The following is a 144,179-nucleotide window of genomic DNA, read 5'->3' on the forward strand; positions in this document are numbered from 1 at the left end:
AAGGGGAAGGGGGGAGAGAGCGCGCGACTGGGGGGAAGGGAGGGGGGAGGGAGAGGGAGGAGGGGGAGGAAGGGGAGGGGGGAGGAAGGGGAGGGGGGGAGGAAGGTGAGGGGAGGGGGTGGAAGGAAGGGGAGGGGGGAGGAAGGGGAGGGGGGGAGGAAGGGAGGGAAGGGGAGGGGGGAGGAAGGGGGGAGGGAAGGGGAGAGGAGGGGGGAGGGGGGAGAAAGGGAGGGGGGAGCCAGCAGATCCTCTCCCCTCTGCCAGCGATGGCTCCGCTGAGCTCCGTGCCGCCCCACGCACTGACATGCCGAGCGCAGCGCCCCGGTGAGCCCGAGCCCCGCCCTCCCGAGGCCGGGCCTGAGATGGCCGATTGCGGCTGGCTGGGCCCGGTTGCCTTGGTAACCCTCCTCCCCTCTCCGCCTCCCGATCTCCGGGACCGGGCCTGGGCCTGAGCGGCTTCAGACGGCCGATTGCGGCTGGCGAGCCCGGTTGCCGGGGTAACCCTCACTGCTTCCCCTCCCCTCCCGAGCCACGCCCCCCCCCCGAATGGAGCGCGAGGAGCTTGCAGTGAGCCCAGCCAGCCTTTACCAAGATGGCTGGCCGCTGGTTCGGAATCGGGCCCAGCGGGGGGGTGGGGGGTGAGGGGTGGGAGGAGCTTGCCACAAAACAATTGCCTAGGGTCCAGCATGGCTGGCAACAGACGCCCAGGCTTCGAGGCCTACCTGCAAAAACGGGGAAAGGTAGGAAAATTAATGAGATTAGATAAAAAATTTAGAAAGTAATTAACTTTTTTTAAAAACAATATGTGTTTTAAAAGCGACTTTTTTTTTAAAGACGCAGAAAGCGGGAAAAAGAAATGAAAAGTTTGGAATCAAGATGGCGGCGACTCACCTCGGTTCAGAATGATAAGGCCCGCCCACACACGCACCGATTGGTCGACCATCAGGTCACCGAAGCGTAGGATTGGTCAATCGTCCCATCACTCGACTCTAGGAGGGCCCGCCTGCACGCGCCAGGAACCCGCCCCTGCCACACAGCGATTGGTCAACCGTCGGGTCGCTCGACCGTACGATTGATCGACCTTAATGTCACTCTATTGCTAATGAGCGGATAATGAGATGCTAATGAGCGGAATTTTGAACGTTTTTTGGATACCACGGGCGCAATTTTTGTCTCGCCGAAACGTAAATATGCTTATGACCGTTCCGGAATCGTAAGCTTTCTTTTGATGTAACGCACGTGTAGGTACGCTCTATAACTTTAGAGTGTATAGCCGGACAGACAGACAGATAGACAGACAGATCTATCCTTTTATATATATAGATAGCTTAAAAATGTTAGTTATAGTCTGATAGTTCAACAAGTGCTCATTTAGCTGATCTCAGCCATAGCAGTGGTAATAAAGAAAGAAAAAATAAAGACTTGCATTTATATAGCGCCTTTCACGACCTCAGGATGTCTCAAAGCACTTTACAGGCAATTAAGTACTTTTGAAATGTAGTCACTGTCGCAATGTAGAAATAGTGCTATAGTCGGCTCAGTTACCTAGGTAACAGAGGTGCCAATCAGCTAAGATTTACACTCCTGATCATTATTCACCATCCCCTGGTTGAAGTGCATGTGTTCAGAGAGTTGCTATGATATCCACCACAGTTGTATAACTTGCTATAGTCACTGTCCAGGCTCACAGAGGAAGAATAGGTTCTTGGTCAAGGTACCAGACGGCAAATGGTGCATGTGGAACATTATCCCAGCAACAGTCAATGCCTTCAGAAAAGGAAGGGGGAAAATTGCAGCAGGTAAAAAAAATGCCACTTCAAAGTAGCAGCTCAAAAGTAGTAGCCTTTCAAACTGGCAGAGCTGTAAGACTGAGAAGCTGGTTTTTGATACAGTAAAAAAACAAAATCCTATTAATTGCAGGAAAAACTGTTGATGAGGTGAAATCAAACTTTGCAATATTAAGGAAGTTCATACAAACACAATATGATGAGAGAACTACCTGGGTGAGACGTGAAACCTAGACCTAAGCCTGAGAATGGGATTCAGGGCCGGGATGGGGCTGGCTACTCCTCATCATACCTCACTTGTAAGCTGAGACCACAGACTCCTGAGATTCACTAAGAGACACAGGGATGGTTGGAATATTATACAGTGTTTAATGTTTACCGCGGGAATTGTTTGCCAACATAACAATAGTCACTGCACTTTCCCATCACATTGCTGACAGGACATTCAGGAACAAAGTCATACCCCAAAATTTATTTAAATAAAGACAGTGGCTTCCCCCCAAATTTATAAATTAAATAGCAGTATTTTTTTTAATGGAATGGGTTTGGTCAAAAAATCATTTTTGAGATAAAAGCAGTGATGGTAATGGGGCTGCCCATTTAATCCATGTGCTTGCATAAAGTTATTAGTTAACTAAAAGGTGCAGATATTTAATTTAACAGGATTCCTATAAAACTTATTAAGTAAAGACAATTAATCTAAGAGGAATGCAGTAAAATTTATCAGGAACATCAAAGGAACAAATACAATGTGGTTCCACCAAAATGTATTAATTAATAAAATAAAAGCAATCAATGATGCAGCAAGTATATATGTATATATTTGGTTTATTTGTGAAATTTGTTTGTATTCATTATTAAGATTTATTTACATTAGATTGTCGTATGTTATGCATTTAGATTACATTATACATTTATATTACTTGTATATAAGATTATATTAATCTTGATATTTATTTAAATTATAAGTGGCAGAGCTTTTCCCAGCAGGAAGGCTGAAGAGGACATGAAATACATTGGCCTTGGGAGGAATGCGTGATGTGAAATAATGGAAAGAGCAGCAGAATGGGGCTGTGGACAGGAGCCATGCTACTGGCAAAAGATCAGGGGAGAGGCAGAGTGGGGCCTCAAGCAGGGGGCTAAAAAGGGAGAGAGATAGGCTGACTCAGTAGGAATGGGAAGGTGTCAGCCATGCCTCAGTAGCACTCTCGCCTCTGAGTCAGAAGATTGTGGGTTCAAGTCACACTGAGGGAGCACTGCACTATCAGAGGTGCCGTCTTTTGGATGAGATGTGAAACCAAGGCTATCTCAGGTGGGCGTAAAAGATCACATGGCACTATTTCGAAGAAGAGCAGGGGAGTTCTCCCGGTGTCGAGGCCAATATTTATCCCTCAACCAATATCACTAAAAACAGATTACCTGGTCATTATCTCATTGCTGTTTGTGGGACTTTGCTGTGTGTGAATTGGCTTCCACGTTTCCTACATTGCAACAGCGACTACACTTCAAAAATACTTAAATAAAAACAGAAAATGCTGTAAATACTCAGCAGATCAGGCAGCATCTGTGGAGAGAGAAACAGAGTTAATGTTTCAGGTCGATGACCTTTCATCAGAACTGGCAATAGATCAGCCATGATCTTACTGAATGGTGGAGCAGGCTTGAGGGGCCGAATGGCCTACACCTGCTCCTATTTCTTATGTTCTTATGTAAATAGTTAGACATGGGAACCCAAGCAAAATACCTTTCAGAGCCTTTAGTGTTGACCGAATGATCATTGCTTGTTTTTTCATAATATAATCCTTTACAGCACACTTTCTTGCGAAATTATGTAGATAAATGATTTGGCCTCATATTCTGTTGCAAAATTGGCAGAAATACAACAACAACAACAACTTGTATTTATATAGCGCCTTTAACGTAGTAAAATATCCCAAGGCGCTTCACAGGAGTATTTTAAGATAAAAATTTTGACACCGAGCCAAATAAGGATAAATTAGGGCAGGTGACCAAAAGCCTGGTGAAAGAGGTAGGTTTTAAGGAGCGTCTTAAAGGAGCAAAGAGAGGTAGCGAGGCGGAGAGGTTTAGGCAGGGAATTCCAGAGCTTAGGGCCAAATACAATCAATTATGGAGTACAGAAGGTCTTTTTCAGAGCTGGCTTCGCAGATGGCACAGTGGGTTAATATCCAAGTTGAAACCAGGTTCAATCCCTGATCTGTGCTGAATTAGTTGAGACCACCCAGGTAATATTTGGGACACAATGATTGCCCAAAGTGTCCCTTAGCTAGGGAGAGGGGAAAACCAACAGGGCTTCAACTCCTAAAAGCTATTCAGTGACTCCCTTCTGCGTGTATGTCCATTAAACTAAGCCAGAACCAGGCTGAGCTGTGATACCCGTCGTTGTTGATTAGTCTGCCAATGTTGTCCATGATTAAAGGCCATTTGGGCAAGGTACCAGAATGGAGTTGATGCTCATAGAACCATACTTCATCATGAGACACAGGAGGGAGAAAATAATGGAGGGAAAACATAGAAACATAGAAGATAGGAGCAGGAGTAGGCCATTCGGCCCCTCGAGCCTGCTCCGCCATTCAATGAGATCATGGCTGATCATCCAAACTCAGTAGCCTGTCCCTGCCTTCTCCCCTTAAGAAATATATCTAACTCCTTCTTGAATATATTTAATGAATTGGCCTCAACTGCCTTCTGTGGTAGAGAATTCCACAGGGTCACCACTCTCTGGGTGAAGAAATTCCTCCTCATTTCTGTCCTAAATGGCATACCCCTTATCTTTAGACTGTGACCCCCTGGTTCTGGACTCCCCCGCCAACGGGAACATCCTACCTGCATCTAGTCTGTCTAGTCCTGTTAGAATTTTATAAGTTTCAATGAGATCCCCTCTCATTCTTCTAAACTCCAAGGAGTATAAGCCCAATCGACACAATCTCTCCTCATACGTCATTCCTGCCATCCCAGGTATCAGTCTGGTGACTCTTTGCTGCTCTCCCTCCATGGCAAGAACATCCTTCCTCAGATAAGGTGACCAAAACTGCACACAATACTCAAGGTGTGGTCTCACCAAGGCCCTGTACAACTGCATCAAGACATCCTTGTTCCTGTACTCGAATCCTCTCGCTACGAAGGCCAACATACCATTTGCCTTCTTAACCGCCTGCTGCACCTGCATGCTTACCTTCAGCGACTGGTGCACAAGGACACCCAGGTCTCATTGCACTTCCCCTTCTCCCAATCTATTGCCACTCAGATAATAATCTGCCTTCCTGTTTTTACCACCAAAGTGGATAACCTCGCATTTATCCACATTATACTGCATCTGCCATACATCTGCCCAATCACCCAACCTGTCCAAATCATACTGGAGTTTCTCGGCATCCTCCTCACAGCACACACGCCCACCCAGCTTTGTGTCATCTGCAAACAGAGATATTACATCTAGTTCCCTCACCTAGATCATTAATATATATTGTGAATAGCTGGGATCCTAGCACCGATCCCTGCGGTACCCCACTAGTCACTGCCTGCCACTCGGAAAAAGAGCCATTTATTCCAACTCTTTGCTTCCTGTCTGCCGGCCAGTTCTCTATCCAAGTCAGTACCTTGCCCCCAATCCCATGTGCTTTAACTTTACACGCTAATCTCTTATGCGGGACCTTATCGAAAGCCTTCTGAAAGTCCAAATACACCACATCCACTGGTTCTCCCTTATCTATTCTACCAGTTACATCCTCAAAAAATTCCAGTAGATTATTCAAGCATGATTTACCTTTTGTAAATCCATGTTGACTTTGTCCGATCCTGTCACTGTTTTCCAAGTGCTCTGCTATTACATCTTTTATAATGGACTCTAGCATTTTCCCCATTACCAAAGTTGGTATGTTTTAAGCGCACCTTGCGGGTGGCATGCAAGAACATGATGACTGGCCAGTCAAGTAGCTGACACCTGTGGAACTGTATTCCAGCACAAGTGGCACTTGATAATCCTAATAATTATATTGTTTTATAAAATATATCTGCTATACACTTAACATGCGTACACGGCACTGATGATAAGTTTACTTTGCAATATGTGTTGGCACAGCTAAGGCTTGAGTTTACCCCTGTGATTCCCCCACAAACTGAATTCCAAATCTCAGCCCTGGAGTCCTGGACTTCCCCCATGGGAAAGCACAGAGGGGAAAATTAGTTAAACTCCTGTGCGTTTCCTAACGGCCATTTCAGAGTGTCACTGGTGGGTGCTGCGAAACAGGTCACCACACCCGCTGTCTCAGATGCAGATGGTACATACCACAGGAAGACCAAGGAAGGAGAAAAGGTAACTTAGTAATGGGTGTGGAGGGTCGTAAAAAAAACAATCTGGACGTTTCCGAGCCTTTTTGTGCCTCTGCTTTATGTATGTAGACAATGATGAATGAGTGGATTGGGTTTCATTTTGAAGGCTATTCTTGGACTTCAGACTCGCCATTACTATTTTACAGTCACCTAATTTTTTTATTTGTGCATTTTATATCTCCTTTAGAAACAAAACTTTATTGTAAAAAAAGGAGTGTTCTATCTGAGTCATAGCACAAAGCTAACATGATTGATTTACAACCAGTACTTTGACTCAATCAATTGAGAAGATATGGCAGATTTTCTCACTTCTATGGTTTTGTGCTTCATAAAGCTATCCAGTGTCTGCGTCCAAGTGTCTCACTGCCAATATGATTACAGTCTTTCTCTGTAAATGGCTACTGAGCTGTGGCAGTAAACATTGTAATAGATATCAGATTGTGTGATAATATTGTTTAGGAACTTAGCTTCACACAGGATTAGAACTGAATACTAAGTGCAGAGAAACAAGAGGCTTTCTGTAGTGGAAGAACATTTAATTTATCCACAGAGATGCTCATCATGTTTCAGACTAAGATCATTTAGCATACTCTTTTTCCCTTTAACTGCTTCATGTCAGTAAAACATTTGTGGCTCTCTTTTCTCCATGTGCCTGTTAACTGTGTGCCAACCAATGTGAATGTATATATGGTTGTTGCTATTTAATCATCCGTGCACACAGAGTCAGCTTCCACATGTATGCTGATGGCATCCAACACTACCTCTCCACCACCTCCCGACCCCTCAATTACCTCCGTCTTGTCAGACTGCTTGTCAAACATCCAGCCTTAAATGATTATTATATCCCTCCAGTTCAGCACTGAAAAGACTGAAGCCATTGTCTTCAGCTCCCTCCCTCCACAAACTGCACTCCATTGTCACTGATTCCATCCCCTCAGGCTGAAAAAAGCTTATTGATTCGGAGTTAAGTTCTGGACCCCATATTCTCTCTACACTGATTGTTAATGTCCACCTTTGCTCCTAACTAAGCCCGTCCACTGCTGAAACTCTTATACGCAGTTTTATCCCCTCCAGACTCAACTAATCTAATGCTTGCCTTGCTGGCCTCCCATTTCCCACCATTCATAAATTCCAACTTGTCCAAAACTCTGTTGCATATATTAGATCCCATCCTAAGTCCCATTTTCCCATCACCCATGTCCTCGCTAACCTTCTTTGACTCCGCATCCCTAAATAACCCAATTTTAAAATGCCATCGTGACCTTACCCTCAACCCTAATTCCACAACCTCCTCCAGCTCTACAAGCCTCCCCCCCACCCCAGACCACCCCCCACAAACTCTCCATTCCTCTGGCTCCAGCCTCTTGTGCATTCGCTCCACCATTGGTGACAGTCTTCAGCTGTCTGGGTCCTTTTCTCTGGACTTCCCTCCTTAAAATCCTTTGCATTGACACCTCTGTCCTCCTTTAAAAACCACCTCAAAACCCAACTCTCCAACCAAGTCTCTTGTCACACCTCTTAAATTCTCTTGGCTCAGCATCAGTTTGCCATATATGTCTTTGTGAAGCACCTGGGGATATATTTTTAACATTAAAAGCAATACATAAATGGCATTTATTGTTACTGTTGTTAAGTAAACTCATCCTGTGTGCAGCATATCCACATTAAGTGTTTATTAGGTTTTATTAAAAAAAATATGATTAGGGCTACAGGAAACATGCAGGGATTAAAGTAGACATTTCCAGTTGATAAGCCAGCATTGACACGGCCACTCCTTCAGTACTGTCATTTCTGTGCTTCTTACTTTTTTGCTACCTCCAGCTTGCTACCCTCCTCCTCCTGAAGTTGATGATGTATCCTGAGATCTAGTTGCTTGGGTGCTGGTCATTGTGTTAGTGGGTACTGCAAGCAGGTGTGGTTCAGTTGGTAGCACCCTCACCTCTGAGTCTGAAGGTTGTGGGTTTAAGTCCCACTCCTGAGAATCTAGGCTGACACTCCAGTGTGGTGCTGAGGGAGTGCTGCACTGCTGGAGGTGCTGTCTTTTGGATGAGACGTTAAACCAAGGCCCCGTCTGCTCTCTCAGGTGAACGTAAAAAATCCCATGGCATTATTTTGAAGAAGAGCAGGGGAGTTATCCCCGGTTTCCTAGCCAATATTTATCCCTCAATCAACATCACTAAAACAGATAATCTGGTCATTATCACATTGCTGATTGTGGGAGCTTGCTGTGCGCAAATTGGCTGCCACGTTTCCTACATTGCAACAGTGACTACACTTCAAAATACTTCATTGGCTGTAAAGCACTTTGGGACATCCAATGGTCGTGAAATGCATTATATAAATGCAAGCCTTTCTTTCTTTCTAAAATACCACAGTCAATACAACCTGGCTTTAACATTTTGAAACTGATCATTATATCTGCCTGAACATTAGATGCAATGAACACTACAGGCTGGATTTTGCCAGCCCTGGGGAGGCAGGTTTGGAGGAGGGACTGCTGGAAAAATGGCAGAATCTGGGGGTGGGTGCCCATCCCGCCCCCCAACCCGCCTCCGTGCCGTCTTCCCAGGAGGCGGGTTGCCGACCCGCTCTGGGTCCCATCTCCTGAAGGCAGGAAGCGGATTACAGCCATTTAACTGCCTGTTAACAGGTGGTTAACAGGCAGTTAAGAGGATTATCCCCATTTTTCCACCAAAGGCGTGGACTTCCCGACATCGGGAAACCCCGCCAGGGTCACCGAGGCGAGCAGTGGGTCTGCGGGGGTCGGAGGGGTGCAAAAGTGCACTGTGGAGGTAAGTAATGGGTGCAAGTGTGTAGAGGTAAGTATGTGAGGTGAGTGGAAAGTGATAGAAAATGTTTACTTACCTTTGTTTCTTCCTGCAGGCTTCAACAGTTGGGGATGCGGAGAGTCTCGCATCTCACCAGCAGAGATGACAGATTGCCGCTGCATTCTCCGATGCAACAGGCATCTGATTTCTGCTCACAAAAGAGGCTTGATGAGCCTTGAATACAAGGGCTTAACAAGGTCAATCAAGGGAAAATAACGTGGGTTGGCCAGAAGTCGATGGAGGTGGGACTACAACCTGACAAGTGGGTGTGCCGCCTCCAAAAGCTCCCCATTGGCAAAATCCAGCCCGTATACAAGTAGATTCTACTGTATTTTGCAGCATAAGACTCAGTTTTATTTTACTGCATGCTACAAGGAAATAGCATACCCTGCAAATAATGTATATATGAAATGATAAATAGTTAATGGCATGGTTTTTTGGAGCAATATTATGTGACCAGTGACCACAATGTCAAAACACACCAAATCAGTTCCTCACTCTGCTGTGTTCCCAATCTTCATTTTCTCCTTTTTGTACCTTCCCATGGAGGTCAGGGAAAGTTGAAAGGAGAGAACTTACCTGGATACTTAAGTGTTTTCTGGCAGCTGGCCACGGCTTTAGCTTAAGAGTAGGCCACTCATTCAGCCTGCTGGAGGAGCAGGTCCAGGAAATTGGTAAAAGGGGAAAGCTGGAAAAAGACAATGATGTGTATTTTGATGTGATTGAAAGTTGTTAATCCTGTGATGCCATCTTCTAAAGAGGGTTTCCTGTAAACAGTTACAATTTCTCAGTATCTATCCTGTGATTTTTTTGCCAGTTTTCTCTGTCTTTATTCCCTATATGTCCATGTAGCATAATATCAGATGAAAATGGTGTATTTTATGTAGAGTTTGCAGATTTGTTTTGTATCTTATCTATGTTTTATTTACATTCAATAGAGTGTTAACCCATCTCATCAGTCTTATGAAAGTACAAAAGCAGAGGTAACAGTTATTATTAACGTAGAATTTTAGTAACCAAAACATATCCAGAAAAGAAAATACATAAATTGTTTCCAGTAAGTTAGTTAAAGTCTGATACATGTGGTGTTTTCATGCTTGCCACAAGATTGGTAACACTTTGATGATCTCCTTAAAGGCTCTGATGCGAAACTCATTCACATTCTTGTTGAGTGCCTCATACAGTATCCAGGTGTCTGCGTTCCAACAACCTCTGATTGTTATTTTTGTTCTAATTCACTTTGCTGAGTAGGCGTTCCAGCTCTGCAGTTCAATGTGGCAGGAAGAGCAACCCTGCGGTGAGTTTGGATAACAGTGGAACATGAATTCTGCCTTGGTTTCTGGAATTTTTTATTTCGCTGATGTATTGCCAGTATCGACCCGTTGGCAACAAATTATTTTTCTTCTGCTACCATCACAGGAATAGGAGGTGGTCATTCAGCCCCTCAAGCCTATTCCACTATTCAATTACTGATCTGTACCTCAACTTCATTTAGCCGCTTGGGGTGGCATAACAAAAAATCAAAAAATTCTATTGCATTATTGCAACCTTCATCTGTTCCCTGATCGCATTGGATTGCTTCATTATAACCGTAAAACAAACAGAAAAATCAAAATAAATAAGAACATAAGAAATAGGAGCAGGAGTAGGCCATTTGGCCCCTCGAGCCTGCTCCGCCATTCAATAAGATCATGGCTGATCTTCTACCTCATCTCCACTTTCCTGCACTATCCCCATATCCCTTGATTCCCTTAATATTCAAAAATCTATCAATCTCTGTCTTGAATATACTCAATGACTGAGCCTCCACAGCTCTCTGGGGTAGAGAATTCCAAAGATTCACCAACCTCTGAGTGAAGCCATTTCTCTTCATCTCAATGACCTTTAAAACAATCTTTTCCAGATATGAAGCTTACAATTTTGCCTCCAAAATCTACCGGAAACAACTTTTTCATCAAAGACAAAGCTAAACTACCTGCTCTGCCCTACATTGCTTTGTTGCTAAACCAGAGACTTGCAATATTTCCTGTCCTTCTAATTGCAATGTCATGAAAGAGCCAGGTTCATCATTTGCAAATAGCTGACAGTTCTTCCTTGTACTGAGATGGAAAAGGACATTTGAATTCCCTGCATAGAGTCAAAGATGTGCATGTAAGATATAAGAACATAAGAAGTAGGAGCAGGAGTAGGCCATACGGCCCCTCGGGCCTGCTCCGCCATTCAATAGGATCATGGCTGATCCGAACCTAGACTCACGTCCACTTCCCTGCCCGCTCCCCGTAACCCCTAATTCCCTTATCAGCTAGGAAACTGTCTATCTCCGTTTTAAATTTATTTAGTGTCGCAGCTTCCACAGCTCTCTGAGGTAGCAAATTCCATAGATTTACTACCCTCTGAGTGAAGAAGTTTCTCCTCATCTCAGTTTTGAAAGGGCAGCCCCTTATTCTAAGATTATGCCCCCTAGTTCTAGTCTCACCCATCAGTGGAAACATCCTCCCCGCATCCACCCGATCAAGCCCCCTCACAATCTTATATGTTTCGATAAGATGCAGCTTTACTTTCTCTTGTTGGAACAGGAAATTAAATTCGAAGGTGATGGGAAGGGCTTACAACAGCTTAAATTTATATAGTGCTTATCACATGACAAAATAATCCCAATGCACTTCACAGCGTAATATTTCAACACACTTATTGTGCCATATAGAGAGTGGAACCTAAAATATATCTATAAAGTAAAATATGAAATTGAAATTTCCAATTTTTTCCAGTATCAATTTCTATTCAATAAAATTGAATGAAGTGAATTTGATTACCGCTCATTCATGGGCCATGGATGGGAAATCTAGCCCTGCAGATCTTACAAAGCTCAGAAGTGAAAATCACAAGGAGTTTAATTTCCATTATTTGCTAAATTTTAAAATAGGTCTCGTGAAGATGACACAAATACGAATATAACACAAATATGTTCACCCGTAGGCTATAAAAAGAATTATACTCCCAAAAAGGAGTTTGAAATTGCTGTCAGACCAGTACGTCAACATGTTCCTATGAAATTCCTCTGTAGCATTTTGAAGCATTTGTTATAAGGTTTGCTTTAAATGAGTTGACAAATGGGTTAAAACAGAATACAGAGGAATTCCATACCAACATGCTAAAACGTTTGTTATAAATACCAGAGAATAATTTCATCCCTAAAATTGCTTAGGATTTCAGCTGTGCATGAAATCATTTATCATTTACTCCCATTTTATGGAAGCCCTGATCTAAGTATCTTAATGAGGAACTAAACTCCCGTAATTAAGTAATTTTTTTCATTGCATGACGAATGTTTCTCTTTCTAAATACTGTAATCTTTTTCATCTGTTTCTTATTGCTATGGTTAGAACATTCTGTGGTCACTCATTTGGGCCAGCTGTGCTGCTAGAAATAACGGCTAAATCATGTCACTACTGCCTTTGTAAAGCCTAACGTGCCATTTCTATTCTTACCTGTGAGTGAGGTACATTAATTAACGCACACACTGGCTACTACACTTTCCTCCAAAACACATGGATTCTCATTGGTACCCAATGTTTCGAGGAAACCTGGTGTATGCAATCCACATCAAGTGAGTTTAGTACACAACAGCCCGTTAAAAATACAAGATTAGAATTTGAATTCTACATTCTTACTCCTCTTTAACTGTTTCTTCTCCTCTTACCCTGTACTAGAACAGTGAAATGTGAGGCCAGCGATACAGAAAAATACATTCTGAATGTGGAACAATGTGCTCCAAAAGCACATTTTTGCCTTTCTTTTCTGCCCTCCCCCAAACCTGTGCTGATTAATGCTGGTATACAATTCCATGGCTATCAGGAGCCTATTAGTGCCTCACTTAAGTAGGCATTCTTCATGTATACTCTTTTGAGTACGAACAAATAAACTGTAAATTAACAAAAATACATTAAAGAAACTTAACAACTTAAATTAAAATTCCATTACCGGTGGTGATAATGCATTCCAGTCCCTGCGGTGCCCACTGGTCGCAGAAGGCCTCGAGCGTGCCGGCGGACACCACGTGCTCCATCTCCAGGGCCACCCGGGCGCGAACGACCCCCTCTACTGTCCAGGGATTCTCTTCTCTCAACCTGTAAGTCCACGCCAATCCCACCCTGTGACTTACTTGAGTCCCGGCAGCCCGCCTCTGGGCCGACCGACCTTCCCCTGCCGGCAACCAACCAGCTGCCTCTTTACGTCTGTTTCAAATGTAAATGAGGCCCGGCAGCTAATATCATCCAGGCCTCCCACGAAGATTCCAACGGGAAGACCGTATATCCTGCCGGATTCCTGCCTGGGAGTTAAAATTCCTCTTTGAATGTTAGTAGGCTACTCAACTGTAGGGGGCATCACAACTGAACCTGATCCTGTTCTCATCCAATATCCACAAATATTCCAGCTGGAGTCAATGGATAGCAATCAGGAGTGGGAATCCGGGCTAATTTTTCCCTTTTCTGGTCCAGCGGTGCTCTTGTCAGCGATAGCACCCAGCTATGGTGAGGTAACAGCAAAGGTCATGGGTCAAACCTGGGCCCTTCTGGTTTATATAGCTTTGGCATTACACGTAAATGCTGTCTTTGCCCAGTGGGTCATTCAATTTTACTGTCATTTCTAAATTATTATATGGACATTAAAATTACAGAGGGCGAAGGGGTGAAATGGGAAGAAGGATAAAAAAAAATTGTCTGGGGACCATAATACGTGGTTGTAATTTAGGTCACTTACCCATGAGATATGGTCATGCGCAGAGAGCGCTAGGGTTCAGTGCTGGTTTCCCCACCTGTTTTTATGTGATTGCGCTTCTGTGAAGCACCGTGGGACATTTTCCTACATGAAAGGCACTATATAAATGCAAGTTGTTGTTGATTCTGGAGGAGGTCATCAATATTGATTCCTTCAAGCCCGTCTTGAAGGCATTAGATGGATTTCTGGAAAATGAGGTAATAACACCATATGGAAGGTAAAAGTAATTATTCTGGAATATAGTGCATGGATGTGATTGCACTAGAGAGGATACAGAGGAGATTTATGAGGATGTTGCCAGGACTGGAGAATTTTAGCTATGAGGAAAGATTGGAGAGGCTGAGGTTGTTTTCATTAGAACAGAGGAGGCTGAGGGGAGATTTAATTGAGGTGTATAAAATTATGAGGAGCCTAGATAGAGTGGATTTGAAGGACCTATTTCCCTTAGCAGAGAGGTCAATAACCAGGAGTTATAGATTTAAAGTAATTGGCAGAAGGATTAGAGGGGAGTTGAGAATTTTTTTTACCCAGAGGGTGGTGGGGGTCTGGAACTCACTGCATGAAAGGGTGGTAGAGGCTGAAACCCTCATCGCATTTAAAAAGTACTTGGATATATACTTGAAGTGCCATGGCCTACGGGGCTACGGACCAAGGGCTAGAAAGTGGGATTAGGCAGGATAGCTCTTTTTTGGCCGACACAGACACAATGGCCAAGATTTTGCTCATCTCAGCGGGTCCAGTGCGACCGGTGTCTGTGGCGGGTTGCAGCCCCGCTGCTGGCTCCATCCCACTGCCTAAAATGAACTTATCTCTCTGGGGCTTGTTAAGCCCAACCAGCGCGTTTTCCGGCCCAATTAGATGGAGCTGGTCTGGTGACATCATTCATGGTGCGTCTTGAGCCGGTTTCCTTAAAGGGACCATGGCCACCTTTTGATGTTTGTGCTGTCAGTGTTCTACAGCATTGAAGTGCTGCAAACACTGACAATGACTGCACAGAGGCAGAGGGCTGCACCCAGGTTCTCCCATGACTCCCTCCATAGGGAGGGAGGTCCTCTTCCCTCCTGATGGGCGGAAGAGACCTCCCGGGAGACCTAAACAGCCTGGTTGCACATTGCAGAGGAGGTCACAAACAGGGATGTCATCCGGAGGACCTGGGTGCAGTGACGCAAAACTTTCAATGATCTCATTAGATCAGGAAACGTGAGTATAAAGCCACACTCACCTTCATCCTGCTGTGCCTCTCATCACTCTGCCTTCGCTACCCTACTCCTGCACATCCTTACTCACACCAACTTACCTTGCACCTCCATCCATCCCTCTCTCGCTATCTACATTTTCACATCCCCATCTCACTAGCCGCCCCTCACACTCACCCTCATCCTAGTGCAATCATACCAACTAACAACACACAAGGGTAGGCACTTGGGTGTTTTATCCAATGCTCATGTAAAGTTTCTGTTAATATGCTGTCAAACATTGAAACCTTTATTTTCAACACTTTCTTGGACAGATTTGTGTTCACCTTTGGAAGTGGCTTAGTGAGTTACAGTGAATGGTGAGACATAATGGTACCCCCTTCAATGGTGATGAATGTGAAAGGAATGGCTTGGACATTATAGGGATGCTTTATGGTCTTGATGTCGGGTGGTGCCAATCTGGCGCATCATGTGGCAGCCAGGGTGTACAGCGTCATGTGAAGTAAATCTGGCCATGATGAGGCAATCCCTGGCCTTGTGAGCAGCAATGTGGTCGGGTGCTGATGCCTTCTGTCCTGTGCAGCATCAGGTGATAGCGGAGAAGGTTGGTGCTGTTGTTGGTGCTGCTGGTGTCCTGGTGCTGCTGGTGTTGGGGCTGATTCTGGTCAGATTCTGAGGACCAAGGTGAAACAGTATAATATAATATAAATGCTGATGGAATAGTTGGCAGGTGAAGTTGAGATGACAGATCTGTCAGTGGTGAGAGAGGTTGTTCCAATGAGGTGACACTGGATGGAGAGTTTGCTCCAAACACTTGCAGCCTGCATAAAGCTCAATCTGTGTTCCAAATGGAGTAAGCAACAGCTTCTGCGCTTGGAAAGTGAACAGCCATGAGGTGGGAGCTTTTGTAGTACATTTCAAGCTGTCAACTAATCAGCTGATTCAATGTCCATTCAACTCCCGCCTCAGGTTAACAGACATAGTCCACGAGCAGCGTGGGCCCCGTGGATGAGCAGTTAAAGTTAAACGGTAAGGTTAAAATCATTGTTAATGATCTGTCAACAAGCCAATAATTGCCTTAATTGGGTCACCTGCCTCTGCGGGTCGGGTCCGATCTGAGATCACAGACGCGTCATTGGGAAAGGCGCATTGCGGCGGGATGACAGCGGGTTCCCGACTGACCCGCTGTCAAAAAAATCAAATTTTCCACCTGTCCCACCACTGATCCCCCCAAAAATTCCTTCCGATGGGTTGATTGGCTTCCTTCTGTGCCGTAAGTTTCTATGATTCTATGATATTGTTGGTGTGCAATCTGCTCATTGGATTCTTTCAATAAAGCCACCAGCAATTCCACAACAATTACTCATTCTTCAATTTTTCTCTCTCTCAATATGCAGAAGTGCTTGGCATTTCCTTCCCCAAGTGGCATTAATAAGGAACTAACCAGCTGGTGAATCACAGGCACAAGCCCACTGTGACTGAAACTAAGATCGCAGTTGTTATTTCTTTAAGCTGTCCTGTCTCACTAAGGCTCAGAATGGAGTACCGCAGACAGTTTGTCCAGGGAAAAAGAGGCAAATTCCTGTGCTCAGACACTGATTCAGATAAAGCAAAAGCAAAATACTGCGGAGGCTGGCAATCTGAAATAAAAACAGAAAATGCTGGAGAAACTCAGCAGGTCAGGCAGCTTCTGTGGAGAGAGAAACAGAGTTAATGTTTCAGGTCGATGACCTTTCATCAGAACTGGAAGAAGTTAGAGATTTAAGAGTTTATAAGCAAGTACAGAGGCAGGGAAAGGTGGGGTGGGGCAAAGGGAAAGAACAAAAGGGAAGGTCTGTGAGGGTGGAGGCAGGAGTGATTACATAACAAAAGTGCAAGGCAAAAGGGACAATAAAGAAACTAATGGGACAATGAAGAAACAAAAGGTGGGTCCAAAGGAGATGTAAATAGGAACAGCAGAACCATTACCAGCACCTGCTGTCTGAGAAAATGGGAGCGGTGATTATGATCTGAAGTTGTTGAACTCAATGTTGAGGCCGGAACTAATTAAGTTACACTTACTTGGATAGTTGGAAATGTTAATATGTGCAAAATCTGTTGTATCTCTAGCTTTTTCCAGTTCTGATGAAAGATCATTGACCTGAAATGTTAACTCTGTTTCTCTTTCCTCAAATGCTGCCTGACCTACTGAGTATTTCCAGCATTTTCTGTTTTTATTTCAGATTTCCAGCATCCGCAGTATTTTGCTTTTGAATATGTGCATATTGATAGATGGAGTTTGTTTTCAATTTCTGTTAAAAACAGACCCTATAGATGACTAGGAAGCTTCAGTCCAACATCTTGTTCACCTAGGTTAAAATGGTCAGCATTTTAATTGTTTGACCACTGAGAAAAACAAAGTTTGAGCACCAAAGAAAGGTGCCTTTTATCCCAGAGACTTTCTTGGGTCTTAAGTTCCATCTTCATTATTTGCCGTTAATGTGAACCATTAGTGAGAACTTGTTCCCACATAACTTACCATCAGAGACCATTGTTAAGAACTAACTAAGAAGAATGGCAAGGATTTCAGACATTGCCTTCTTTTTAAAGTTTGTGAAAGTTTGATTATCATGTTCTCTTAGTATTTTCCAGTGTATCTCTGCTTCTGTGCATTATTCCACATGGAAATAAGTCTGACAAGTAGCTTTAGTCAGCAAAGTTTAGTTTAGAATTCAGCAAAAAAGGACCAAGAGATTGATTAAGAGAGGAAAAATAGAGTATGAGAGTATGCAAGGAACATAAAAGCAGACTGTAAAAGCTTCTACAAGTATGTAAAAAGAAAAAGATTAGCGAAGACAAATGTAGTTCTCTTACAGTCAGAAACAGGAGAATTTATAATGGGGAACAAGGAAACGGCAGAGCAATTAAACAAATACTTAGGTTCTGTCTTCACGGAAGGGGACACAAATAACTTCCCAGAAATGCTAGGCACTAAGGGTCTAGTGAGAAGGAGGAATTAAAGGAAATTAGTATTGGTAAAAAATAGTGCTGGAGAAATTAATGGGACTGAAAGCCGATAAATCCCCAGGGCCTGATAATCTGCATCCCAGAGTACTAAAAGAGGTAGGCATGGAAATAGTGGATGCATTGGTTGTCATCTTCCAAAATTCTATAGATTATGGAACAGTTCCTGCAGATTGGAGGGTGGCAAATGTAACCCCACTATTTAAAAAAGGAGGGAGAGAGAAAACAGGGAACTACAGACCGGTTAGCCTAACATCAGTAGTAGGGAAAATGCTAGAGTCTATTATAAAGGGATTAGACAAAGTCAACATGAATTTATGAAAGGGAAATCGTGTTTGACAAACCTACTGGAGTTTTTTGAGGATGTAACTGGTAGAATAGATAAGGGAGAACCAGTGGATGTGGTGTATTTGGATCTTCAGAAGGCCTTTGAAAATGTCCCACATAAGAGCTTAGTGTGCAAAATTAAAGTACATGGGATTGGGGGTAATATACTGGCATGGATTGAAAATTGGTTAAAAGACAGGAAACAGAAAGTAGGAATAAATGGGTCTTTTTCGGGGTGGCAGGCGGTGACTAGTGGGGTACCGTAGGGATCAGTGCTTGGGTCCCAGCTATTCACAATATATATCAATGATTTGGATGAGGGAACCAAATGTAATATTTCCAAGTTTGCTGTAGACACAAAACTAGTTGGGACTGTGAGTTGTGAGGAGGATGCAAAGAGGCTTCAAGGTGATTTAGACAAGTTGAGTGAGTGGGCAAATATATGGCAGATACAGTATAACGTGGATAAATGTGAAGTTATCCACTTCGGCAGGAAAAACAGAAAGGCAGAGTATTATTTAAATGGTGATAGATTGGGAAATATTGATGTACAAAGGGACCTGGGTGTCCTTGTACACCAGTCACTGAAAGCAAACATGCAGGTGCAGCAAGCAGTTAGGAAGGCAAATGGTATGTTGGCCTTCATAGCAAGAGGATTTGAGTACAGGAGCAAGGATGTCTTACTATAGTTATACATGGCCTTGATGAGACCACTCCTGGAGTACTGTGTGCAGTTTTGGTCTCCTTACCTAAGAAAGGATATACTTGTCATAGAGGGAGTGCAGCGAAGGTTCACCAGACTGATTCCTGGGATGGCAGGACAGTCGTATGAGGAGAGATTGGGTCGACTAGGCCTGTATTCACTAGAGTTTAGAAGAATGAGAGGGGATCTCATTGAAACGTATAAAATTCTGACAGGGCTAGACAGACTGGATGCAGGGAGGATGTTTCCCCTGGCTGGGAGGTCTAGAACAAGGCGTCACAGTCTCAGGATACGGGGTAGGACATTTAGGACTGAGATGAGGAGAAATTTCTTCACTCAGAGGGTGGTGAACCTGTGGAATTCTCTACCACAGAAGGCTGTGCAGGCCAAGTCACTGAATATATTTAAGAAGGAGATAGATAGATTTCTAGACACAAAAGGCATCAAGGGGTATGGGGAGAGAGCAGGAATATGGTATTGAGATAGAGGATCAGCCATGATCATATTGAATGGTGGAGCAGGCTCGAAGGGCCGAATTGCCTACTCCTGTTCCTATTTTTCTATGTTTCTAAGTCACTTCTCACATATATCCAAACAGCTTCTTACAGAGTGACTAAAGCCACAAAGATTTGGTGAAATGGGCAGACACATGGCAGATTAAATTTAACGCAGGGAAGTGTGAAGTGATGCATTTTGGTAGGAAGAATTAGGAGAGGCAATATAAATTATCGGGAACGGTAGCATAGTAGTTATGTTACTGAATTAGTGATCCAGAGGCCTGGACTAATGATCCAGGAGACGTGAGTTCAAATCCCACCATGGCAGCTGGGGAATTTAAATTCAGTTAATTAAATAAATCTGGAATAAAAAGCTAATATCAGTAATGGTGACCATGAAACTATCGGGTTGTTGTAAAAGCCCATCTAGTTCACTAATGTTCTTTAGGGAAGGGAATCTGCCATCTTTACTTGGTCTGGCCTATATGTGACTCCAGACCCACAGCAATGTGGTAGACTCCTAACTGCCCTCTGAAATGGCCTAGCAAGCCACTCAGTTGTAAAAAACTGCTATATTTAGGGACGGGCAATAAATGCTGGCCTTGCCAGCGACGCCCACATCCCATGAACAAATAAAAAAAAGATACAATTTTGAAGAGGATGCAGGAACAGAGAGACATGGAGAAGGTGGCAGGACAAGTTGATAAGGTTGTTAAATAATCTTATGGGATCCTTGACTTTATAAACAAAGGCAAAGGGTACAAAAGCAAGGAAGTTACGAATAAACCTTTATAAATCACTGGTTGGGCCCCAGCTGGAGTATTGTGTCTAATTCTGGGCACCACACTTTAGGAAATTTACGAGAATCGTACCAGGGATGAGGGACTTCAGTTATGTGGAGAAACTAGTGAAGGTGGGGTTGTTCTCATTGGAGCAGAGAAGGTTATGGGGAGATTTAATAGAAGTGTTCAAAATCATGAAGGATTTTGATAGAGTAATGAAGGAGAAACTGTTTCCAGTGGCAGAAGGGTCGGTAACCAGAGGACACGGATTTACGGTACTGTAATTGGCAAAAGAACCAGAGGCGAGATGAGAAGAATTTTTTTACGCAATGTGTTGTTGTGATCTGAAATGCACTGCTTGAAAGGGCGGTGGAAGCAGATTCAATAATAACTTTCAAAAGGGAATTCGATAAATACTTGAAGCGGAAAAATTTGCAGGGCTATGGGGAAAAGGCAGGGGAGTGGAACTAATTGGATCGCTCTTTCAAAGAGCTGGCACAGGCAGGATGAGCCAAATGACTGCCATGTGTGCTGTATCATTCTTTGATTTTGAAAATCCTTGGTGGTAGTGGGAATTTGTGTAATTCATTAGCATAAAAATCAAGCCTAACTTTACCATTCAGCGTATGGAGAGCTGAAGGTTACATTTATTGAACAAGTTGCAAGGAAGACACAGCACAATTGCGACTGTATGTATTCGGTGCTGGCACTGAATTTGTGAGTGGATCAGGGATTAAATGGAGTAATAAAAACAGAACATGCTGGAAATACTCAGCAGGTCAGGCAGCATCTGTGGAGAGAGAAACAGAGTTAACGTTTCAGGTCGATGACCCTTCGTCAGAAGGGATGGAGTAAAGTTAGAAATTCCTGGTTACTGTGGAATCTTTCCTGCTGGATAGTGAGTATGTGTGAACATGGGTAATGATGGGATCCAGTGTCGGGTGGATTGTTGGACTTCCTGAATGGACCCACACAGGAAGAATGGCTATTTGGGCAAGATACAAAAAGACAATTAGGGTGCTGATGGGGGATAAGTAACAAAACAAATCTGCTCTCCCTTACTCTTCTCACGCACTCACACACACACACACAGTTATTAAGATTGCACTGCGTCCTGTTCGAAACTGACAGCGTTTTCTCCTAATTTCATGAGTTTAAGATGTCACGATATTTACACAACAATAAACGCCTGCCCAACTGAGTTATGTGCGACGCTTCTCCATTTCACTTGCTTTGCCAGCGCGGCACCAAGTCTGCAACAGACACTATAGAAATGTGTAGGCCACGCTTTGCTGAGCCTGAATGGACCCTTGTTGAGATTTCTGTGTGTGGCTTCCGTTTTCAACGAAAATGTACAATTCTATTTTCCCAGCAAATAAAAACCCTCCCAAACTATCTGTTGCTGGCACAGACGACAGTGCGGTGTCCTGGGCATCTCAGAAAGGAGCCTGTCTGTCAGCTGCAGTGAGAAATATGAAACGCAATCCGAACTTTGTTCAACTGGCGAGGCCTGTGTGGAACTAATGAAGAGCCTTGTATTTCACTGCACAGATTAAAGGGGCTCCCTTCACTGCTGTACTTATCTCTGTTAGAGAAGGGACGTGGGATGTGTTCCAAGGGAGCACAATGAACTACAGGGTAACGGGATTTCCACACATCACATCTCACAACGGCATTTAGTCAATGATTGAGTACATATGGGATCCAGAAACAGTCTGTACCTAGTTACATATAGAGCCAGCACTATGTGTGTGTTTTACTTGTCTTTGGGGAGGTCACTTACAGCTGATTCCACACCAGTGAATACCTGATAAGTGAATGTTTCCACCAAACGAATTGCAAACAGGAAACCCAAACCCATTTTCTGTCTGCGGTCACTTATTCCCACACATTCCTGATCGGTGAATATTTTCGATTGCACATTTGTTATATCTCTTCTGGGTTTGATCGGTGCCAAAAAAACAAAAACCCTGCAAAACAAGGCGAAATGAATAGCTGTTCCGAGGAAGCAGCGTACAACAGACCTGTACAGCAGAAGGACAGAGACTGTGCCGAGCCCAACACGTATTCACAGCAGCAGGATAACAGCTCTGCCAAGTCCCAACACAAACACAGTGTGGAAGAATAATGATAGCGTTGCTTAAGCCGATCACAGAGGCGTTCAGCAACAGGACGAGAGCTCTGCTGAGTCCCAACGCAGATGTACTTAACAGCAAGTTAGTAGCTTCGTTGAATCTCAAAGCAGACACGAACAGCGGGATGACAGCTGCCATAGTCCTGTAGAGAGGCTCAATGATCGTGTTATAGTTCCAAAGCAACGCCACACACCAGCAAGCCCTTAGCTCTTAATGAAACCTAACAGAGATAATAATGGAGTAACAGTTTTACTCAGTCTCCCCAAAGACAAATCCAAATGTCAGGTGCTCCGTTGAACTGCCCTATATCGCAGCAAAATAACTCTGTTGAATCTCTAAGGTAGAATCAAACAGCAACAGTTTTGCTGAGCCTCGCCACAGCCCGGCACAACAGCAGAACTGTTTAATACCACCTGATAATCGAAAGAGACAAAATCTATTTCTTCTGCAACCACCCTCCAATTTCTAAATCATGTCCCTCTACAGATAGGATTGCTAGTCCTGGTCTGCTTATCTTTTCCTCATCCTTGTCAGTCCCAGTCTCTTAACCATATGGGCAACGTGTTGGCTTTGCTGTTTCCAAGATATCACACCCCTCCCTCCCTTCACCCCCCACAAACTTTGCATCTGTCTTCCTCTTCACTAGAGAAGAGGATTCTGCCAATGTAGCAGTAAAGGAGGCTGTAGTAGTGATATTGGATAGGATAAAAATAGATAAAGAGTACTTAAATGGTTAGCAGTCCTCAAAGTAGAAAAGTCAGCTGGTCCAGATCCTAGGTTACTGAGGGAAGTAAGGGTGGAAATTGCAGAGGCTCTGGCTACAATTTTCCAATCCTCCTTAGATATGGGGGTGGTGCCAGAGGACTGGAGGGTTAGAAATTTTGAACCCCGTTTAAAAAAGGGGAGTGGGATAAACCTGGCAACTGCAGCTTAACATCAGTGGTGGGGAAACTTTTACAGACAATAATCAGGGACAAAATTAATTGGCATTTGGAAAAGTATGGGCTAGTAAATAAAAGTCAGCACGGAATTGTTAAAGGCAAATCATGTTTGACTAACTTGATTGCGTTTTTTGATGAAGTAATGCAGAGGGTTGATGAGGGTAGTGCAGTTGATGTGTATATGGACTTTCAAAAGGCATTTCACGAAGTACCACATAATAGACTTGTTAGCAAGATTAAATCCCATGGGATAAAGGGACAGTGGAAGTGTCGATACAAAATTGGCTAGAGGACAGAAAGCAGAGAGTGTTAGGCATTGGGACCACTGCTCCTTTTAATATATATTAATGACCTGGACTTGGGTATACAGGGCATAATTTCAAAGTTTACAGATGACACGAAACTCAGAAATGTAGTAATCAATGAAGAGGATAGTAACAACAACAACAACTTGTATTTATATAGCGCCTTTAACGTAGTAAAACATCCCAAGGCGCTGCACAGGAGTATTTTAAGACAAAAAATTTGACACCGAGCCACATAAGGATAAATTAGGGCAGGTGACCAAAAGCTTGGTCAAAGGGGTAGGTTTTAAGGAGCGTCTTAAAGGAGGAAAGAGGGGTAGTGAGGCAGAGAGGTTTAGGCAGGGAATTCCAGAGCTTAGGGCCTAGGCAACAGAAGGCACAGCCACCAATGGTTGAGCAATTATAATCAGGGATGCTCAAGAGGGCAGAATTAGAGGAGTGCTGTTGTGGGGTTACAGGAGATTACAGAAATAGGGAGGGGCGAGGCCATGGAGGGATTTGAAAACAGGGATGAGAATTTTGAAATTGAGGCATTGCTTAACTGGGAGCCAATGTAGGTCAGCGAGCACAGGGGTGATGGGCGAACAGGACTTGGTGCGAGTTAGGATACAGGCAGCCGAGTTTTGGATGACCTCAAGTTTATGTAGGGTAGAATGTGGGAGGCCAGCCAGGAGTACGTTGGAATAGTCAAGTCTAGAGGTAACAAAGGCATGGATGAGGGTTTCAGCAGCAGATGAGCTGAGGCAAGGGCGGAGACGGATGAAGTTACGGAGGTGGAAATAGGCGGTCTTTGTTATGCTGCGGATATGTGGTCGGAAGCTCATTTCAGGGTCAAATATGACACCAAGGTTGCGAACAGTGTGGTTCAGCCTCAGACAGATGTTAGGGAGAGGGATGGAGTCAGTGGCTAGGGAACGGAGTTTGTGGTGGGGACCGAAAACAATGACTTCGGTCTTCCCAATATTTAATTGGAGAAAGTTTCTGCTCATTCAGAACTGTGTGTTGGACAAGCAGTCTGACAATTTAGAGACCGTGGAGGGGTCGAGAGAAGAGGTAGAGGTAACAGACTTCAGGAGGACATAGACAGACTGGTGAAATGGGCAGACACATGGCAGATGAAATTTAACGCAGAAAAGTGTGAAGTGATACATTTTGGTAGGAAGAATGAGGAGAGACAATATAAACTAAATTATAAAAATTTAAAGGGGCGGCAGGAACAGAGACCTGGAGGTGGCAAATTTTTGAAGGTGGCAGGACAAGTTGAGGAGACTGCCATAAAACATTTGGGATCCTCAGCTTTTTTAAGCAAGGAAGTTATGCTAAAGATCTTCGACAGCACCTCCTAAACCTGCGACCTCTACCACCTAGAAGGACAAGGGCAGCAGGCGCACAGGAATATCATCACCTTCAAGTTCCCCTCCAAATCACACACCATCCTGACTTGGAAGTATATCGCCGTTCCTTCATCATCGCTGGGTCAAAATCCTGAAACTCCCTCCCTAACAGCACTGTGGGAGTACCTTCACCACACGGACTGCAGCGGTTCAAGAAGGCGGCTCACCACCACCTTCTCAATTAGGGATGGGCAATAAATGCTGGCCTTGTCAGCGATGCCCACATCCCAGGAACGAATAAAAAAAAACCTTCTATTAAACACTGATTATGCCCCAGCTGGAGTATTGTGTTCAATTCTGGGCACCACAATTTAAGAAGGATATTAAGGCCTTCGAGAGGATGCAGAAGAGATTTACTAGAATGGTAGCAGGATTGAGGGACTTCAGTTACATGGAGAGATTGGAGAAGATCGTGTTGTTCTCCTTAAAGCAGAGAAGGTTAACGGGAGATTTTATAGAGGTGTTCAAAATCATGAATGGTTTTGATCGAGTAAATAAGGAGAAACTGTTACCAGTGGCAGAAGGGTCGGTAACAAGAGGGCACAAATTTAAGGTGATTGGCAAAAGAACTAGAGGCAACATGACTAAACATTTTTACACAGTGAGTTGTTGTGATTTGGAATGTACTGCCTGAAAGCGTGGTGGAAGCAGATTCAACCATAACTTTCAAAAGGAAATTGGATAAATACTAAAGAGAAAAAAATTGCAGGGCTGTGGGGAAAGAGCGGGGGAGTGGGGCTAGTTGGACAGCTCTACCAAAGAGCTGGCACAGGCTCGATGGGCCGAATAGCCTTCTTCTGTGTGTATCATTCCAAGATTCTATGACTAAGCTTAAAGTGTGAATCAACTAGCCTTGACAGGTGGCACAGAATGTTTCAGGAGGCTTCTTTGGAGCATGCCCAGTATAAAATGGAACATAAGTGTTCAGCGTGTACAGGCAGAGTACACGTAGGCTGGAATTTCCCCCTAAAAAAAAAACGGTGGGTTTGGAGCGTGGGGGCAGTTAAAGTGTTAAAAATTGGATTCCCGACCTGACTCCGCCTACAACCCGCCCACTTTTAGTTTTGCCAGAGGCGGGACGGGGGGCAGGCGACCAACCCACTCCCAGGGGGCGTTACCTCAATTTAAATATTGTAATGAGGCGTGAAGCCTCTTTTTCCCCGTCCATTTTGTGTTTAACTGCCTGTGGACGGGTTTCACAAAATTCGTGAAACCCGGCAGTTAAACAGAGATGGGGCTGCTGCATCCAGGAGGTAAGTGGCTTCATACCTACCTCCTGATTCAAGGGTCCCTACCATACCCACCCCCCCCCACCCCACAAGGCCTCTGATCACCCCCCCCACCTCCCCGGCCTCTCCACCCAACCCCCCCGCAAACGATGATGATGAGGCCAGCCACGATCCTCCGGTGGCTGGCCCCAATTCTCTTTCCATTCCTGCCCATCCCCGGCCGGCTGACACCCCCCCGCCCCGATCCCTGTCCAACCCCCCGCCCCTCCCCACCAATCTCCAACCCCTGCCTATCTTCTCCCCCCGATCCCCTACCCCCAATCGCCGACTCCTGCCAATCCTCTCCCCCCCCGATCCCTGACCTCTGACCCCTGCCAATCCCCCCCCCAATGATCCCTGACCGATTGCCGACCCCCCCTCCGGCGATCCCTCCCCCGACCGGTCCCTCGCTTCTGAGGCCTACCCGCCCGCAGCCAGCCAGCCTCTCAAGTTGGCTGGCTGCGGGCGGGAATCCAAGCCCTCGCATTCAAATCAGGCTCTGCCGTTAAAGTTGGCAGGGCCTGCGGGAAACCTGACCTCCCAGGTTTCCTGCCCGCCTCAGAGGCCCCCCACCCCCAACCTGCCTCCCTTGAGAAAATTCCATCCTTAATCCCTTCAACCATATTTACTGAATTCAAACGACAGTGCTGTATCACATTGAATGTCTCCAAACTCCTCAGAAACGAATTAGATTTTGGAGTACAGTGACTTGTTACGAAAGCAAACGCAGCAACCATTTTGCACCAACAATGTCCCGCAAACAGTAATTAGATGAACAGTAGTTTAACTGTTTTTTGGCATTGTTGGTTGGGGGAGGAATGTTAGCCAGACAACTCAGAGAACTCCCTGCTTCTCTTCTAATTGTGCTATGGGACCTTTAATGCTTGAACTGGTAGACTGGACATTGGCTTAACATCTCATGAAAGAAGGCACCTCCTACAATGCAGCACTCCCTACGCACTGCACTAGAGTGTCAGCCTAGATTATGCATTCAAGGACAGGATACAGGATGGTTGATTGTGATCCCCCCACAGTTACATTGCCTCTCAGTACTCACTATCCAGGCTCACATATAACTAGCCACTTAAGTGAACTAGCGGAGGACTACCAGCATATGTGGATTACTGCAGCATGAGGCATCAAAGAAGGATAAGGAGAGACAATTGGAAAAATAAATGGTCCGCTCCTTGGATCATCTTTGTCCATGCTTTGTCCAAAAAAGAAAGCAGGTAGACAATCTAGTTGTTAGCCTCTGCTAATATGATACTTCAGCTGGTCGCACAAACATAGGCAAATAGATAGTGATCAGAATCATATGCTTAATAATTCAACATAACCCAAACACATTAACAAATGTATCTGCACCCCTGGATCTGTTATGAATCTGAAAGTTTAAGGTACACTCACTTTCACTATTCTTTTCCCCAAAATGTACTAGTTCATATTTCTCTCCATTGAACTGTACTTTCCACCTATCTACCCCACTCTATTAATTAGTATATTGCCTCCTGCAATCTCCCTCATTCTTCCTCACAGTTGCCATGCCTCTTAATTTGGTATCATCAGCTGACTTCAACATCATTCCTTTTCTGTATATATTCATATCATTTATATAAATGGAAAACAAAAGATGTCCCAGCACAGATCCCTCGAGCACACCATTACCCACATTCCCTCAATCTCAATATCCATTTACCCCCTACTCTGTGCGTTTTGTCCCTAGTCATCTCCCTATCCATGTGCCTACAATTAATATCATGTGCCTTAGTTTTTGTAAGAAATCTCTTATGTACTACCTTATCAAATGCTTTCTGGAAAGCCATATGTACAACATCCAACACATTCCCTTATCTGTACAATCTGTGACTTCCTAAAAAAAATGGTCAAGCACGACTTACCTCTTACAAATATTTGATGATTGTCCCTGTTTAGCCCATGCTTCTCTAAATGTTCACTAATTTTATCCTGTAGTGTGGACTCTGGGAGAGGTTGGGGGGTGGGGGGGATGTGGTGAATTTCTGCAGGGTTCTCCTGTTTGTCTGCCTTAACTTCAGAGGTGTGGAAATCCCCCAAAACTGAATTTCATCCCTTAGAAGTTTACCCACAATTCAGGTAAAACTAAGCGTTCCTATAATTTTCCAGCTCTTCCCTTTTCTTTTTGTTTAAATAACATTTGCCACCTTCCAGGTGATTCTAATCACCATCCAGTAGCCTATGCTGGAAGTGCTCATATAAGCTTTGGCTGAGGAGAGGAATGCCCTTAAATTCAACATTAGGTATATCTTTGATGAATCTTTGATCTGAGATGAAACACTCTTACTACATTTCTTACAACTTAGAGAAATATAAGGGTAGATTTTTCTTTGCCCTGCATCTCTGCATTTCCCATGCATTAAGACCCATTACCTCAACTCTTTGCACCCATTGTGCTTCTCCAGGATTTCTTGGGTTTTTTCCAGGATGGGTACCTGGGTCTATGCTGGTATTAGGTATAGGCCTAACATTGGTATTTTAATGAGGTGGGAAGAAATGTTCCAGATCGCCTACCTCTTTTTCCACTTGTTTGGCCCCAACAAAGAGTCTTTGGGGGGACCCAAGAGCAGGCTGAAGGGCAGGCAAGTCTACAACATCTTTTGACACCCACCCACTCTTCCTCCCCAGGATAATCTGAAGGTCTCGGAGCTTTCTGGCTGCTACTATTGCTGCTGTCCATCGATAACTAGAGGAAGCCAATTGTTCAAACTGACCCATTCTTCCAACTGAAAGTACGTAGGCTAGCAGATGGCGTCATGGACCAAAAGATTCAATACATTTTTTACAAAAAAAATGATAGACCTTCATGTGCGAGCCTCGACAGTGAATGTCAATAATGGAGGGCATTGATTCTGCTCTCACTACACATCCTGTCATGCACTTTCCAACAGAAGCCACTAGATAGCAATCAGGAGCAGGAATTATCACTAATTAACCCCTCTCCCTCCTTAGCACAGGAATAGTGGAGTAGACCTTGACTTTGTGCGATGCTGTAAAACAGGCGATGGCGAGTCGGCAGCCTGTTTTACATCTCTCCTGATTGTTATTTCCATTAAAGTCAACTTGTCACTATCACCCATTTTACACTGTCACACAAAGTCAAGATCTGACCCAGTGAGTCTAAATCAGCAGTGATATGCCACGCCAGTTGAAATTAGTTAACTCATCACAGACCATGACAGGAGCTTACAATATTCCATCTTACTACAACAGCAGGCAGTGCCTTTACCAGCTAGGCCACAGGGGGCATCTATGGCTCAGACTCAACAAATTAGCTGACTGTCTCTGTGAAGAATAGGGGGTTGTCACCTTTCAAATTATAAGAACGTTTTCTAACATCCACTTATTGATGAGATGTGGCTGGTCAGTTCAAATTTGACTGCTGCAAGCTGGGAGAGAATTTCTCAGCTGCCTGTGTCCATCTGCTGACTTGCTTTCACCATGTTGGGAGGATACATATCATTGTCTGGCATGAAAACTGTTACTTCACAGTCAGATGACCACCACTCACCAGAGAGATGATATCCATGGCTTTTCATACTCACTCAAGATGCAAGACTTTATTTAGTCATATGCAAGTATGTTTTGATTGGAAAAGCAAGTAGAACCCACTTACTTTATCCAGAGAACAGTCAATTTAAGCTAAAGAGCTTGGTAGCATTATTTTTACATTTGTTCTGTGATGTGGGTGTTGCTGGCAAGGCCAGCATTTATTGCCCATCCCTAATTGCCTCTGAGAAGATGGTGGTGAGACACCTTCTTGAACCGCTGCAGTCCTCGTGGTGAAGGTACTCCCACAGTGCTGTTAGGGAGGGAGTTCCAGGATTTTGACCCAGCGACGATGAAGGAACGGCAATATATTTCCAAGTCAGGATGGTGTGTGACTTGGAGGGGAACTTGGAGGTGGTGGTGTTCCCATGCGCCTGCTGCCCTTATCCTTCTAGGTGGAAGAGGTCGCGGGTTTGGGAGGTGTTGCCGAAGAAGCCTTGGCGAGTTGCTGCAGTGTATCTTGTAGATGGTACACACTGCAGCCACGGTCCGCCAGTGGTGGAGGGAGTGAATGTTTAAGGTGGTGGATGGTGTGCCAATCAAGCTGGCTGCTTTGTCCTGGATGGTGTCGAACTTCGTGAGTGTTGTTGGAGCTGCACTCATCCAGGCAAGTGGGGAGTATTCCATTGCACTCCTGACTTGTGCCTTATAGATGGTGGAAAAACTTTGGGGAGTGAGGAGGTGAGACACTCACTGCAGAATATCCAGCCTCTGACCGGCTCTTGTTACTACAGTATTTATGTGGCTGGTCCAGTTAAGTTTCTGATTAATGGTGACCCCCAGGGTGTTGATGGTGGGGGATTCGGTGATGGTAATGCTGTTGAATGTCAAGGGGAGGTGGTTAGACTCTCGCTTGTTGGAGATAAGTCATTGCTTAGCACTTGTGTGGCATGAATGTTACTTGCCACTTATCAGCCCAAGCCTGAATGTCATCCAGGTCTTGCTGCATGCGGGCATGGACTGCTTCATTTTCTGAGGAGTTGCGAATGGCACTGAATGCCGTGCAATCATCAACGAACATCCCCAATTCTGACCTCATGATGGAAGGAAGGTCATTGATGAAGCAGCTGAAGATGGCTGGGCCGAGGGCACTGCCCTGAGGAACTCCTGCAGCGATGTCCTGGGGCTGTGATGATTGACCTTCAACCACCACATGTGTCAAAGAGTTTTAGTCTAGCATCTGGGTTGAGTTCAGGAAACCATCACTTTAACTTTTTAAAATTCGTTTATGGGATCTGGGCGTCACTGGCAATGCCAGCATTTATTGCCCATCCCTAGTTGCCCTTGAGAAGGTGATGGTGAGCCGCCTTCTTGAACTGCTGCAGTCCGTGTGGTGATGGTACTCCCACAGTGCTGTTAGGGAAGGAGTTCCAGGATTTTGACCCAGCGACGATGAAGGATTGGTGATATACTTCTAAGTCAGGATGGTGTGTGACTTGGAGGGGAACTTGGAGGTAGTGGTGTTCCCATGCACCTGCTGCCCTTGTCCTTCTAGGTGGAAGAGGTCGCAGGTTTGGGAGGTGCTGCCGAAGAAGCCTTGGCGAGTTGCTGCAGTGCATCTCGTAGATGGTACACACTGCAGACACGGTGTGCAGGTGGTGGAGGGAGGGAATGTTTAAGGTGGTGGATGGGGTGCCAATCAAGGGATTCACATTCCTGGGACATTGGAACCGGTTCTGGGGGAGGTGGGACCAATTCAAACCGGATGGTTTGCACCTGGGCAGGGCCGGGACCGTTGTCCTAGGGGGAGTGTTTGCTAGTGCTCTGGGGGAGGGTTTAAACTAAAATGGCAGTGGGTTGGGAACCTGAGCGGGGAAACAGAGGAAAGGGAAACAAGGATAAAAGCAAAATACAGGAAGGAGAAAAACAAAAGTGATAGGCAGAGAAATCAAGGGCTAGATTTTCAGTATAGACAGTTTTGGGGCGCTAACCTTAGCGCCCGCCCGAAGTTAGCGCCCGCCCCAAAGTAGCGCCCCGTTGCCGGAAATTCATTGGCTTCGCCCTAAGAGGTTGGTGGAGCGCTAAAAGAGGCGTTCCAGTACTATCTTTAGGCGCTAAGCCGGCGGTGCAGAGCGCAACACCCGAGCTCGGGCGCAGCGCACGGCAGACACTCTGGTGCCAGTGAGCTCTTAAAGGGGTAGGGTGCATGTGTTTTTTTAGGAGGAGGAGGAGGAGGAGGGGGAGGGGGAGGGGGAGGGGGAGGAGGAGGAGGAGGAGGAAAATACACCGTTCACAACAACACACTGGATCCTTCCACACAACACATGCAGACTGCCGTTTATAGTGCAGGAGGAGTGCCCTTTAATTTGCGCTCCCCAGGGTGTGTTGCGTTCCATTTTACAAACGCTCTGGACGCCAGCCGCAGAATGGGGCGGTCCGACTGAAGTTTGGATTCGGGGCGGCCAAAGGGCGTTGCACGAGGATGTGACGTCATTTTCTGCGCGCGCATCCGGGCGGCCGCTAAACTTTGCGCCGGCGCTAACGGGCAACTTAATTTGGGGCGGGGCGCAAACTGCGCTGCGCCCGGGCGCTACACGAATAGCGCCCGAAAATCACTTCTCTTAAGGCGCTAACTGCTGGCGCAAGCAACTGAAAATCTAGCCCCAAGGGTTTAAATCAAACATGGCCACAGTAAATAATAATTCTAAAAGATCTAAGAGCGTTAAAAAAACAAGCCTGAAGGCTTTGGGCTAGATTTTCAGTATAGGCAGTTTTGGGGCGCTAACCTTAGCGCCCGCCCGAAGTTAGCGCCCGCCCCAAAGTAGCGCCCCGTTGCCGGGAATTCAGTGGCTTCGCCCTAAGAGGTTGGTGGAGCGCTAAAAGAGGCGTTCCACTACTCTCTTTAGGCGCTAAGCCGGCGGTCCAGAGGGATAGCGCCCAGGCGGGGCGCAGCACGGGTGCGGTCATTTTTGCACTGACAGCAGACCCCGTGGTGCCGACCAGCTCTTAAAGGGGGAAGGGACGAATTGGTCTGCTGCCACGCCCTGCACACTGCAGCCTTGCAAAGAGGCCTCAACACTACTGCTCAGCCCCAGGGAGTCATGGCAACGCCAGAGAAGGCCCGTCAGCGTGCCCTGCGCTTCTCAGAGGGTGATCTGGACATCATGCTCACAGCTCTGGAGGTGAGGCGCAAGATCTTGTTTCCAGACAGTGGGAGGAATCCAACCCACCACGACTACACCAAAGCCTGGAAGCAGATCGCCCAGAGGGTGACGTTCACCGGCGAGGCCCCCAGGACCCACACACAATGCCGTAAGAAGTACAACGATCTGACCAGGATTGTGAGGGTGAGTAGCCTTTCCAGTCTCCTCCTCATTCTTGCATGTACACCTGACATGATGGGCAAAGGGACCTGAAAGTCCTTTTGGCCAGCCCTCAGCCAGCAGCATTGGGACAGTCATGAGCATCAAATGGCCATTCGGCACTCTACACTTTGGCCAAGCTATTCCACCATGGGAGGCAGTGCACACTACATCAGGGCTTCACTCTGTCCAAGCTATTCCACCATGGGAGGCAGTGCTCACTACATCAGGGCTTCACTCTGTCCAAGCTATTCCACCATGGGAGGCAGTGCACACTACATCAGGGCTTCACTGCGCACTTACAGCCCGTCCTTTCTCTTGCAGGCTAAAGTAGCGTTTAATCGCCAGGCCCGTGCCAGGGGTGGCCGCGCCAAGCTGCAGAAGCTCACTCGGCTGGAGGAGCGCGTGTGTGTGCTCATGGGAGCACGTGTGATTGTCCCCACAGCGTGCGGTGTATCCGACCCTCCACTGCCCGGCAATGGTAAGGACCTCGCCTTTTGGCCCTCTCGCGTCGCACTGGCCCATCCGAGCTACCTCCTTTGCCACTGTCCCACCAATGCGCTGAATCCCACCAGTCCTAACTCCCTCGCTGACGCCGTCTCCTCACTCTGAAGCTACTCTTGTGCATTCCTGCTTTCAGCTGGTGACGACCAGGACCCTGAGGCTGCCAGTGACAGCACCTCCAACCAGGAGGAGGAGGAGGAGCAAGCCGGACCTTCGGGGGAACAGTCACGTCCCGCAGGAGAGGAGGAAATGCTCGACACCTCCTCACTGGACGAGTGCCTGGAGGAACTGTCGCAGGGCAATGCAGCTTCTGGGACCAGTGGCGTCCAGCCACCCAGCAGCCGTGCGCATGGCCCACGGCCTTCCCCCCAAAGGGGGGAAGGATCAGAGGGGAGTGCTGCTGCTCGGCACACTCGCCGTCACCAACGCGGCAAGGGTCCCCTAGTTCGGCCCCCTCCTCCCCAGCGGGAGAGTCGCGACTCCAGTCCGGACACCTTCACTTCGGAGGAGGTGCGGAAGCTCGATCAGATGGCCGACGACTCGGACCGGCGCCACACGGAGCTCATGAGCGTGGTGGGGCGCATGCCTGAGGCCATCGAGTCGCTGGCGACCAGTGTGCGCGAGTTCGGGGCAGCAACTGCCGCGACTGGCCGCATGCTAACTGATGCCGTCAAGACCCTGGCGGATGTGATGCACGCGCACACCAGGACCACAGGGCCACTCACTGCTGCCACACGCGCTGTCTCAGGCAGGCATCGCCAGGGCAGGCGCCGCGCTGGACCATCCCAGCAAGCCGGCCGTCGGCTGATTGCTGCGGATGCTGCAGTGCGGGCCCGGCCGAGTGCCACCGCGCCACAGCACCAGCCAGCGCATCCCAGACGCCAGCTGGCCCACATTGCACCATCCGTCGCCGCCATTCCCCCTCTGGGGCGTCAAGGGCAAGCGGCTGCAGCTGATGGTGGCCAGGCTCAGGCGCGCCACTCAGGAGACGGCCCCTCGAGGCCCAAACGCCGTGTAGGCCGCCCCCCAGCGGCATCTGGCGGAAGGGCATCTGAGCCTCAGGCGCCTTCCCCCAGCCTCGCAGCAGCCACTGGGCAGAGCTTGCGAAGGAGCAGCAGGCAGGGCAGGGGAGGCAAAATGCTGGCCAAGGTCTCGCCCTCGCGGGCCACTCAGTAGAGGGTGTGGCCAGCTTTCCTTTAATATGGCGGTGGCCATCTTTATTTTGCCCATGGTTGTGCTTTTGGAGGGCTTTTTTTTTGCGTTAGGCCGACGTTGAGGCCCGGTTTCAATAAAGGTGGAGTGGCTCCTCCCCAGTTTGTGGGAGTGAGTCGTTTGTTGGGCTTTTTGTGGGGCCCGTTTATTGTTTTTGGGGATTCATGTGGGAAGGGCTTTTCATTTTTGTTTAATAAAAAATTATCTTTATTCATGCAGTCTCCATGGTTGTTCTTCTTAGTGTTTGTTGGCTTCGCCGGCTGAGGGCTTGCGGAGCGGCTGCATTCATCTTCCCTCATGGCCCCTGGCCATTCCCTGACAGGGGGCTTAGAAGTACCGTGTAATAAGGTGGCGTCGTGCGGCCCTTGGCCCTGGTCGCTCCCTCCTGGGAATGTACTCCTGCTCCTCCTCCTCCTCCTCCTCCTCCTCCTCATGCTCCTCCTGCTCCTCCTCCTGAGGTGCTGGTCCAACGTCAGGTGGCAGTGCCTGAGTCCTGCGGATAGCCAGGTTGTGTAGCATGCAGCAAACCACCACAAATTGGGAGACCCGGTCCGGCGAATACTGGAGAGCTCCTCCGGAGCGATCAAGGCAGCGGAACCGCTGCTTGAGGACCCCAATAGTTAGCTCGATGATGTTGCGGGTGGTTTGATGGCTCTCGTTGTAGGCCTCTTCAGCAGCGGTCCTGGGCGCGCGGAGCGGGGTCATGAGCCAGGTGCACAAAGGATAGCCTTTGTCCCCGAGTAGCCATCCTCTTGGGGGAGGCTGTGCCTGGAACATGTCATGCACAGTACTCTGCCGCAGGATAAAGGCATCGTGGCTGCTGCCTGGGAAGCTGGCATTGACTGCCATGATGCGCTGCTTGTGGTCACAGACCAGCTGCACATTCAGAGAATGGTAGCCCTTCCTGTTGCGATACTGCTCGCCATGCTCCAGAGGGGCCCGCAAAGCCACATGCGTACAGTCAATGGCGCCCTGCACCAAGGGGAATTCCCCGAGTCTGGAAAATCCCAATGCGCGCTGATGCTGGCTCTCCAGGGCCATGGGGAAGGAGATGAATTGGCTTCTCCTTCTGAACAGTGCTTCGGTCACCTGGCGGATGCAGCGATGCGCGCCGTACTGGGAGATGTTTGCTATGTCCCCAGCAGCGTATTGGAAGGAGCCGGTGGCATAGAAGTTCAATGCCACTGTCACCTTCACTTCCACCGACAGAGACGTCCTGCACCTGAGCTTTGGCCGCAGATCTCGGCGAAGCAGGTGGCAGATCTCTGCAATCACCCCCTTCCGGAATCGGAGCCTTTTAACACATCGCGCGGCACTCATGTTTAGATAGGAGCGCTGCTGGCGGTATAGCCTGACTGGGTAAGGCCTACGTGGCCGACGCCTGTAGCCCCCTCTGCCTCTAGCCAGGGCTGCCCCTCTGACAATACGTCTGCGAGCCCTACGGACATGGAGCTGCAGCTCCGCGTTGGCACCCCATGCAACCCCCATCAAATCCTGGCAAACACTCTAATTTCCAAATGGCCACTTGCAGCGCTGTTGCCTGAGTCCAAAAATACCTGGCTCTTGCTGCTTGAAACCAGTTAGCTATCCTCCTTGTTGTGTCTCCAGAAATGCGTTGCACAAGACTGTTTTCTGAAATAATGGATGGCCTTTATACTGGAGAGGACGTTCCCTTTAATTAGCGCCCCCCGGGGCCCGCGCTGGTTGTGTTGCGTTCCTTTTTCCAAACGCTCCGGCCGCCCGCCGCACAATGGGGCGGTCCGACTGAAGTTTGCAATCGGGGCGGCCAAAGGGCGTTGCACGAGGATGTGACGTCATTTTCTGCGCGCGCATCCGGGCGGGCGCTAAACTTTGCGCCGGCGCTAACGGGCAACTTAATTTGGGGCGGGGCGCAAACTGCGCTGCGCCCGGGCGCTACACGCATAGCGCCCGGAAATCACTTCTCTTAAGGCGCTAACTGCTGGCGCAAGCAACTGAAAATCTAGCCCTTTGTGTCTTAATGCGAGGAGCATTCGTAATAAAGTGGATGAATTAGCTGCGCAAATAGAGGTAAACGAATATGATATAATTGGGATTACGGAAACATGGCTCCAGGGTGGCCAAGGCTGGGAACTCAACATCCAGGGGTATTCAATATTCAGGAAAGATAGGCAGAAAAGAAAAGGAGGTGGGTTAGCACTGCTGGTTAAAGAGGGGATTAACACAATTGAAAGGAAGGATATTAGCTCTGATGATGTGGAATCTGTATGGGTAGAACTGAGAAATACCAAGGGGCAGAAAACGTTAGTGGGAGTGGTATATAGACCTCCAAACAGTAATGCGGAGGTCGGGGATGGCATTAAATGGGAAATTAGAGAAGCGTGCAATAAGGGTACAGCAGTTATCACGGGTGACTTTAATCTACATATAGATTGGGCTAACCAAATTAGTAACAATACTGTGGAGGAGGAATTCCTGGAGTGCATACGGGATGGTTTCCTGGACCAATATGTCGAGGAACAAACTACAGATCAGGCCATCTTAGACTGGGTATTATGTAATGAGAAAGGATTAATTAGCAATCTTGTTGTGTGAGGCCCCTTGGGTCGGAGCGATCATAATATGATAGAATTCTTCATTAAGATGGAGAGTGAAATAGTTGACTCAGAGACTAGGGTCCTGAATTTAAATAAAGGAGACTACGGTGGAATGAGGTGCGAGTTAGGTAGGATTGATTGGGGAATGTCACTCAAAGGGTTGACAGTGGATGGGCAATGGCAAACATTCAAAGATCACATGGATGAACTACAGAATTTGTTCATCCCAGTTTGGCATAAAAATAAAACAAAAAAGGTGACTCAACCGTGGCTAACAAGGGAAATTAGGGATAGCATAAGATCCAAGGAGAGGACATATAAATTGGCCAGAAAAAGCAATAAACCTGAGGATTGGGAGCAGTTTAGGATCCAACAAAGGAGGACTAAGGGATTAATTAAGAGGGGAAAAATAGAGTATGAGAGTAAGCTTTCAGGGAACATAAAAACTGACTGTAAAAGCTTTTATAGATATGTGAAGAGAAAAAGATTGGTGAAGTCAAGCGTAGGTCCCTTGCAGTCAGAATCAGGGGAATTTATAATGGGGAACAAAGAAATGGCAGACCAATTAAATACATACTTTGGTTCTGTCTTCACAAAGGAAGACACAAATAACCTCCCAAAGATGTCGGGGAACATAGGGTCTAATGAAAGGGAGGAACTGATAGAAATCAGTATTTGTAGGGAAATGGTGTCAGGGAAATTGATGGGATTGAGGGCCGATAAATCCCCAGGGCCTGATAATCTACATCCTAGGGTACTTAAGGAAGTGGCCCTAGAAATAGTAGATGCATTGCTGGTCATCTTCCAAAATTCGATAGACTCTGGAACAGTGCCCATGGATTGGCGGGTAGCTAATGTTACCCCACTGTTCAAAAAGGGTGGTAGAGAGAAAACGGAGAATTACAGACCAGTAAGCCTGACATCGGTAGTGGGGAAAATGCTAGAGTCCATTATAAAGGATGTAATAGCAGAGCACTTGGAAAAAAGTGACCGGATCGGACAAAGTCAACATGGCTTTACAAAAGGTAAATTGTGCTTGACTAATCTACTGTACTTTTTTGAGGATGTAACTGGTAAAATAGATAAGGGAGAACCAGTGGATGTGGTGTATTTGGATTTTCAAAAGGCTTTCGATAAGGTCCTGCATAAGGGATTAGCGTGCAAAACTAAGGTACATGGGATTGGGGGCAAGGTATTGACTTGGATAGAGAACTGGTTGGCAGACACAAAGCAAAGAGTTGGAAAAAACGGCTCTTTTTCCGAGTGGCAGGCAGTGACTAGTGGGGTACTGCAGGGATCGGTCCGTGGACCCCAGCTATTCACAATATATATTAATGATCTGGACGAGCGAACTAGATGTAATACCTCCAAGTTTGCAGACGACACAAAGCTGGGTGGGCGTGTGTGCTGTGAGGAGGATGCCGAGAAGCTCCAGTATGATTTGGACAGGTTGGATGATTGGGCAGAAGCATGGCAGATGCAATATAACGTGGATAAATGTGAGGTTATCCACTTTGGTGTCAAAACAGGAAGGCAGATTATTATCTAAATGACAATAGATTGGGAGAAGGGGAAGTGCAACGAGACCTGGGTGTCCTTGTGCACCAGTCGCTGAAAGTAAGCATGCAGGTGCAGCAGGCGGTTAAGAAGGCAAATGGTATGTTGGCCTTCGTAGCGAGAGGGTTTGAGTACAGGAACAAGGATGTCTTGCTGTAGTTGTACAGGGCCTTGGTGAGGCCACATCTTGAGTATTGTGTGCAGTTTTGGTCGCCTTATCTGAGGAAGGATGTTCTTGCCATGGAAGGAGTGCAACGAAGATTCACCAGGCTGATACCTGGGATGGCAGGAATGACATATGAGGAGAGATTGGGTTGATTGGGCTTGTACTCGCTGGAGTTTAGAAGAATGGGAGGGGATCTCATCGAAACTTATAAAATTCTAACAGGACTAGACAGACTAGATGCTAGAAGGATGTTCCCGATGGTTGGGGAGTCCAGAACCAGGGGTCACAGTCTAAGGATAAGGGGTAAGCCATTTAGGGCAGAGATGAGGAGGAATTTCTTCACCCAGAGAGTGGTGAACCTGTGGAATTCTCTGCCAAAGAAGGCAGTAGAGGCCAATTCATTAAATATATTCAAGAAGGAGTTGGATATATTTCTTAAGGCTAAAGGGATTAAGGGATATGGAGAGAAGGCAGGAACAGGGTACTGAATTTGGATGATCAGCCATGATCTCATTGAATGGCGGAGCAGGCTCGAGGGGCCGAATGGCCTACTCCTGCTCCTATCTTCTATGTTTCTGTGTTTCTATGTAAGTGGGCTGCTTTGTCCTGGATGGTGTCGAGCTTCTTGAGTGTTGTTGGACCTGCACTCATCCAGGCAAGTGGAGAGTATTCCATCACACTCCTTACTTGTGCCTTGTAGATGGTGGAAAGTCTTTGGGGAGTCAGGAGGTGAGACACTCACCTCAGAATACCTAGCCTCTGACCTGCTCTTGTTGCCACAGTATTTATGTGGCTGATGAGATTTGTTTCACTGTGGAAACTTTTTGATTTACTGTCTCCCAGTTTTGAACTTCAAAGTGTGTGAGAGGTATATCCCAGGCAGTGTGCTCCCAACTCTTTAGTAGTTCCTGAGCCCAATGAGATAGAGGCTGTAGGTTCCGTGTTGGTAGACAAAACCTTAAATTATGCTGCAGATGCTGGTACAGGTTTAGTATTACTAAGAGAATTAGCAAAGCATTGCACCTTTTATTACTTGATTTACCAAAGGAGACAGAGGTCAAAAGTTCTGTAATCAAGCGAAATCTGCTGTATTGATTTCCCACTATTGTCTACTTTTTATTTTTGATAAATTGGATTTGAAGTTTATAACCAAAGTCTCATGGTCTATAGAATGTTTATTCTTCTGCTTTCTGAATCTTATGCGAAAATGAGAGGCCTTGTGTCGAATGAGCTTAATATGGTTTCCGTTCAATCCCTGGGCAACACTACATTACTAGGTGTTGTGCATGTAAAGTCACACTCACTTGTGGAGTGGTCTTTGGAGATAGTATGGCAGAATATTCTGGGGTAGCCCTAAAAGTGTAAGGGCTAGATTTTCAGTATAGACAGTTTTGGGGCGCTAACCTTAGCGCCCGCCCGAAGTTAGCGCCCGCCCCAAAGTAGCGCCCCGTTGCCGGAAATTCAGTGGCTTCGCCCTAAGAGGTTGGTGGAGCGCTAAAAGAGGCGTTCCACTACTATCTTTAGGCGCTAAGCCGGCGGTGCAGAGCGCAACACCCAAGCTCGGGCGCAGCGCACGGCACACACTCTGGTGCCAGTGAGCTCTTAAAGGGGAAGGGTGCATGTGTTTTTTTCAAAGGCAGAGTCTGGGGGGGAAAAGAGGAGGAGGAGGAGGAGGAGGAGGAACCGTTCACAACAACACACTGGATCCTTCCACACAACACATGCAGACTGCCTTTTATAGTGCAGGAGGAGTGCCCTTTAATTTGCGCTCCCCAGGGTGTGTTGCGTTCCATTTTACAAACGCTCTGGACGCCAGCCGCACAATGGGGCGGTCCGACTGAAGTTTGGATTCAGGGCGGCCAAACGGCGTTGCACGAGGATGTGACGTCATTTTCTGCGCGCGCATCCGGGCGGCCGCTAAACTTTGCGCCGGCGCTAACGGGCAACTTAATTTGGGGCGGGGCGCAAACTGCGCTGCGCCCGGGCGCTACACGCATAGCGCCCGAAAATCACTTCTCTTAAGGCGCTAACTGCTGGCGCAAGCAACTGAAAATCTAGCCCTAACAGTCTCCTCTGTCTGATGGAGGACTCAGTGACAGATGTTCCCCTTCACCTTTAGGACCCAAGCTCAAAACTAGCCTATTCAGAAGAGCTGATGATCATTTAGAGGACTAACACAAAGAATGTTAGTACACTGCCCTTTTGCCACTTCTACATGTTCTTAAATCCATTTTGAGAGACTTGACCACATAATCCAGACTGACACGCCATTGCAGTATTGAGGGAGTGTTGCACTGTTGGAGGTGCCGTAGGAGTTCTCCCTGGTGACCTGGCCAACATTTGTCCCTGAACTAACATCGCTAAAAAAAGAGACTATCTGGTCATTATCGCATTGCTGTTAGTGGGACCTTGCTGTGCACAAATTGGCTGCCATGTTTCCTACATTACAACGGTGACTACACTTAAAAGAAAAAGGTACTTCATTTGGCTGTAAAGTGTCCTGAGGTCGTGAAAGACGTTATATAAATGCAAGTCTTTCTTTCTTTCTTTCAACTGAGTGAGTTTAGGCTGTTGCCCCACCCCTGTCCTAACAGTCTATAGCACAAACTGTCCTCATTGTCTACACATGAACAGAAAAAGAACCATGAAAAAGGTTACAAAATTCTTGATTAACGGTATCAATCTCTTGTTAAAGTAATGCAGAAAGAGTGCACTGTAGGCCTTTTTGATTAGTGGTTTTTAATGCCTAGGGGAACCAGTTGTGACATCAAGATAAGTAATTACACAACAAAAGAGCATTCAACTATTGTTCCTTTGGTGTCATAAAGAAAGGTCATTTGTCATTCCATTCTTGACATCATAATCATCCTTGACCTTTGACCCTCAGAGGAGCTCTAAACTGCTTCTCAAGGCATCTGCAGTGAACAATCAGTATCTGGGGCACTCGCTCGGAGGCCCGTCCCTGTCATGGGAACAGTTTCCGTATTTGTTCCCATACCAAAAGTTACAAAATTGGAACTGTTTTTTAACGATGAAGTGTATTTGGCTGGTGAGAATATCGATGGCAAAGTTGTCTTGGAGCTGAATGAGCCTTTGTTCCTTTATTCGGTGAAGTTGAAGGTAGCAGGCAAAGGATTTGTGGAGTGGATTGGGGAATCCAACGAAAATCTCGATTACAGCAGGAAAATCCACTGTAGTAATAAAGAAGATTATTTTCATCACATCTTCACACTGTGGGGAGCAGGTACAAAGTTGAGATCAATAACAGAAAACATATTACACCACAGTATGAGCCAGCTAGGGGCACCCTGATAAAGGGATTAGTCAAACAAGGGGGTAGAAAAAGAACACTTTGGGCTAGATTTTCAGTTGCTTGCGCCAGCAGTTAGCGCCTTAAGAGAAGTGATTTCCGGGCGCTATGCGTGTAGCGCCCGGGCGCAGCGCAGTTTGCGCCCCGCCCCAAATTAAGTTGCCCGTTAGCGCCGGCGCAAAGTTTAGCGCCCGCCCGGATGCGCGCGCAGAAAATGACGTCACATCCTCGTGCAACGCCCTTTGGCCGCCCCGATTGCAAACTTCAGTCGGACCGCCCCATTGTGCGGCGGGCGGCCGGAGCGTTTGGAAAAAGGAACGCAACACAACCAGCGCGGGCCCCGGGGGGCGCTAATTAAAGGGAACGTCCTCTCCAGTATAAAGGCCATCCATTATTTCAGAAAACAGTCTTGTGCAACGCATTTCTGGAGACACAACAAGGAGGATAGCTAACTGGTTTCAAGCAGCAAGAGCCAGGTATTTTTGGACTCAGGCAACAGCGCTGCAAGTGGCCATTTGGAAATTAGAGTGTTTGCCAGGATTTGATGGGGGTTGCATGGGGTGCCAACGCGGAGCTGCAGCTCCATGTCCGTAGGGCTTGCAGACGCATTGTGAGAGGGGCAGCCCTGGCTAGAGGCAGAGGGGGCTACAGGCGTCGGCCACGTAGGCCTTACCCAGTCAGGCTATACCGCCAGCAGCGCTCCTACCTAAACATGAGTGCCGCGCGATGTGTTAAAAGGCTCCGATTCCGGAAGGGGGTGATTGCAGAGATCTGCCACCTGCTTCGCCGAGATCTGCGGCCAAAGCTCAGGTGCAGGACGTCTCTGTCGGTGGAAGTGAAGGTGACAGTGGCATTGAACTTCTATGCCACCGGCTCCTTCCAATACGCTGCTGGGGACATAGCAAACATCTCCCAGTACGGCGCGCATCGCTGCATCCGCCAGGTGATCGAAGCACTGTTCAGAAGGAGAAGCCAATTCATCTCCTTCCCCATGGCCCTGGAGAGCCAGCATCAGCGCGCATTGGGATTTTCCAGACTCGGGGAATTCCCCTTGGTGCAGGGCGCCATTGACTGTACGCATGTGGCTTTGCGGGCCCCTCTGGAGCATGGCGAGCAGTATCGCAACAGGAAGGGCTACCATTCTCTGAATGTGCAGCTGGTCTGTGACCACAAGCAGCGCATCATGGCAGTCAATGCCAGCTTCCCAGGCAGCAGCCACGATGCCTTTATCCTGCGGCAGAGTACTGTGCATGACATGTTCCAGGCACAGCCTCCCCCAAGAGGATGGCTACTCGGGGACAAAGGCTATCCTTTGTGCACCTGGCTCATGACCCCGCTCCGCGCGCCCAGGACCGCTGCTGAAGAGGCCTACAACGAGAGCCATCAAACCACCCGCAACATCATCGAGCTAACTATTGGGGTCCTCAAGCAGCGGTTCCGCTGCCTTGATCGCTCCGGAGGAGCTCTCCAGTATTCGCCGGACCGGGTCTCCCAATTTGTGGTGGTTTGCTGCATGCTACACAACCTGGCTATCCGCAGGACTCAGGCACTGCCACCTGACGTTGGACCAGCACCTCAGGAGGAGGAGCAGGAGGAGCATGAGGAGGAGGAGGAGGAGGAGGAGGAGGAGCAGGAGTACGTTCCCAGGAGGGAGCGACCAGGGCCAAGGGCCGCACGACGCCACCTTATTACACGGTACTTCTAAGCCCCCTGTCAGGGAATGGCCAGGGGCCATGAGGGAAGATGAATGCAGCCGCTCCGCAAGCCCTCAGCCGGCGAAGCCAACAAACACTAAGAAGAACAACCATGGAGACTGCATGAATAAAGATAATTTTTTATTAAACAAAAATGAAAAGCCCTTCCCACATGAATCCCCAAAAACAATAAACGGGCCCCACAAAAAGCCCAACAAACGACTCACTCCCACAAACTGGGGAGGAGCCACTCCACCTTTATTGAAACCGGGCCTCAACGTCGGCCTAACGCAAAAAAAAAGCCCTCCAAAAGCACAACCATGGGCAAAATAAAGATGGCCACCGCCATATTAAAGGAAAGCTGGCCACACCCTCTACTGAGTGGCCCGCGAGGGCGAGACCTTGGCCAGCATTTTGCCTCCCCTGCCCTGCCTGCTGCTCCTTCGCAAGCTCTGCCCAGTGGCTGCTGCGAGGCTGGGGGAAGGCGCCTGAGGCTCAGATGCCCTTCCGCCAGATGCCGCTGGGGGGCGGCCTACACGGCGTTTGGGCCTCGAGGGGCCGTCTCCTGAGTGGCGCACCTGAGCCTGGCCACCATCAGCTGCAGCCACTTGCCCTTGACGGCCCAGAGGGGGAATGGCGGCGACGGATGGCGCAATGTGGGCCAGCAGGCGTCTGGGATGCGCTGGCTGGTGCTGTGGCGCGGTGGCACTCGGCCGGGCCCGCACTGCAGGATCCGCAGCAATCAGCCGACAGCCGGCTTGCTGGGATGGTCCAGCGCGGCGCCTGCCCTGGCGATGCCTGCCTGAGACAGCGCGTGTGGCAGCAGTGAGTGGCCCTGTGGTCCTGGTGTGCGCGCGCATCACATCCGCCAGGGTCTTGACGGCATCAGTTAGCATGCGGCCAGTCGCGGCAGTTGCTGCCCCGAACTCGCGCACACTGGTCGCCAGCGACTCGATGGCCTCAGGCATGCGCCCCACCACGCTCATGAGCTCCGTGTGGCGCCGGTCCGAGTCGTCGGCCATCTGATCGAGCTTCCGCACCTCCTCCGAAGTGAAGGTGTCCGGACTGGAGTCGCGACTCTCCCGCTGGGGAGGAGGGGGCCGAACTAGGGGACCCTTGCCGCGTTGGTGACGGCGAGTGTGCCGAGCAGCAGCACTCCCCTCTGATCCTTCCCCCCTTTGGGGGGAAGGCCGTGGGCCATGCGCACGGCTGCTGGGTGGCTGGACGCCACTGGTCCCAGAAGCTGCATTGCCCTGCGACAGTTCCTCCAGGCACTCGTCCAGCGAGGAGGTGTCGAGCATTTCCTCCTCTCCTGCGGGACGTGACTGTTCCCCCGAAGGTCCGGCTTGCTCCTCCTCCTCCTCCTGGTTGGAGGTGCTGTCACTGGCAGCCTCAGGGTCCTGGTCGTCACCAGCTGAAAGCAGGAATGCACAAGAGTAGCTTCAGAGTGAGGAGACGGCGTCAGCGAGGGAGTTAGGACTGGTGGGATTCAGCGCATTGGTGGGACAGTGGCAAAGGAGGTAGCTCGGATGGGCCAGTGCGACGCGAGAGGGCCAAAAGGCGAGGTCCTTACCATTGCCGGGCAGTGGAGGGTCGGATACACCGCACGCTGTGGGGACAATCACACGTGCTCCCATGAGCACACACACGCGCTCCTCCAGCTGAGTGAGCTTCTGCAGCTTGGCGCGGCCACCCCTGGCACGGGCCTGGCGATTAAACGCTACTTTAGCCTGCAAGAGAAAGGACGGGCTGTAAGTGCGCAGTGAAGCCCTGATGTAGTGTGCACTGCCTCCCATGGTGGAATAGCTTGGACAGAGTGAAGCCCTGATGTAGTGTGCACTGCCTCCCATGGTGGAATAGCTTGGACAGAGTGAAGCCCTGATGTAGTGTGCACTACCTCCCATGGTGGAATAGCTTGGACAGAGTGAAGCCCTGATGTAGTGTGCACTGCCTCCCATGGTGGAATAGCTTGGACAGAGTGAAGCCCTGATGTAGTGAGCACTGCCTCCCATGGTGGAATAGCTTGGACAGAGTGAAGCCCTGATGTAGTGTGCACTGCCTCCCATGGTGGAATAGCTTGGCCAAAGTGTAGAGTGCCGAATGGCCATTTGATGCTCATGACTGTCCCAATGCTGCTGGCTGAGGGCTGGCCAAAAGGACTTTCAGGTCCCTTTGCCCATCATGTCAGGTGTACATGCAAGAATGAGGAGGAGACTGGAAAGGCTACTCACCCTCACAATCCTGGTCAGATCGTTGTATTTCTTACGGCATTGTGTGTGGGTCCTGGGGGCCTCGCCGGTGAACGTCACCCTCTGGGCGATCTGCTTCCAGGCTTTGGTGTAGTCGTGGTGGGTTGGATTCCTCCCACTGTCTGGAAACAAGATCTTGCGCCTCACCTCCAGAGCTGTGACCATGATGTCCAGATCACCCTCTGAGAAGCGCAGGGCACGCTGACGGGCCTTCTCTGGCGTTGCCATGACTCCCTGGGGCTGAGCAGTAGTGTTGAGGCCTCTTTGCAAGGCTGCAGTGTGCAGGGCGTGGCAGCAGACCAATTCGTCCCTTCCCCCTTTAAGAGCTGGTCGGCACCACGGGGTCTGCTGTCAGTGCAAAAATGACCGCACCCGTGCTGCGCCCCGCCTGGGCGCTATCCCTCTGGACCGCCGGCTTAGCGCCTAAAGAGAGTAGTGGAACGCCTCTTTTAGCGCTCCACCAACCTCTTAGGGCGAAGCCACTGAATTCCCGGCAACGGGGCGCTACTTTGGGGCGGGCGCTAACTTCGGGCGGGCGCTAAGGTTAGCGCCCCAAAACTGCCTATACTGAAAATCTAGCCCTTTGCCTTTCTTCCATTTCCTTTATATACTTTTGAAGCTTTGAAGTGTGACGTCTGGAGTGTAATGTTTGTATTGTGATGGATGCACTGAGATTTTTGGTAAATTTTCTGCAGTACAGTAAATTGGGGAACGTGCTGGTGTAGTAGAAAAAATTAGCCTAGATTAGAATCAATTTGGGGTGATTGTAATAAATTTGATTATGAATAAGGGTAACTGTAAATATGACAGATAGAGGAAGTAAATGTTATACTTATAGGAAGTGTGCACGATACACGAAACTTTTAATATATTATAGGCAAAACACTCAATGTCCAAAATAAAAAAGGTTTTCTATTTTTAGCTAGTTCCTTTGGTGTCATAAAAAAGAAAGACTTGCATTTATATAGCGCCTTTCATGGCCTCAGGATGTCCCAAAGTGTATTACAGCTAATGAAGTACTTTTTGAAGTGTAGTCACTGTTTTAATATAGGAAAAGCGGCAGCCAATTTGCGCACAGCAAGGTCCCACAAACAGCAATGTGATATTGATCAGAAAATCTGCTTTTTAGTGATGCTGGTTGAGGGACAAATATTGGCCAGGACACCGGGGAGAACTCCCCTGCTCTTCTTTGAAATAGTGGCATTGGATCTTTTACGTCCACTTGAGAGGGCAGTTGCAGGCTCGATTTAACGTCCCATCCGAAAGACAGCACCTCCGACAGTGCAGTACTGAAGTGTCAGCCTAGATTTCGGTGCTTAAGTCTCTGGAGTGGGATTTGAAGCACACAACCTTCTGACTCAGAGGTGAGAGTGCTACCACTGAGCCACAGCTGACGCCTAAAAAACATATTGAAAAAATACTCAAAACATAACCTCAATCTATCACTGTTTATTTCTTTGAAGACAAAAGTCATAGGGCTAGATTTTCAGTTGCTTGCGCCAGCAGTTAGCGCCTTAAGAGAAGTGATTTTCGGGCGCTATTCGTGTAGCGCCCGGGCGCAGCGCAGTTTGCGCCCCGCCCCAAATTAAGTTGCCCGTTAGCGCCGGCGCAAAGTTTAGCGGCCGCCCGGATGCGCGCGCAGAAAATGACGTCACATCCTCGTGCAACGCCCTTTGGCCGCCCCGAATCCAAACTTCAGTCGGACCGCCCCATTCTGCGGCTGGCGTCCAGAGCGTTTGTAAAATGGAACGCAACACACCCTGGGGAGCGCAAATTAAAGGGCACTCCTCCTGCACTATAAACGGCAGTCTGCATGTGTTGTGTGGAAGGATCCACTGTGTTGTTGTGAACGGTTCCTCCTCCTCCTCCTCCTCCTCCTCCTCCTCCTCCCTTCCCCTTTAAGAGCTCACTGGCACCAGAGTGTCTGCCGTGCGCTGCGCTCGGGCGCTGCGCTCTGCACCGCCGGCTTAGCGCCTAAAGATAGTAGTGGAACGCCTCTTTTAGCGCTCAACCAACCTCTTAGGGCGAAGCCAATGAATTTCCGGCAACGGGGCGCTACTTTGGGGCGGGCGCTAAAGTTAGCGCCCCAAAACTGTCTATACTGAAAATCTAGCCCATAACATATTACATCAGTCCTAACAGCGACTGATTGAGGTTTTTATGAGTTGGACAAAAAAAATAAGAGCAACAGCTAAATACCTTGAAATGATGCAGTGTGATATTGGTAATGATGCAATGGGCCTAATGCTTGTTTTAGCCAGCTGCTCCGGATGCCTGAAAAATGGCCCGACCCAATATCGGGTTGCCAATTCTGGTTGGATGCATTCCTAGAGGTTTAATCATGTGACATCCTGACCAAATGACATCTGACCATGTGATGCCTGATCATGTGACATGGTCAAATATTTATCCCATTCCCTGTGTACTCTTCTGATGGGTACATAAACAAATAGACTGTAACTAAAATAACATTAAATAAAACTTAACAAATTAAATTAAAATTTTGTTGGCCGGGGTGATGATGCACTCCAGTCCCCGCGGTGCCCACCGGTCGCGGAAGGCCTTGAGCGCGCTGGCGGACACCGTGTACTCCATCTCCAGGGCCACCCAGGTGTGAAAGTGGCCGCAGAAGAGAGGCAGGCAGTTGGGCCGAAAAACTCCCTTCGACCGCCCGCTGTCCATTACCTGTGTAATGAAGATTTAGTCTCTACCTCAATAGTCACCTATGGTGAAGAATCCCATGGCCTAATAGTGCTCAGTTCAATAACCTTCCTCCTCTCTTCCCCGTTATTTCTTCCAGTGAGAATCCTTGGTTCCCTTTCTCTAGTTCCCCATTCGGCCACCACTGGAAATAATCTCTCACTATTTTCCCCACAGTAAGGTCCCCAGGTTTCACTCACCCCTTTACTGGCTGCTCCTCTCTCAGGCTGCTCTCACTCACTACCTTGCTGTTGTTGCTCCCTGCTCTGTGGGAAATGCTGATCCCCACGCCCACCCCATTGCCCAATCTCCCTCTCACCCCAAGCCCCCAATCGCCAGTCTCTATCTCTGCCCCTGAATGCCCATTCCCGTCTCCACCTCTCCCAAAGCACCCATTCCCGTCTCCACCTCTCCCAAAGCCCCCATTCCCCAGTCTCTATCTCTGCCCTGAATGCCCATTCCCGTCTCCACCTCCCCCAAAGCCCCCATTCCTGTCTCCACCTCTCCCAAAGCCCCCATTCCCCATCTCTCCCCAAGCCCCCATTCCCCATCTCTCCCCAAGCCCCCATTCTCCATCTCTCCCCATTCCCCTGTCTCCACCTCTCCCCAATCTCCCATTCCCCATCTCTCCCCAAGCCCCCATTCCCCATCTCTCCAAGCCCCCATTCCCCATTCTCATCTCCCCCATTCCCCTATCTCCACCTCTCCCCAGCCCCTATTCCCCATTCTCCACCTCTCCCAAATCCCCACCTCTCCCCCATTACACAGTCTCCATCTCTCCCCAATTCCCCAGTCTCCATTTCTCCCCAATTCCCCCATTACCCATTCTCCCACAGCCCCCATTCCCCACCTCTCCCACAGCTGCCATTGCCCATTACCCACCTCTCCCACAGCCCCCATTCCCTACCTCTCCCCCATTCCCCATTCCCCAACTCTCCCCCATTCCCCATTCCCCACCTCTCCCCCATTCCCCATTCCCCACCTCTCCCACAGCCCCCATTCCCCACCTCTCCCCCATTCCCCATTCCCCACCTCTCTCCCATTCCCCATTCCCCACTTCTCCCCCATTCTCCATTCCCCACCTCTCCCACAGCCCCCATTCCCCACCTCTCCCCATTCCCTACCTCTCCCCATTCTCCACCTCTCACCCATTCCCTACCTCACCCACAGCCCCCATTCCCCATCTCTCCCATAGCCCCCATTCCCCACCTCTCCCACAGCCGCAATTCCCCATTCCCCACCTCCACAACAGCCCCCATTCCCCATTCCCCACCTCTCCCCCATTCCCCACCTCTCCCACAGCCCCCATTCCCCACCTCTCCCCCATTCCCCACCTCTCCCCATTCCCCACCTCTCCCCATTCCCCACCTCTCCCACAGCCGCTATTCCCCATTCCCCACCTCTCCCACAGCCCCCATTCCCCATCTCTCCCCATTCCCCTGTCTCCACCTCTCCCAGAGCCCCCATTCCCCATTCCCCAGTCTCCATCTCTCCCCAACCCCCCATTCCCCATTCTCCACCTCTCGCCCATTCCCCATCTCTCCCCATTCCCCAACTCTCACAGAGCCCCCATTCCCCAGTCTCTATCTCTCCCCATTCCCCACCTCTCCCCCATTCCCCAGTCTCCATCTCTCCCCAATCCCCCATTCCCCATCTCTCCCCCGTTCCTGAGTCTCCATCTCTCCCCAATCCCCCATTCTCCACCTCTCCCCCATTCCCCAGCCTCCATCTCTCCCCAATCCCACATTCACCATTCTCCACCTTTCCCCCATTCCCGAGTCTCCATCTCTACCCAATCCCCCATTCTCCACCTCTCCCCATTCCCCAGCCTCCATCTCTCCCCAGTCCCCCATTCCCCATCTCTCCCTAATCCCCCATTCCCCATTCTCCACCTCTCCCCTATTCCCCATCTCTCCCCATCCCCCATTCCCCACCTCTCCCACAGCCCCCATTCCCCACCTCTCCCGATTCCCGAGCCTCTCCCCTGGCCGCACCGGACTCTCTGCAGGTGCCCAGCTCCGTGCAAAAGGCTGGGAAATTATTCTGTTTAAAATGAATGCAGTTTAACCTGGTTCTGACTCCCGATGCCAGGTGAGCAGTTTGTAATTATTTACAGTACCTCACACATTGTTCCCATGGACGCACTGCGGCAGGATATTTAACTCGCTGATCTCCTGGGTTGCTGGAGACAGTGGGCTCGATTTTGCCAGGCCCGAGGAGGCGGGATTGGAGGCGTGTGAGGTGGTAAAATCACAAAAAATGGCGGGCGGGCCCGATCCCGCCTCCATTCCGCCTCCGAGCAATTTTCCCAAATGCGTGTTTTCTGACTCCATTTCCATCCCGCCTCCAAGAGGCGGGATAGGCCCTTAAGGCCCTTAACAACCACTCAATTGCCTCTATAATCCCATTTTGAGAGGCCTTTCTGATTTTAACACTTTTCCCACGTCCTGCACGCCTCCTCTGGAACACACCAGTGAATCCTGGCGGCCTCACAAGTGGACTGCTTACTAACAACTGCAGCTCCACCATTAAAAAGGAGTTTTCAGCAATCATCATTTGCAGGTGTCAGGACTTTGTTGTCTCAGGTCTGGGGGAACTTTTAGCAGGCATACCCAATGTTGTGGAAGTTTGGAGCCTGACACCCATCTCCAGTGTGACCTCCTGGGAAACCCCTCTCGCCACCTTGACTGAGCGCTTCCTCAACTGAGGTATATACCAGAAGCATGGGAACCCTTTATTTCCTTTCCTCCTGGACATCAGATTCGGACGAAGATCAGCCGTGGCAGCAGCAGAACCATGAACAACAACACCACCAACAGCAGCATCAACAACAGGAGTGCCAAGCTGCTGCTCACCCACCTGAAGCTGCACAGGCCAGAAGGCGCCAGCGCATGACCACATTGCTGCCCGGGATGCAAGGGATGCACTCATCTTGGCCAGATTTGCTTCGCCTGCACAAACACTTTTGCCCGCACCTTCTTATCAGATCATCGACAATGGCCAAGAACCTGCGGATTCCTATCACTCTGACCACCATACTGACAATTGCAAGTCGCCCTAAGCCCTCAATGTGGAAGTCCCATTAGCGAAATGACACACGCCACAACTGTTCAGTTTGCCATCAAAATTTTTAATGACAATAAGCAACTGCTGGCTTTTCAACATTAAACATAACATTACACCCAAGTGACTACCCTTGTGACTACTTGTGCATTATCTTCCTCTTACGCGTACTCCTGCGTGGTGCTTCCCCTGTGGCTTCAGCAGATGTGGAGGCCCCTTGCTCACTTTCTTGCTGCTCCTGTCTCAACATCTTTGGTGGGCGTCCTCTGGGGTTGCGAACCTGTGAGGGCTCGCCAGCAGTCTGCTGCCCCTGCGGCTGTGCAGGGGTTGAGACGCCGATCTCAGTTGAGTGGGGACTCTGGTGGGGCTCTTACCGAGGGCTCTGCAGTGGCATGGAAGTGTGAGCGCTTGGAGAGGAGCCCCCACTTCCTTGTTGTATGCCACCAACATCCCTCTCATGGGTCATCCCCACTTCAGAGCTAGCAAGTGGCTGGACAGCACCTTGCTGCACTGCGGGGGGGGCATGAGGACCCGTTTCTGCACTGGAAATCCTACTCCAGAGGACTTGCATGAAGGTCTGGTTTGTTTGCTCAATAGCTGACCATCGCTCCTCAAGAGATGTCAGTCTATTCTGAACAATTACCATGTTTTCCATACCCTGGCAACTAAGCTCCTCCATGGACGTAGCCATCATCTCCTCTACCGTAGCCATCCTCTCCTCTACGGTAGCCAGCCTTACCATGGAGGTAGCCATCCTTTCCAAGGAGGTTGCCATCCTTTCCGTGGTGATGCGTTCTTGCGCCAACGCCTCCACAAAGGCTCTGCTCATGTTAGCGATGGACTCCTCCATTCGCTCCACACTCGCAGCGACCCTGGAGACAAAACCTGCCAGAGACTCCTGCACCTGTTCCTGGAGTTCCAGCACCGCTCTCCTTCTGGATGGACCCAGAGGCACAGTGTTGACATGCAGTGGAGCCGAGCTTGGAGCGTCCTCTCCACTGCGACGAGGACTCTCCACTGCTGTCCCTGTCTCCACCATCTGCTGATGCTCACTTGTAAGCTGTGATACACCAGGTGACAACTCTACTCTATGTCCCGAAGGTCCCACCGAGGTGTGAGTGTCTGCGCTGGTGCAGGGTGCGCTTAATTCTGCTGATGGAGCGCCCTCAGAGGTTGCAGCTTCCTCTGAAGAGTCTGGAAGCTCAGGCTCTTCCTCCTGAACAGTGGGGACGGGGGCTCTCGATGGTCCTGTGGGGGAGTAAAGGAAAGAGTTAGAGATATGAGGTAAAGGTTGCATGCTCATTGAATTATACAGATGATCATAAGTCAATCTGTTAGAGCATCAGAATCATTATCAGTCACTCATGCAATGTCAATGAGAGAGATGCCAAACTATTCTGTCACCAGCTTGCTGTGATGCGCCCGCCTCGATCCCGGCAATTTCCAGGGCCGCCTCCTCTGAGGTGGTGAGCTGGGCTACTGAGGGTGGCCCTCCTCCTGTCCTCGCTCTTTCCCTCTTATTGTGGGCTCTCTTTTCCTGCAGTGAGGGACACAAGTGGAATTTGAGTGAGAATGAAGGAATGAGTGTAGAGAATCCATAGCATAGATGCTTAGAAGGAGACAAAGGGCCCTCCCTGTGTGTTGTAAGTTGTTATTGCGTCACAGTGATAGGGAGTGTGAAGGCTGCATGGTCGAATAGTTAAGTGAATGTGACCATAGAGAGGGAGGGAATGGTGCAGGGATGTCAGTGTCAAGTGGGATGTGGAGGAAGAGGTTGGCAAAGCAGAGTGTTGGTGAGGAGAGGTGATGGGGATGAGATTGAGGGTGATGAGAAAGTCATACTCACTTTTCCTGTGCGGAGAAGGTTATGAAACCTTTTCCTGCACTGCAGCCAGGTTCTGCGGCACATAGAGATGGCATTGACCTCCTGGGCCACTTGCAGCCACACAGCTTTAGTCTGTTGTGGGGGCTTTTTTCGCCCTGAGGAAGGGAAGAGCACCTCCTTATTAGGTCTTGCTCCCTGCACCAGACCTTGGGGGGAGGCCTCATCAAACCGAGGTGCAGAATTTTGCTTGCTGGTGGACATGGTCGGTAAATGAAGTCCTTCCTACAATGTCCAAAGCGTTTCCAGTCTTCAGAAGAAGCAAGGCTGCTTGCAGGTCTTAAATCTAGCAGCACTGATGACATCATCGGAGGCGACTTTCAGGATGGAAAGACTAATTGGGCCAGGGGTTCCCACACGCTGGAAATCAAGTGCCCAATTAGGGGAAAATCACACTTTTTTCCCACTTCACATCGGAGTCGGGGTCCTGACACGGAAACCACCTGACACGCCCCAGCCCGACTCCAATGGCAAAATCCAGCCCAATGCTTGAGACAGGAACCGCCGATTCCGGGAAGCTCCCGGTCAATCCGATGGGTTAGGAACCCTAAATATCGGGTCAGTTTTATGCTCATGAAACAGACAGAACTATGGATTACACCAAATTGGGATTAATTAATACAGAGGAGGACGTAAGAAATAGGAGCTGGAGTCGGCCATTTGGCCCTTCGATGCTGCTCCACCATTCAACAGGATCATAGCTGATCTTCTACCTCAACTCTACCTTCCTGCACTATCCCCATATCCCTTGATTCCCAAAAAATTATTGACATCTGTCTTGAATACACTCAACGACTGAGCATCCACAACTCTCTGGGGTAGAGAATTCCAAAGATTCACAACCCTTTGAAGAATTGTCTCCTCATCTCAGTCCTAAATGACCGACCCTTTGTTCTGTGACTGTGACCCCGCGCTCTAGATTCCCCAGCCAGGGGAAACATTTTCCCAGCATCAACCCTGTCAAGCCCCTTAAGAATTTTATATGTTTCAATTAGATCACCTCTCATTCTTCTAAACTCTAAGGAATATAGGCCTAGTCTACTCAATCGCTCGTCATAGGGCAATCTCCTCATCCCAGGAACCAGTCTAGTGAGCCTTTGTTACACTCCCTCTAAGGCAAGTATGTCTTTCCTTAGGTAAGGTGACCAGAACTGTACACAATACTCCAGGTGTGGCCTCAGCAATAGAATCATAGATCTTATACTCATAGAATCGTAGAATCATGGATCTTATACTATAATCCCTTTGTAACAAAAGCTAACATACCATTTGCTTTCCTAATTTTTTTTTTTTTTTTTTTTTTGCATGTTAACTTTCTGTGATTCATGTACAAGGATACCCAGATCCCTCTGAGCGCAAATATTTCCCAATCTCTCACCATTCAAAAAATATTCTGCTTTTTTGTTTTTCCTACCAAAGTGGATAACTTCACACTTCCCCACATTGTATTCCATTTGCCATGTTCTTGCCCACACAGTCAACCTCTCTATATCTCTCTGCAGCCTCTTTGTGTCCTCCTCACAGCTTACTTTCCCATTCAATATTCAGGAAAGATAGGCAAAAAGGAAAAGAAGGTGGGGTAGCATTGCTGGTTTGTAAGGAAGGATATTAGCTCTGATGATGTGGAATCTGTATGGGTAGAAATGAGAAATACCAAGGGGCAGATAACGTTAGTGGGAGTGGTGTATAGACCCCCAAACAGTAATGCGGAGGTTGGAGATGGCATTAAACGGGAAATTAGAGACGTGTGCAATAAGGGCACAGCAGTTATCATGGGTGACTTTAATCTACATATAGATTGGGCTAACCAAATTAGTAACAATACTGTGGAGGAGGAATTCCTGGAGTGTATACGAGATGGTTTCCTGGACCAATATGTTGAGGAGCCAACTAGGGATCAGGCCATTTTAGATTGGGTATTATGTAATGAGAAAGAATTAATTAGCAATCTTGCTGTGCGAGGCCCCTTGGGTCGGAGCGATCATAACATGATAGAATTCTTCATTAAGATGGAGAGTGAAGTAGTTGACTCAGAGGCTAGGGTCCTGAATTTAAATAAAGGAAACTACGATGGTATGAGGCGCGAGTTGGGTAGGATTGATTGGGGAATGTCACTCAAAGGGTTGACGGTGGATAGGCAATGGGAAACATTCAAAGATCGCATGGATGAACTACAGAATTTGTTCATCCCAGTTTGGCATAAAAATAAAACAAAAAAGGGTGTCTCAACCGTGGCTAATGAGGGAAATTAGGGATAACATAAGATCCAAAGAGAGGACATATAAATTTGCCAAAAAAAGCAACAAACCTGAGGATTGGGAGCAGTTTAAGATTCAGCAAAGGAGGACAAAGGGATTGATTAAGAGGGGGAAAATAGAGTATGAGAGTAAGCTTGCAGAGAACATAAAAACTGACTGTGTCAGGAATGACCCAGGTTCTGCCTCGCCTCGCCACCAGAGGGCACCATGAACTCTTAATTGTTTCCTTCTTTCTTCCTAATCGTACTCACCTGTGCATGGTTATCACAGAATCACAGAATCACAGAAACCCCACAGTGCAGATAGAGGCCATTTCGGCCCATCGAGCCTGCACCGATACATATCCCACCCGATCCCCGTAACCCCTACACCAACACATATCCCACCCCTACACCAACACATATCCCACCCCTATCCCTATATGCCTGCTATTTAAGTGGTGCTTAGTTTTATATCCGGTGCTCAGTCTTGAGTTTCACACTGTTTTGTGATCCTCTTGCCGGCCTGCTAGCCTGTACCTGTGCTGTTGTTATTTTGTTTGTTTCTAGTAAAGTCTATCTTTGTGTTTGCAACCTATCCTCTGCCTGAGTTTGTCTTCCTGCAGTTGGGTTCACCCAGTGCCACTCGTCACAGCAAGACTGAGCCAAACATGGACCCAGCAGAGAGGGACCAATGGCCACGACGAGTCTTTGAACATCTACAACTGATCTTGGATGAACTGCGGTGCTTCGCCACGTCGTTCTCCCAAAGCCAGAAACAGCTGGAGGCCCTCGTCATTGCTTTCCATCAGAGCCAGAGTCAGGTGACCCAAGCTACTCCAGCACCATTACCCGCTCCTTCGGTTTCGCTTCCCCCTCTGAAAGAACCCCGATTACCTGCACCCGAGCGCTATGATGGTAACCCGGGAGGATGTCGAGGCTTTCTAACCCAGTGTTCCCTGGCTTTCGAGCTGCAAAGTTTATTGTTTCCCACTGACCGTTCCCGAGTAGCCTACATCGTTTCGCTACTCACCGGCAAAGCACTTACCTGGGCTACGGCCGTCTGGGAACAGCAAACTCCGGCATGTTCAAACTACCAACTTTTCACTGAGGAAATGAGAAAGGTCTTTGATCATCCTGTCAGTGGGAGAGAGGCATTTAACAAACTGCTTCGGCTTCGCCAGGGGGCTCGTAGCGTTGCGGACTTTGCCATTGAGTTTCGCACTCTCGCGGCGGAGAGCCAATGGAATTCGGAGGCGCTCATCGCCACTTTTCGCCACGGTCTCACGGATGAAATCAAGGACGAACTAGCTTCCAGAGATTTGGTGAGTGATTTGGAGTCTCTCTTTGATATGTCCATTCGAGTGGATAATCGTCTCCGTGAGAGGCGAAGAGAACGCCGCTCCTTTTTCACCCCACTTCCGGAAACAAGAGCCTTCCCTGCTTCGAAGCCATCCGAGAACCTCCGAGCCATCCCGAGTCCATCTTTGACTGCTCCAGAGGAGCCCATGCAGTTGGGAGTAGTTCGTCTCTCGCAGCCTGAACGTGATCGCCGAATGAGAGAGGGATCTTGCCTCTATTGGGGGAACCGGGCCACTTTCGCTCTTCTTGTCCAGGGTTGGTGGGAAAAGCCAGGGCTCGTCCAGGACGGAGGGCCCTGAGATGAACGTAGCCATCCCTCCCGGCCCCACTGTTTCTAGGGTCCTGCTGGCATCTTCCCTTTTCTGGGGCAATCAACAACATGATCTTAAGGCCCTGGTGGATTCTGGGGCCGATGGTAACTTCATGGATCTGGGTTTAGCTAAACAACTCAAGATTCCCCTGACCCATCCAGATCACCCCCTCACTGTTATCGCCCTGGATGGAAGACCCCTGGGCTCCAGATCTATTCACCATCTTACTGCCCCCCTGTGTTTGGGCGTGGAAGGACAACATTTCGAGACCATCCAATTCTCCCTTATCCACTCTCCCAAGTTTCCATTAGTTCTGGGTTACCCTTGGTTGGCCTGCCATAATCCATGCATGGATTGGGCCGCTGGCCAGCTTACAGAATGGGGCTCCGCCTGCCACACCACCTGTCTTCGCTCCAAGCCTCCTTCCCAGCCCCAGGAGCCCCCCATCTCACTCTGAATTGTCCTGAGTGCCTCCCGAGTATGAGGATTTAAGAGAGGTTTTTAGTAAGGTTCGAGCCACATCACTTCCCCCTCATAGGCCATATGACTGTGCCATTGACCTCCTGCCTGGGACATGCCCACCTAGGGGTAGGATCTTCTCTCTTTCTGCTCCAGAGACTGCCGCCATGGAGGATTACACCCGTGACGCCCTCGCCGCTGGCTTCATCCGTCCGTCCACCTCTCCTGCTGGTGCCGGTTTTTTCTTCGTGAGTAAGAAAGATGGAGGTCTCCGCCCCTGCATTGACTACCGTGGCCTTAACAAGATTACTATAAAGAACCGTTATCCTCTTCCGCTCATGTCGACGGCCTTTGAGCTACTACAGGGAGCCACAGTCTTCACAAAATTGGATCTCCTCAACGCCTACAACCTCATCCGTGTCCGCGAAGGTGACGAGTGGAAGACGGCATTCAACACACCTACTGGGCACTATGAGAACCTGGTCATGCCCTTTGGATTGACCAACGCCCCTGCTGTGTTCCAGGCGCTCATCAACGACGTCCTCCGAGACATGCTGAATTGCTTTGTCTTTGTCTACCTGGATGACATTCTCATTTTCTCCAAAGCTCTTCACGATCATGTCCAGCATGTAAGGCAAGTCCTGCAACGTCTGCTTAACAGCCTCTTGTTTGTCAAGGCTGAGAAGTGTGAGTTTCATGTTTCCACGGTTTCATTCCTGGGCTTCATCGTCTCCAGCGGCAATATCCAAATGGACCCTGGCAAGACCCAAGCTGTCCGAGATTGGCCACCACCCACCTCTCTCAAACAGGTGCAACGCTTCTTGGGGTTTGCTCATTTCTATCAGAGATTCATCAGGAACTTTGACACCATTGCTGCCCCTCTCAACACCCTCACCAAAACTGCTTCCACCCGGTTCAGTTGGTCCGCTGAGGCTGCACAGGCTTTCGAGGATCTCAAGCGGCGCTTCACGTCTGCTCCTGTCCTCGTGATTCCGGATCCCTCACTCCCCTTCATTGTCGAGGTGGATGCCTCTGATATAGGAGTGGGTGCCGTTTTGTCCCAGCGGTCTAACGACAACAAACTGTACCCTTGCGCCTTCTTTTCTCACCGACTCACTCCTGCAGAGCGAAACTATGATATTGGAAACAGGGAACTACTAGCAGTTAAGTTGGCACTGGAGGAGTGGAGACATTGGTTGGAGGGGTCTAAACACCCGTTCATTGTCCGGACAGACCATAAGAATCTGGCCTATATCCAGGAGGCCAAACGGCTTAACTCCCGTCAAGCTCGCTGGGCACTGTTTTTCAATCATTTCGACTTTGTCCTGTCATATCGTCCAGGATCCAAGAATCTCAAGCCTGATGCTCTCTCCAGGCAATTTGATCCACCTGAGCGGGAGAGACAACCAGAACCTATTCTTCCAACTTCTCAAATTGTAGCACCGGTTCGCTGGGGGATCGAGATGCTGGTCAGGAAGGCGCAACAGAGGGAGGCAGACCCCGGCAACGGCCCACCAGGTCGCCTTTTTGTTCCCAACACGGCACGCTCACAAGTTCTGCAGTGGGGGCATTCGTCTCAACTCACCGGTCATCCAGGCACATCCAGGACGCTGGAGTTTTTTCGCAGAAGGTTCTGGTGGCCCACCATGGAGAGGGACGTAATAGCGTTCGTGGCAGCTTGTGCTACTTGTGCACGAAACAAGAATCCTCGATCCCGCCCCCGGTGTTTGCTGTATCCTCTCCCCATTCCCACCCGCCCCTGGTCACACCTCTCTGTGGATTTCATCACAGGCCTTCCACCATCTCAAGGCAACGCTGTCATTCTGGTCATCGTGGATCGCTTCTCCAAAGCCTGTCGCTTTCTGCCCTTGCCCAAGCTTCCCTCAACCCAAGAGACAGCCGAGCTCATGGTCCAGCATGTTTTCAGGTTGTTCGGTTTGCCTCTTGACATCGTCTCTGACCGTGGTCCACAATTCGCCTCCCGGTTTTGGAGAGCTTTCTATAAGCTCATTGGAGCTACTGTCAGCCTTTCCTCGGGCTTCCACCCTCAGTCTAACGGTCAAACGGAACGGATCAATCAAGACCTGGAGACGACCCTGAGGTGTCTCGTGTCCGCTAACCCTGCGACCTGGAGCCATCACATCGTCTGGGCTGAGTACGCGCACAACACCTTGCGTTGCTCCTCCACAGGAATATCGCCATTCGAGTGCCAGTTCGGGTTTCAGCCTCCACTGTTCCAGGAGCAGGAGCTCGAGGTGGGGGTTCCCTCCGTGGAAAAGTTTGTCCAGCGCTGTCGACGGACCTGGAGGAGAGCGCGGCTGGCTTTACAACGAGCTTCTCGGCAACGACAGATCCGGGCCAACAAGCGGCGCAGTCCGGCTCCTTCATTCTGTCCTGGTCAGAGGGTCTGGCTTTCTACTCAGGATCTCCCGCTGCGGGTGGAGTCCCGCAAGCTGGCGCCCCGTTTCATCGGTCCCTTCATGGTGTTGAGGAAGGTTAACCCGGTGTCCTACCGTCTCCAGCTGCCTCGCTCCATGCGGATTCATCCCACCTTCCACATCTCCCGGCTCCGGCTAGTGGCCATCAGTTCCCTGGCGCCCGCCACGAGACCTCCCCCTGCTCCCCGCATCATCGATGGCCAGCCTGCCTACACGGTCCGTTGCCTGATGGACTCTCGCCAGGTTCGCGGGGGCCTCCAGTTCCTGGTGGACTGGGAGGGATATGGTCTGGAGGAACGCTCCTGGGTCCCGGACCGGAACATCCTGGATCGCGACTTGGTGCAGGGCTTTCTTCGTCGTCGCCATGGACCTTCTGGGGGCACGTCGGGGGCCGTTTCTAGGGGGGGGGGTTCCTGTCAGGAATGACCCAGGTTCTGCCTTGCCTCGCCACCAGCGGGCACCATGAGCTCTTAATTGTTTCCTTCTTTCTTCCTAATCGTACTCACCTGTGCATGGTTATATGCCTGCTATTTAAGTGGTGCTTAGTTTTATGTTCGGTACTCAGTCTTGAGTATCACACTGCCTTGTGATCCTCTTGCTGGCCTGCTAGCCTGTATCTGTGCTGTTGTTATTTTGTTTGTTTCTATTAAAGTCTATCTTTGTGTTTGCAACCTATCCTCTGCCTGAGTTTGCCTTCCTGCATTTGGGTTCACCCAGTGCCACTCGTCACAGACTGTAAAAGCTTTTATAGATATGTGAAGAGAAAAAGATTGGTGAAGTCAAGCGTAGGTCCCTTGCAGTCAGAATCAGGGGAATTTATAATGGGGAACAAAGAAATGGCGGACCAATTAAATACATATTTTGGTTCTGTCTTCACAAAGGAGGACACAAATAACCTCCCAGAGATGTCGGGGAACATAGGGTATAATGAGAGGGAGGAACTGAAATAAATCAGTATTGGTAGGGAAATGGTGTTGGGGAAATTGACGGGATTAAAGGCCGATAAATCCCCAGGGCCTGATAATCTACATCCGAGGGTACTTAAGGAAGTGGCCCTAGAGATAGTAGATGCATTACTGGTCATCTTCCAGAATTTGCTAGACTCTGGAACAGTACCCATGGATTGGAGGGTAGCTAATGTTACCCCACTATTCAAAAAAGGTGGTAGGGAAAAAAGCGGGGAATTATAGACCGGTAAGCCTGACATCGGTAGTGGGGAAAATGCTAGAGTCCATTATAAAGGATGTAATAGCAGAACACTTGGAGAACAATGACAGGATTGGACAAAGCCAACATGGGTTTATGAAAGGTAAATCGTGCTTGACTAATCTACTGGAATTTTTTGAGGATGTAACTGGTAAAATAGATAAGGGAGAACCAGTGGATGTGGTGTATTTGGACTTGCAGAATGCTTTCGATAAGGTCCCGCATAAGAGACTAGCGTGCAAAGTTAAGGCACATGGGATTGGAGGCAAGGTATTGACTTGGATAGAGAACTGGTTGGCAGACAGAAAGCAAAGAGTTGGAATTAATGGGTCGTTCTCCGAGTGGCAGGCAGTGACTAGTGGGGTACCGGAGGGATCGGTCCTAGGACCCCAGCTATTCACAATATATATTAATGATCTAGACGAGGGAATTGGATGTAATATCTCAAAATTTGCAGACTACACAAAGCTGGGTGGGAGAGTGTGCTGTGAGGAGGATGCCCTGAAAATCCAGTATGATCTGGACAGGTTGGGTGATTGGGCAGAAGCATGGCAGATGCAATATAATGTGGATAAATGCGAGGTTATCCACTTTGGTGGTAAAAACAGGAAGGCAGATTATTATCTGAATGGCAATAGATTGGGAGAAGGGGAAGTGCAACGAGACCTGGGTGTCCTTGTGCACCAGTCGCTGAAGGTAAGCATGCAGGTGCAGCAGGCGGTTAAGAAGGCAAATGGTATGTTGGCCTTCGTAGCGAGAGGGTTCGAGTACAGGAACAAGGATGTCTTGCTCAAGTTGTACAAGGCCTTGGTGAGACCACGCCTTGAGTATTGTGTGCAGTTTTGGTCGCCCTATCTGAGGAAGGATGTTCTTGCCATGGAGGGGGTGCAGCGAAGATTCACCAGGCTGATACCTGGGATGGCAGGAATGACGTACGAGGAGAGATTGGGTCGATTGGGCTTGTACTCGCTGGAGTTTAGAAGAATGAGAGGTGATCTCATTGAAACTTATAAAATTCTGTCAGGACTAGACAGATTAGATGCAGGAAGGGTGTTCCCGATGGCCGGGGAGTCCAGAACCAGGGGTCACAGCCTAAGGATAAGGGGTAAGCCATTTAGGACTGAGATGAGGAGGAATTTCTTCACCCAGAGAGTGGTGAACCTGTGGAATTCTCTACCACAGAGGGCAGTGGAGGCCAGTTCATTAAATATATTTAAGAAGGAGTTGGATATATTTCTTAAGGCTAAAGGGATCAAGGGATATGGAGAGAAGGCAGGGACAGGGTACTGAATTTGGACGATCAGCCATGATCTCGTTGAATGGCGGAGCAGGCTCGAGGGGCCGAATGGCCTACTCCTGCTCCTATCTTCTTTGTTTCTATGTTTCTAACTTTGTATTATCAGCAAACTTGGATACGTTACACTCAGTCCCTTCATCTAAGTTATTAATATAGATTGTAAATAGCTGAGGCCCATGCACTGATCCTTGCAGTACCCCGCTAGTTACAGCCTGCCAACCTGAAAAAGTCCCATTTATTCCTACTCTCTGTTTTCTGTCCATTAACCAATCCTCAATTCATGCTAATATATTACCCCCAATACCATGAGTCCTAATTTTGTGTAATAACCTCTTGTGTGGCACCTTGTCAAATGCTTTATGAAAATCCAAATACACTACATCCACTGGTTGCCCCTTATCCATCCTACTAGTTACATCTTCAAAATTTCTAACAGATTTGTCAAACACGATTTCTGCACCCTCTCTAGTGCCTCTATATCCTTTTTATGATATGGCGACCAGGACTGTATGCAATACTTTAAGTGCGGTCTAACCAAGGTTCGATACAGGTTTAGCATAACTTCCCTACTTTTCAATTCTAGCCCTCTAGAAAGAAACCCTAGTGCTTGGTTTGCCTTTTTTTATGGCCTTGCTAACCTGTGGCGCAACTTTTAGTGATTTGTGTATTTGTACTCCGAGATCCCTTTGTTCCTCTACCCCACCTAGACTCGCACCCTCCAACTGATAAGTGACCTCCCTATTCTTCCTACCAAAATGTAATACCTCACATTTATCTGTGTTGAACTTCATTTGTCAATTATTTGCCCATTCTGCAAGTTTATCCTGTAATTTATTGCAGTCCTCCTCAGTATTGACTATCCCCCAATTTGGTATCATCCGCAAATTTAGAAATTGTGTTTTTGATTCCAAAGTCTAAATCGTTAATGTAAATTGTGAACAGTAGTGATCCCATTCACTCCCTCCACCACCAGCGAACCATGGCTACAGTGTGTACCATCTACAAGATGCACTGCAGCAACTTGCCAAGGTTTCTTCGACAGCACCTGCCAAACCCGCGGCCTCTACCACCTGGAAGGACAAGGGCAGCAGGTGCATGGGAACACTATAACCTCCAAGTTTCCCTCCAAGTCACACACCATCCTGACTTGGAAATATATCGCCGTTCCTTCATCGTCGCTGGGTCAAGATTATGGAATTCCCTCCCTAACAGCACTGTGGGAGTACCTTCACCACACGGACTGCGGCGGTTCAAGAAGGCAGCTCACCACCACCTTCTCAAGGGCAACTAGGGATGGGCAATAAATGCGGGCCTCGCCAGCGACGCCCACATCCCGTGAATGAATTAAAAAATGGGTGTGTAATTGGCAAATGAATATCAATATAGATAAGTGTAAGTTAGTACATTTTGGTAGAAAGATTAAGCAGGCCACATACTGCTTGGATAATAAGTATCTAAATCAAAATCAAATCAAATCAAAATCAAATCAACTTTTTATTGTCATTGTTAGTGCACAAGTGCAGTACAACGAAATGTAGGCTTGCGGCTCCCGAGAGTGTACATTTAGATTAAGACATTAATCTTGTGGGCGAGACCAGAGCTGGGGGCCATAAATATAAGTTAGTTACTAATAAATCCAATAGGGAATTCAGGAGCAACTTCTTTACCCAGAGAGTGGTGAGAATGTGTAACTCGCTACCACAAAATGGGGTAGAGGAACAGAGGGATCTGGTGGGAACAGAGGGATCTGGGAGGTACAGATACACAGATCACTAAAAGTAGCAATGCAGGTTAGTAAGGCCATTAAAAAAAGCAAACAAAGCAATAGGGTTCATTTCTAGAGGGATAGAATTAAAAAGCAGCAAAATTATGTTAAACCTGTAAAGAACCTTGGTTAGACCACACTTGGAGTACTGTGAACAATTCTGGTCTCCATATTATAAAAAGGATATAGAGGCATTGGAGAAGGTGCAGCAAAGATTTACTAGAATGGTACCAGAACTGAAAGGTTATAATGATCAGGAAAGAATGAACAGGCTGGGGCTCTTTTCTTTAGAAATGAGAAGACTGAGGGATGACCTAATAGAGGTCTTAAACATTATGAAAGGATTTGATAGGATAGACATAGAGAAGATGTTTCAACTTGTGGGCGAGACCAGAACTGGGGGGCATAAATATAAGTTAGTTACTAATAAATCCAATAGGGAATTCAGGAGCAACTTCTTTACCCAGAGAGTGGTGAGAATGTGTAACTCGCTACCACAAGGAGTAGTTGAGGCGAATAGCGTAGATGCGTTTAAGGGGAAGCTAGATAAGCATATGAGGGAGAAAGGAATAGAGGGTTATGGTGCTGGGGCTAGATGAAGAAGGGTGTGAGGAGGCTCGTACGGAGCATAAACACTGGCATGGACTTGTTGGACTGAATGGCCTACTTCAGTGCTGTAAATACTTTGTAATACTTTGTAACAAAGTCTAATTTCTACCCCATTATCTTACTTTCTAAAGAAGCAGAAATCCGATTTTGCCACTGAGATATGGATTGCAAACTGCTTGACCTTTGCGCTCGTGGTTAAAGGTTACTCTATAACCAGAAGGTGTAATCTGTCTCTGAACTGTCACAGAGGCAGCATGTGGCATTTTAAAACTCGCCTTTTGTATTATACAATCAAACTTTGATTTGCATTAAGAAGGTGTTGATAAAATCTAAATGAAATAGCAAAGGAAGAGCAGCAGAACTATTCCACGTACCCAGCAGCACAGAGCAGAGAGGAAAAACAGAGAAACCAAGTGCAGAGAAGCACGGAGTACAGCAGACAGCACAGGAGAACAGAGCAATGCAGGCATAGCCATGTTATGCGAGCAGCCACAAGACGTCCCAGTTATGTAAAATCATTGAATCATAGAAAGGTTACAGCACAGAAGGAGGCCATTCGGCCAGTCGAGCCCGTGCTGGCTCTCTGCAAGCCCTGTTCCTGGGACTAGGGACAGGGTCACTGGCAAGGCTTGGAAGCTAAGCAGAGCCAGGCCTGGTTAGTACCTGGAGGGGTGACCATCAGGGAAAACCAGGTGCAGAAGGTCACGGAAAAAGCCCCGGGAGGGGCGGCTGGTGAGCAGGCCCGGGCGTTGGGCTGAAGATTGTCGTGATAGGAGGAATGATGGAAATGGAATGGCGGCGCGCACAGACGCAGTGGCTTTGCTTCTCCCAGGACGGTGCTATTTATGTTTAATGTTAATGTTATTTGTACTGGACTCATGGGAGCTTGCAAGATCACATTTCGTTGTTCATGTAATTGTACAATGACAATAAAGTTGAATTATTCAGCTAGTCCCACTCCCCCACCTGTTCCCCGTAGCCCTGCAATTTTTTTTCCTTCAGGTACTTATCCAATTCCCTTTTGAAAGCCATGATTGAATCTGCCTCCACTGCCCTTTCAGGCAGTGAATTCCAGATCCTAACCACTCGCTGCGTAAAAAAGTTTTTCCTCATGTCGCCTTTGGTTCTTCTGCCAATCACCTTAAATTAGTGTCCTCTGGATCTCGACCCGTCCACCAATAGGAACAGTTTCTCTCTATCTACTCTGTCCAGACCCTTCATGATTTTGAACACCTCTATAAAATCTCCTCTCAACCTTCTCTGCTCTAAGGAGAATAACCCCAGCTTCTCCAGTCTATCCACGTAACTGAAGTCTCTCATTCCTGGAACCATTCTTGTAAATCTTTCTGCACCTTCCCTAAGGCCTCATGGAGGAGCATTTACAAGGGGGAGAGGAGGATAGAGCAGGAGACAAGAACGATTAAGGGATGATAAGGGGAGAGGGATTTAAAGGCACGGGTTTTTCAGAAGATAAAACAGGGGAGCTGGAGGCAATCATGCATTGCGAGGAACCAGACATAGTAGGGATTACTGAGACATGGCTACAGAAAAATCAGGACTGGGAATTAAACATTGCAGGGTATAACATATTTAGAAAAGATAGGGAGGGAAAAAGGGGAGGTGGAGTAGCTGTACTAATGAGGGATAACATAATGGCAGTAGAAAAAAGTGACGCAGATATTAGCAAGGCAAAAATAGAATCCATATGTGGTAAACCACTGCTAACTCTGTACATGTCTGTGTGGTAAACCACTGTTAACTCTGTACAGGTCCGGGCATGTCTCCGCCCCTGGCTCCACCCCTAAGCCCGGGTATAAAGGTGACTCACCACCCTTCCCCCGGGAGCTCTTAGGATGGATCCACTAGCAGAGGCATGCTCCAGTTCTTAGTCAATAAAAGCCTACTTCGTATAAGTTCAACTCGTAGCCTTTGGTGTTGTTGATAGTGCATCAATTTTATTGACTAAATTTTCGACATGGAGCAAATCTTGAAGCCGGAACGTTTAGACCTGGATCCTCAAGCAGCAGATGCAGCCAATAACTTTGAACACAGGCTGAGCTGTTTCGAAGCCTTCCTGGAGGCCTCCAGCACTACTGTCACTACAGATGACGCGAAACAGCTTGTCTTGAACTCACGGGTGAGCCACCGAGTCTACTCGATCATCCGAGATGCCACAACTTACGCGGCCGCCATCGCGACGCTAAAGGAACAATACGTGAGGCCTGTTAACGAGGTCTACGCCAGACACCTCCTGGCTACCCGAAAACAGCGCCCCGGGGAATCGGGCGCCGAATATTTACTGGCACTGAGAGTCCTCGGCCGGGCCTGTAATTGCAAAGCGGTGGCGGCCAAGGAATGCACGGAAGACCTGATCCGAGACGCCTACGTAGCCGGCATCAGGTCCAACTATACTCGGCAGAGGCTGCTGGAACAGAGGGGGCTCGACCTGCAGAAGACGGTGGCCCTCGCTAACTCGTTAGACGTGGCCCTCCAGAACATGGACGCCTACCCCCCTGACCGGATGGCCACGTGGATGTCACGGGAGCAGCCATCTTGGGACCTGGTAAGGCCACAAGCCGCCAGTAGCCCAACTACAGCTGCAATGACCAGAGGCCAGAAATGCTACTTCTGCGGCCAGGCCAAGCACCCCAGACAGCAATGCCCAGCAAAGGACGCGACCTGCTCCAAATGCGGCAAGAAAGGCCACTACGCGAGAGTGTGCAGGGCGAAATCGACCCCCAATTCCAGCAGCGCCGCGTGTGAACTGTGCAGGCCGCCATTTTGGACCCCACCAACCACGTGTGAGCCGTGCGGGCCGCCATTTTGGGCACGACCAACCGCGGGGGAGCTGCCATCTTGGACACCATTTCGGGACCAGGCCCCCGGCGCGGGCGAATACTACAGCGACCCACCGACCTCGACGATGGCCTCCATCACCCTGGACCAATCTAGGCCCCATCAACTAGCCAGGTCCATGATGAACGTAAAGGTAAATGACCATGCCACAAATTGCCTTTTCGACTGCGGAAGCACGGAGAGCTTCATCCACCCCGACACGGTGCGACGCTACTCCCTATCGGTTATGCCCACACGCCACCAGGTCTTTATGGCCTCAAAGTCCCATACGGCGGATGTCGGCAGCTACTGTGTAGCGACTCTGACAGTGAACGGCGTGGAGTACAGAGATTTTAAATTCCTCGTCCTGCCACAGCTCTGCGCTCCCATACTGCTAGGATTAGACTTCCAGTGCCATCTGGAGAGCGTCACAATGGCATATGGCGGGCCCCTGCCCCCACTTACAGCCTGCAGCCGGCAGAATTTAAACACGGCGCCGTGCAAAGTATGCAGCCTGTCCGCCCTGAAGGTCAAACCCCCCCCGTTGTTCGCTAACCTCGCCAAAGACTGCAAGCCAATTGCTACTAAAAGCAGGCGGTACAGTGCCGGGGATAGGAGCTTTATTAAATCAGAAGTAGAAAGACTCCTGAGGGAAGGGATTATCGAGGGCAGCACCAGCCCATGGCGAGCCCAAGTGGTGGTAGTGAAGACCGGCGAAAAGCAGCGCCTGGTTATTGATTACAGCCAGACGATCAATCGATACACGCAATTAGACGCATACCCACTTCCCCGCATATCTGACATGGTCAACCAGATAGCACAATACCGGGTATTCTCGACGATTGATCTGAAGTCGGCATACCACCAGCTCCCCATCAGGCCTGAGGACCGCCAGTACACGGCCTTCGAGGCCGACGGTCGCCTCTACCACTTCCTCCGAGTCCCCTTCAGCGTCACCAACGGGGTCTCGGTCTTCCAAAGGGAGATGGACCGGATGGTTGACCAGAACGCGCTGCAGGCCACCTTCCCCTATCTAGACAACGCCACCATCTGCGGCCATGACCGGCATGACCACAACGCCAACCTAGAAAAATTCCTCCGTACGGCCCAACGGTTGAATCTGACATACAACAGAGAAAAATGTATGTTCCGCACCATGCGCCTCGCTATTCTTGGCTGCGTGGTGGAAAACGGAGTCATCGGCCCCGACCCCGACCGAATGCGCCCCCTCCTGGAACTACCCCTCCCCCACTGCCTAAAAGCCCTGAAGAGATGCCTAGGGTTCTTCTCTTACTACGCCCAGTGGGTGCCCAACTATGCGGACAAAGCCCGGCCCCTCATCAAGTCAACCTCCTTCCCCCTGACGGCAGAGGCCCGTGCGGCCTTCACCCTCATAAAAGAGGGCATTGCGAAGGCCACAATGCACGCAGTGGCTGAGTCCATCCCTTTCCAAGTGGAGAGCGATGCATCCGACTTCGCCCTAGCCGCAACCCTTAACCAGGCGGGGAGACCCGTGGCCTTCTTTTCACGGACCCTCCAGGGCCCCGAAATTCGACACTCCTCAGTCGAGAAGGAGGCCCAGGTGATAGTGGAGGCTGTACAGCACTGGAGGCATTACCTGGCCGGTAAACGTTTCACCCTGCTCACTGACCAACGGTCAGTAGCATTTATGTTTAACAACAGACAAAGGGGGAAAATCAAAAATGATAAGATATTGCGGTGGAGGATCGAGTTATCCACCTACAACTACGATATCTTATACCGGCCCGGGAAACTTAATGAGCCCCCAGACGCCCTATCCCGTGGGACATGTGCCAACGCACAAGTCGATAGGTTACGGACCCTCCACAATGATCTCTGCCACCCGGGGGTCACCAGGTTCTTCCATTTTATTAAAGCTCGCAACCTGCCTTACTCCATCGAGGAGGTCAGGACCATGGCCAGGAACTGCCAGGTCTGCGCCGAATGCAAACTGCATTTTTATAGGCCAGACAGGGCACACCTGATTAAAGCCACCCGCCCCTTCGAACGTCTCAGCGTCGATTTCAAGGGGCCCCTTCCCTCCTCTGACCGCAACACGTACTTCCTCAATATTATTGACGAGTACTCCCATTTCCCCTTCGCCATCCCCTGCCCGGACATGACCAGCGCCACAGTCATCAGGTGCCTCAACGACCTGTTCGCCATATTTGGCTTCCCCAATTACATCCACAGCGACAGGGGCTCGTCGTTCATGAGCGACAAGCTGCGCCAGTACCTGCTCGAGAAGGGCATAGCCACGAGCAGGACTACCAGCTACAACCCCCGGGGTAACGGACAGGTAGAGAGGGAGAACGCAACGGTGTGGGAGACCGCCATGCTCGCCCTAAAATCCAAGGGCCTCCCAATCTCCCGCTGGCAAGATGTCCTCCCCGATGCGCTCCACTCCATACGATCACTGCTCTGTACTGCCACAAATGCCACCCCTCATGAGAAGATGTTCGTCTTCCCCAGGAAATCCACCTCGGGGACATCACTACCGTCATGGCTGACGTCTCCGGGACCCGTCCTGCTCAGGAAACACGTGAGGAGCCATAAGACGGACCCCCTGGTCGAAAAGGTTCACCTCCTCCACGCCAACCCACAGTACGCCTACGTGGCGTATCCTGACGGGCGGGAGGACACAGTCTCAATTCGAGACCTCGCACCCTCAGGTACCACCCGAAACACCATCGATCACCATCCACTACCTCCACCCACCACCACTACCCACGACGCACCACCGGGGTGTCTACCACGAACTGACGACATGCCGGTGCCATCCCTACCCCGAGAGGACGACACGCCAGTGCTCCGTCCCACGCGAGAAGCGGCCGCTGGCAAAGAACCGCCGCAAACGGCACCACGAAGATCATTACGGCAGACAAGACCCCCGGAGAGACTTTCGTATACGAACTTTTGAAACACTTCACCCCGCCGGACTCTTTTTTAAACGAGGGGTGAATGTGGTAAACCACTGCTAACTCTGTACATGTCTGTGTGGTAAACCACTGTTAACTCTGTACAGGTCCGGGCATGTCTCCGCCCCTGGCTCCACCCCTAAGCCCGGGTATAAAGGTGACTCACCACCCTTCCCCCGGGAGCTCTTAGGATGGATCCACTAGCAGAGGCATGCTCCAGTTCTTAGTCAATAAAAGCCTACTTCGTATAAATTCAACTCGTAGTCTTTGGTGTTGTTGATAGTGCATCACCATATGGATAGAGATAAAAGATAATAAAGGATCAATCACACTAATAGGCATACTCTACAGACCACCTAATAGTGGAAGGGAGGTGGAGGAAGAAATATGCAGACAAATTAGGGAAATGAGTAAAAAACAGAATAATAATCATGGGGGGATTTCAACTACCCTGATATTAATTGGGCAGAAGAGGTAGCTAAAGGGGATAAGGGAATGGAGTTCCTACAATGTGTACAGGACTGCTGTCTAACCCAATATGTAAAAAGCCCAACAAGGGAGGATTCGCTATTGGATCTAAAAATGGGGAATGAACCAGAGCAGATAAGAGAAGTAAAAGTAGGGGAACATCTGGGGAATAGTGACCATAATATAATATGCTTTAAGATGATAATTGAGAAGGACATAAGTATGACAAAAACCAGGTTAATAGATTGGAGAAAAGCTGATTTTGAGGGGTTGAGAATAGAACTTGGGGAAAAAAATGGGCAACAATATTGGCAAACAACAATGTAGAACAGCAATGGAAAACATTTAAAACGATGTTAAACAGAGTACAGGAAAAAATATATTCTGCTGAAAGGAAAGAACAAGCTAAACAATAATGAGACTCCATGGATGAATAAAGCCATAAGGGAACAATTGAGGGTAAGGAAAGAGACAAACATTAAGTATATAGACAACAGGGGAGTGCATGATAAGAGAGAATACAAAAAGATTAGGAGAGAAGTCAAAAAAATAATTAGGGAGGCAAAGAGGAACAATGAAATTAAATTATCAAGGAACATAAAACAAAATAGTAAAATATTTTACAGGCACACCAATAAAAAATGGAAGGTTGGGATGGAAATAGGGCCATTAAGGGATAGACAGGATAATACCACAGGTAATGATAGAGAGATGGCAGAAATATTAAATAATTATTTCGCTTCAGTATTTACCAGGGAGATAGAACAGGTGGACATGACATTGGATGATGAGATTAGTAATGAGATAAGTGCATTTAAAATAAAAAAGGGGGAATATTAAATAAACTAATCAAACTCAAAGAGGATAAAACCCCATGTCCGGATGGATTGCATCCACGCATTTTAAAAGAATCTAGAGAAGAGATAGCAGAGGCATTACTAGACATATTTAATAATTCGTTAGAAAAAGGTGTAATGCCAGAGGACTGGCAGATAGCTAACGTAATACCGATATTTAAGAAGGGGGATAGAACATTTCCAGGGAATTATAGACCAGTCAGCTTAAAATCGGTGGTAGGAAATATAATGGAATCCCTACTAAAGGAGAAAATAGAAAAACATCTAGAAACCAAAAATATAATAATGAATAGTCAGCATGGATTTCAAAAGGGAAAGTCTTGCTTGACCAACCTTCTTGAATTTTTGGAAGAGGTAACAGAAAGTGTAGACAATGCAGTAGATGTAATTTATCTGGATTTTCAAAAGGCCTTTGATAAGGTACCACATAATAGACTGATGAACAAGGTCAGAGAATGGGGAGTCAGGGGTCAAGTAGCAGAATGGATTGCTGGCTGGCTTCAGGACAGAAAGCAGAGAGTAGGAGTAAAAGGTAGCTATTCAGAGTGATCAGAAGGTGGGTAGTGGTGTTCCACAAGGATCAGTGCTGGGACCACTGTTGTTCACAATTTACATTAATGATTTAGACTTTGGAATCAAAAACACAATTTCTAAATTTTGCGGATGACACCAAATTGAGGGGGATAGTCAATACTGAGGAGGACTGCATCAAATTACAGGAGGACATTAATAATCTTGCAGAACAGGCATATAATTGTCAAATGAAGTTCAACACAGATAAATGTGAGGTATTACATTTTGGTAGGAAGAATAGGGATGTCACTTATCACTTGGAGGGTGCGAGTCTAGGTGGGGTAGAGGAACAAAGGGATCTCGGAGTACAAATACACAAATGAATAAAAGTTGCGACACAGGTAAGCAATGGCATAAAAAAAAGCACTAGGATTTTTTTTGTAAAGGTATAGAATTGAAAAGTAGGGAAGTTATGCTAAACCTGTATCGAACTTTGGTTAGACCACACTTAGAGTACTGCAGTTCTGGTCGCCATATTATAAAAACTACATAGAGGCACTACTGGAGAGAGTGCAGAGAAGATTTACAAGGATGATACCAGAAATACGAGGGTATACATATCAGGAAAGGATGAACAGGCTGGGTCTCTTTTCTCTTGAAAAAAGAAGACTGAGGGGTGACCTAATAGAGGCCTTTAAAATTATGGAAAATGTTGATAGAGTGGATACAGAGAGAATGTTTCCACTTGTGGCAAAGCAGAACTAGAGGCCATCAATACAAGATAGTCACCAAGAAATCCAATGGGGGAATTCAGAAGAAACTTCTTTACACAGAGAGTGGGAAGAATGTGGAACTCGCCAACACAGGGAGTGGTTGAAGCGAATAGTATAGATTCATTTAAGGGGAGGCTAGACAAGGGAGAGGGGAATAGAGGGTTATGTTGATAGATTTAGATAAGGAAAGATGGGAGGAAGCTCGAGTGAAGCATAAACACCGGCATGGACTGGTTGGGCCGAATTGAAAGGATTATTACTAGTCCTTGCCCCTTTAGGGCTACCCCAGATCAGGCGTATTCCCCAGATGTTCACTTTCAACTAAAGTTTGAGGTAGTCGAATCCTAAAGACGCTTAATTGGGTCTAAAGGTCCAGACTATCTCTCCCTAAAGGAAAGGAACAACCTGAAGATGTTATCGTTCTCCAGATAGCACTTTTAATAAGTTTAGCTAGACTGTAACTTTCTGGATATTATGAGGGTCCGGAAAACTCCCCCAGAATTCTGCAACTCCTCACCAAGGAGCATACAGAAATTGAGTTCGCGAGTTTGATACAGAAGTATTATGTGAGATAATTCTAAAAATATATCGATTTATTAAAGAACCGACATGTAATTACAGTAGGTGTTTCAATTGCAACATTAACAGTTCCAAATACAAAAAGCTTACAATTCTATTATCAGAGGACCTTATTCTCAAATCTTAACTTCGCTAGTTTTACAGTTCTTAGTTTTTATTCCAGGATATCCACCAAAATCAAATACCTTTGATACCTGAGGTACAAAGAGGTGTAGACTTACAGAGCCTGCCTCTGAAGCCGAGAATCGCTTTGCCCCTTCAAGCAAGTCTATCATCCCATTTGAAAGTTTAATTTTTATACCCTTTTGCAGTGGTATTTCCTTTGAAGTTTTCTGCTGATGTAAACTAATTATCTCTAGTCATTTTTCTGCTGACTCCTGCTATTTTTACAGTTAGATCAGCTGGTAGCATTAATAATTATGGCCTAGAAATTCAGTTGGTTGCGCCAGCCAGTAGCGCCTTAGGAGGAGTAGATGTCGGGCGCTAGGCGGCTAGCGGCCGGGCGCAGCGCGATCTGCGCCTCTCCCCAACTTCACTCACGATTTAGCGGCGGCGCAAAGTCTTTGCGCGCGCTCAGCTGCGCGCGCAGATCCTGACGTCATTTCCTCGTGCAACGCCCTTTGTGCGCCCCAAACCGGAAATTCAGTCGCGACGCCCTATTGTGCGGCTGGCGCCCCTAGCGACTGGTAGAGTGGAACGGTGCTCAGTCGATGCGGGGCGCGGGGGGCGCAAATTAAAGGGCACTCCTCCTGCACTAGAAAAGTTTTGCAGAGAGACCAAGGTAGAGAGCTTTCTGCTTTGGCTCAACACTCGGACAGGTACTTGTGGCTTCAGGCCACAGCTTTCCACTTGTCTTTGCCTTCATTGACATATCATTGTTTGCTAACATATAATGGGGGCTGCAATGGGTGCAAACGCTGGCCTTCTCCATTGCATCCAAAGGGCTCACAGACGCCGTGAGAGAGTGGCAGTCCTGGCTAGATGGAGAGGGGGCAACAGGCGTCGGGAACGGAGGCCTTACCCACCCAGGGTATACCGCCAGCAGTTCTCCTATCTGAACATGTCTGACGAGCAGTGTGTTCGGAGGCTGCGATTCCGAAGGGAGGTGGTCACAGAGATCTGCCACCTGCTTGGCAGTGATCTGCAGCCACATCTGAGGAGCAGGACGTCTCTGTCGGTGGCAGTGAAGGTGACGGTGGCTCTCAACTTCTATGCCACCGGCTCCTTCCAATCCGCTACTGGGGACATTTCCAACATCTCCCAGTTCGCCGTGCATTGCTGCATCCGCCAGGTGACCAATGCCCTTTTCAAAAGGAGACGTCAGTTCATCTCCTTCTCCATGGCCCTTGCCAAGCAGCAACAGCGTGCAATGGGCTTTGCAGCATTCGCGGGCTTCCCCATGGTGCAGGGCGCCATTGACTGCACGCATGTGGCTTTGCGGGCACCTCTGGAGAATTCCGAGGATTACCGCAACCGGAAGGGCTACCATTCGCTCAACGTCCAGCTGGTGTGTGACCACAGGCAGCTCATCCTAGCTGTCAATGCCCGCTTTCCAGGCAGCAGCCACAATGCCTTCATCCTGCGCCACACTTCTGTGGCAGACATGTTCCAGGCCCAGCCTCACCCACGAGGATGGCTTCTCGGGGACAAAGGCTATCCTTTGTGTACCTGGCTGATGACCCCGCTCCGTGCGCCCAGCACCCCTGCTGAAGAGGGATACAACGACAGCCATCAAGCGACCAGGAACATCATTGAGCAAACAATCGGCGTCCTGAAGCAACGGTTCCGCTGTCTGGATCGTTCCGGTGGAGCCCTACAATATTCGCCGGAGCGAGCCTCCCATTTCGTGGTCGTGTGCTGCATGCTGCACAACCTGGCTATCCGCAGGACTCAGCCACTGCCACCACTGATTGGAGGACCACCTGAGGAGGAGGAGGAGGAGGAGGAGGAGGAGGACCAGCACAGGAGGGAGGCAGAAAGTGCAAGGGCCGCCCGTCGCCGGCTTATTGAACGTCGGTTCTAGGCCCCCTCTCAGGGAATGGCTTGTGCCAATGTCAGCAGATGAATGTAGCCGCTCCACAAGCCCTCAGCCGAGCAGGGCAACCAGGACTTGCCAAAAAAAACATGCACAGTGCGATTTAAGAACATTAATTTATTGCAAACCTCTGCCCTTCCCACATTACAACCTCATGTTGAGAAGCCCCCTCCAAAAACAAAAAACTAACAGTCTCGGCCTTACAAAAACAAAGAAAGACACCAGTCTCGGCCTTACAAAAACAAAGAAAGACACCAGTCTCGGCCTTACAAAAACACAACTACACCAGTCTTGGCCTTTCAACAACCACAAAGCATTTGTGCAGACCTTCTACTTTTTGCCCTGCGAGGGCGATGCCTTTCGCATCCTTGCCTGGCCCCTGCCAGGCCTGCAGCTCCTCCTCAATGGGAGCCCAGTGGCTGCAGCAAGGCTGGGGGAATGCTGCTGAGGGTCAGATGGCGAGACGGCAGATGCCCTTGGGGGTCGGCCTGCACCAGCTCTGGCCCTGGAGGGGCCGGCTGCTGACTGCTCCAACTCTGCTTGGGCGGCAGCAGTCTGTCCAGCGGCTCGTGGCAGCTGCAATGGCGGAGTGGCAGTGTCGGCTGCAGGAATGGTGCCAACCTGACAGATCGCAGGTGCTCCCTGGTCGCCTGATACATTGGCACTCGCACGGGCCAGCACTGCAGCATGCGCAGCAAACAGCTGAAGAACAGACTGCTGGGCTGCTGCTGCGCGGCGAGTGCCCTGGCGATGCCTGGCTGATCCAGCGAGGGTGGCAGCAGTTAGTGCCCGTGTGGCCCTGGTCTGTGTCCGCATGACAACAGCCAGTGAATGGGCGGCACGACTGAGCACTTGGCTCGAAGCCGCCTGTGCTGCCGCGAAGTCCTGTAGACTCCTGGCCTGTGCTGCTCCAAATTGCTGCACACTCCTTGACAAAGACTCAATGGAGTCAGGCATCCTTGCCACTGCAGCCATGAGCTCATTGTGCCTGCGCTCAGCCTGGACGGCCATTTCCTCCAGGAGCCGCACCTCCTCTGCGCTCACCGTCGCAGGACTGGAGGCCGCACTCACCCTCTGGGGAGAAGTCCGCCGAGCTTCCCCACCCCTCCCGCGTTGCTGCAGCCCGCTGGGCCCCGGAGCTTCACTCTCCTCCGACCCTTCCCCCCGGCTCCCCTCCAGGGAAGACGTGTCCCCTTCATCGCCATGGGCTGGCGCGGCTGAGGGTGGCACTGATGGGCCGGCTTCCTCTTCCTCCTCCTCGAATTCGGAATCGCTGACAGTGGCAGCTTGAGGGCCCACCTCCTCACCTGGCGATTCACCATCTGAAAGCAGGAAGGCACAAGAGTAGCTTTAGAGTGAGGACAGGGCGGCAGCGAGGGAGGCATGAGTGCTGCCATGCACTGCATTGGTCGGACAGTGGCAAAGGATGCTGATCTGAGGCGCAAGTGGAAAGAGAGAGGTCAAAAAGGTGATGCCCTTACCATTGGTGCCCAGAACAGGGTCGGCATCTCCACTGGCGACGGGGCCAATCAGCCGGCCTGCCATAATGCGCTCCACACGCTGGTCGAGGTCGGAGAGCTCTTTGACGTCAGGACGGCCTCCCCCGGTCTCACTTAGTTTCCGCCAGTTGTGCGCCACCTTGGCCTGCAAGAGAAAGGACGGCCTCTAAGTACAGTGTGAAGCCCTGATCTTGTCTGCAATGCCTCCCATGGTTGAATAGCTTGTACAGTGTGTAAAGTGCTGAATGTGCAAGTGATTTTCATGACAGTCCCATAGCTGCTGGATGAGGGCTGGCCATTAGGGCTTTCAGGTCCCTTTGCCCATAAACTGAGGTGCACATGCAGGGATGAGGAGGACACTGGAAAGGGTACTCACCCTGACAACCCGAGTGAGGTCGTTGAACTTTTTCCGGCATTGCACAGGAGTCCTGGCAACCACGCTGTTGGAAGACACCCTGTTTGAGACCTCCCTCCAGGCTTTCCGGTAGGCGCTGGGCAGCGGCCTCCTGCCACCTTCTGGGAACAGAACATGGCGCCTGTGCTCCACTCCGCCAACCAGCACCCTCAGGTCACCGTCGCTGAAGCGCTGTGCTCTCTCCCTGGCCTTCTCCATAGCCCTGGGCGTTGTGCAGATGAAGCAGAAGTGGTCAGGCCTAGCTTGAGGGCTGCAGTGTGCAGGGCGTGGCAGGCAAACAAATCCACCCTCCCCCTTTAAGAGCTGACCGGCGCCAGAGTGTCTGCCGTCAATCAACAACTCGCTGCACCTGCGCTGCGCCCGGCCTCGGGGGTATCGCTCAGCACCGCCGGCTTAGTGCCTAAAGATAGTCGTGCATCGCCTGTTTTAGCGCAGCAGCAACCTCTTGGGGCGATGCGACTGAATATCGGCGAAGGTGGCGCGACTTTGCGCCGGGCGCAAACTTTAGCGGCCGCCCGACTTTAGCGCCCCAAACGTGGCTATACTGAATTTCTAGGCCTATGTCTCTACCCTAGGTGTTCGAAGCTTATCATAAAAAGCGGTGTAACTGGCAGGTGCATCTATTTGATGTCATTGCAGGAACAAATAGGTTAACAGCTTTAGATTGTTGAGGCTTCCAGATTTCCAAACTCAGTTTGTCATGTTACAAAGGCCAGAATTCTTTCATAGAATGGTGTATTTTTCTGAATATGGCTTATTCCTTCACAGGATGGCCTGTTTTTGTGCTGTATATCCTGTGTAATCCTATGTAATTTTGAAGGAAATGATAAAGGTAGCAAAAACTACTTGCATTTATATAGCGTCTTTAATGTAGAAAAGTATCCCAAGGTTTTTCACAGTTGGTGGTCAGACCAAAGAAGAAGTAAGAGTTAGTCAAAAGCAATGTTGGAGAGATAGGTTTTAAGGAGGATTTTGAAAGTAAGGAGTGAGTTTCAGAGTGTGGGGGCAAGATGGCTGAAGATGTTGGAGCAGAAGGACAGGGGTTGGGGGGAGGGGGCTGAACTTGTGGTAGGTGAGGCTTGGAAGAGTGGAGGGCGTGGACAGGACAAAGTCACACAGAATAAAGTAATCAAAGCACAGAGTGCAGTACATAGCACAACATGGCAGAACAAAAAGAAAGGCTTGCATTTATACAGCACCTTTCACAGCCTCAGGACATCCCAAACGTTTTACAGCCAATGAAATACTTTTTGAAGTGTAGTCACTGTTGTAATGTAGGAAACGCGGCAGCCAATTTACACACAGCAAGCTCCCATTTTCAGCAATGAGATAATGACCAGATCATCTATTTTAGTGATATTGGTTGCAGGATAAATATTGGCTAGGACATCGGGAAGGACTCCCCTGCTCTTCTTCGAAATAGTGCCATGTGATCTTTTACGTACCCTCAAGAGAGCAGATAGGACCTCGGTTTAACGTCTCATCCGAAAGACGGCACCTCCGACAGTGCAGCACTCCCTCAGCACAGCACAGGGGCGTCAGCCTAGATTTTGTGCTCAAGTCTCTGGAGTGGGACTATGAACCCACAACCTTCTGACTCAGAGGTGAGAGTGAAACCCACTGGGCCACGGCTGACAATAAGCAGAGTATAACAGTATACAGAGAATAGAGCACACAGAGTATAACAATATACAGAGCAGGGCATATTGCAGCATTGAGCAACACTGAAAGGAGCAGCCCAGAACAGAACAGCATGGAGTAGGACACTGTAATGCAGAGAAGCAGAAGCTATATTTTGCCTAACTTAAATAGGACTTTAAAGCCATTGTCCACAACACAAAAAGTAGATTTTTTTACTTTAGACAATTGTCACCACCTTCCACCCTCAGCATATATAAGAACCACCAGAAATGCACCTCATTACACTGCAATTCTCCAGCGCATTACAACGCTTTCCTACATTACAACAGTGACTACAATTCCAAAGTACTTCATTGGCTGTAAAGCACTTTGGGATATCCTGAGGTTGTGAAAGATGCTGTATAAATGCAAGTCTGTCTTTCTTTATTCTTTATTGCAGGAACAAATAGGTTCACCAGCATTCTATCGCCCATCACCACTGAGCAGATGCACCCTATAAAACGATATCGATTGTATGTGGTACAGCGGCTGCAATGCACCAGGGCACAGAGGGGAAGGATGTGGGTTTGTGCCCGTGACTGCACATGATGGCTGCCTGATGTCGGGCGACGGTAATGAGCAGAGGCCTAGTGCCTTCCCACAGCCAGGGAAGGAGAGAAAGTTCCAGGGAGCTTAGTCCCAGGCAGCTGTTAACGGGTGGCACTGTCCTTCTATTCTTCATAAAAAGAGGAAGGTGTATTTTGTGCATTAAATTGTTTGAAATCTTTCAGTCACTGGCCTAGAAATTCGGTTGGTTGCGCCAGCGATTAGCACCTAAAGAGCCCGAGATTTGGGGCGTTACCCAATTTTCAGACATGCGCAGTGATCCTAGCACATCCTGCCATATTGAGTAGCCTGTTAGTGCCGGTGTTAAGTCTTTGCGCCTGCTCGCGGGCGCAGCCAGATAATGACATCATTTCATTGTGCAACGCCTTTTTGGCACCCCATACCGGAAATTCAGTGGCGCCTGTAGTGTATGTACCCGTCTACCTTTAAGAGAACTATTGTATGTAACCGTTCACCTTTAAGAGAACTATTTTAGGTGTGGCACTACTTTGTTTGGCTTCTGTACACGGTAATACCGACGGTGACCACACCAGTATATAAGTGTTGTGCCAGGAGTTATTGGGCAGATTCGCCCTGACCTTCGAATAGTAAAGTCCTGTTTTAAGTTACTCTTGAAGTCTGTGTATTCATTTACCGAACAACCCACAGACTTTACAGTGGCGACGAGTCCGATCGTACCCTGCGGCAACAATAATTCCGAAGCAGTTAACGAGCGTCGAGAAGAGGCAACCGCCCTCGTCATTCTGCTGGGAGAAAACTCGAGTCTGCAGAGCTGGAAAGGAGGAAGAATTCAGAGACAAAGACTTCCATCAGCAACAGGCACTGACTGTCCCTTCTGCCACGGTGAGGAGTGAGCCGATCAGCACGAGAAGCAAGGCGGCCACGGTGACTGTGAGTAAGGGAAAAGTAAAAAGAATAACCGGAGGATAAGGGCGGTGCACTCGACCACGGTCGAGGGGGAAAGGAGCCGGACAGAAGTCGGGCCCAGAGGCGCTGAGACTGGGGCAGCGTGGAGCAAGGAAGCCGCGGTACAGACAGGCTGGGGACGCAACGGCGTCGTGAGACAGCTAGACCGTGACCGGCGAAAAAGGCCGGGCAGCGACCGAAGCCACGAAGCGCTGCGACTGGGAGCGTAGGCGCGGGAAGATATAAAAACTCAGCCGCAGCCGGGGAGGGAAGCACCGGACTGCGAGACGGCTGGGAGAGGCGTTTGGGAGCCGAGCGAGCGGGAGAGGCAGAGCCGACCAAAGGAGACTGCGCGAGAGCCAGTCCAGCGGCTGAAACTGTTCTCCGTCAACGGGGTGTACCCAGCGCCGGTAGAGCCGAGCGAGCGGGAGAGGCAGAGCCGACCAAGGGAGACTGAGCGAGAGCCAGTCCAGCGGCTGAAACTATTCGCCGTCAACGGGGTGTACCCAGCGCCGGTTGCCCTGCCGAGAAAAGGGAAAGCACTGAAGCCGACGCGCAGGCTGTGAACCTGAAAGCCAGCGGCCGTCGCCCGTGGGGAAAGTGTACCCCTCCCGCCAGGGGAAGAAACGCGGGAAGCCGCCATTAGGCGGAGAAGAAGACAGAAGCGGGGAACCGCCATTGAAGTGGGCGGGGAGAGAAGATAAGCGCGGGAAACCGCCATTTTCGCGGGAACCGCCATCTTGAAAAAAAAAAAAAAAATTTTAAAGAAATAATTCAGGGTGTTATCAGAAAGAGAGGAAGATGCCTAAGCGTGGTAACATCAACGATTTTAATGCCGAGGTAGAAGACTGGGCCACATACGTGGAATGCATCGAGATCTATTGTGAGGCCAATAAAATAGAAGAAGATGACAAAGCTATAACCTTGCTAAACTCGATGGGCGCGAAGACATACGGGCTCTTGAAGCATCTACTATCACCAGCTAAACCGGCGGATCAGACTTTCGATGATATTGTGGCTGTTCTGAAGGATCACTTGAACCCCACACCGTTGATGTTGGCGGAACGATTCAAATTCTATGCGAGAACGCAACGGAAAGACGAAAGCAACGTAGAATACTTGGTCGAACTGCGTAGACTAGCGAAATACTGCCACTTTGGAGGGAATCTGACAGAGGCATTGCGAGACAAGTTCGTGTGCGGGTTGGCAAAGGAAGGAACGCAAAAGCGACTACTCGAAGAGAACGACCTTACACTTGACAGGGCTGTCCTTATTGCAGCATCGCACGAAGCCGCAGCGAAGGGAACTGCGGAAATGCAGCTAAAGACAGCAGCACTAAGTGTGGATCAAATTACCTCGACAACAACAAAATGCTATCGTTGTGGGAAGACAACACACGACCAGAACCAATGCTGGTTTAAGAACCAGGAATGTAGGAAATGTGGCAAACTGGGTGACATAGCTAAGGTATGCCGGTCAGGGAAGAAGACCAACAACCAAAGGACCAACAACCAAAGGAAGCCATCACAGGAAAAGTACAACAAGGTACACAAGGTGGCTGAGAAGAGTTCAGACGAACAGAATTCGGACTCAGACCCAAACGGCCAGGAGCTGGGTAGTCTGAGAATTCACAATGTGAGTAAGGAAGCTGACCTACAAACTATCTGGGTCATGCTAAAAATAACTGGAATCCAAGTGAAAATGGAGTTGGACACTGGATCAGCTCTATCAGTCATAAATCGAAGGGATTACCACCGGCTATTCTCACATATACCCTTAAGAGATACCAAGTTCGTATTGCAGACATACACGGGGCATAAAGTATACCCCATGGGAAAGATAAGAGTCAAAGTGAGAGATAGGGGTAAAGAACACCCAAGAATGAACTTATACGTACTACATGAGGGAGGACCACCACTTCTAGGACGGGAGTGGATCAAGAAAATAGACATGGAATGGCACTATCTAAAAGCCATAACGAGTGAGGACTCGGTGCAGACAATCAGCTCAGATTCTGAAACGGATGATGATAAGACCAACCCAAATATGAAAGACAAGGCTGAAATGGACTTGCCGACGAAGGTTGGAAAAACGAAGGCATGCATAAAGGCTTATGCTCCAGAGAAGAACAAAGTTTCAGAACAGGACTCCACCGAACAACGACAACCTAGGTTGACAGAAAATTCTGAGCCTGTTCAAGTTACGGACATATCCATGACGGAAGAACACCGAGCTCGGACTCAAACTTATTTCAAATTACGACAACAATTAGAACAATTGAGTTACCATCTCGTACAAGAGATGAAAACAATGAAAAAGTTCTATGACACCGAATGGGAGAATCTGGAAAGACAACAGAAGCAGCTAGCTCAAGCAGAGAGCGACCATAGAGCCATCGTGACCAATTACCGATCACATCTCCCTTATGCTGTTCAGGAGTTAGAATATTTGCAGGAAGAAGCAAATGAAGAGGAATCTTCAGGAAGCCAGGATTTTATTCCAGTTCTTCTCTACGACTCCTTACAAGCAGAGTGTTAGAAGTTGAAAGAACAGTATGAACAGGCCCAGGCTACAATTCTGGAAGGGGTTAACTCGGCAACCTCCGAAAAGCTAGTTTCAGTGGAAGCATATGAGCAACTGAAGGTTGAACATGAGCAAGAAGTCCAAAGGCTGCAGGAAATTCTTGATGAGCTCAAGGCCAAGACAGACTCATCGGTAGAAGTTCCATCCATAGATGAGAAATTAGAGGTGAAAGACATGGCAGAACATGAAAGACAAGATGTACAAGAACTCATAAAAATATTAAAGGAAACCCAAGACAAATATGGGGCGGCAATGACCGAGATTCAACAACTTGAAGAACAGATTCAACTGGGAATCCGTTCAGTGGAAGAAAAGGGAACTGTAAGAAACACAGAGACTGTAAGAATGGCCTCTGAACATGAGCTAGAGAGCATGAAGGCGCAACTTCTCCGAGCGCTGGAAGCCAAAGTACAAGAGGAAAAGAAGGTGAAAGCATTGGAGGAAAAGGTGGATGAAATGGAGAAGACTCTGACCCACAGTGTTCCCGTGGAAGAGTTAACGGTCAGCCAACTCCTTCATATGCTGAAGGACAAGACTCTACAATGGGAACAATCTGAACACGAGCTTCAATCTTCAAAGGGAAGGAGTTCGGAGCTCTCAAAAGTTATGGAAATAGCTGAGGTTGCAACACAGATTTTACAGGGATGCCAAAAGTACGCTGAATCACATCAATGTGAACAGCAGAATGTTGAAACAGCTGCTCCAGTAGAAGGATTGAATAGCCTGATCAATCAATCCCCGAGGGAAGGGGAAGTATTGAAATCACAAACGAGGTCATTAGTGAAGGATTTGCAGGAAACCCAGGAAGAGCGGGATGAATATGAACGCATGAAGAAGTCTCTTCAGGAAAGATGTCTAGGGAGGGAACAATAGTCGGCTAACGTCCAGTTGGGTACGGAAGAAGTAGCAGGCCCTCTCGCTAGACTAGCTCAGGACGACACCGAATATTACCATGACCTGTTGAGTGACACGGAATATTACGATGACTTGGTCTGCCCAGCTTGTGATGAAAACTCCCAAAGTGCAGAAATCAGGATGAAGCACTTAAAGTCTAAGGAACATAGGGAGATGGTGGCGCTACAGCTGGCAGCGGATAAGGGAGCCCCGAGAGTCTCCAAGAAGCAGAAAAGAAAAAGACGAAGCAGAAGACGATAACCATCTAAGTCATTATCACTTCTATCAGATCATGCACGTGGGCCCCACGAAGGGGGCCAAATCAGTTGGAAAGTAGGAAAAATTACCAAGGCAGTCCAGCTGTTTGTAAAAGTCAGCACTGCTGGTTCAGCAGGACAGAAGTTCAAGCTGTTGAGCCAAGGGAAAGACTATTGGATGAGTCACGCTAGAAATGTGAACCGGCTACACCACAGAGATGTTGTTCGGACCGAGTCAAGACCAGAGACTGAATCTGTGAACTGTTCCCGCAGAGACTGAATCTGTGAACTGTTTCCCGCAGAGACTATATCTGTGAATTGTTTTACATGAAGTTGATTATATGTTATGTTTAATGGGGAATAAGTATGTTGTAAGCTAAAAAGGGAGGATTGTAGTGTATGTACCCGTCTACCTTTAAGAGAACTATTGTATGTAACCGTTCACCTTTAAGAGAACTATTTTAGGTGTGGCACTACTTTGTTTGGCTTCTGTATACAGTAATACCGACGGTGACCACACCAGTATATAAGTGTTGTGCCAGGAGTTATTGGGCAGATTCGCCCTGACCTTCGAATAGTAAAGTCCTGTTTTAAGTTACTCTTGAAGTCTGTGTATTCATTTACCGAACAACCCACAGACTTTACAGCGCCCCCCTCCGTTCCGCCTGGCGCTATTAGTGACAGTTGGATGGAACGTTACCAGGTCCTTCTCGGACTTGGGGGGCGCTCTTTAAAGGGGACAGCACTAGTATAAAACCGGCAGCCATTTGGCCTGGCCATACTGCTCGCTTCTGGAGAGAGTTGCAGACCTTCAGTTACACAGACTTGTTCTTATTGAGCCAGAGGAGCCTTGGGACCTTCAGCCCTGTCCAGAACAGTTGGATCCAGAAAGCTGACTGCGTCTTACTCGTTGGCCAGAATAATGGGAGCTGCTTTAGAGGGGAACGTCATCCTGGCTGAACAACTGGCAAGGGCACAGAGACGGAGGGAGAGAGGGCCGGGATTGGCCAGAAGGAGGAGGGCCAATGGACGTCGCCGAATCCGACCATACGCTGCCAGGGTTTTCAGGCAGCAGGTCTCCTACCTTACCATGTCGGAGGAGCAGTGTCTGCGAAGGCTCAGATTTGGTAAGGATGTTGTCACTGAGCTGTGCCACCTGCTTGCTGGGGATCTGCAGCCGCGGATACGGTGCAGGACCTCTCTGTCGGTGGCCGTGAAAGTCACTGTTGCGCTCAACTTTTACGCCAGCGGATCGTTTCAGGCAGCAGCTGGGGACATATCAAATATCTCTCAATTTGCGGTGCATTGCTGCATCCGGCAAGTGACAGCTGCCCTCTACAAAAGGAGGCGCGAATTAATCACCTTCCCTGTGACCCTGGAGAAGCAGGGGGAGCGCGCACAGGGCTTCGCAGCTATTGCGGACTTCCCCATGGTGCAGGGGACCATTGATTGCACACACGTGGCTTTGCGGGCGCCATTACAGAATCCGGAGGAGTTCCGTAACCGAAAGGGGTTCCACTCCCTTAATGTGCAGCTGGTCTGTGATCACCGGCAGATGATCATGGCGGCGAACGCACAATTCCCTGGCAGCAGCCATGACGTGTTCATCCTGCGGCAGACCTCAGTGGCTGACCTTTTTGAGGCCCCGGCTCACCCACGAGGCTGGCTTCTGGGTGACAAGGGCTATCCTCTCTGCCCATGGCTCATGACCCCGCTCCGTTTGCCCAGCAACCCGGCAGAAGAGCATTACAACAACAGCCATCAGGCCACCAGGAACATTGTGGAGCACACAATTGGTGTGCTGAAGCAGTGTTTCCGTTGTCTGGACCATTCGGGGGGCGCCCTACAGTACTTGCCAGAGCATGTGGCGCGCATCGTTGTTGTCTGCTGCATGCTCCACAACCTGGCCATTCGACGCACCCAGCCAATGCCAGCCGACCCTCAAGGTCCAGCAGAGCAGGCGGACGAGGAGGAGGAGGAGGAGGAGGAGGAGCATGCGGGCGAGGAGGATCAGGAGGAGGAGGAGGAGGAGGAAGATGGGAGGGCTCCAGAAACTGGAAGGGCCGTTCGTCAGAGGCTCGTAAGGACTCGGTTCTAGGCCCTTCAGACGGAATGGTGGCTGTGATTCGAACAGCGCCCTCCGGTTCGCTGTAAGCCTATGAAGGCCTCGATGATTGTAAATAGTGTACAGCTCGATTGTAAATAAAAAGTTTTCTTTATTTTCAAACAAGTGCTTCCTTCCAGCATGACAACATAATGGTAACAGAAATCATAACTAACAAACTAACAGATAACTGTCTGGCAAGCCGGCGAAACTAACCAAACCATAACAAACAAACACAGCAGGTGTGGACGGCCTTAAATCCGGAAAAAGAGACGTCTTAGCACCTCCCTCTACTGGTGACCCCTTGATGGAGACCGACTCCTCTTACGAGGTCGGCCCCTTCCCTCCCTGCAGCTCCTCCGTAATTGGACCCCAGTGGCTGCGTCAAGGCTGGGGGACGCCTGCTGAGTGTCTGGAAGCGCTGAAGCCCCTGAGGGACGGCCTGGACGACCTCTGGGCTTGGAGGTCCCGCAAGCAGGCTGCTCCAACTGGGCATGTCTGCTAGCAGTCTGCCGCGCAGGTGGTGGCAGCTGCTCTGCTGACGTGCCAGCGGTGGCATCAGGACTGCTCACATGCAGAGAGAGGACACCTGCACCGTGGTCTGCCGAAACACTAGCACTCTGACGGGGCCGCACAGGATCATACGCCACAATCGACTGCTCCACAGATTCATGGCCTGCTGTGGTGTTGCAAGGGCCTGGGGTGATCCTGCCTGATGCAGCTAGGGTGGCAGCAGAGAGTGTTCGCGTGGCCTCAATTTGCGTGTGGACGAGGCCAGCAAGTGACTGCGTGGCAGCAGTGAGGAAATGCGTGGCAGGTGCCAGTGCTTCGGATAAGCCATGGACAGTCCTTTCCACTGCTTCGGACAAGGTCTGGACAGACCTTTCCACTGCCTCGGACAAGCCCTGGACAGACCTTTCCACTGCCTCGGACAAGGTCTGGACAGACCTTTCCACTGCCTCGGACAAGCCCTGGACAGACCTTTCCACTGCCTCGGACAAGGTCTGGACAGACCTTTCCACTGCCTCGGACAAGCCCTGGACAGACCTTTCCACTGCCTCGGACAAGCCCTGGACAGACCTTTCCACTACCTCGGACAAGGCCTGGACAGACCTTTCCACTGCCTCGGACAAGCCCTGGACAGACCTTTCCACTGCCTCGGACAAGCCCTGGACAGACCTTTCCATTGCTGGGCCGAAGCCCTGGACAGATCTTTCCACTGCCTCGGACAAGCCCTGGACAGACCTTTCCACTGCCTCGGACAAGCCCTGGACAGACCTTTCCATTGTTGGGCCAAAGCCCTGGACAGACCTTTCCATTGCTGGGCCGAAGCCCTGGACAGTCCTTTCCATTGCTGCCCCAAAGTCCAGCACACTCATTGCCAGTGTGTCGATCGACTCAGGCATCCTCCCCACTGCAGCCATCAGCTCAGTGTGCCTGAGCCGGGCCTGGGCGCTCATCTCAGCAAGGCTACGCACCTCCTCTGCACTCTGTGCAGCAGTCATGGTGGCCTGCCTCGCCCTCCGGGGAGACGGCCCCCGAGCGTCCCTACCCCCTGCGCGTTGCTGCAGATCGCTGGTTCCTGCAACTGGCTCCTCATCAGAGTACCCCCCCTCCCCTCAAGGGAACTACTATCCCCAGTCTCCAGATGGGGTGGCTACCCTGACGCTGGCACGGATGGTCCGGCTTCCTCCTGGTCGTCGCCTCCGGAGGCACTGGCACTTGCAGCTTGAGGGGCCGGCTCCTGAGCTGGTGATGCAGCATCTGAAAGCAGGGAGGTTGAAGAGTGGCTTTAGCAAAAGGACAGTTTGGCAGCAAGGGATGCAACAGTGCGGCAATGCTATGACATGGCTCCACATTGAGAAAGCATGCTGGCGGGGGAAACAACTGGAAGGTGACAGCTGTAATAGTAGAGAACCTTACCATCGCTGTGGACAATGGGGTCGGCAGCTGCAGTGGTGACAGGACCACTCAGGCGTCCTCCCACAATCTGGTGGACTCTCTGTTCGAGATCCGTCAGAGGCTCCAGTTGAGGACGGCCTCCTCCGGTGCAAAGCTGCTCCTTACGGTTTCTCGCCAGCTTGGCCTGCAGGGCAAAGGACGGGAAGTGATGTTACATGATGCCCTGAATTATGATCTCATGCCCCCCATGGTGGAACAGCCCTTACATGATGCCCTGGGTTATCATCTCATGCCCCCCATGGTGGAACAGCCCTTACATGATGCCCTGAGTCAAATGTGCATGTGTGTGACCAGAAAGGGCCATGGGTGCTTGCTGACAGATGGCCAGTGGGGCATAGTGCACCATGTAGCCATAAAGTCAGGTGCTAATGGAGGGATGCATAAGTTTACATTAACTCCACTCACTCTCACGACCCGAGTGAGGTCGTTGAATTTCTTCCTGCACTGCACAGGGCTCCTGGTCGCCATGCTGCTGGAGTTGACCCTCTGAGAAACATCCCTCCAAGCTCGTCAGTAGTCCTTATGATTAGGCCTCCTGCCATTGTTGGGGTAGAGGACAGCTCGCCGGCGCTCCACTGCGGCCACCAATTCCTCCAGAGACTCATTGGTGAAGCGCTCTGCTCTCTGCCTCACCCTCTCCATATGCTCCAAGTTTTTTGCGCCAGAGAAGGGCCTGCGCCGATTTGCAGGCCTACAAGGTGCAGACTGTGGATGCTGGAGCTGCCTGACCCACCCCTTTAAGAGCTGGCCGGCGCCTGGAAGTCTCGTGGTCATGGGTAATTGAGAGCACCTGCGCTGCGGCTGGACGCCCCGATATTGGGTTGCGCCGGCATGTTAGCGCCTTAGGTGCCCCGTGTAACGCCTGAACTCGCGCCTCAATCACCTTTGGGGCGCTGCAACCCAATATCGCACGAGGTGTCGAGAAGTTGTGTCTGGCTATAAAATTTGCGCTCCGCCAATTCTAACGCCCCAAGCGGGGCTATACCCAATTTCTAGGCCACTGTGTTTTGGGTGGTGCACAGCTCAGGGTGATTTCCCGTATCAGCTGGGTTTTTGGGGATCAGAAGGCAACCTCATTATGGTATCAATGTGTGCTTGAAGCGAGATGAGAGAAAATCAAGGTGGGATCTTACTGGTGTAGTCAAGATCCTTAAGATGTTCCAAGTTGAACTCTGAAAAACTGTTCAACACGGCCCAAAGAATGGCAAGGAGGGGGCATGTGATGGAGCTCAGAAAAGGGAAGGTAAATGGACAAATCAAATATAACTACTTCACACAGAGTCTGGCTGTTTGGAATTGGTTGCATAGGGAGGCAATCTAGGTTGATTCCAACAGCAATTTTAAGAGAGAGATGTGTTGGATCCGTGATTCTGAGGATATGCTGTTATTCAATAATCACAGGATGCTGTACATTAACAATAAACAGGTCTTTACTGGAGGAGGGTAGTCTCAAGACTGGGGGTACAGAGGCATGCGCAAAGCTTATATACAGGTGTGGTCACTGCTGGTACTACAGTATACAGGAGCTGTAAAAGTAGTTCTGACTTAAAGGCACATACACTACAATTCCTCCCCTTTTAGATTAGTAGTGCCCCTAATATTCAAATAACAATTAACATTTCAACATGTACATTAAACAACAAAAGTCCATTTATAGATTCAGTCTTTGGGGCGACTTCCTGACCCTTTCGGGATAGCGCCTTTCCGGAGGTTCTTGTTCTTGGTGCAGAGGCGATTCTGACCCCTTTTCATCGGGTAGTTCATCGGGTTCCACTGCTACTGGGTCTGAGGTAGATGCTACCGGTATGTCGGGTTCATCCCCAGGTACTCGAGACATGGGGTTAACGCGTTCCTGTGACGCTAAGATCTGATCGACGTGGCGTCTCACAATGTTCTCCCCGACATCCACTGTGTACATTAATGGCCCCTGCCTTGTACATATCGTTCCGGGTTGCCATTTCTCTGTTCGATAGTCACGGGCCAAGACTGGTTGCCCTACATTGAAGCTCCTGTCGGCTTCTCATTGATGTGCTGGAATTGTTTGTCCTCAACATTTCTTCGCACATTTGGTCTGAGCAAGTCCAGACGAGATCTCAACCTTCGGTTAAAGAACATCATGGCCGGGGTCTGGTTGGTAACTGCATGTGTCGCGTTTCGGTAGGCTAATAAGAAATTGTCCATCTTATGCTGTAGTGGAATTTCATCATCGCACATGGCCTTTATCGCCTTCTTAAAGGTTTGTACGAACCTCTCAGCCAATCCATTTGTGGCTGGATGATACGGGGCGGATGTGTAATGCCTTACCCCATTCCCTCTCATAAATTTTTTGGAACTCTGGTCCATTATCAGCGCAAATCTGCTCTGGCAACCCGTTTCTGGCAAATATGGTCCGTAGGACTGCAATCGTTTTCTCTGTAGTGGTTGAAGACATTTTTATCACCTCAGGCCACTTTGAATGAGCATCCACTGCTATTAAGAACATTGGCTTAGAAATTCAGTTGCGTTCGCCAGCCGTTAGCGCCATAAGAGGGGTAGATTTCGAGCGCTAGGCACTTAGCGCCCGGGCGCAGACCGATCTGCGCCTACGCCCAACTTCAGTTGACATTTAGCGCCGGCGCAAAGTGTTTGCACGCGCTCAGCTGCGCGCGCAGCTTATGACGTCATTTCATCGTGCAACGCCGTTTGTGCGCCCCAAACCGGAACTTCAGTGGCGCCCGCCCAATGTGGGCGTGGCGCTGTTAAGAACTGTGAAGTGGAACGCAGCAGAGGCCCTGCGGGCCTCGGGGAGCGCTAATTAAAGGGCACTTAGACTGAACTATAAAGGGCAGCCATTTTGCTGCAATGACTTTAGTGCTACGGATTTCTGGACAGAGACCAAGGAAGAGACCTTACTGAATTGGGCCAACATAGGAGAGGTATTTTTGGCTTCTGGCCAGAGCTTGCAAATTTGTCTCATTGTGATTTCACTGTTTGCAAGTATATTATGGGGGCTGCATGGGGTTCCAACCCTCAGTTCCAGCATTATGTGCGAAGGGCTCGCAGACGCTGTGTGAGAGGGGCAGCCATGCCTAGACGCAGAGGGGCCATCAGGCGTCGGCAACGTAGGCCTTACCCACTCAGGGAATACCGCCAGCAGGTGTCCTATCTCACCATGACTGCCGCGCATTGTGTTAAGAGGCTGCGCTTCAGAAGGGAGGTGGTTGCAGAGATCTGCCAGCTGCTTCACAGAGATCTGCGTCCACAGCTGATGTGCAGGACGTCTCTGTCGGTGGAAGTGAAGGTCACGGTGGCTCTGAACTTTTATGCAAGCGGCTCCTTCCAAGCCGCTGCTGGGGACATAGCGAACATCTCCCAGTTCGCCATGCATCGCTGCATCCGGCAGGTCACCGATGCCCTTTTCGCAAGGAGACACCAATTCATCTCCTTCCCCATGACCCTAGAGAGGCAGGAGCAGCGTGCAGTCGGATTTGCGAGGATCGCCGACTTCCCCATGGTGCAGGGCGCCATTGACTGCACGCATGTGGCTATGCGGGCACCTATCGACAATGCCGAGGATTACCGCTACCGGAAGGGCTACCATTCCCTCAATGTACAGCTGGTGTGTGACCACAGGCAGCGCATCCTAGCTGTCAATGCCCGCTTTCCAGGAAGCAGCCACGATGCATTTATCCTGCGCCAGACTACTGTGGCTGACATGTTCCAGGCACAGCCTCCCCCAAGAGGATGGCTTATCGGGGACAAAGGCTATCCTTTGTGTACATGGCTCATGACCCCGCTCCGCGCGCCCAGGACCCCTGCTGAGGAGGCATACAACGAAAGCCATCAAGCCACAAGGAACATCATAGAGCAAACGATTGGCGTCCTCAAGCAACGGTTCCGCTGCCTGGATCGTTCCGGCGGATCTCTACAGTATTCGCCGGATAGAGTCTCCCAGTTCGTCGTCGTTTGCTGCATGCTGCACAACCTGGCTATCCGCAGGACTCAGGCACTGCCACCTCACGTTGGACCACCACCTCAGGAGGATGAGCAGGAGGACCATGAGGAGGAGGAGGAGGAGGAGGAGGAGTACCAGCCCAGGAGGGAGCCACAAGGTCCAAGGGCCGTCCGTCGGCGGCTTATTGAACGACACTTCTAGGCCCCCTGTCAGGGAATGGCTTGTGGCAATGAACGCACCTGAATGCAGCCGCTCCGCAAGCCCTCAGCCGGTTAACGCAACAACCACTTGAAACATCACACATGGACAAGCTGAATAAATAAAAAGCTTTATTTAACAAACTCAGGGCCCTTCCCACATGAAACCCAAAAACAGACAAGACCCCCAAAAAACAGTCAAAAACATATCTCACTCCCACAACCTGGGGAGGAATAACAAAACTTGTCCATCCAAATGGCCTTCATCCTCGGCCTTACCAAGACAAACCCCCCCATACAGAACACAAACACCCCCATATAAAAAAACATTTGCCTTCATCTTCGGCCTTACCAAAATAAACCCCCCCCATATAGAACACAAACACCCCCATATAAAAAAACATTTGCCTTCATCTTCGGCCTTACCAAAATAAACCCCCCCCATATAGAACACAAACACCCCCATATAAAAAAACATTTGCCTTCATCTTCGGCCTTACCAAAATAAACCCGCCCCCATAGAGAACACAAACACCCCCATATAAAAAAACATTTGGCAACACACTCTACTTTGTGTGCTGAGAGGGCGAGTCCTTGTCCAGGCTTTTCCGGCCCCTGGCCGACCTGCTGCTCCGCCTCAACCTGGGCCCTGTGAGTGTTGCAAGGCTGGGGGAAGGCTCCTGAGGGGCACAATGCGTGACGGCAGATGCCCTTGGGGGTCGGCCTAGACGAGCTCCGGCCCTGGAGGGGCCGGCTGCTGACTGCTGCAGCTGTGGCTGGGCAGCATCAGTCTCTCCAGCAGCTCGTCGCAGCTTTGCTGGGGGAGTGGCAGTGGCGGCTGCAGCAATGGGGGCAAGCTGGCTGATGCCAGGCGCTCGCTGGTCGCCAGAGACACTGGCAGTCGGCCGGGCTGGCACTGCAGCAAGCGCAGCAATCTGGTGAAGCCCAGACCGCTGTGCTGCAGCAGCGCGGCGGGTGCCCTGGCGATGCGTGTGTGACACAGCGAGTGTGGCAGCAGTGAGTGCCCATACTGCCCTGGTCTGTGCCCGCATCAGACCAGCCAGTGACTGCACGGCACCACTCATCAACTCTGCACTCGCTGCCTGTGCTGCCCTGAAATCGGCCCGACTCGCGTCCTGTGATGCCCTGAATTCTTCGTGACCCCTGGCCTGTGCTGCCCCGAATTGTTCGTGACCCCTGGCCTGTGCTGCCGCGAGTTCTTCTAAACCCCTGGCCTGTGAGGCCCCGAAATCGGCCACACTATGAGCCAGGGACTCAATGGCCTCAGGCAACCGTCCCACAACCCCCATGAACTCGGTGTGCCGACGATCCGAGTCCGCGGACATTTGATCAAGGAGGCGCACCTCCTGGGCGAGGACCGTCTCCGGACTGGAGGCCGGACTCTCCCTCTGGGTAGAAGGCCGCCGAGCTGCCCGACCCTTCCCGCATGGCTGGACGCCACTGGGCCCAGCAACTGCACTCCCCTGCAACACTTCCCCCCTCTGGGGAGAAGGCCGCCGAGCTGGCCGACCCTTCCCGCGTGGCAGGATGCCACTGGGCACAGGAGCTACACTCCCCTGCAACACTTCCCCCCTCTGGGGAGAAGGCAGCCGTGCTGCCCGACCCTTCCCGCGTGGCTGGACGCCACTGGGCACAGGAGCTACACCCCCCTGCAACACTTCCCCCTGGCTCTCCTCCAGGCAAGATGTGTCCCCTCCATTGCCATCCCCTGGCGCGGATGAGGGTTCCCCCGATGTGCCGCCTTCCTCTTGCTCCTCATCGTCCTCCTCTTCCGAGGGACTGACACTCGCAGTCTCAGGGACCTCCTCCTCACCAGCTGAAAGCAGGAAGGCACAAGAGTAACTTTAGAGTGAGGACAGGGCGTCAGCGAGGGAGGCATGAGTGGTGGCATTATGCGCATTGGTCGGACAGTGGCAAAGGATGTAGATCTGAAGTGCAAGGGGAACGAGAGAGGTCCAAACGCTCATGTCCTTACCATTGGGGCCCAGCACAGGGTCGGCATCTCCAATTGCAACGGGGCCAATCACCCGGGCACCCATGAGTCGACCCACGCGCTCCTCCAGTTCACTGAGCTCCTGGAACTGGGCACGGCCTCCCCCGGTGACAGTCCGGCTCTTCAGATTCTGGGCCAGCTTGGCCTGCAAGAGAAAGGATGGCCTCTAAGTACAGTGTGGTGCCCTGTTGTTGTGTGCACTGCCTCCCATGGTGGAATAGCTTGGCCAGTGTGGTGCCCTGTTGTTGTGTGCACTGCCTCCCATGGTCGAATAGCTTGGCCAGTGTGGTGCCCTGTTGTTGTGTGCACTGCCTCCCATGGTCGAATAGCTTGGCCAGTGTGGTGCCCTGTTGTTGTGTGCACTGCCTCCCATGGTCGAATAGCTTGGCCAGTGTGTAAAGTGCAGAAAGTGCTATTGACGTTCATGCCAGTGCCATAGCTGCTGGAGGAGGGCTGGCCATTAGGCCTTTGAGGTCCCTTTGCCCATAATGTGAGGTGCACATGCAAGGATGAGGAGGACAATGGAAAGGGTACTCACCCAGACCAACCGAGTGAGGTTGTTAAACTTTTTCCGGCATTGGTCACCAGTCCTGGGGACATCGCTGTTGGCTGTGACCCTCTGGGCGATTTCCCTCCAGGGTCTCCTGTACAGCCTCTTGGGAGCCTTCTTGCCACTGTCCGGGCACAAGATATCTCTTCTCTTCTCCAAACCTCTAAGCAGCACCTTCAAATCATGGGCAGAGAAGCGCTGCGCTCGCTCACGGGCCCTCTGCATCGTTGCTGGTGCTATTTCTCTCCAGCAGCAGTGTTTAGGCCTAGCTGGAGGGCTGCAGTATCCAGGGAGTGGCAGCAGACCAAGTCGACCCTTCCCCCTTTAAGAGCTGGCCGGCGCCAGGGTGTCTGCTGTCAATCAAAACATGACCGCACCTGCGCTGCACCCGGCCTCGGTGGTATCAGTCTGCACCGCCGGCTTAGCGCCTAAAGATAAGGGTGCAACGCCAGTTTTAGCGCTCGAGCAAACTCCTTGGCCAAAGCTACTGAATATCGGCGAAGTGGCCTCCACTTTCCGGCGGGCGCAAACTTTAGCGCCCGCCCGACTTTACCGCCCCAAAAGTGGCTATACTGAATTTCTAGGCCATTGAGTCCAAGAATGGACCAGTGAAATCAATATGCACCCGTTGCCATGGAGAGGAGGGCCACTCCCATGGGTGTAGAGGGGCATGTGGTGGTGCATTTTGGACCTTCTGACATCCTAAGCAGCTCTTAGTTAGGTCTTCGATTTGTTGATCGATTCCCGGCCACCACACATAAGCCCTAGCAAGGCTTTTCATTTTCACTCCCCCCAGATGACCTTCATGTAGCTCCTTTAGCACTCTCTCCCTTAACTTGGGTGGAATCACCACTCTGGATCCACACATCACTGTCCCCTGGCATACTGACAGCTGTTCTCTTCTGGATGAGAATGCAGCCAACAATGAGTCGCATGTGTTGGCCATCCCCTCACCGTCAATTCATATACCCGTGACAGTGTCGGATCATTACGGGTCTCCTCCTCTATATCCGCGTTTGTTACCGGCAATCGTTCAATTATCGACGAATAAAATATCTCGATAGGGTCCACTGCTGGTGCTTCCTCCACCATAGGCAGTGGCAGGCGCGATAGCCCATCAGCGTTCCCATGCTGTTTAGTGCCTTTATATTCTATTTCATATTGATTCGCCCCTAGAAACAGGGACCATCTTTGTAACCGCTCTGCAGTCATTACTGGCACGCCCTTCTTAGGATTAAAGATGGAGACAAGTGGTTGGTGGTCAGTCAGCAAGGTGAACTTCTGCCCATGCAGATAGTGGTTGAATTTTTTTACTCCCCATAGTAGGCTGAGGGCCTCCCTGTCAATCTGGGCGTAGTTGCGCTTGGCTGAGGTTAGTGACCGAGACGCAAAGGCTATTGAAGCTCCTTGTCGGCTTCTCATTGATGTGCTGGAATTGTTTGTCCTCAACATTTCTTCGCACATTTGGTCTGAGCAAATCCAGACGAGATCTCAACCTTCTGTTAAAGAACATCATGGCCGGGGTCTGGTTGGTAACTGCATGTGTCGCGTTTCGGTAGGCTAATAAGAAATTGTCCATCTTATGCTGTAGTGGAATTTCATCGTCGCACATGGCCTTTATCGCCTTCTTAAAGGTTTGTACGAACCTCTCAGCCAATCCATTGGTGGCTGGATGATACGGGGCGGATGTGTAATGCCTTACCCCATTCCTTTTCATGAATTTTTGGAACTCGCCGGACACAAACTGTGGTCCATTATCAGAGCAGATCTGCTCTGGCAACCCGTTTCTGGCAAATATGGTCCGTAGGACTGCAATCGTTTTCTCTGTAGTGGTTGAAGACATCTTTATCACCTCAGGCCACTTTGAATGAGCATCCACTGCTATTAAGAACATTGAGTCCATGAATGGACCAGCGAAATCAATGTGCACCCGTTGCCATGGAGAGGAGGGCCACTCCCATGGGTGTAGAGGGGCATGTGGTGGTGCATTTTGGACCTTCTAGCATCCTAAGCAGCTCTTAGTTAGGTCTTCGATTTGTTGATCGATTCCCGGCCACCACACATAAGTCCTAGCAAGGCTTTTCATTTTTACTCCCCCCAGATTACTTTCATGTAGCTCATTTAGCACTCTCTCCCTTAACTTGGGTGGAATCACCACTCTGGATCCACACATCACTGTCCCCTGGCATACTGACAGCTGTTCTCTTCTGGATGAGAATGCTGGTAACAGTGAGTCGCCATGTGTTGGCCATCCCCTCACCGTCAATTCATATACCCGAGACAGCGTCGGATCATTGCGGGTCTCCTTCTCTATATCCGCGTTCGTTACTGGCAATCATTCAATTATTGACGAATAAAATATCTCGATAGGGTCCACTGCTGGTGCTTCCTCCACAGTAGGCAGTGGCAGGCGCGATAGCCCATCAGCATTCCCATGCTGTTTCGTGCCTTTATATTCTATTTCATATTGATTCGCCCCTAGAAACAGGGACCATCTTTGTAACCGCTGTGCAGTCATCACTGGAACGCCCTTCTTAGGATTAAAGATGGAGACAAGTGGTTGGTGGTCAGTCAGCAAGGTGAACTTCTGCCCATGCAGATAGTGGTTGAATTTTTTTACTCCCCATACTAGGCTGAGGGCCTCCCTGTCAATCTGGGCGTAGTTGCGCTCGGCTGAGGTTAGTGGCCGAGACGCAAAGGCTACTGGCCTCTCCAACCCGTCTGGGAATTTGTGCGACAGCACCGCTCCAATACCATAGGGTGATGCATCACATGCCAAACAAATTGGTAGTGCTGGGTTGAAATGGGCCAACACCTCTTTTGATGTGATCAATTCTTTACACTTCTGGAAAGCTCGTCTACGTTCGTCATCCCACTTCCATGGTACCCCTGTTTGCAGTAGGGTGTTCAGTGGGTGTAATACCGTAGACAAATTTGGTAAGAACTTGTGGTAGTAGTTTACCAGCCCGAGGAACGACCTCAGTTGTGACACATTTTCCGGTGCTGGAGCCTTGACTACTGCCTCAATCTTGTCAGGGGACTTATGTAACCCCTCTTCATCGATGACGTGGCCACAATACGAGATCTGTTTCTGGAAAAACTCGCACTTGTGGCGATTAGCTCGTAGCCCATACTCCTTTAATCTGGTGAGCACCTTCTCCAAGTTGGCGAGGTGATCACCGTCATTTTCGCCCGTGACCAAGATGTCGTCCAAATAACACTGGGTCCCTGGAATCCCTTGCAGGACCTGATCCATCGCCCTTTGCCAGGTAGCTGGAGCCGAGGCTACTCCAAACACCAGCCGGTTGTATTGATAGAGACCTTTATGAGTGTTAATCGTAAGGTATTGTTTCAAAGCTTCTTCTACCTCCATTTGCAAGTACGCCTGGGCTAGATCAATTTTGGTGAAGCGTTTACCTCCAGATAGCGAGGCGAAAATATCCTCAATTCGTGGAAGCAAATATTGTACCGTGTGAAGGAATGGGTTCACTGTCACCTTAAAATCCCCACGGATGCGGACCTTCTTTGGTTCTCCAGGCGTATTACTCAACGACCTCTTCATTACAGGAACGATGGGTGTAGCCCACTCGCTCCAGTCCACTTTGGACAGTACTCCTGAACGTTCCAACCCTTCCAGCTCTGCTTCAACAGCTGGTCTGATCGCATAAGGCACTGGTCTGGCTGTCAGAAACTTTGGGCTTGCATTTTCCTCTATTTTAATCGTTGCTGTTATTCCTTTTAGTGTTCCTAGTCCCTCCTGGAACACTTCTTTTGCGTCAATTAACATTTTTGACAGTCGTCCAGGTGTGACGTCGTCATCTTTTTTGGCCTCAACCTTCAGTGCCTGTATGGAATGCCAATCTAATTGTATCTTCCGGATCCATTCACGTCCTAGCAGTGGTGGTCCTCCATCTGGCAATACATATATATCCATTTTAGGTATTTCCTGGCCTTTATATGTCACTTTCACCCTTATTTTTCCTTTGGGGTAGACTTTTTGCCCCGTATACGTCTTCAAGACAATCTCTGTAGCTTTCAAGGGTATGTGTGAAAATAGCCGCTTGTAGTCTCTTTGATTTATGACTGTTAGAGCTGATCCTGTGTCCAATTCCATTTTCACTTGGACTCCGTCTATCTTGAGTGTAACCCAGATAGTCTGGTGATCCTCCATTTCGGTTACCTTATGTAGTTTCAGACAACCCAGCTCCTTGCTTCCGGAGTCTGTGTCACTTTTCTGTTCGTCTGAACCACTGTCCATCACCTGGTGTACCTTTTTGTACTTCTCCTGTGGAGATTTCTTACTGTTGGTTTTCTTCCCAGACCTGCAGACTCTTGCTATGTGTCCTGCTTTCCCACACTGTCTGCACACTTGGTCCTTGAACCAACAATCTTTCTGGTCATGTGTTGTTCTGCCGCAGCGATAGCACTTCCCTGTTCCATAGGACATTTCATTGGTGCCATATTCTTGCGGTCTCCGTTGTATCTCTGCAGCGCCCCTTGCGGCTGCTTCGTGTGATACTGCCATACTGAAAGCTTTGTCCAGCGTAAGATCCTTTTCTGATAGAAGCTGTTTCTGGGTTCCTTCACTTTGTAGCCCACATACAAACTTGTCCCTTAACGTATCTGCTAGTCCTGCTCCAAACTGGCAGTGTTTCGATAGCTTGCGCAGTTCCGTTAGGTACTCAGCATTGCTTTCGTCTTTGTGTTGATTCCTTTTATCAGCAGCGGTGTGGGTTTAAGTGGTCCTGTAGGATTTGTACTATGCTTTCAAAATTCTTGTTCACCGGCTTCTCTGGGGTTATTAGATTTCGCAGTAACCCATAAGTTTTTGCACCCATGGAATTTAACAGAACCAGTGCTTTATTAGCATCTGGCACTTCATTCGCCCTGCAGTACACCTCAATACGTTCCACATATGTCGCCCAATCTTCGACTTCATTGTCGAACGTAGAGATACTGCCACTCTTCGGCATCCTTGGGTGTGAGTTAACTGTCAAAAATGGCGTCTCCCGCGCTTCCCCTTCTTCTCCGCTGGCACAAAATGGCGTCTCCCGCGCTTTCCTTCCTTCCTGCGCTCGCCCTTCTTCTCCACTGTGGCTTCTAAAAATGGCATCTCCCACGCTCTTCCTTCTTCTCCGCGGCTCAATGGCGTCTCCTACGCTGCCCTTTCTTCGCCCCGCGGACCCTGTTCAGCCCGTGAGCCCTGGCTGTACTCTGCGCGTTCTTTTTTTTAAAAAAAATTTCACCGCCGCTCAGTCTAGAAACCGGCTGTTTCTTTACCCTCTCTCTCTCCGGTTTGTTTTCTTTTTCTCAACGCCGCTCGGTGTTCAACCCCCGGCTGCGCCCTGCGCTCTTCACCCTCTGTCTTACCCCGTCGACGCTACTCGGCTTTCTCTCCGCCGTCGGTCGGCTCCAGCCGCTGCTGCTCGGGAAGGGTCTGCGCTGGACCTGTCGTCGGTCTCTTGCTGATCGTCGTGGCTGGGGAACCAAGCCCGGCTCTCCACAGCCTCCCCTGCGAAGGTCAATCTCTGCCTGACGGCTGGGCGGTTGCTCGTGGTCGATGCCCGTGTTCCTGGCCTCGACTATTTTTTTTATTTTTTATGTTGCAGGTAGATTCGAAGCGACACTCGTCGCCACTGTTGGATCCGTGATTCTGAGGATATGCTGTTATTCAATAATCACAGGATGCTGTACATTAACAATAAACAGGTCTTTACTGGAGGAGGGTAGTCTCAAGACTGGGGGTACAGAGGCATGCGCAAAGCTTATATACAGGTGTGGTCACTGCCGGTACTACAGTATACAGGAGCTGTAAAAGTAGTTCTGACTTAAAGGCACATACACTACAAGATGGACAGGCATTTTGCAAGAAAATGAGGGCTATCAGTCGTGTGTATTCTGTTTTTCAACTCAGAACCTGGGCAGATGGACAGAAATTTTCCAGTCTTGTGCTTCCCTACGGCCCTATGTTACTGTGTAAGGACTTTAAAGTTAAACTCTGTCTTGCTACTGCCCCCTGGTGCCCTCCTCTTGCATTAAACCGTGGTTTTTCAATAATAATTTGTAGATTCTCATGGTATTGTTTACGAGAGTGAATCTAAACAGGAAATACCTGAATTAGGGAAAAGAAAGCATTCTCTATAGGGAAGTACGTCCAGTGCAGAGTGTTAGGAAAAATATTAATTGCTAGCATGGCACTGCACATTATGAAAATGTGACCACTTTAGGTCAGTTGGATCTTACAAATTTTCCTTTAAGGGCAGCAAGGCCATGCATTGTTTGGGGATAGGGAATGGGGGGATGGGTGGGGATGGGTAGGAGTGGGGGGGCTGGGGCTGGGGCTGGGGGTGGGGTGCGAGGGGATGAGGGGGGGAGGCGGGGTAGATTTGTGGGATGTCCAGAGGACTAACACCATTTTTTTCTCAGTTGGTAGCACTCTCGCCTCTCGGCCAGAAGGTTGTGGGTTCAAGTCCCACTCCAGAGACTGAATATTAAAAAAAATATCTAGGCTGACACTCCAGTGCAGTACTGAAAGACTGCTACACTGTCAGAGCTGCCGTCCTTTCAGATGAGACATTAAACCGAGGAATTGTCTGCCCTCAAATATGGACGTAAAAGATCCTTTGGCACTATTTCAAAGAAGAGCTGGGGAGTTATCGCTGGTGTCCCGGCCAATATTCATCCCTCAATCAACATCACTAAAAACTGATTATTTGGCCATTATCGCATTGCTGTTTGTGGGAGCTTGCTGTGTGCAAATTGGCTGCCACGTTTCCTACATTATAACAGTGACTACACTTCAAAAAGTACTTAATTGGCCGTAAAGCATTTGGGGCATCCAGGTGGATGTAAAATGCATGTCTTCTTCAGCTTGACAATCTGATAGTGGTTGTTCATTTAATAACACTGCAATACTTGAACGGTCCCAGATACGGTTGGAGCAACAGTCGGCAGGGGGGCGGGGGGGAGAGAGTCTACAATTGGGCAAGGAAAAATTCAAACAGGGTTTTTGCTCCTGATCGTTATCCACTGACACCTTCCCCCCCCCCACCACCCCCCCCCCAACACGTGTGGACATTGGGTGAAAACAAGACCATTCTTGGCTGTGATCCTGTCTACAGTTGAATGGACTGCTGGCCCTCACTGTCGCAGCTCACTCATGAAGAGTGGCCATTTGGGTTCAGGTACCTGAGCTTGCTGATGTCGTGGAACCTCACTCCGACACAGCAGCGTCTTCAGGAGAAGAGAAGAAAACTAAAAAGAGGACACTGTTCCACTGAGCAATGCTGCATCATCAGCACAGCCTGTCCTGCACTGACATGCAAGATTATTTATTTATATTACATCCAACACTTGAACACTGCTCCTATATCTTCGAGTACATCTCTCGCACTTCTGGACATGATAAAGGAAAAGCTTCAACTGAGAGGGGAACCCTCTCTTACCTCCAGCCTCCAACTTCTCTCTCCATCATAATATTTTTTGCCTCTCTATTTTATCAGTGTTGCCGCAGTCATCGCTCCTCTGAACGTTCCTTTCTCGTTCCTCCTAAGCTTCAAGTGCCACATGTCACACACTCTTCCTCCTCCTCCCATTCTTTTCTGGGACCTCAATACATTTACCACCCTCTTCCTTTCCTTTACAACCTTCAAAAGCCAGGATTTTTGAGTCTTAACCACTATGTCTTGATTAATTCAAGTCAGAGATCGATAGATTTTTGGACATTCAGGGAATCAAGGGATATGGGGATAGTGAAGGAAGGTGGAGATGAGGTAGAAGATCAGCCATGATTTTATTGAATGGCAGAGCAGGCTCGAAGGGCCGAATGACCTACTCCTGCTCCTATTTCTTATGTTTATCTCATCTCTCCTCCTACTCATTGAAGCAGAAGAATATGCATTAAGGGGAAGTTGGATAAACACATGAGGGAGAAAGGATTAGAAGGATATGCTGATAGGGTTAGATGAAGAGAGGTGGGAGGAAGCTCGTGTGAGGCATAAATACCAGCATGAACCTGTTGGGCCGAATGACTGCACATTCTATATAATTCTATGTAAGATGCTAAACTTTGGGGAGACAGCAGGGCAAATTGGGATTGCTCCAGCAAAGATCTGACACAGACACAATTGGCTAAATGGCCTCCTTCTGTACTTTCAACTTTTATAGTTCTGCGGTTTTCTGTCTTGGTGGTGTGCTGCACTAAGGGCCTTGGCCCTTCACCTAGATTTCTCAATTAAAATAAAGATATCGGCTCCTGGTGCTGTGTTGGTCGCAAAGTCTTTGCAGTTTACAGCTCACTCATGAGGCATTGATGAATCATATTGTCCCAGACTTGAGTACATTGTCAGCTGTGGTTCAGTGGTAGCACGCTCACCTCTGAGTCAGAACGTCGTGGGTGCAAGTCGCAACCAAGAGACTTGAGCATAAAATCTAGCCTGATGCTCTTGCAGTACTGAGGGAGTGTTGCACTGTCGGAGGGGCAGTACTGAGGGGGCGCTGCACTGTTGGAGGGGCAGTACTGAGGGAGTGCTGCACTGTTGGAAGTGTCATCTTTCGGATGAGATGTTAAACTGAGGGCACATCTGCTCTCTCAGGTGGACATAAAAGATCCCATGGCACTATTTTGAACAAAAGTAGAGGGGTGTTCTCCTCAGTGTCCTGGCCAACATCACTATAACAGATTATCTGGTAATTTACCACATTGCTGTTTGTGGGATCTTGCTGTGTGCAAAGTGGCTGCCACATTTCCTACATTATAAGGGACTACACTTCAAAAGTACTTCATTGGCTGTAAAGCACTTTGGGACATCCTGATGTTGTGAAATGCACTATATAAATGCAAGTCTTTCTTTCAATTGCCAGCTTTTACCTAACATGCACAGTCTGAACACAACATTCACCTTTTCTCCACAGATCACGATGCTGAAGGATTGGAACAGGTCCTGCACGCTGGCCCCCACATCTTCCAGTTCAGCTATAAACTAGACAACGCCCTTCCATCTAGCTTTAAAGGCAGCCATGGGAGAATCCGTTATTATGTGCGGGCGTTCTGCACGGCAACCGGAGGAACCCTAGCACAGGTGGAGAAGGACTTGAAAGTACAGGAAACGTTCAACCTTAATCTTGACCCCAGTAACAAGGTACCTACTGGTTGTGAGGGATTCTAGGATTGGTGAACAGTGCATGGTGTAAACTGTTAGTAGCAGAGCAGACAATACACACTTGACCTCCAGTTTTGTCCCCAATCTACTGCAGGCACTTGCTCCTACTGGGTTATAATTGTAATGGGTGGGTTCGGGGGGCTCCTGTATCTTGGCTGAGTGACTATTCTTCACGTGTGAGCCTCGACAGTGAACGTTGGCAAGATATTAAACTGTCACAGCCGAGCCCTATCCTGTCCACAGCCAATAACTACATTCACTCCTTCCACCACCGACATACCGTGGCTGCAGTGCGTACCATCTGCAAAATGCCATGGCTTCTTCGGCAGCACCTCCAAAACCCATGACCTCTACCACTTATAAGGACAAGGGCAGCGGGTGCATGGGAACACCACCACCTCAAAGTTCCCCTCCAAGTCACACTCCACCCTGACTTGGAAGTATATCGCCGTTCCTTCATCGTCGCTGGGTCAAAATCCTGGAACTCACTCCCTAATAGCACTGTGGGACCACCTTCACCACACGGACTGCATCGGTTCAAGAAGGTGGCTCAAGGGCAATTAGGGATGGGCAATAAATGCTGGCCTTGTCAGTGATGCCTACATCCCATGAACGAATAAAAAAGTCACTAGACGGTGATTGTATGCAGAGCTCTGACTGTTTTTTTGTCCTCCATAGCCCAGGAATGCTGAGGCCTATCGTAGCGCTCCTTCTTTTACCCCAGTCCAACTTGGCTATTGTGCCACAAACCAGGGTTCAAACCTGCACCTTCCTGGTCTGTATGCCTCAATACCACAACAGGCATCTGGTCATCTCATTTAAGGTAATGGTTTCACCTCTTTTATGTCCAGCCCACTGACTATGGTAATGGCCTAAGAATAGGCTGCCTACCTGTCGTCTTGCACCTGTGAAATGATGTATTTGCATCTAACATTAGAAAAAAAAAGTTATTTAATAATAATCTTGATCCAATCCTGATTTTATGCCGACATGCTACTAAACAGCAGGAATATATGGGATGTGACTGAGATATTTGGAGTTATGAGCCAGTAACAGATTTGCGAGTTGGCAGTAGTTTCAATGAAATAAAATCAGAAAATGCAGGAAAGACACTGCAAAGACCTTGGGATGTCCCAAAGCGCTTTACAGCCAACAAAGTACTTTTGAAGTGTAGTCACTGTTGTAATGTAGGAAATGGGGCAGCCAATTTGTCCACAGCAATCTCCCACAAACAGCAATGTAATAAAATTAAATGACCAGAGAATCTGTTTTTGGTGATGTTGGTAAAGGGATAAATATTGGCCAGATCACTGTGGAGAACGTCCCAGCTCTTCTTTGAAATAGTGCCATGGGATGGTTTACGTCCACTTGAGAGAGCAGACGGGGCCTCGGTTAAACGTCGCATCCAAAAGACGGCACCTCTGACAGTGCAGCGTTGGCTACCTCAGTACTGCACTGGGGTGTCAGCCTATATTTTGTGCTCAACTCTCTGGAATAGGATTTGAATCCACAACCTTCTAAGTCAGAATGCTGCCACTGAGCTAAGACTGACCATTCAACATCTGTAAAGAGAAAAGACAGTCGGATGCAGAAGTGTAAACTTGAATCGTCTTAAACTTACATAGTTACATAGGGTCTATAGCACAGAAACCGGTGATTAGGCCTAACTGGCCTATGCTCCACACCAGCCTCCTCCCACTGCTCTTCATCTGACCCCTTCTAACTGTCGTACCCTTTTACAGATGCTGACTGACCTACTGTGTTTCTCCAGCATTTTCTGTTTCCATTTCATGTTTGAAGCTTCACCTTTTCATATTGCAACAGTATCAGTGACGCCATTTGTACCCTTTACCTCCAGCTCCCTCTGATGTTCACAGCTGAGAAAGACATCTCGTACTGGTGCTGGAATGTCCCAGGGATTGCTATGAGCATAACAGTGGACAAGAGTGGATTCATCCCCGGCGAAGACATCATCATCACATCCGAAATAAACAACCGAACGGGAAGGACTCTCCGGCTAATCTCTTACTCCATTGGCACTGAAATCAAGTACAAGGCATTTATTCAGGAGGCCTTTTGTGACCATTACCGGGAGTTCCTCGAGAAGGGCGAGCTGAAGAAGTTGCAGGCAACGATCGACGCTCCGCCAAGGCAGGTCACGAAAATCCTCGGATCCTTACAGCTGCCCAAACCGATGTTTATCAGTGACATGTCGAGGTGTAAGATTATATCGATCTCATACCAGCTGCAAGTGACAATTCCCATCCCGGGGCATCGAGTCCTGGTGACAGCTACAGCCCCCATTAAGATTGGATCAATCCCAGTACACTTTTCTTTATAGAGCTCGCAGTTGCATGGTTTGAATAGCTGGCTTGCATTTACTTCATATGGGAACCCAGGACCAGATATATTATGCTGTACGTTAGATCGGTACAAACACTGCTAAATCCAAACAGTAACAAATATGACTTTATCTTTTTTTGAAATAAATGTTTTATTTAAGTTTTCAGCTATAGTGTGTTATCTAATGGATGTGGGTGTCATACGAACATATAAAAATGACGGGCAGGGAAAGGCCATCTGGTCCATAAAGCCTGCCCCACACTCATGATGGCTGGAGCATCATGGCTAGATACTTTCTACCCCCCCAACCCCATTCCCCCTCACAGTCATGTAATCTCCTGGGAGGGACAAAAAACTGGAGAAAAACCCAGGGTCAATTATGAGAGGGAAAACCTTTGGATAATTCCTCTCCGACCCCCTCAAGCAATCGAAACGAGTTCAGGAGATCGCATGGGCCAAGTTTTAACTGTGAAACCTTCTACATGGTGCGATCTCTGTCCCAGCCAAGAACCGGTGCAGCTCCCTCACAAAGACATGCAGAGAGTCAACACCCACAGCACCAGCCAGCAACACTGTCAAGATGTCAACAAGTTGCCGGCTGTATCCAGGGTATAAACCTCCACATGCCCCACATAGCAAGGAAAAGCCGAGAATTCTGGAAATCGGAAGTAAAATGCAGGAAATATTTGCGTGAAAGGTCAACGATTCAAGCATGACCCTTCATCTCCACTGGCCAATCTTTGAGTTGGCTGACCCCTGGGGTGGTAATTGGAGAGCTATAATTGGTCAGGAGTGGTGCTGGCCTTGCAGGGGTTTCCGTGCAAATGTTCGCTTTGGGGCCCCTACATTTTACCAGATGATACTAAATACTGCCGGCTTAATCTGTTGTCAAATCCGCACACGTACGGTTGTCAAAAGGCACGTTTGCAATTTATAATATATAAAGTTGACAAGGTGATCGGGGTGAGTGGATCCACTCAGGGCCCTGGAGGGTCATTGGAGGGGTTCCACAGCCTTAATGCCACCCTTTTATGCCCCTGGGTTAGGGATGAGAAAAATCAGCCAGGGATCTTATTCCTGATTGCTGCCCAGTGACCCCTGCGAGGGCACCAGGTAAGGGCAGGGTCAGGCTTGGCTGTGACCTGTTGCCTGGTCAAATAGCCTGCTGGCCTTCAGAGGTTGAATTTTCATGGGGGTTCTCCTGACGACCCACTGAAACCCCGGAGAAATGGCATAAACGGAAATTCTACCCCCTCCCTCACTGTCTCGTCTCACATATTCTGATGAGGTACTTGAGGGTGAGCGTTGCCTAGGGAACGGCGCCCTGTCCCGAGGTAACACCATTGTGGGAGGAAGGGTGGGGGGGAAACTGTAAGAAGAAAATAAATACTAAAACAAGAAAAGGAATTGACCAGCTGTAATGAAGGGTCACAGCAGAAATGTTAACCTGTCTCCCTCTTTCAGATGCTGATCTACCTGCTATGCATTTCCACATTTTCTCTTTTTAGTTCCTGATGTTCTGATCGCAAATATAGTTATAGCAATAGCACAGACAGCTGAAGGGCCGTATGGATTCTTCTTCTTGGTGCAATGAATAATCTGTTTATTAATCTCCTGGTCAGGGAAATGAAGAGTGAACTACTTATTGCCCATCCCTTGTTGCCCTGAGTGCATTAAGAGTCAACCACATAGTGTGGGACTGGAGTCACATGTAGGCCAGACCGGGTAGGGGTGGCAGGACATTAGTGAACCAGTTGGATTTTTATAACAATCCAGCAGCTTTCATGTAAGCAATGCAAGAATAAATATCTTGCAATGAGTTAATATTGTACATTGCGAGCAACAATTACTGTGAGTGGGAGTTATTCCTAATTCCAGAAGGGGCACTTATTATGGGGATAGTGCGGGAAGGTGGAGTTGAGGTAGATTAGCCATGATCTTATTGAATGGCGGAGCAGGCTCGAAGGACCGTATGACCTACTCCTGCTCCTATTCCTTATGTTCTTATATTCTTATTCTTTCACTGAGAAACCTAGATGAAGGCTCTTGGTCTATAGTGCTGGACACCACCAAGATTGGAAAAATAGGGGAGAAAATGAGAATGTGAAGTAGTCATTGGGTGACTCCATGCTTGCAGTTAAAGTCTTGTAGATTGGAGTAGAAAGTGAAAACTGAAAGAGGAAAGAAGTTCCACACTTTTGAGGTTGTGAGAATGAATAAGTGAGAACAGGAAGTTGCAGTGAATCTTGATTTATCTCCCTCACGCTAAGCATCGGAAATGTGCTGAGGTGCAAGTTATTTACCTGCTAATCCTTTCTAATTCACCTCTGATCAAATGATTTAGTACCAATTTGTAAAGGTATCTTACAGAGCTCATTTAAAAGAAATATAACAGCATTTGTGAACTCTAATTACAAAGCACATTGGAAAAATAGTCGAAATACAGCATATTTTCTAAATAATCTTGATATGTTAAAATGCCAATGTGGATTGTATGGTTTATTAAAGTGGCAATATCCTTTTACAGACCTATAAAAGTTTGTTAAAGCCAACAAATTCTCACGTCACCATGACTTACTCCAAGTGATAATGCGACGTCAGATCATTTAAATATTTTAGTGGCAGGCCAGGTGCATAGCACAATGGGAATATCATGTGGCTCTGGTGCCAGTAGCTAGGACTTTTTCTTTGAAATGTGTTGTGTGTTTAAATCCCCTTGTCATTAAAGACCAAAGCAATGGAGGCAAGTAAAAGAGGGGTGGTCTTTTACCAAGGAGAGGGAATTTATCGAGGTATGTAAGGTAATTAGTTGCACAGAGAACGTATACCTGAAACAGGACCTTCAGACACAGCAGGACAGGAGTGCACAGGAGCAGGGTTATCACCGGCAAATTTATGACAAACACAAAGGAAGTTCTGTTTTTATACCGAGGCTATTCAACAGCTAGAAGGGGTTACCAGGCAGGGTGGTTGAGACCAGGGCACGGGATTTACTTAAGAAACAACTAAGGGGGAGACGTAGTGCTGGCGTTCTGGAGGTCCTTCTTCAACTGGAACTATCTCATGATATTGTGACACGATAAGGACATATATAATGTCTTTTAGAGACTTGCATTTATATAGCGCTTTTCTTAACTTCATGATGACCTAAGCACTTCACAGCCAATGAAGCACTTTTGAAGTGTAGTCACTGTTGTAATGTAGGAAGCGCGGCAGCCAATTTCCACACAGCAAGGTCCCACAAACAGTAATGACCAGGTAATCTGTTTTAGGATGTTGTTTGAGGGATAAATATTGACCAGGACACCGGGAGAAATCACCTGCTCTTCTTTGAATAGTGCCGTGGGATCTTTTACGTCCACCCGAGAGGGCAAACAGGGCCTTGGTTTAACATCTCATCTGAAAGACGGCACCTCCGGCAGAGCTGCGCTTCCTCAGTACTGCTCTGAAAAGTCAGCCTATATGTGCTCAAGTCTCTGGAGTGTGACTTGAACCCATGATCTTCTGACTCAGAGGTGAGAGTGCTACCAGTGAGCCACGGCTGACATTTTTTGCTCTTGTTCTGTGTACAAACCTGGTAAATTGTCTTTCAAGACACCACACCACTGCCCCTTTAAAGGTGTACCTTGCTACATCAACAAATAAAAGATGTTTTTGGATGATCCTAGGATGACATTGCCATGAGCAGCAGTTTGGAGGCTCAAATTTTCATACTACACAATGATGGAAATGGATTTGTGTCCAGTTCTCGTCGCAGTGTGTCCCTAATTATTCTGTGTCACTGTGGAAGGTGGCAGGCTAAGCTGTGCTGTCCCATACAGGGGGAGCGAGGGATAATTGAATGGAGAATCAAGACAGGACACCCTTGCTCATCTCCTCGACTGCCCTCTCGGCCAAATGTGCTTTGTGGCTTCACAAGAGTCCGGGGGGATAAGGAAAGAAAATAAGAAATAACTCACAAAAGACAAATGAAAATAGTTGAAAGAAGTTGAGATAAATGTCAAGCACCAGTGAAAGATTTGAGGCTATTATTTGGAGCAACACTTAATTTCCTCCCCAGATTCCAATCAGGTATTACAGTTGGGATGCAGAATGCAAGACCTATTTTATTTTTGTCTCTTTGTTCGGGTCAGACTTCCTCTTTTTCAAGATATTTATCTCCTCTTCCTCTTTCTTGAGGAAATTTAACGTTGGGTAGTTGTCTCCAGGGGCTCAATACTCAAACTGAAACTTGTGAACTTGTCCACCGCTCTCCCCAGTTTACCTGATGCTGCTGTTCCAGTCAAACTACAGTGGAAAAGGAGACCCACACATCCCATTGTCGGGAGCGGTGAGAGCGGAGTTTCAGTGAGTATTTAAACTCACTTTCGCAGGCTTTTTTACAGAGGCCAGTGTCGGGAGCGGTGAGAGCGGAGACTCAGTGAGTATTTAAACTCACTTTTGTGGGCTTTTTTACAGAGGCTTACCAATCTTGCAGACCGGCGGCGGCGTTCCAGAGCCACGTTACGATTCTAAACTTGACGTGGGCAGGAGGAAGCAGCTGATTGGGTGAGTATTTATACTACTCTATAGTTTGACAGTTAAGGTTCATAGTTTATAAAGTTTAGAAGGTCTTAATTTAGTGGTTATAGTTTATAAGGTCTCTGTTGTGTAGCGGGGAGTGCTAGGAAACAAGGGCCCTTGAGTATATCATTTAATTGTAGGATAATTGGTGGTATTGATTCAATTTAAATTAATTAAAGGGTAAGTCATGGCAGCAAAGCTCGGCCACGTGGCATGCTCCTCCTGCACTATGTGGGAAATCAGGGACACTGTCTGTGTCTCTGATGACCATGTGTGCGGGAAGTGTATCCAGCTACAGCTACTGGCAGACCGTATTGCAGCGCTGGAGCTGCAAATGGATACATACTGGAGTATTCGCGATGCTGAGGATGTCATGGATATCACGTTTAATCAGTTGGTCACACCGTAGGTAAAGGCTGCACAGGCAGGAAGGGAATGGGTGACCGCCAGGCAGAGTAGTAGGTGCAGGCAGGTAGTGCAGGGGTCCCCTGTGGCCATCCCCCTCTCAAACAGATATGCCGCTTTGGATATTGTTGGGGAGGATGGCGTATCGGGGGAAGGCAGCAGCAACCAACTTCCTGGCACCATGGGTGGTCCTGCTGCATGGGACGGGAGGAAAAAGAGTGAGAGAGCTATAGTGATAGGGGATTCAATTGTAAGGGGAATAGATAGGCATTTCTGCGGCCACAAACAAGACTCCAGGATGATACGTTGCCTCCCTGGTGCAAGGGTCAAGGATATCTCGGAGCGGCTGCAGGGCATTCTGGAGGGGAGGGTGAACAGCCAGTTGTCATTGTGCATATAGGTACCAACGATACAGGTAAAAAACGGGATGAGGTCCTAAAAGCTGAATATAGGGAGTTAGGAGGTAAATTAAAAAATAGGACCTCAAAGGTAGTAATCTCAGGATTGCTACCAGAGCCACGTGCTAGTCAGAGTAGAAATAGAAGGATATTTCAGATGAATACGTGGCTAGAAGAATGGTGCAAGGGGGAGGGATTCAAATTCCTGGGACATTGGAATCGGTTCTGGGGGAGGTGGGACCAGTACAAACTGGACGGTTTGCACCTGGGCAGGACCGGGACCGATGTCCTAGGGGGAGTGTTTGCTAATGCTGTTGGGGAGGGTTTAAACTAAAATGGCAGGGGGACAGAGGAAAGGGAAGCAAGGATACAAGCAAAAGACAGGAAGGAGAAAAGCAAAAGTGGAAGGCAGAGAAATCAAGGGTGTAAATCAAACATGGCCGCAGTAAACAATAATTCAAAAAGGTCTAAGAGTGTTAAAAAAGCAAGCCTGAACAAGCTTTGTGTCTTAATGCGAGGAGTATTCGTAATAAGGTGGATGAATTAGCTGCACAAATAGATGTAAATGGATATGATATAATTGGGATTACGGAGACATGGCTCCAGGGTGACCAAGGCTGGGAATTCAACATCCAGGGGTATTCAATATTCAGGAAGGACAGGCAAAAAGGAAAAGGAGGTGGGGTAGCATTGCTGGTTAAAGAAGAGATTAACACAAAAGTAAGGAAGGATATTAGCTCTGATGATGTGGAATCTGTATGGGTAGAGCTGAGGGGCAGAAAACATTAGTGGGAGTTGCTGGTCATCTTCCAGAACTCGATAGACTCTGGAACAGTACCCATGGATTGGAGGGTAGCTACTGTTACCCCACTATTCAAAAAAGGTGGTAGAGAAAAAGCGGGGAATTATAGACCGGTAAGCCTGACATCGGTAGTAGGGAAAATGCTAGAGTCCATTATAAAAGATGTAATAGCAGAGCACTTGGAAAGCAGTGATAGGATCAGACAAAGTCAACATGGATTTACAAAAGGTAAATCATGCTTGACTAATCTATTGGAATTTTTTGAGGATGTAACTGGTAAAATAGATAAGGGAGAGCCAGTGGATGTGGTGTATTTGGACTTTCAGAAGGCTTTCGATAAGGTCCCACATAAGAGATTAGCGTGCAAAATTAAGGCATATGGGATTGGGGGCAAGGTATTGACTTGGATAGAGAACTGGTTGGCGGACAGAAAGCAAAGAGTTGGAATAAACGGGTCGTTTTCCGAGTGGCAAGCAGTGACTAGTGGGGTACCGCAGGGATCGGTCCTAGGACCCCAGCTGTTCACAATATATATTTATGATCTGGATGAGGGAATTGGATGTAATATCTCCAAATTTGCAGACGACACAAAGCTGGGTGGGAGGGTATGCTGTGAGGAGGATGTCGTGAAACTCCAGTACGATTTGGACAGGTTGGGTGATTGCGCAGAAACATGGCAAATGCACTATAATGTGGATAAATGTGAGGTTATCCACTTTGGTGGCAAAAACAGGAAGGCAGATTATTATTTGAATGGCAATAGATTGGGAGAAGGGGAAGTGCAAAGAGACCTGTGTGTTCTTGTGCACCAGTCGCTGAAGGTAAGCATGCAGGTGCAGCAGGCAGTTAAGAAGGCAAATGGTATGTTGGCCTTCGTAGCAAGAGGGTTCGAGTACAGGAACAAGGATGTCTTGCTACAGTTGTACAGGGCCTTGGTGAGACCGCACCTTGAGTATTGTGTGCAGTTTTGGTCGCCTTACCTGAGGAAGGACATTCTTGCCATGGAAGGAGTGCAGCGAAGATTCACCAGGCTGATACCTGGGATGGCAGGAATGACGTATGAGGAGAGATTGTGTCAATTGGGCTTATACTCACTGGAGTTTAGAAGATTGAGAGGGGATCTCATCAAAACCTATAAAATTCTGTCAGGCCTGGACAGACTAGATGCAGGAAGGATGTTTCTGATGGCCGGGGAGTCCAGAACTAGGGGTCATAGTCTAAGGATAAGGGGTAAGCCATTTAGGACTGAAATGAGGTGGAGTTTCTTCACCCAGAGAGTGGTGAACCTGTGGAATTCTATGCCACAGAGGGCGGTGGAGGCCAGTTCATTAAATATATTCAAGAAGGAGTTGGATATATTTCTTAAGGCTAAAGGGATCAAGGGATATGGGGAGAAGGCAGGGACAGGGTACTGAATTTGGATGATCAGCCATGATCTCATTGAATGGCGGAGCAGGCTCGAAGGGCCGAATGGCCTACTCCTGCTCCTATCTTCTATGTTTCTATGTTTCTATGTATACAGACCCCCAAACAGTAATGCTGAGGTTGGGGATGGAAATAAACGGGAAATTAGAGATGCATGCAATAAGGGCACAGTAGTTATCATGGGTGACTTTAATCTACATATAGATTGGTCTAACGGAATTAGTAACAATACTGTGGAAGAGGAATTCCTAGAGTCAATATGGTATGGTTTCCTGGACCAATATGTCGAGGAACCAACTAGAGATCAGATCATCTTAGACTGGGTATTATGTAATGAGAAAGGATTAATTAGCAATCTTGTTGTGCGAGGCCCCTTAGGGGGGAGCGATCATAATATGATGGAATTCTTCATTAAGATGGAGAGTGAAGTAGTTGATTCAGCGACTTCGGTACTGAATTTAAATAAAGGAAACTACAATGGTATGAGGCACGAGTTGGCTAGGATGGATTGGGGAATGTTACTTAAAGGGTTGGCGGTGAATAGGCAATGGCAAACATTTAAAGATCGCATGGATGAACTACAGAATTTGTTCATCCCTGTTTGGCATAAAAATAAAACAAAAAAGGTGACTCAACATTGGCTAACAAAGGAAATTAGGGATAGCATAAGATCCAAGGAGAGGACATATAAATTGGCCAGAAAAAGCAGTAAACCTGAGGATTGGGAGCAGTTTAGGATTCTGCAAAGGCGGACAAAGGGATTAATTAAGAGGGGGAAAATAAACTATGAGAGTAAGCTTGCACGGAACATAAAAACTGACTGTAAAAGCTTCTATAGATACGTGAAGAGAAAAAGATTGGTAAATTCAAGCGTAGGTCCCTTGCAGTCAGAATCAGGGGAATTTATAATGGGGAACAAAGACATGGCAGAGCAATTAAATACATACTTTGGTTCTGTCTTCACAAAGGAGGACACAAATAACCTCCCAGAGATGTCGGGGAATATAGGGTCTAATGAGAGGGAGGAACTGAGTGAAATCAGTATTTGTAGGGAAATGGTGTTAGGGAAATTGATGGGATTGAAGGCCGATAAATCCCCAGAGCCTGATAATCTACATCTTAGGGTACTTAAGGAAGTGGCCCTCAGCCATAAAGATGCGGTCAAAGATAGCTGACCTTTGGAGAGATATAAAATAATTAAATAGAGACTGGATGTCCAGCATTTCAACTGCCTGTAAGAACTTTATTACCTAGTTTACATTCCAAGGTATCTTTTAATTAGCATTCAGCAGTTTGGGTGATTGATTGAAGGGGCAGCTTATACATGTTTATATTAAGATTCGTAACCAATCCGTGAAGGTGCATGTGGGCCAAGATCCAATCAGGTGGCAGGAGTGAATTTAACATGAGGTGGCCATGCTTATTGTAATGTATAAAAATGTAGTGTTTGCTGTACCAATTTGAAAAGGTCTGGCTAAGACAAAGCAGACTGTTTCCCCACCGGTGCAATAAAGACGACTTGACTATCGATCTAAAACCTTGTGTCGAGTGTTGGTTTAAAATACTCCACAACAATTGGCGTCGCAAACAGGATTCACATTGACGGGAGGCACGGGCGAGTGAAGCTGAGCCAAAAACATGAGTACTTTTGAATACCAAGTACAGTTAGGGCAAGGCAACACCTTCTCATGTCCCCTGCCCCCTGCCCCCTTTGGAATCAAAGAACTGAAAGGTTTGAATCGATAAGTCAAGCGGTCTTGGGGTTAGGATGAAATGCGTGGAAGTATAGGCAGGGTATGAGTTGCAAGTAGTGCGTTAACTTTGGAGAAAAAGTCTAAAGCATACCTCTGACAATTCGAAGTTGCAAGTAGTGCTAAGCATACCTCTGACAACAAAATTATCCGAATAAAATTGTTGCAAGCAGTGCGTTAACTTTGGAGAAAAAGTCTAAAGCATACCACTGAGAATTCGAATTGCAAGTAGTGCTAAGCATACCTCTGACAACAATTCGCCAGAACAAAATTGTTGCAAGCACTGTCTCACTCTGCGAGACGAAAGTAAGGGACGTACCGCTGACAACAATTAACCATGGGAAGTGAAACACTCGAGTGGGGACGGGCGGGGTCTCTGACACGCTATTTAGTGCACAAAAATAAAAGATTAATTGATAAAATGGTTAAAAATGATTGGCAACCGAACGACCCACCGGCCAAGCAAAGAGAATGGTGGGCTAAAGAAACAAAATTAAAGGAAGAAAAGGCCTTCATTTTAGTGGTTCGCGCATATTATGAGTTGAGTAGACGTACTCGAATTTGGACCAAAAACGGGTGCCAAAATTGTACCCGAGTAACAGTAATTTAAGAAAGGGAATAAGGAAAAAATGTAGGCCTAGAAATTCAGTCGCGTTTGCGCCCACTTATGGGCTATAGAGTGGTTTGCGCCGGAAGCTTTTTCGCGCCCGAAATTCAGTTGGTCCGTAACATCGACGTTAGCCGGTAGCGCTGTGCCGGCACCGATGACGTCATCGGTGTGCGCAGCGCCCCGGTTCCAATGCAATTCCGGTCCGACCGCCAAATTCAGTTGCGGCCGCCTCTCCCGTGGCGGCCGCAAACAGCGTTTGCAAAACGGTGCCTTGCAGCTCCGAGAGGCCGGCGCATAAAGGTGGAGGGGCGGCCGGCCGCTTTCCCGGCGGCCGCCTGGCCGCACCTCCCTCCCCGGACTCCTGCACCACCCCCCCACGGCATTGGTGTGTCACTCCCGCGAGCCCGGCACTTCTCCGTGGTGCCGGGCTCATTTGCCGGGGGAATCCAGCGGCGATCTCACGGCTGCAGGCAGCTCCTCCTTAAGAGAAGGAGGAGGCCTGCAGTACCCCAGCCTGCCGCACCGCATCGGGTGCCGCAGCGGCAGCTGGACGCCTGAAACTGACATTCTTCGCCCCAAACGAGGCGGCCAAACCCTCCAATAGCACCCGCCTCCGTGTTGGGGCGGCGCAACTGAATTTCAGGCGGGCGCTACGGGAATCCGGCCGAGCGCTAAATTTCGGGCGCTAAAGACCTGGCGGGGCTATACCTAATTTCTAGGCCGTAAAGTTTTATCGACACAGATAAAATCCAGGATTTGCTGAGTGAATGAAAGGAATCTTAAAAGGAATGCTGGAATCTCAGTTTGTGTGAAAGTGTGTGTTGAAAGTGTGGAAGTATTCTGTCTTTGAAAGTAAATGTCTGCTGTGTTTGTTTTAGCTCCACCCACTCTTTTGTACAGAGAGCTAAAAGCTGTTTAACCCTTTGAAGACTTGTCTTGAATGATGGACAAGCGTGTGTTGTTTTAAGTTTGTTAATTGTTTTACAAAAGATAAGCTTCAGCCTTGAAGTCACAGTCGCCAATGTGCCTGGAAGAAAATGAAGATTTTCAAGTGAAACTGGTTAGGTAAAAAAAAAATTGATCTGGATTGGATTGGAGTTATGAGGTTAATTAACCTATTAAAACCAGACTTTTATTGTGGCCACGGTGAAATTCTGGTTGGTGCAAATTTGTGTAGATCGCATTGAATAAGATATTTAATGGTCTGAAACCAGACTTTAAAATATTTACAGTCTTGGATATAGCGAACGGGTTCTGGTCCATACCATTGGCAGAGGAATCACAAGGGAAATTCGCATTTACTGTCGGGGATAGACAGTATACATGGACCAGGGTCCCGCAGGGGTTCCACAATAGTCCAAATATATTCCACCGTGTACTGAGTAAAGCCTTAGACGAGTTAGATCTATCAAAGTACCAGAGCGCCCTACTCCAATATGTCGATGACATAATGGCCTAGAAATTGGGTTGTGGGCTCGCCAGGGCTGTAGCGCCAGAAATTTTGCGCCAGCGTTAATGCGGCAGCACCCGACGAAAATTCGGTTGCGCCGGCCCCAGACGGCGGCGGGCGCTAAAGGAGGGTTTTAGCGCCTGAAAACGGGTGTTGAATTGGGTTTCCCGGCGCTAATCCCCCGCTGCGGCACCCGATGCGGTGCGGCAGGCTGGGGAACTGCAGGCCTCCTCCTTCTGTTAAGGAGGAGCTGCCTGCAGCCGACAACTGTCCGGCGGATTCCCCCGACATCTGAGCCCGGTACCTCGGGGAAGTGCCGGGCTCGCAGCACACACTCATCAGGGCCGCGGGGGGGGTGATGCAGGAGTCCGGGAAGGGAGGTGCGGGCAGGCGGCCGCCGGGAACGCGGCCGGCCGCCGCTCCACCTTTATGCGCCGGCGCAAAGGCGTGTAAGAACACTTTTCACATTCGTTAGTTGCGCCTGCCACGGGCGAGGCGGGCGCAACTGAATTTGGGCTTGGGGCCGGGTTACCACGGCAACCGGGACGCTGCGCACACCGATGACGTCATCGGTGCCGGCGCAGCGCTACCGGCTAACGCCGATGGTAAGGCCCAAGTCAATTTGCAAAACGGCTATAAGTCCGGCGCAAGGCCCTCTAGCGCCACTAATTGGGCGCTAAGCCCACTCAATTTCTAGGCCAATGATTGCATCAGAGGATGCCAAAGGACACATGGGAGCAGTACTAGCCACCCTCCAGACACTTAAGAAAGCTGGCTTTAAATTGAACCCCAAAAAGGCACAGGTTGGACTGTCCAAAGTGAAGTATCTAGGGCACGAAATTAGCCAGGAGTATAAGGCACTCCCGCAGGAACAAAAGGCAGCCATAAAAGACATGCCAAGGCCAGTAACTGTCCGGGGAGTAAGGAAAGTGTTGGGACTATTTAACTACTGCAGGAATTTTATATCAGACTTTGCAGAGAAAGCAGAGCCGATTCAATGGTTAGTTAAAGGGGGTAGACCCGCCACTGATAAGATAGAATGGGAATCGGAGCAGGACGAGGCTTATGCAAAATTAAAAGCAGCCCTGACTGTAAAGTCTGTGGGTTATATGGTGAATTAATACACAGACTACAAGAGTAACTTTAACAGGACTTTACTATTCGAAGGTCAGGGCAAATCTGCCCAATAAATCCTTACACAGCACTTATATACCGGTGTGGTCACCACCGGTATTACAGTATACAGCAGCCAAGATAAAGTAGTGCAACACCTAAAATAGTTCTCTTAAAGGTGGACGGTTACATACAAAAGTTCTCTTAAAGGTAGAACGGTTACATACACTACAATCCTCCCTTTTTAGCTTACAACATACTTATTCCCCATTAAACATCACATCATAACATCTATCCAACTTCATTTAAAAACAGTTCACAGATGTAGTCTCTGCGGAAAACAGTTCACAGATGTAGTCTCTGCGGAAAACAGTTCACAGATTCAGTCTCTGTGGAGGCGCCTCCTGTGCTTCTTGACTCGGTCCGGACAACGCCTCGGTGGTGTAGCAGTTTCCTGTGGTGTAGTCGGTTCACGTTGCTGGAGTGACTCATCCAATAGTCCTTCACTGGACTTAACAGCTTGAACTTCCGTCACTTCTGAACCAGCATTGTTGACTTCTAAAAGCTTGAGTACCTTGGGAAGTTTTTCTACTTCCAAACTGATTTGGCTCCGTTCGGAGGGACCACGTGCGTGATCTGGTAGAGGTGATAATGGTTCAGATGGGACATCTTCTTCTGTTTCGTCTTTTCCTTTCCTGCTTCTTGGAGACTCTCTGTGCTCCGCTGCCAGCCGCATGCACAGTTCCTCCTCCTCTTTCTCCTGTTGCCTTAGCAGCGCCACCATCTCCCGGTGTTTCTTAGACTTTTTGTGATTCTTCAGGGTTTGTGCACTTCGGAAGATTTCCCCACAAGCTGGGCAGAACAGGTCATCGTTATATTCGGTGTCGTTCAACAGGACATGGTAATAATCGGTGTCGTCCTGAGCTAGGCCAGCGAGAGGGTCTTTTATTTCCTCCATGCCCAGCTGGACGTTAGCCAGCTTTTGTTCCAAGTCCCGACATCTCTCCTGAAGAGACTTCTTCATGTGTTCAGCTTCCTCCAGCTTTTTCTGGGCTTCCTGCAAGTCTTTTATTAATGACCTCATTCGGGATTTCAATGCTTCAACTTCCTTCGGAGATTGATTGATCGTACTATTCAATCCCTCTACTGGAGCAGCTGTTTCAGCATTTTGTTGTTCGACATTGACGTGAGTCAGCGTACTTTTGGCATCCAAGGGTTGCTCTGCTGCCATCTTCTCAGTCTGTGTTGCAACCTCAGCTATTTCAATAACTTTTGAGAGCTCCGAACCCCTTTCCTTTGAAGATTGAAGCTCGTGTTCAAATTGTTCCCATTTCAGAGTCTTGTCCCTCAGCATATGAAGGAGTTGGCTGACCGTTAACTCTTCTGACCTCATCCGTTTCCCAGTAGCTGCAGGGCTGTTTATAACCTTGCCCTGGGGCTCCTTTGCTGTTTCTACTTCGCCATCATCCGCAGCCTCCACCATTCAAATTTCCACAAATGAATCGTCCGGTGATGCTGCACCCAACTTCAGTAGGAGCTCGGAATTCATGGCGACCAACTCAGCCTTTTCTGCCTGCAATCTGCTAACAAGCGCCTTCAGTTGCTGAACCTCTTGCTCGACCAGATTAGAGCACGCACCTTCAGAAACCGAATCAGCTTTGATTCGTTTGGCCTCCTTGCGCAGACAGTTTGTGTGCTCCTGCTCCCTTTTCTCCCTCAGCTGTTTCTGTTGTCTTTCCAGATTCTCCCACTCTGTGTCAAAGAACGTTTTCATTGCTTTTATCTCTTGCTCGAGACGGCAACTCAATTGTTCTAATTGCTGTTGTAATTTGAAATGGAGTTGAGTTCGAGCCCGGTGTTCCTCAGACTTGTGCATGTCTGTAAACTGGACAGACTCAGAATTCTCTGCCAAACTATGTTGTTGTTGTTCAGTGGAATTCTGTTCTGAAACTTTGTTCTCCTTTGAAGCATCAGTATTTATGCACTCCTTCGTTTTTCCAACCTTAGTCAGCAAGTCCATTTTAGACTTGTCTTTCGCACCTGGGCTGGTCTTGTCGTCATCCGTTTCAGAGTCTGAGCTGATTGTCTTCACCGAGTTCTCACTCGTTATTGCTTTTAGGTAGTGCCATTCCATGTTTATTTCCCTGATCCACTCCCGTCCCAGAAGTGGTGGACCTCCCTCAGGTAGTACATATAAGTCCATTCCTTGGTGTTCTTTGCCCCTGTCTCTCACCTTGACTTGTATCTTTCCCATGGGGTATACTTTATGCCCCGTGTATGTCTGCAATACGATCTTGGTATCTCTCAAGGGTATATGACTGATTGGGCTGATCCTGTGTCCAATTCCATTTTCACTTGGACTCCGGCTACTTTTAGTGTGACCCAGATAGTTTGTAGGTCAGCTTCCTTACTCACATTGTGAATTCTCAGACTACCCAGTTCCTGGCCGTTCGGGTCTGAATCCGAATTCTGTTCATCTGAACTCTTCTCAGCCACCTTGTGTACCTTGCTGTACTTTTCCTGCGGTGACTTTTTTCTGTTGTTGGTCTTCTTTCCTGACCGGCATACTTTAGCTATGTGACCAAGCTTGCCACATTTTCTACATTCCTGGTTTTTAAACCAGCATTGGTTCTGGTCGTGTGTTGTCTTCCCACAACGATAACATTTTGTTGTACCCGAAGTCATTTGATCCACGCTGAGTACCGCTGCCTTCAGCTGTATTTCCGCAGTGCCTCTCGCGGCTGCTTCGTGTGATGCTGCAATAAGGACAGCCTTGTCAAGTGTAAGATCGTTCTCTTCGAGCAGTCGCTTTTGTGTTCCTTCCTTCGACAACCCGCACACGAACTTGTCTCTCAATGCCTCTGTCAGATTTTCCCCAAACTGGCAGTATTTCGCTAGTCTACGCAGTTCGACCAAGTATTCCGCGTTGCTTTCCTCTTTCTGTTGCGTTCTCGCATAAAATTTGAATCGTTCCGCCAACATCAGCGGTGTGGGGTTCAAATGATCCTTCAGGACAGCAACAATATCAGCGAAAGTCTGATCCGCCGGTTTAGCTGGTGATAGAAGATGCTTCAATAGCCCGTATGTCTTCGCCCCCATTGCGTTTAATAAGGTGAGAGCTTTATCATCCTCTGCTATTTTATTGGCCTCACAATATATCTCGATGCGTTCTACGTACGTGGCCCAATCTTCCACTTCGAAATCGAAGTTGTTGATGTTACCATGCTTAGGCATCTTCACTATCTTTTTGAGAAACCACAACGAATTTGTTCGTTACTTTTTTTTTTCCAAAAATGGCGGTTTCCCGCGCTTGTCTTCTTCCCCGCCCACTTTCAAAATGGCGGTTTCCCGCTTCTGTCTTCTTCCCCGCCTACTGGCGGCTTCCCGCGTTTCTTCCCCTGGCGGGAGGGGTAAGCTTTCCTTCGGGCGATGACCACTGGCTTTTGGAGTTCGCAGCCTGCGCGCCGGCTTCAGTGCGTTCCTTGTTCCCTTTTCTCGGCCGGCAACCGGCGCTGGGGACAACCCGTTGGCGGCGAACAGCTCCAGCCACTGGGCGGAATCTCACTCGGTCTCCCTCGCTCGGTCCCGTTCCCCCTTCACTCGGGCTCTGTCTCTCCCTCAGCGGCTTCCAATCGCGCCTCCCAGCCCTCTCGCAGTCCGGTCCTTTCCTCCCCCGGCTGCGGCTGAGTTCTCCGCGGTTTTATTTATTTTTATATCTTCCCGCGCCTTACGATCCCGGTCGCAGCGCCTCGTGGCCTCGGTAGCTGCCCGGCCTTTTTCGCCGGTCGCGGTCTAGCTGTCTCACGACGCTGTTGCGTCTCCCAGCCCGCTTGTAGCCCGGTCTCTCACACCGGCTGCGTTCCCGCTTGTAGCCCGGTCTCTCACACCGGCTGCGTTCCCGCTTGTACCGCGGCTTCCGTGCCCTACGCTGCCCCAGTCTCAGCGCCTCTGGGCCCGACTTCTGTCCGGCTCCTTTCCCCCGACCGTGGTCGAGTTCACCGCCCTTATCCTCCGTTTCTTTTTATTTTCCCCCTACTCACAGTCAACGTGGCCGACTTGCTTCTCTTGGCTGATCGGCTCACTCACCGCCGTGGCAGAAGGGACAATAACAGCCTGTTGCTGATGGAAGGCTTCGTGTCTGAATCCTTCCTTCTTCCTTGCTCTGCAGACTCGAGTCTTCTCTCAGCAGAACGACGAGGGCGGGTGCCTCTTCTCGACGCTCGTTAACTGCTTCGGGTGTGTCGCTGCCGCAGGGTAAGATCGAACCCGTCGCCACTGTAAAGTCTGTGGGTTATATGGTGAATTAATACACAGACTACAAGAGTAACTTTAACAGGACTTTACTATTCGAAGGTCAGGGCGAATCTGCCCAATAAATCCTTACACAGCACTTATATACCGGTGTGGTCACCACCGGTATTACAGTATACAGCAGCCAAGATAAAGTAGTGCAACACCTAAAATAGTTCTCTTAAAGGTGGACGGTTACATACAAAAGTTCTCTTAAAGGTAGAACGGTTACATACACTACAATCCTCCCTTTTTAGCTTACAACATACTTATTCCCCATTAAACATCACATCATAACATCTATCCAACTTCATTTAAAAACAGTTCACAGATGTAGTCTCTGCGGAAAACAGTTCACAGATGTAGTCTCTGCGGAAAACAGTTCACAGATTCAGTCTCTGTGGAGGCGCCTCCTGTGCTTCTTGACTCGGTCCGGACAACGCCTCGGTGGTGTAGCAGTTTCCTGTGGTGTAGTCGGTTCACGTTGCTGGAGTGACTCATCCAATAGTCCTTCACTGGACTTAACAGCTTGAACTTCCGTCACTTCTGAACCAGCATTGTTGACTTCTAAAAGCTTGAGTACCTTGGGAAGTTTTTCTACTTCCAAACTGATTTGGCTCCGTTCGGAGGGACCACGTGCGTGATCTGGTAGAGGTGATAATGGTTCAGATGGGACATCTTCTTCTGTTTCGTCTTTTCCTTTCCTGCTTCTTGGAGACTCTCTGTGCTCCGCTGCCAGCCGCATGCACAGTTCCTCCTCCTCTTTCTCCTGTTGCCTTAGCAGCGCCACCATCTCCCGGTGTTTCTTAGACTTTTTGTGATTCTTCAGGGTTTGTGCACTTCGGAAGATTTCCCCACAAGCTGGGCAGAACAGGTCATCGTTATATTCGGTGTCGTTCAACAGGACGTGGTAATAATCGGTGTCGTCCTGAGCTAGGCCAGCGAGAGGGTCTTTTATTTCCTCCATGCCCAGCTGGACGTTAGCCAGCTTTTGTTCCAAGTCCCGACATCTCTCCTGAAGAGACTTCTTCATGTGTTCAGCTTCCTCCAGCTTTTTCTGGGCTTCCTGCAAGTCTTTTATTAATGACCTCATTCGGGATTTCAATGCTTCAACTTCCTTCAGAGATTGATTGATCGTACTATTCAATCCCTCTACTGGAGCAGCTGTTTCAGCATTTTGTTGTTCGACATTGACGTGAGTCAGCGTACTTTTGGCATCCAAGGGTTGCTCTGCTGCCATCTTCTCAGTCTGTGTTGCAACCTCAGCTATTTCAATAACTTTTGAGAGCTCCGAACCCCTTTCCTTTGAAGATTGAAGCTCGTGTTCAAATTGTTCCCATTTCAGAGTCTTGTCCCTCAGCATATGAAGGAGTTGGCTGACTGTTAACTCTTCTGACCTCATCCGTTTCCCAGTAGCTGCAGGGCTGTTTATAACCTTGCCCTGGGGCTCCTTTGCTGTTTCTACTTCGCCATCATCCGCAGCCTCCACCATTCAAATTTCCACAAATGAATCGTCCGGTGATGCTGCACCCAACTTCAGTAGGAGCTCGGAATTCATGGCGACCAACTCAGCCTTTTCTGCCTGCAATCTGCTAACAAGCGCCTTCAGTTGCTGAACCTCTTGCTCGACCAGATTAGAGCACGCACCTTCAGAAACCGAATCAGCTTTGATTCGTTTGGCCTCCTTGCGCAGACAGTTTGTGTGCTCCTGCTCCCTTTTCTCCCTCAGCTGTTTCTGTTGTCTTTCCAGATTCTCCCACTCTGTGTCAAAGAATGTTTTCATTGCTTTTATCTCTTGCTCGAGACGGCAACTCAATTGTTCTAATTGCTGTTGTAATTTGAAATGGAGTTGAGTTCGAGCCCGGTGTTCCTCAGACTTGTGCATGTCTGTAAACTGGACAGACTCAGAATTCTCTGCCAAACTATGTTGTTGTTGTTCAGTGGAATTCTGTTCTGAAACTTTGTTCTCCTTTGAAGCATCAGTATTTATGCACTCCTTCGTTTTTCCAACCTTAGTCAGCAAGTCCATTTTAGACTTGTCTTTCGCACCTGGGCTGGTCTTGTCGTCATCCGTTTCAGAGTCTGAGCTGATTGTCTTCACCGAGTTCTCACTCGTTATTGCTTTTAGGTAGTGCCATTCCATGTTTATTTCCCTGATCCACTCCCGTCCCAGAAGTGGTGGACCTCCCTCAGGTAGTACATATAAGTCCATTCCTTGGTGTTCTTTGCCCCTGTCTCTCACCTTGACTTGTATCTTTCCCATGGGGTATACTTTATGCCCCGTGTATGTCTGCAATACGATCTTGGTATCTCTCAAGGGTATATGACTGATTGGGCTGATCCTGTGTCCAATTCCATTTTCACTTGGACTCCGGCTACTTTTAGTGTGACCCAGATAGTTTGTAGGTCAGCTTCCTTACTCACATTGTGAATTCTCAGACTACCCAGTTCCTGGCCGTTCGGGTCTGAATCCGAATTCTGTTCATCTGAACTCTTCTCAGCCACCTTGTGTACCTTGCTGTACTTTTCCTGCGGTGACTTTTTTCTGTTGTTGGTCTTCTTTCCTGACCGGCATACTTTAGCTATGTGACCAAGCTTGCCACATTTTCTACATTCCTGGTTTTTAAACCAGCATTGGTTCTGGTCGTGTGTTGTCTTCCCACAACGATAACATTTTGTTGTACCCGAAGTCATTTGATCCACGCTGAGTACCGCTGCCTTCAGCTGTATTTCCGCAGTGCCTCTCGCGGCTGCTTCGTGTGATGCTGCAATAAGGACAGCCTTGTCAAGTGTAAGATCGTTCTCTTCGAGCAGTCGCTTTTGTGTTCCTTCCTTCGACAACCCGCACACGAACTTGTCTCTCAATGCCTCTGTCAGATTTTCCCCAAACTGGCAGTATTTCGCTAGTCTACGCAGTTCGACCAAGTATTCCGCGTTGCTTTCCTCTTTCTGTTGCGTTCTCGCATAAAATTTGAATCGTTCCGCCAACATCAGCGGTGTGGGGTTCAAATGATCCTTCAGGACAGCAACAATATCAGCGAAAGTCTGATCCGCCGGTTTAGCTGGTGATAGAAGATGCTTCAATAGCCCGTATGTCTTCGCCCCCATTGCGTTTAATAAGGTGAGAGCTTTATCATCCTCTGCTATTTTATTGGCCTCACAATATATCTCGATGCGTTCTACGTACGTGGCCCAATCTTCCACTTCGAAATCGAAGTTGTTGATGTTACCATGCTTAGGCATCTTCACTATCTTTTTGAGAAACCACAACGAATTTGTTCGTTACTTTTTTTTTTCCAAAAATGGCGGTTTCCCGCGCTTGTCTTCTTCCCCGCCCACTTTCAAAATGGCGGTTTCCCGCTTCTGTCTTCTTCCCCGCCTACTGGCGGCTTCCCGCGTTTCTTCCCCTGGCGGGAGGGGTAAGCTTTCCTTCGGGCGATGACCACTGGCTTTTGGAGTTCGCAGCCTGCGCGCCGGCTTCAGTGCGTTCCTTGTTCCCTTTTCTCGGCCGGCAACCGGCGCTGGGGACAACCCGTTGGCGGCGAACAGCTCCAGCCACTGGGCGGAATCTCACTCGGTCTCCCTCGCTCGGTCCCGTTCCCCCTTCACTCGGGCTCTGTCTCTCCCTCAGCGGCTTCCAATCGCGCCTCCCAGCCCTCTCGCAGTCCGGTCCTTTCCTCCCCCGGCTGCGGCTGAGTTCTCCGCGGTTTTATTTATTTTTATATCTTCCCGCGCCTTACGATCCCGGTCGCAGCGCCTCGTGGCCTCGGTAGCTGCCCGGCCTTTTTCGCCGGTCGCGGTCTAGCTGTCTCACGACGCTGTTGCGTCTCCCAGCCCGCTTGTAGCCCGGTCTCTCACACCGGCTGCGTTCCCGCTTGTAGCCCGGTCTCTCACACCGGCTGCGTTCCCGCTTGTACCGCGGCTTCCGTGCCCTACGCTGCCCCAGTCTCAGCGCCTCTGGGCCCGACTTCTGTCCGGCTCCTTTCCCCCGACCGTGGTCGAGTTCACCGCCCTTATCCTCCGTTTCTTTTTATTTTCCCCCTACTCACAGTCAACGTGGCCGACTTGCTTCTCTTGGCTGATCGGCTCACTCACCGCCATGGCAGAAGGGACAATAACAGCCTGTTGCTGATGGAAGGCTTCGTGTCTGAATCCTTCCTTCTTCCTTGCTCTGCAGACTCGAGTCTTCTCTCAGCAGAACGACGAGGGCGGGTGCCTCTTCTCGACGCTCGTTAACTGCTTCGGGTGTGTCGCTGCCGCAGGGTAAGATCAAACCCGTCGCCACTGTAAAGTCTGTGGGTTATATGGTGAATTAATACACAGACTACAAGAGTAACTTTAACAGGACTTTACTATTCGAAGGTCAGGGCGAATCTGCCCAATAAATCCTTACACAGCACTTATATACCGGTGTGGTCACCACCGGTATTACAGTATACAGCAGCCAAGATAAAGTAGTGCAACACCTAAAATAGTTCTCTTAAAGGTGGACGGTTACATACAATAGTTCTCTTAAAGGTAGAACGGTTACATACACTACACCGACGTCTGCACCCACACTAGGATTGCCAAATATAGTCAAACCATTCCATATATTATAGTATAGACGGGGACTTCTATAATGCTGTAGTCACCCAAGAGTATGGGGGAGGTATGAGGCCAATTGCCTATTACTCCAACCAACAAACCCCCGTGGCTAAAGGAATGGCGAGATGCGTGGTGGCCCTCGACTGCGCCGCATGGGCGGTGCGGATATGCGAGCCCATCACTCTGTCAGGACAGCTGATAAACATAGAAACATAAAAACATAGAAGATAGGAGCAGGAGTAGGCCATTTGGCCCCTCAAGCCCGCTCTGCCATATAATGAGATCATGGCTGATCATCCAAATTCAGTACCCTGTCCCTGCTTTCTCCCCATATCCCTTAATCCCTTTAGCCTCAAGAAATATATCCAACTTCTTCTTGAATATTACACACGCAAAACACAGTGTGGACCTGCTAAACACAGGCAAAATGAAGGCTGTATCAGACAGAAGGAAGGCAGCTTGGGAAGCAGTATTGATATACAAGGACAGATCAGTCTAGATTATAAGGGAACATAGAGTCAACCCTGCAGAGGGAATGCTATCAGAGGGTGAGGCACACGAGTGTCAGGTAGTATTCAAAGAAGAGGTCAGAGGAACCGTATCAGAATCGCCCCTTGAAAATCCCGAAAACTCCTTTTATGTAGACGGATCTCGCCGATATATAAATGGGGAGCCACACATGGTTGGGCAGTAGTATCCGAGAACGGAGAAGCAGTCGCAAAGGGAGGGCTTGAAGGAGGAACCTCAGCTCAAGTAGCAGAACTAATGGCTCTCACAGAAGCATTGAAATTGGCAAAAGGAAAACGAGTAAATATATACACAGATAGTAGATATGCGTTAGGGGTAGTACATGATTATATGATAGCGTGGAATAGGAGAGGATATGTAACCTCCGGAGGAGGACACATACAGCATGAGGAGGCAACAGTGATTAAAATAAAGGCACACTGTAAGATAGTGAGCGAGCAACAAAAAGGAAATATGTTAGCAGATCAGGCAGCAAGAGCAGCAGCGGACACAGAGATGCCTACACCAATAGCAGTAGGTAGAATAACAGCAGAGGGAAGAAATACTGCCGAGTGATCATAGACCAGTTTACAAGGTGGGTGGAAGCATTCCCCACCAGAGACTGCAGTGCTCAGGCTGTGGCCCGAATATTTGCATATGACGTGATACCGAGATGGGGGGTCCCGTTGCAAATAGATTCAGATCAAGGTACCCACTTTACAGGAAAGGTAATGAAAGAAGCTTGTAAGCTACTAGGAGTAAGACAGAAGTTCCATATCCCCTATCATCCGCAAAGCTCAGGCATGATAGAGCGAATGAACAGAACCCTGAAAACAGCCTTAAGCAAGTCCATTAGGAAATACGTACAAACATTGGATAATCAATTGAAGGAGCTCAAACAAGAAATTAAAGAACAACAAGACATAAAATACACAAAAGCAGGGGGCCTTGGAGCCCCTACCCAAGGTGGGCGAGCAGGTATTTATTAAAATATTGCCAGAGAGATCGGGATTCTCACCTAGATGGACTGGGCCATTTGAGGTTATCATGACCAGCGATACGTGTGCATGTATAGATATGAGGGGAAAGGGTAGATGGAAACATTGGACCCAATTAAAACGATATAGCAATAACCCATCTGATCTTAAATCCCACAGGAACAATGGAATAAACACCGGCGATAAACTAACCTCTGGTGACGACGAGGCTTCTGCTTAATTTACAGGGAAACTTCACCATGAAGGTGGGATTACTGCTGGGAATCGTATGCATCACGAAATAAGCGCAGGAACATCCCACATTACACGACAAGTAAATGATGAAGAAGCACCATGTCCCAATACACAGAAAGAAGAGACAAGCGAACCGAGGATGCTACAATGTCCAGTTATGAAACCTGGACCTATGAATGGACTAGTATTATTTACCGAGGGAGAACAATTGTATGATAACGTGAGACACGAAATTATACCTGTACTAATTAACTTAACCATGTCACAATGGCCAGGATATTGTGAAAGGTTTACTAAAACTAGAGAATTGTATGCATATATGATAAAGAATGTAATTAACCAAGCTGCTGATGTGACAGGGGCTACTAATTTTAGGGGACATGCTGCATTCCACCAAAGGATTAAGAGGAGCTTAGGAATCGATATACTCATGGGAATAAACACGGGGACATCATTCATCAATGCCCTAGATATACAAGGAGTCCAAAGTAGTGTGGAACAACTACAAAAGGTAATACAACAGATTTTAGAGAAGGAAACTGGTTTGGTTCGACAAGGATCAGAGTTGGGAGGACATACGATAAGGAAATTACTCGAGGGAATCAAGGTTATAGAGGACCATGCTAGCATTATCAACAAACTAAACCATAGAGATGTGGAACAGGCAAAAGACGGGGTAGGGAGAAGCTTGTGTCATGCCTATGGCCAATGGATCACCGGACAGTTAAAACATAATCTGGCACAGATACAGCAAGGCGAGGTACCAGACTGGATTAACAGCACACAGCTCCATGGCATGAGCCAGAATCCGGGCCCTCTGAGTGCTTGCATCCTCACAGGGATGGCCAGTTAATATCCGGTGATACAAAAATGTAACGCAGAAGTGACAGCAATGATAGGCATGGTACTCCTGATACCAGTGGTGGGACTAGACACGACTCCATACCCAAATATAGGCATAGTGAGGGGTGAGACATACCTCCAATACTAGTACAATTGGTACCTATGCCATCAGAAAGAATGGTACTATGAGAGGAGTCTCCCTAAATGGATGCCATGGGAAAGGCACGCTTATGATATGCCCACATCCGGTAGGAGAAGGCCCTAAGGATGAGTGTGGCTATAATAAGACAGAGGGGTGTAATGATCAGTAACCTGTCATTCTGGAATGGTACACTAGGTGGTGCTGTATCTATATAAGAGTGGGCTACCCAGGATGCACTAGGCTACCCATAAGGCAGCAGTCAAGATGGAGGCCTCTACAGATACTGTACCTAGTCCACATGTGCTCAATAAAGTGTCTAGCAAAAGCTAGCTGTTCTTAATAAAAACGACTAGTTATTAATGAACATAACATGGTACCAGGATTGGTGAAGATCTGCTGAAAATTGTGAAAAGCGACATGGAGAATTTGAGGCCACCGGAGTTTTTGAATCTCACGGGAAATGTCGACTACAATTGGCGGACTTTCAAACAACAATTCGAACTCTACATTGCTGCCATCGGATTTGGTACGAAGCCAGACGCAAGAAAAATAGCGTTGCTGCTCATGGTTGCAGGCCCACAGGTGATAGAGGTATTTAATACATTTGTATTTAATCCAGAGGAGAACAGAGAAAATTTAGACGATGTGCTAAAGAAATTTGATACACATTGTTCTCCCAAAAAGAATGAAACCTATGAAAGATACATGTTCCGTTCGAGGACACAGTGGCAAAATGAGACTTTTGATAGCTTTGTGACCGATCTGAAACTGAAAGCACAGACATGTAATTTCTCTGAGCTGAAAGCATCCATGATTCGTGATCAGATTGTGTTTGGTATTCATGATAAAAAAGTCAGGGAACGTCTGTTGAGAGAAACCGAACTAACATTGGAAAATGCTGTGAATATATGCCAAGCCAGTGAGCTAGCTCGACAGCACGCGAAGACTTTCAGTGAAATCAATAATGATGCGATTGTAGTAAGTGCTGCTGTCGGTGCTGTGTTCCACAAGGGGAAGCAACATGGGCAGAACAGAAATGAAAAGCAATCGGAGGAAGGAATTTTTAATTGTAAACGCTGTGGTTACAAACACCAGTTAAAACAATGCCCAGCGTTTGGAAAAATGTGCACAAAATGTCATGGAAAGAATCACTTTGCCAAACAATGCTTTTCAAAAGTAAAAACAAAGAAAGGGCAACAAGTCCGAGTTAATGTGATTGAGGACACTGATTTAAGTGAGACATTTTTTGTAGGAATGGTGTCATGTGACAATATAGAAAAGGATACAGAAAATGTGCAGCCCTCAGGAATAAACAATGCTGAACATAACGTCAATGCAGTAAAAGAGGACAAATGGATGATCCCACTGCAGGTAAATGGAGCATTAGTTACATTGAAACTAGACACTGGGCAAAAGCAAACTTAATCAGTATGAGTGACATTAAAAACATGGAAGAAAAGCCCAAAATACAGAAAAAGTCAGTACTACTGAAGAACTATAATGGACAGGTTCTCAGGAGGAACCGCCGTTCCCTCCTAAAAACACAAGAGACTATCGAAGAGCAAATCGATGACAATGCCGCAACTGAATCTTGTCACTCACCACCAGAACAATCTAACAGAAATACACATACAGGCTCTCATGAAAACACATCAGACTTACCTGTGCTGAGAAGATCCACACGTGAAGTAAAAAAGCCTGATAGACTTAATCTTTGAGTACAAAGAAAACTACATTGAAAATGTATTGACTGTTGAAGATGTTTATGTTGTTATTGATTGATATTGATTGATACTGATTTTGTTTAACCTCAAAGAAAGGGGGATGTAATGATCAGTAACCTGTCATTTTGGAATGGTACACTAGGTGGTGCTGTATGTATATAAGAGTGGGCTACCCAGGATGCACTAGGCTACCCACAAGGCAGCAGTCAAGATGGAGGCCTCTGCAGATACTGTACCTAGTCCACATGTGCTCAATAAAGTGTCTAGCAAAAGCTAGCTGTTCTTAATAAAAACGACTAGTTATTCATGAACATAACAAGGGGTGTGTGTTGGAATTATCACATGTTGATCACCATCACACCTGCTCAGGATATAGAGGCGAAGGGGAGTATTGTATAGCCACCACAGAGACTGAGTACCAATATAGTAACCTTGTATGTGCAATCACAATGCCTAACTTCTGTTTTACACCAAAGATCCCTGTGACAATGGGACACACCAGATTGGTGTATGTACATTCAAGGGAGGAGATAAAACTAAATGTGCCAGATAGTCTAAAGGACGAGTTGGTCAATTATGAAGATCCGGTAGGGGCCCCAATACCCCGCCTGCAAGAGGATCTGCAAGAAATGAAAGAGGATTTAAGTAAGATGGTGAAACAATACATAGTGTTGCAAAGGAATCTTGGGGAATTAGAAAGGGACATAGAGGTAGAGCTACAGGAAGTCCCGTGGTATGAGAAGCTGTGGGATTGGGGAATGAATGTCAACATACACCTATGGATCCGCATCATTACTCAGATATATTAGTGATAGTACAGTTAGTCATGGATATAGGATGGGGAATAGAAGCATGCACTGCTTGTAAAAAGAAACGGACCAAACAAAGAGCTAAAGCGAGTCAGGAAAAGCTGGAAAATACAAGTTTGCTCTATACATGATGGGTATGCAGGGCCTCCCGAACCAGCGACTGATCACCGCATGGGGCAGGAGGCACAGCGATACTTATACATGTGGTTTAACTTGGGCAAGGGCCAAGTACCAAAAGGGGGGATTGCAGTGGGGAAAAAGAGTTAAACTGACATCGCTGGCAGTTTCACTGAATAGTGTAAGGACAGGGACTAACATGAAAGACCACATCCATAAAGTTGCGGTCAAAGATAGCTGACCTTTGGAGAGATATAAAACAATTAAATGGAGACTGGATGTCCAGCATTTCAACTGCCTGTAAGAACTTTATTACCTAGCTTACATTCCAAGGTATCTTTTAATTAGCATTCAGCAGTTTGAGTGATTGATTGAAGAGGCAGTTTATACATGTTTATATTAAGATTCGTAACCAATCCGTGAAGGTGCATGTGGGCCAAGATCCAATCAGGTGGCAGGAATGAATTTAACATGAGTTGGCCATGCTTATTGTAATGTATAAAATGTAGTGTTTGCTGTACCAACTTGAAAAGGTCTGGCTAAGACAGAGCAGGCTGTTTCCCCACCGGTGCAATAAAGACGACTTGACTATCGATCTAAAACCTTGTGTCGAGTGTTGGTTTAAAATACTCCACAACAGACTTTCAGAAGGCTTTCGACAAGGTCCCGCATAAGAGACTGTGAAGGAATAGCCATGATTCAGAGAAATACACGATACTATGAACAGATTTCTATTATTATTAATGAAAGACAGACAGGCTGTAAACAGAAATACAGGCTTCTGAGAAAAGATCAGTTGATAACAAAGCTGTAAGCAAGCTTTGAAATGGGAATTAGTTAAGTACTAAAACAATGAAAGATTGAAGCAAACCATTGGCACTTCCGAAAGGTCTATGGTTTGCAACGAACACAATGAGAGACACAGTTTAAAGTGTGAAAAACTAACACGATAAAACAGAAATACAAACATTAAAAGAGGCATGTGCCTTTGAAACTTGACATCAAGAAAAGAAACATCTACTAGTCAAATAGTTTTATGTTAAACTTGGATGACAGGAAACACGATTAAATATGCAACCAATTGAGATAGCTAGAAAACAAGTAAACACACAGTTAAAGTGGTTTTGATTTACATATAGTAAAAACCATACCAACAAGACTTTGAAGATATAACTTCAATAGATGACACCAAGCAATTGCATTGTGTTTGTATTAAACTTGAAGCAGAACGGAGTCAAAGGCCCCGATTTTCTGCCAGCCGTCGGGCGGCTTTGCAGGCGGCTGGGGGCCGAAAATCGCCGAAAAAGGGGGTCGCGCCCCCCCCCCACCTGATTCCCTGCCCTGTCCGACTTTCGGACCGCCATTTCTCCGCGACCCGAATCAGTCCCGCCTGCCGCTGGCGGGACTGGCCGTCGGAACACTAATGACCAATTATTTCCATGTTTAAGCTGATTTTCAGGGGCCGTTGCGATTTTGTGGGGTTCCCCACGCTAAACACGCCTGCGGGGAACCCTGCTGATGAAACCTGGCGTGAAGCTTGCCGGCTTGCTTGCTGTCAGCTGCAGGTCATTCAGGAAAGCTGCGATTTAAAGGGACAGCATTTGTTTGGTGAAGGACCTTGTTGCTGCAGGCTTGGGGCTACGTCTTCAAGGCTTAGGCACAGCTGTGGAAGGTTGGAGCCTCACACACTTCTCCAATGTGATCTCCTGGGAAGCCCCTCTCGCCACCCTCACTCAGCGCTTCCTCAGCGGAGGCATCTACGAGAAGCATGGGACGCCTTTTTTGCCTTCCCTTCTTGCCATTAGAGGATCTCCAGCAGCAGAGGCGGCAGCAGCAGAACCAGGAACAGCAGGATGAGCACCAGGAGCACCAGGCTGCTGCTCACTCACCTGAAGCTGCACAGGCCAGAAGGGGCCAGCGCTTGGAAGTGGCTTGAGAGCACCTTGCTGCGCTTTAGGGAGCCATGGGGACCCGTTTCTGCACTGGCAGTCCTACTCAGAAGGACTTCCATGAAGGTCTGGTTTCTCTGTTCAATAGATGGCCAACGCTGCTCAAGAGATGTCATTCTCTTATGAGCACTCACCATGTTTTCCGTTCTCTGGCGAGTTATCTCCTTCATGGAGGTTGCCAACCTTTCCATGGTGATGCGTTCATGTGCCAATAACTCCACAAAGGCTCTGCTCATGGTCGCTACGGACTCTTCCATTCACTCCACACTCGCAGCGACCCTGGAGACAAAACCTGCCAGAGACTCCTGCATCTGTGCATGGAGATCCATCACCTCTTCTCTTGCGGATGGACCCAGAGGCAGAGGGTCGACATGCAGCGCAGCTGAGCTGAGCTGGCAGAGTCCTGCGCCCTCTGACGAGGACTCTCCACTGCTGTCCCTGTTTCCAGAATCTGCTGAGGCTCACTTGTGAGCTGTGAAACACCAGGTGACAGCACTACTCTATGTCCCGAAGGTCCCCCTGAGGTGTGAGTGTCTGCGCTGGTGCTGGGTGCGCTTACTTCTGCTGACGCTGCGCCCTCAGAGGTTGGAGCTTCCTCTGAGGAGTCTGGCTGCACAGCCTCTTCCTCCTCCACAGTGGGGACGGAGGCTCTGGATGGTCCTGTGGGGGAGTAGAGGAAGGAGTTAGAGATGTGATGCCAAGGTTACATGCACATTCGAGTTGACATCTGCTGACACCTGCATCCATGCAGCCTTGGTCTCAGTGGGAGGCCTCTTCCTCCCTGACCTAGGGAAGAGGACCTCCCTGTGGGCCCTAACCCCATCCAATAATGCCTGCAGTGAAGCTTCGTCGAATTTGGAGGCAGCTCGGGGTCTGGCACTGGCCACAGCTGCTGCAGGCTCCTCTGCCATCCTGTATGGTTCATTTGGAAGCCTTCAGAGGATGCAGTGCTTGCTGTGGACCTTGAAAGCACCACGAATTATGACATCATACTCTGGGGCTTTCTGACTAGAAATGGACAATTAGCAAGGCTGCCCATACGCTGGAAATTAATTGGCCACTTGAGGGAAAATTGCGTGCATCTGGCTGACACATTTTTTTGTGTGTCAGAACCCAACATTCGGGGAAACCCGACCATTTCCCACACAATCCACAAAATCGGGCCCAAAATGTCTGCTAAAAAGCAGTTAAGCTAATATTAAGAAATGAATGAAGAATCTTCGGTAAGAATGACATCAAACAAAAACCATAGCTGTCATTGTTTTTATGATGGTTTTTGGAACACCTAAAAGTAGAGAAATAATTATGCATGCAATAGTTGAATTGATAGTAACATAGAAAGCATTCAAAGGAAGCATTCAAACAGAGGTATCGATAAAGACAATTAGCTGACATCAGCAGAGAACATCAAAGAAGAAACCAAAGCCAAAAGGGTATAAACATAAGAGCTTTTTAACAGAACGTCAGAACACGCTGAACGGGCAGGGTGTTTCTCAACTTTCCAGAGGCATCTCTGTAAGTTTTTATCTATGAGTCTCGGGTAAATCAAAGTGATTGATTTTTGGTGGAGGTTCTGGATTTAGAAATAATAAATAAGAAATGTTCTGGATTTAGAAATAAGAAATATAATGAAGTAAAGATTTGAGAATAAGGATCTCTGAGAAATAAGAAATGTAAGCTAATTGTACTTTGAATTGTTAATGTTGCGACTGATTCAACAGATGTTAACTGAATGCTGGCTCTTAAATAAAACTATATATTTTTAGAATTGTCTCAAAGAGTGAATCTGTACAGACTCGTGAACCCACAAATTCTGTACATTCTTTTGTAAGGAGTTGCAGAATTCTGGGGGGTATTCCGGACCCTTATAATATCCGGAAGGTTACATAGATACATAGATACATAGAAGATAGGAGCAGGAGTAGGCCATTCGGCCCTTCGTGCCTGCTCCGCCATTCGATGAGATCATGGCTGATCCTTTAATTCAGTATCCCGTCCCCGCCTTCTCTCCGTAACCCTTAACCCCTTTTGCCCGTAGAAATATATCTAATTCCCTCTTAAATATATTTAATGAGCTGGCGTACACTGCCCTCTGTGGCAATGAGTTCCACAGGTTCACCACTCTCTGAGTGAAGAAATTCCCCCTCATCTCTGTCCTAAATGGTTTAGCCCTTATCCTTAAATTATGTCCTCTAGTTCTGTTCTCACCCGCCAAGGGAAACATTCCTTCTGCATCCAGTCTGTCTAGACCTGTCAGAATTTTATACACTTCTATGAGGTCCCCTCTCAATCTTCTAAACTCCAGTGTGTACATCCCTAAACTACATAGTCTCTCCTCATAGGTCATTCCCGCCATTCCTGGTATCAGCCTGGTGAATCGCCGCTGCACCCCCTCCATGGCAAGAACATCCTTCCTCAGATGAGGCGACCAAAACTGTACACAGTACTCGAGGTGTGGTCTCACCAGTGCCCTGTACAGCTGCAGCAAGGTATCCCTGTTCCTGTATTCTAACCCTTTTGCTATGAAGGCCAGCATACCGTTTGCCTTCTTGACCGCCTGTTGCACCTGCATGCTCGCCTTCAGTGACTGGTGTACAAGAACACCCAGGTCTCTCTGTACTTCCCCCTCTCCCAATCTATTGCCATTTAAATAATAATTTGCCCTCCCGTTCCTGCACCCAAGGTGGATAACTTCGCACTTGTCCACATTATAGTGCATCTGCCATTTATCCGCCCAATCGCCCAGTCTGTCCAAATCGCTCTGGAGCTTCCTGGTCTCTTCCTCTGAGCCCACCCCCCCTCCTAGTTTAGTGTCGTCTGCAAATTTGGAAATGCTGCATCCGACTCCCTGATCCAGGTCATTAATGTAAATTGTGAACAGCTGGGGGCCCAGGACAGATCCCTGTGGTACCCCACTTGTTACTGCCTGCCATTCAGAAAATGAGCCGTTTATTCCAACTCTCTGTTTTCTATCTGACAGCCAGTTCCCTATCCACGCCAAAACTTTCCCCTTTATCCCATGAGCCTCAATTTTCCATGCTAATCTTTTATGTGGGACCTTATCGAAGGCCTTTTGGAAGTCCAGGTACACCACATCTACTGGCTCTCCCCCATCTATTCTACCAGTTACTCCCTCAAAAAATTCCAATAGATTAGTCAAGCACGATTTACCCTTTGTAAATCCATGTTGACTCTGTCCTATCCTGTCCCCATTTGCTAAGTGCTCCGCTATTTCATCCTTAATGATGGACTCCAGCATTTTGCCCACAACTGATGTAAGGCTTACAGGTCTGTAATTACCTGCTTTTTCCCTACCCCCCTTTTTGAATAGTGGGGTAACGTTAGCTACCCTCCAATCCATCGGCACTGTTCCCGAGTCTAATGAATTCTGAAAAATCATCCTTAGTGCATCCGCTATCTCTAGGGCCACCTCCTTCAGTACCCTAGGATGCATGTTATCAGGCCCTGGGGATTTGTCCACCTTCAATCCCTTTAGCTTCCTTAACACCATATCCTTAGAGATATTGATTTGCGTCAGTTCCTCCTTTGCCAATGTCCCTATTTTTCCCGATATCCCAGGGAGGTTTTTTGTGTCTTCCTTCGTAAAGACTGACCCAAAGTATGCATTTAGTTGATCTGCCATTTCCTTATTTCCCATTATATATTCCCCCGTATCTGACTGCAATGGACCAACTTTGGTTTTCACCAGTCTTTTCCTTTTGATATATTTATAAAAGCTTTTGGAGTTAGTTTTTATATTTTCCGCCAGCTTGTTTTCGTAAGCTATTTTGCCCCTCTTGATCATGCCCTTTGCCCTCCTTTGCTCTATCTTAAACTGTTCCCAATCTTCCGCTCTGGCGCTTTTTTTGGCTATTTTATACGCCCTATCTTTGGATTTTATGCTGTCTCTAATTTCCCCTGTTATCCACGGTTGAGTCACCTTTTTAGATTTCCTTTTATGCCAGATTGGTATAAACAATTTTTGCAATTTTGTCATTCTATCTTTAAATGTTTGCCATTGTTTATCTACCTCCAGTCCTCCCAGGAACGTTGTCCAATCAGACCTACTCAGTTCCCGTCTCATGGCATCATAATTCCCCTTGTTTAAATTCAGGACCTTAGTCTCTGAGTCAATTTCTTCGCTCTCCATTTCGAGTGAGAAATCGATCATGTTATGATCGCTCTGACCCAAGGGTCCCCGTACAACAAGATTACTGATTAGTCCCTTCTCATTGCACAGTACCCAGTCCAATATAGCCTGTTCCCGAGTTGGTTCCTCGACATATTGATCCAGATAACCATCCCTTAAACACTCAAGGAATTCCTCCTCCTCATTATTTTTACTGATTAGGCTAGTCCAATCTATATGTAAGTTAAAGTCACCTATGATGACAGCTGTGCTCTTATTGCACGCTTCTCTAATTTCCCTCGTGATGCCCTCCCTAACCTCTATTTTACTATTTGGAGGCCTATATACCACTCCTATTAATGTTTTTACAGTCTAGTTCAACTTATTAAAAGTACTATCCAGAGGATGGTAACATCTTTAGTTGTTCCTTTCCTTTAGGGAGAGATAGCCTGAACATTTAGACCCATTTAAGCGTCTTATGGAATTCGGCTATCTCTAACTTAAGCTGAGGGTGAAAATCTGGGGAATACGCTTGATCTGGAATAGCCCAAAAGGGCTAGGACTGTAATTAACCCTTCAAGACTAGCATGCAAAGTTAAAGCACAGGGGATTGGGGGTAAGGTACTGACATGGATAGAAAACTGGTTGCAGACAGGAAGCAAAGAGTTGGAATAAACGGGTCTTTTTCCGAGTGGAAGGCAGCGACTAGTGGGGTAAGGCAGGGATCAGTGCTAGGACCCCAGTTATTCACAATATATATTAATGATCTAGACGAGGGAACTAGATGTAATATCTCCAAGTTTGCAGACGACACAAAGCTGGGTGGGCATGAGTGCTGTGAGGAGGATGCAGAGAAACTCCAGTATGATTTGGACAGGTTGGGTGATTGGACAGATGCATGGCAGATGCAGTATAATGTGGATAAATACGAGGTTATCCATGTTGGTGGCAGAAACAGGAAGGCAGATTATTATCTGAACGGCAATAGATTGGGAGAAGGGGAAGTGCAACGAGACCTGGGTGTCCTTGTGCACCAGTCACTGAAGGTAAGCATGCAGGTGCAGCAGGCGGTTAAGAAGACAAATGGTATGCTGGCCTTCATAGCAAGAGGGTTTGAGTACAGGAGCAAGGATGTCTTGCTGCAGTTGTACAGGGCCTCGGTGAGACCATACTCAAAGGGTTGACGGTGGATAGGCAATGGCAAACATTCAAAGACCACATGGATGAACTATAGAATTTGTTCATCCCAGTTTGGCATAAAAATAAAACAAAAAATGTGACTCAACCGTGGCTAACAAGGGAAATTAGGGATAGCATAAGATCCAAGGCGAGGACATATAAAATGGCCAGAAAAAGCAGTAAACCTGAGGATTGGGAGCAGTTTAGGATTCAACAAAGGAGGACAAAGGGATTAATTAAGAAGGGGAAAATAGAATATGAGAGTAAGCTTGCAGGGAACATAAAAACTGACTGTAAAATCTTTTATAGATACGTGAAGAGAAAAAGATTGGTGAAGTCAAACATAGGTCCCTTGCAGTCAGAATCAGGGGAATTTATAATGGGAACAAAGAAATGGCAGACCAATTAAATATATATATTGGTTCTGTCTTCACAAAGGAGGACACAAATAACCTCCCAGAGATGTCGGGGAACATAGGGTCTGATGAAAGGGTGGAACTGAAAGAAATCAGTATTTGTAGGGAAATGGTGTTAAGGAAATTGATGGGATTGAAGGCCGATAAATCCCCAGGGCCTGATAATCTACATCCTAGGGTACTTAAGGAAGTGGCCCTAGAAATAATAGATGCATTGCTGATCATCTTCCAACATTCGATGGAATCTGGAACAGTACCCATGGATTGGAGGGTAGCTAATGTTACCCCACTATTCAAAAAAGGTGGTAGAGAGAAAACAGGGAATTACAGACCGGTAAGCCTGACATTGGTAGTGGGGAAAATGCTAGAGTCCATTATAAAAGATGTAATAGCAGAGCACTTGGAAAACAGTGACAGGATCGGACAAAGTCAACATGGATTTACAAAGGGTAAATCGTGCTTGACTAATCTACTGGAATTTTTTGAGGATGTAACTGGTAAAATAGATAAGGGAGAACCAGTGGATGTGGTGTATTTGGACTTTCAGAAGGCTTTCGATAAGGTCCCGCATAAGAGATTAGCGTGTAAAGTTATGGCACATGGGATTGGGGGCAAGGTACTGACTTGGATAGAGAACTGGTTGGCAGACAGAAAGCAAAGAGTTGGAATAAACGGGTCTTTTTCCGAGTGGTAGGCAGTGACTAGTGGGGTACCGCAGGGATCGGTCCTTCGACTCCAGCTATTCACAATATATATTAATGATCTAGACAAGGGAACTAGATGTAATATCTCCAAATTTGCAGACGACACAAAGCTGGGTGGGCGTGTGTGCTGTGAGGTGTATGCCGAGAAACTCCAGGATGATTTGGACAGGTTGGGTGATTGGGCAGAAGCATGGCAGATGCAATATAACGTGGATAAATGTGAGGTTATCCACTTTGGTAGCAAAAACAGGAAGGCAGATTATTATCTGAATGGCAATAGATTGGGAGAAGGGGAAGTGCAACGAGACCTGGGTGTCCTTGTGCACCAGTCGCTGAAGGTAAGCATGCAGGTGCAGCAGGCGGTTAAGAAGGCAAATGGTATGTTGGCCTTCGTAGCGAGAGGGTTTGAGTACAGGAACAAGGATGTCTTGCTGCAGTTGTACAGGGCCTTGGTGAGATCACATCTTGAGTATTGTGTGCAGTTTTGGTCGCCTTATCTGAGGAAGGATATTCTTGCCATGGAAGGAGTTCAGCGAAGATTGACCAGGCTGATACCTGGGATGGCAGGAATGACGTATGAGGAGAGATTGGATCGATTGTGCTTGTACTCACTGGAGTTTAGAAGAATGAGAGGGGATCTCATCGAAGCTTATAAAATTCTAACAGGACTAGACAGACTAGATGCTGGAAGGATGTTCCCGATGGTCGGGGAGTCCAGAACCAGGGGTTACAGTCTAAGGATAAGGGGTAGGCCATTTAGGACAGAAATGAGGAGGAATTTCTTCACCCAGAGAGTGGTGAACCTGTGGAATTCTCTACCACAGAAGGCAGTAGAGGCCAATTCATTAAATATATTCAAGAAGGAGTTAGATATATTTCTCAAGGCTAAAGGGATCAAGGGGTATGGAGAGAAGGCAGGAACAGGGTACTGTATTTGGATGATCAGCCATGATCGCATTGAATGGTGGAGCAGGCTCGAGGGGCCGAATGGCCTACTCCTGCTCCTATCTTCTATGTTTCTATGTTTCATACCATGAGTATTGTGTGCAGGTTCGGTCACCTTATCTGAGGAAGGATGTTCTTGCCATGGAGGGAGTGCTGCGAAGATTCACCAGACTGATACCTGGGATGGCAGGAATGACGTATGAAGAGAGATTGGGTCGATTAGGCTTATATTCGCTGGAGTTTAGAAGA

The 144,179-nt window shown here is 48.5% G+C and overlaps 1 protein-coding gene across 1 annotated transcript; it reads left to right on the forward strand.

Moving 5' to 3' along the window:
- Positions 1 to 42,098: 42,098 nt before the first annotated feature.
- Positions 42,099 to 107,999, forward strand: LOC147108328 (arrestin domain-containing protein 5-like). The gene is made up of 3 exons (XM_086004922.1): positions 42,099 to 42,438; positions 105,250 to 105,476; positions 107,356 to 107,999. Exons 1-3 carry the CDS (start codon positions 42,162 to 42,164, stop codon positions 107,836 to 107,838), a joined length of 987 nt encoding a protein of 328 aa, XP_085861048.1. The 5' UTR covers positions 42,099 to 42,161; the 3' UTR covers positions 107,839 to 107,999.
- The last annotated feature ends 36,180 nt before the right edge of the window (positions 108,000 to 144,179 follow it).

The sequence above is a fragment of the Somniosus microcephalus genome, chromosome 13 (genome assembly GCF_052327205.1).
Source record: "Somniosus microcephalus isolate GS21.2 chromosome 13, FLI_Smic_1.0, whole genome shotgun sequence".
Classification (NCBI taxonomy): Eukaryota; Metazoa; Chordata; class Chondrichthyes; order Squaliformes; family Somniosidae; genus Somniosus; species Somniosus microcephalus.

Coding starts and splice junctions, on each gene's coding strand:
- LOC147108328 (XM_086004922.1), top strand. CDS start 42,162: ATGGGAACAGTTTCCGTATTTGTTCCCATACCAAAAGTTACAAAATTG. Junction 42,439..105,249: donor CTTCACACTGTGGGGAGCAG/GTACAAAGTTGA, acceptor TTTTCTCCACAG/ATCACGATGCTGAAGGATTG. Junction 105,477..107,355: donor ATCTTGACCCCAGTAACAAG/GTACCTACTGGT, acceptor CTTTACCTCCAG/CTCCCTCTGATGTTCACAGC.